The sequence below is a fragment of the Takifugu rubripes genome, chromosome 14 (genome assembly GCF_901000725.2).
Source record: "Takifugu rubripes chromosome 14, fTakRub1.2, whole genome shotgun sequence".
NCBI lineage: Eukaryota > Metazoa > Chordata > Actinopteri > Tetraodontiformes > Tetraodontidae > Takifugu > Takifugu rubripes.
The window spans coordinates 8975815-9094630 of NC_042298.1; the positions used below are offsets into that span (position 1 = coordinate 8975815).

The 118816-nt window shown below is 42.6% G+C and overlaps 10 protein-coding genes across 15 annotated transcripts; 4 read left to right on the forward strand and 6 right to left on the reverse strand.

The window, feature by feature from the left end:
* Nucleotides 1–27595: 27595 nt before the first annotated feature.
* On the forward strand, nt 27596–29703 carry nkx2.5 (NK2 homeobox 5). The gene is made up of 2 exons (XM_003970508.3): nt 27596–28109; nt 28524–29703. The coding sequence occupies exons 1-2, from the start codon at nt 27752–27754 to the stop codon at nt 29132–29134; spliced, it is 969 nt and encodes a 322-aa protein (XP_003970557.1). The 5' UTR covers nt 27596–27751; the 3' UTR covers nt 29135–29703.
* A 1158-nt stretch (nt 29704–30861) lies between these two features.
* bnip1a (BCL2 interacting protein 1a) lies at nt 30862–32875 on the reverse strand. Its single transcript, XM_003970507.3, has 6 exons — nt 32718–32875; nt 32348–32440; nt 32180–32271; nt 31973–32077; nt 31754–31872; nt 30862–31614 (listed from the first exon to the last, which is right to left on the reverse strand). Exons 1-6 carry the CDS (start codon nt 32796–32798, stop codon nt 31418–31420), a joined length of 687 nt encoding a protein of 228 aa, XP_003970556.1. The 5' UTR covers nt 32799–32875; the 3' UTR covers nt 30862–31417.
* A 148-nt stretch (nt 32876–33023) lies between these two features.
* Nucleotides 33024–34853, reverse strand: atp6v0e1 (ATPase H+ transporting V0 subunit e1). 2 transcript variants are annotated; one of them, XM_029846927.1, is made up of 4 exons: nt 34625–34853; nt 34208–34255; nt 33532–33646; nt 33024–33342 (listed from the first exon to the last, which is right to left on the reverse strand). In XM_029846927.1, exons 1-3 carry the CDS (start codon nt 34726–34728, stop codon nt 33553–33555), a joined length of 246 nt encoding a protein of 81 aa, XP_029702787.1. In that variant the 5' UTR covers nt 34729–34853; the 3' UTR covers nt 33024–33342; nt 33532–33552. The 2 variants fall into 2 exon arrangements, with proteins under 2 accessions (XP_029702787.1, XP_003970555.1); XM_003970506.3 differs by having other exon boundaries at nt 33024–33345; nt 34625–34852.
* Nucleotides 34854–35588: 735 nt separating this feature from the next.
* rpl26 (ribosomal protein L26) lies at nt 35589–38059 on the reverse strand. The gene is made up of 4 exons (XM_003970505.3): nt 37959–38059; nt 37162–37333; nt 36937–37077; nt 35589–35754 (listed from the first exon to the last, which is right to left on the reverse strand). Exons 2-4 carry the CDS (start codon nt 37327–37329, stop codon nt 35626–35628), a joined length of 438 nt encoding a protein of 145 aa, XP_003970554.1. The 5' UTR covers nt 37330–37333; nt 37959–38059; the 3' UTR covers nt 35589–35625.
* Nucleotides 38060–38834: 775 nt separating this feature from the next.
* Nucleotides 38835–72073, forward strand: ppp2r2ba (protein phosphatase 2, regulatory subunit B, beta a). 3 transcript variants are annotated; one of them, XM_029846926.1, is made up of 11 exons: nt 38837–39098; nt 55913–56230; nt 63098–63195; nt 63721–63886; nt 64483–64595; nt 66304–66481; nt 66576–66740; nt 68790–68959; nt 69489–69580; nt 69670–69793; nt 70290–72073. In XM_029846926.1, exons 2-11 carry the CDS (start codon nt 56161–56163, stop codon nt 70443–70445), a joined length of 1332 nt encoding a protein of 443 aa, XP_029702786.1. In that variant the 5' UTR covers nt 38837–39098; nt 55913–56160; the 3' UTR covers nt 70446–72073. The 3 variants fall into 3 exon arrangements, with proteins under 3 accessions (XP_003970553.1, XP_029702786.1, XP_003970552.1); XM_003970504.3 differs by lacking the exon at nt 55913–56230 and having other exon boundaries at nt 38835–39098; XM_003970503.3 differs by lacking the exon at nt 38837–39098 and having other exon boundaries at nt 55535–56230.
* Nucleotides 72074–72957: 884 nt separating this feature from the next.
* gpr151 (G protein-coupled receptor 151) lies at nt 72958–75037 on the forward strand. Its single transcript, XM_003970532.2, has one exon. It carries the CDS (start codon nt 73234–73236, stop codon nt 74551–74553), a length of 1320 nt encoding a protein of 439 aa, XP_003970581.1. The 5' UTR covers nt 72958–73233; the 3' UTR covers nt 74554–75037.
* Nucleotides 75038–77428: 2391 nt separating this feature from the next.
* Nucleotides 77429–91246, reverse strand: adam19b (ADAM metallopeptidase domain 19b). The gene is made up of 23 exons (XM_011610820.2): nt 90991–91246; nt 90540–90652; nt 90370–90440; nt 84765–84843; nt 84604–84680; nt 83415–83616; nt 83264–83329; nt 82845–82916; nt 82594–82760; nt 82331–82415; nt 82037–82176; nt 81768–81945; nt 81588–81677; nt 80903–81098; nt 80185–80293; nt 79876–80092; nt 79691–79768; nt 79372–79480; nt 79151–79280; nt 78944–79046; nt 78523–78867; nt 78302–78396; nt 77429–78206 (listed from the first exon to the last, which is right to left on the reverse strand). Exons 1-23 carry the CDS (start codon nt 91097–91099, stop codon nt 78200–78202), a joined length of 2838 nt encoding a protein of 945 aa, XP_011609122.2. The 5' UTR covers nt 91100–91246; the 3' UTR covers nt 77429–78199.
* Nucleotides 91247–92676: 1430 nt separating this feature from the next.
* thg1l (tRNA-histidine guanylyltransferase 1-like) lies at nt 92677–96942 on the reverse strand. Of its 2 annotated transcripts, none has more exons than XM_011610819.2 (7): nt 96516–96942; nt 95869–96069; nt 95599–95775; nt 95346–95515; nt 95151–95239; nt 93973–94080; nt 92677–93019 (listed from the first exon to the last, which is right to left on the reverse strand). In XM_011610819.2, coding segments are annotated over exons 1-7 (909 nt in total). In that variant the 5' UTR covers nt 96518–96942; the 3' UTR covers nt 92677–92857. The 2 variants fall into 2 exon arrangements, with proteins under 2 accessions (XP_011609121.1, XP_011609120.1); XM_011610818.2 differs by lacking the exon at nt 96516–96942 and adding an exon at nt 96313–96470.
* Nucleotides 96943–96957: 15 nt separating this feature from the next.
* Nucleotides 96958–100563, forward strand: lsm11 (LSM11, U7 small nuclear RNA associated). The gene is made up of 4 exons (XM_003970529.3): nt 96958–97463; nt 98007–98146; nt 98266–98349; nt 98984–100563. The coding sequence occupies exons 1-4, from the start codon at nt 97007–97009 to the stop codon at nt 99272–99274; spliced, it is 972 nt and encodes a 323-aa protein (XP_003970578.2). The 5' UTR covers nt 96958–97006; the 3' UTR covers nt 99275–100563.
* On the reverse strand, nt 100313–109947 carry clint1a (clathrin interactor 1a). 2 transcript variants are annotated; one of them, XM_011610817.2, is made up of 13 exons: nt 109753–109947; nt 108193–108297; nt 107778–107874; nt 107409–107517; nt 106117–106281; nt 105850–106033; nt 105649–105686; nt 105470–105588; nt 105290–105377; nt 104370–104435; nt 103655–103965; nt 102492–102696; nt 100313–102412 (listed from the first exon to the last, which is right to left on the reverse strand). In XM_011610817.2, exons 1-13 carry the CDS (start codon nt 109791–109793, stop codon nt 102078–102080), a joined length of 1863 nt encoding a protein of 620 aa, XP_011609119.2. In that variant the 5' UTR covers nt 109794–109947; the 3' UTR covers nt 100313–102077. The 2 variants fall into 2 exon arrangements, with proteins under 2 accessions (XP_011609119.2, XP_011609118.2); XM_011610816.2 differs by having other exon boundaries at nt 105470–105686; nt 109753–109946.
* Between the last annotated feature and the right edge of the window lie 8869 nt (nt 109948–118816).

The following is a 118816-nucleotide window of genomic DNA, read 5'->3' on the forward strand; positions in this document are numbered from 1 at the left end:
TGGTCAGGAAGTGGCAGGACACAGCAGGTTACTATCAGAGAGCATGGTGGCCAAATGCACTTATGGACAAAGCCTCTAGATGGCCCACTGACACTAATGGTTCTTTAATTGTGCAAATTATAGCTGTTTCCAATGCAACCATGATACAGTAAACATATATATAACACATATAATAGTATAATACTGTTGCAATGTGGGGTTGTTGTTATTTTATAGGGGAAACATGTACAGATGGCCCATTGTGTCCTACAGTCACAGCACTGTCATTATATACATTTCCCAAACTTCTTCAGGGTGGATAAATGACGAGAAGCAACGAGACTGGGAGGGTCCAGGGACCAAACCCAGACCCTGCAATAAGTGAGTGACGCCACTGCACAGGCACATCATAAATGAACACTTGGAAATGACAGCGGCTTTTCTATTGAAACAAAATCAAACTATAAAGTTATATTTAGCCCATCGATGATATAAGATCAGAGCTGAAGTCTGAGCGCTCCTTTATCTTACCATGGTTACGCAGAGACCTCTTGGGAGTATGAATGGGTCAATTTGAAGTGCTTGGAGTTGATTCTGGAGAGGTTACCCCTTGGACGTGGAAATGATTTTTGCTATAACAAACAAATCTTCAACATTCGCACAACATTCAGTTCACCCTAATGCGACAATTGCACTTCAAATGAATTAAGTATGATCTAATCTAAATTTAATATTGCATCACTAGACTTCCTGAGTTACCAAATAAACTTATTCCAGTCCCTGTGCCATGCACCAATTGGCTTTAGCTTGACAGGAACAGAAAGGAAATTGCAATGCAGCAGTATTTTCAAAGTCCACTGACTTTCCAGCGGGCTCATACAGAAGGGCGCAGCACACCGTGGCACGCGTCTGGTGACGGTCTTGGTGGCTTTCCAGTTGGACCTATACCACAAAGTAGAATCTCAAGCTCAATTCAATTCTATTAAAAGCTGCCCACGTTGTGAACACACCCTCAATTTGGTCCAATCAGTGTTCTCAAGAGGACCGCAGGCTTGTAATATAGTGTGTCACCACTGTACTGTTAGTATTGCAATCCAGTGATGGAAAGACCACTTTAAAAAAAACGAGTCATGAACAACTCCTTTGGTTTTGTTGCATGCATCCATCATTGTGTGTGTGTGTGTGTGTGTGTGTGTGTGTGTGTGTGTGTGTGTGTGTGTGTGTGTGGCCAAGCCCCACACAAAGCTTTTCATTAGAACTTTAAAATATAATATTGTACTGAAATGAAAAAAAACGTAGATAAATGTAGATAAATAATTGTGTGTATGGAAAAGACAATAAACATAGAGCATAAAAAGGTAAATAATCTTTGGAAGTGGATGCTAACGGTGCCTCATATGATGTCACTGTTATACTGTATGTTCAATTATATGCAGCTCATTTAATGTCTAATGAGCCTGACGGGAGCAAGGACCAGCTCCCGGGTCATAGTTGGCTCTATTGCAAAAAAAGATGTTTTGTGAAAAAGTACTCATCAAAGTCATTGCAGTCATTTTTTTAAAAGAAGATAAGTATGCTTGGACAGTGGTGACATTCATTTATAGTGACTGCTGTACTGTAAACCAACACAAAACAGACATGTGTTCTGAGTTGGGACCCCTGGGGCCCTGGCAAGTGAGCAACTAATGAAACCACAACAGAGAGGCCAGGCAGAGGTTTGTGTGTGTGTGTGTTTGTTTGTTTTTTTGTTTATCCTGTGCCGTGTAGACCATTGCATGAATGTCTTCTGCAACATGGGGACGTACTTTCCTCACATTTAGTACCAAAATACTATAGTATAAGGACGTGTGTGTGTTCTTGTTCACGTGTGTACCAAAATCTCCATTTAACCAATAAAGTAAGGGCATTTTTGGAAAGTGAGAGGTCCTCACAGCTTAGGACTGCTTTAGGGTCAAAACATTGTTTTAAGGGTGAGGTTAGAATTGGGTTTATTTAATTAGGATTAGGGGGTTAGTTGTGATGGTTAGGGTTGAGGTATGCTAAGGTGTTGGCTAATACATCGTGCGTGAAAGTCCTCACAAATTTAGAACTACAAGGGTGTGTGTATTTGGGTATGTGCGTGGGTGCGTGTAGGGGTGTGTGGTTGTGTGTGTGAATCCAAGAGGGGGCTTCCTTGACTGGGTGAAAAGCTCCTATAACAGCAATTAATGTTAGCAGTTAACAGACATAGTTTACTCAAAGCACATGGGTGTAAAACAGGTTCAGGCTGAGTTGTAGAAATCTGTCAGACAATAACTCTCAAGTGACCCCACACAAACTCCATTCAGAAACTCACATTGTCCCATCCTTTGACACAACGCTGCATTTCTCTCCTCACTTTAGCAAACACAATAACCTTGTTGAGTAAAGCAGCAAAATGTGAGTTTCCACCTAAACAAATTAAAAGAGACTTATTTTGTGGTGGCATGTGAACTTCAGGGGTTTAAATTGTTACTGTAGTGCAAAACCTGCACAGACAGTCAAAAGACAAAGTGCAGCTGCAATGGAGTGTGTAATTACAGTGCTTCAGAATGGAATTTGCATCATTGTGTCAATGCCAGTGGAAGATGCTTATTTGCTTTCTTGCTGACAGTTAGAGAAGATTTGCTTCACTGCTAACCAAAACTTGATGAGTCGATGTTGTTAAATCCTTTCTTTAAATGGAAAATAAAGTAAATGTATTTCATGGGTAAGTTACAATTACAACACTTTATGTTGAGAAAGCATTTTAGAGACCTTCCATGAATGGGAAAAGGTTATCTATGCAACCCAGATCTAGTACAGGTTTATTAATCTGACACAGTTTGTGTATTTGTGGTTGTGACAGTGTATTACACACATCACGCGTGTAAAATCTAAAATATTCGGCTGGATGGCCACATTCATTTGACCATATCCCGAACCAGGTTTTGGGGATGTGAAAAAATGCTTTCATTTCACAGTGGGTCAAAATGTAAATGTACTAGTAAAATGTATATTTTTCACCCATTGTGCGTAAAGCTAGAAAGAAAAATGGGTAATTTCAGAAGAATGAGTGGAGAAAATGTTCTCCCACCCATTAAAGCAAGCTTTGGTGCAATAATTCACCTGAGTCATGAAAAGAGAGGTTTTACTGGCCCAGCTCGGCAAGCCAGCTCTGGGCTCTGACTCCAACCAGTGTGAAAGTGCCACATCTTAGACCCTCACTTAACTCGCCTCAAACAATGTGCTATTATATAGTTTGCTCTGTATGGGTTATATTGCTAGAGCGTTGGCAGATTTCAAAGTGCTTCGTCTCATTATTGTCCATATAAGCCCACGGGCTTTGCCAGCACAAAGGAGGGATTGAGTGATACGGAGAAAGAGATGGCCCGTAGCTGTCCATGAGAGTCCTCACCTTGGCTGTTCTAGCCCCGATGAGGGCAGAGGTGATGTCATCATTTGCGAGAGATGGAGGGGTCGAGCCCTCTGAGAGGTGGGCACGCTGGGACAAAAGAGGGAAGCTGGGACACAAAGGCCTTATTTAATGAGAGTGAGACATGAGGCCGGAGTGGACTCTGTGGGTGGCACATAGTGTCATAACTGCCCAAAAGGATGGTGAGCAATTAATAATCGAATTCAGGCACTGGACAAAGGGCCCATTATGTGAGGTCATGTAAAATATCAGTGTTTACACTTCTGCTCGATCACACGGAGCCTCCAGCTTTTCCGAGATCCCACAATACCAAATCCAGGGATGCTATATTTATCAGAATGAGCAGGTCCAATAATTGTGCAATATAATATGACACACTTACCCCTCATTAAAGATGAAGGCTTCATTGTGGCAGCCTGACAATCATTAAAGCTTCTGGCTTGGCTTGTTTACTCTGTGGTAATTACCAGGTGATTGTGTGGCCTGTGACCCACATTCAGAGTCAGGTCAGCCAAGACATGGGGGATAATTGACAGTGTTCAGGAAAGTGCACGTAGAGAAAGAGTGTTAGAGTGGATAGTCATTTGTTCCTGCCTCATTAGACTGTGTTAGAAGACAAGCTGGCTCACAGTATTGTTGGAGAGGAACAATACCTCTTTCCGAATTAAGCCCAAAATGTGTTCTGTTGTGTGCAAATGTGTTTGCGAGCACATACGACAATCTCGTTTACCCACTGATGCACTCCTTCCATCCCTTGTCAGTCATATGGAAACTAAAAGAATCAACCGAAAGTGCACCAACGTACTCCTCCTGAAGAGTTTGGTTTGACCAAATACAACTGTTGAAGCAGTTGTGGGACAGCTCTTCAGGTCCATCTTACCTGTCTGACTGAGCACACTTCTCCTGGTAGAGACAGTAACCTAGGACTTAATCACTCACTGTCTCACTGTCTTACTATTAGGCAATGCTTTCCTAAATGTAGCAGTCCAGCATTTAAAACTTCATAAATATTTGATGGTGATGATTTTTTCAGCTTAGCCCATGTACACACAACCAGAATGAAGAAAACAAACTGTCAAAATGTGACTGATGTGCTCAGCTTTAACTTGATTTAGCAGAAATGTAACATACAGTAGGTCATTTGGGAGTTGGAGCTGTTTCTCTTCATTGAGGACATTTGAGCACTGCTCAAAAGTGTGTCTTTATTCCCCCCTCTAGTGGTGGGATGCTGCATATCAGGTAGGACATCTATCACAACAAGAGCAACACAAATACTTGTTTCTTTTTGGTATTATATAGTTTTGGTCAGTTATAGGTTAAAACTGATCAATTGTATCTCAGGTTTCCATCTTTTTAAATTAATTATAATTAATTAATTATATTAATTATAACAATAGGCTTATTAATAATATGTAGAAAGTCATCACATTTCCTCAGTGGATAAAGTCACTGCTGAAGCTGCTGTCCATCAGTTCTGCAGCCTTTCCGAAGTTTGCATACTTTCACAAGGAATTCATCTTTATCGTTCCACTAACTGTCATGTCACCAGTACAATGACCCAGTTCCACTGGCAAAACGTACCGGTACTATATTTAACAAACAATGAATATCAGCTGCCACTTCACTTTTACTCATGAGTTCACTGACACTTCTCCAAAGGGCTCATCCCCTCAAAAGCTCTTATGAAGGGGTTAAAATGTTAATTTGCCAACTCATTCATATTCATTTATAAATAAAAAATCAGCAACATGCCATGAACATCAGTTCATATTAATTAGCATTCAAATAATAATGTTACAAAAACTCTTTGTTAAATGTGCAGATCATCTGTGACTCTCAGGCAGGAACTGAACAAGAAACACAACAAACTGGCGTCCTCCATCCGCTTAAAGGTTTAAGAGCCACTGTCAGCATTGCAAACCCTCAGACTCTCCTGAGACTAACAAGTACTGCCATTTTTAACAGCATCACAGGGATCAGTATAAATTTACACAGGTGGAAGCTGATGAACAGTGACGCCGTTTTGGTAATGCAAAGAGCATGTGTTTCTATGGCAATGGCTCATCGGTCATCAACCTGGGTTTATTATGCAAAAAATTAAAATATCCAGTGTTTATTTGTGGATGAGATCCCCCTCCCCATACATCTTGGACACTGTTATGACTAAGACTTGAAGCGTAACATAACACTCATTAGAAATGTGTTATTTGACATGGCATGAATGGAGATCATTGTTTACTGGTGCCTATGTTTACACAAAACAGCCTTGACTGTTATGGCGATAATAAAGCAGCCTTACACAAGAATACCTGTCTGAGAAAAGTAAAAAAGAAGTTTTATTGTACTGTTGAGGAGTACCATGTGTATCTAGCATTTCTTTTGCTTATGTGGAAACAAATCATCAAAGAGGGAGCTATTTTGTAATAATAAAGCACATATCTTTCGAATAGTTGAGGTCAATTAGCCAGCTCATGCATTAGTGGTTGGGTCCAGATCAAACCAGCATGTCACAGATGCTTGTGAACCTCAGGACCATGAGGTTACAATTGTAGGATGTTCTGGGATATTTGTAGTTTACGATGTGTGTTCTACAATTAGGGGTAATTGATTGCTGTGTGTTGGAACATGTTGTATTTTTCCGTAAGGGCAGCAGCTCTGAGGAGGCTGGGCTGCAACAAGAGATTAAAAAAAAGAGAAAAAAAAAACCTTCCCAGGAATGCCCAGAATTCTAGTGTCTAATTATGACATCCACGATGCACATGCGCACGTGCTCACACACATTTCGTCGGGCCCTTCTACCTTCATCACGGCAGAGGAGGGACGAAAGAATGAAGCAAACTGAAAACATTTCAAGATGCTAATTTCAAATATCCAGAGCAAAGATATTAGTTCAAAACTCACAATTGTGTCACTTAGGGGTAGTAAAAGCACATTCTACAGCAGTAAAAAGTTGGCTTTGGCAAACTTGGCTTTTTCTGTGCATCGTGCACACAGTAGGGAATTTTACCATTCATCCAGTGCCATGCCTCTGGTCATTATTGCAGGTCTAGGTTGAGTAGTCACTCTCCGTTTAGCTCCATTTTTTCGATGACTGCCAATGTTAGAGTGGAATATTTGGCTGATTAGCAGCTAAATGTTCCACTATGTACACAGCTATTTGACTACGTTTGTCAGCCAGCAAGGCTGTCAGTGACTTTCTCTTACTTGCGTGCATGAACTGATAATTCTGGGTTATATTCCAACACGTGTGCGCATTCATGCAGTTGTGTGCACCGGGGATGATATGTAAATATTGAAAAGAATTGCTTTGACCAGGAAATGTTTAAAATTCTTACGCTTCTGAGGGGACAGTATTGGTCTCGTTAACTGAGTTGCTGACACGGCTCTGCGTGCAGCCTCCACATTTCATCTGCCAAAAATGTTTTGGGACACAAACTCATTGGCATGAGCTGTGGGAGGTAATAACTCAGCACTGGTGTTTCTGTTTGCTCTGTACATTTTGTTCCTTGGGTAAATCCCGCTGACTAAGTGGCATAACTTTGACAATATGTCAACTCACAGGGGGCAAAGATGAATTAACGTATTCAGCAGTTCAGAAAGCAGTCCTCTAAATTCATCTTCTTCATCAATAGTTAAACTGTAGTATGGATGAAAATATGATCCTCTATAGCAACGAAAATGCATGCTATGTATATTTCATCAGTTTTAAATTTAGTCCCAGGTTAGATTGCTGTGTGGGTCACTGTGTGGATAAAAAGGTCCTTCATTAAAGATGGCACACAGGGGTCCTTCATAAGGCCAACATTAGCACTTTATAACATCTGACATAAGCATTTGTGTGTGTGTTTACCAGTGTTAGTCACTGACACTGCATGCCACAGGGAAGTAAGAGTCTGGACTGCTGTTCACTTTCACGGCTCATCCGACTCGACAGAGCATACGCATAAAGGACAACGGACAGTCGATCAGCGCATGATTGCAGTGGATGTAGAGATTAAATGTGATTCAAAATGTCTGCAGTATTATTGTGCAACCGCCACCATGTGGTCGCATCATCTCCTCATCCACACATGTGTTCCTGCATCGATTCTGGTTTACTGAGTGGCAACGTTGATAGTAAAATAAAGAGGTTCAATAGCTGCCTTGACTGGAATTCGCTTGGTAGCTCCTTGAATTTCACAGGGATCTTTTGAGTTTGTTGTGTTTTTTTAAACCTAAAAATTGCCAAAAAGCCATTTCAGTGTACTGATTGGTCATAACCATGAACTGTCATCTCAATGTCTCTGTTGGGCATTCAGACAGTATTTCATTTAGAATATGTATTGAATGTGGCCACTAAAGCATCTAAACTCCTCCCCTGCCTGTGTGTGCTTCCTGGTCTCGCTTGTCCTCGCTGTGCCCCATTACTTTGTGTTCTTCTCTCTTTGTCTTTTGCAAGTTGATCTGCTTCATGGTTTGTCAAGGGAGCCAGGATCAACAGCGAAGGAAGCCAAGTTCCATGTTCTTCGTTTAAAAAGTAATGGTCTAGAGTTTAGAGAGTAATGTAAGTCGGAACGTTTTTGTGAGTTTTTGAGGTTCCTCCCTCAGTCTGTCTGACGGAGATATTTATATTATCCTTTTTGACCTTTTGTACAACTTTCGGAGTGTTCTTTTCTCTCATTGTCAAGTTGTTGAATCATCATTGTGAAGCTACTAGCTCCTGTGGAAAAAAACAGATTCTGCCTGTAGGAGTAGTGACATTTGGAAAATATCATGCGTTCAGGGCTAAGGGACTAGAGCCATGCTTGCACCTCTGGCAGAATGAATGCAACAATACTTTGAGTCCAATGCTAACATGCTCTCAGAATGTTATCATACAGCGCAGACTTATAAATGGATTGCAGTTTGTCACTCTAATTGGAAATTCTGAAACTAAATTTATTATTCGCTGTATGTGGAGTCTGACTAAAAGAACAACAATGTTGTTTATTGCCAGCATAGCAGCATTTTTGTAGAATTAATATCAGATAAGTTATATTTTTGGATCCATTTGACATTTTGGATCCTTAACAAAAATGTCTGGCTGTATTTTATGACATAAAACAGCTATCTCCCCTTTGCTTCATAATTCACAGCCCTATACAAGGTTCACCTCAGGAAAGCATGAGTAGAGGTCATCTACAGTATCTGAAATTTAAAAAAAAAACACAATCCAGCAAAGTGACTGTCAAAGCCAAGTCCTCGACTTTCTCTCAGGTCGTAACAGTTAGATAACCTGCCACCCGTTTTCAGGCTACAGCTGCATGTTTGTGTTTGCGTCTGTACGTGTGAACATTCCTCGCACAGCCAAGCATCAGAGCTGAGTGCGCAAACAGGGGTTGGGGTGGGGTGGGGGGTCAGAGAAGTGCTCGTGGACCAACTCGGTGAACTCTGGCAGGCCAGTTCATCGTTCATCATCAGCTTGGACTTTCAGATCACAATAGGCAGCCGTCTGTCTCATGTCGTCAACACACAGAGTGCATTTAATCCAGCTCTTAATCCCTTAAAGATCGCCAATATCCCTTAAAGCTTCACTTACAAATAGGTACAGGTCAATTTCTTATGTCAAGGCAACAACAGCTCCATGTAAATCTCATATCCATCAAGTTGCATTAAATGGGAATTTTAATAAATTTTATTCTACAGGTTGTCGAATATGCAGTGACAAGGTTGTGGGATTTTGCATCCGCATCATTTAAAATGTGAATGTGGTATAAACATATTGCAGCTCTTGTTATACAAGCTAAAACCAGCCCATGATTGAAATGTTGGTGTATCCCTCCATCAATAATATGTTGTTTGGTTACCAGTGGAAACAACATGGCAGTCTCAGTACAGTAAAAGGCAATTTAGTTTTCATGACATTACGCTGCTGGGCGCCTCTCATCCTCATGGCTGTGGATTTAAACCCCCCAATCTGATGATTACGTTGTCTTGGGCATCCCAGTGAGCAAAGTCATACCTGTGGGTTGGATGGGAGCTAGTCAACTAAAGCAGAGCATTTATGGTGTTAGAGGCAGTCCCCGCAGGGTTTGAATGTGGTCATAGTGGAGTCTGTCATGGTAGGTTTGGTGAGAGACTCGGACAGTGGCTCCGGTGTCACGGTGGTTAGAATCCTCTGTGGCTGAATTTAAACGAGGCTGCGGTATCACGATTAGAGTTAGCTAAAACATATATAATCCAGGCAGCATATATGTTGTGGGTTCCATTTATCTATTAACACCAGGCTCCCCAAGGCTTAACAAGCTGAAGCAGCTCTTTGGGCTTTTTGCTGCTTCAGTGATGTGATCTGGGAAAGACGGAGTTGGCCCGAGGAGCTAAAGATATAACATACATAGAAAGAGGAGGGAAGTATGTGGTAATTACTGCTGTCTAGAAATTTACTGGACCTGCATTCCTGCTGCTTGGTTGGTGGTTGGGGTGCACTTTGTGATGTTTATGCCTAAATACATGGATTAGGGGAAGTGGTCCATATGCTGTGTGCACATACATTCTGGGCCCAAGGCGATCTTCCATGATGCCTCTTTGCCCCATTCTTGTGTCTCTTGTTCTTCCTATCTTGTATTTTGATGGTTTATATGTCATATGCAGATTTATTTTGTCTCCATTTATTTACATTCTTTCCAAAATGCCATTTTTCACTGCATATACAAATATAAATCCCTTTTTATGTTTATGCACAGTGTGTATGTTAGATTGTGAACATTCCCTATTTAATGATGTGCAAAGCATTACGTGCATCGGCTGTCTGCAGACGGGAGGAATGCTTTTCATTAGGACAAAATTCCTGGAACATTTATGCGTTTATAGTTTCCCAAAAGAACAAATGAGAATTTGGGCGTGTTGCACTTGAAGGCAACATGCTCAAATTCTCTATCTGTTGGGCTTCCCCGTGAGTAAAGCTGCAGGTGAAGGGCGATGAAAAACCCCTGAAATTATTTTGGGGGGGTTTGTTTTGTTTGTGTAGGTGGGAGTTATTGCAAAGTTTGTATTTGGACATATTGAAACCAGCAATAAGAGATGGCTAAGCGGCTACATGTGTGTTTTTCTGGCTCTTTGGCGTTTCTGGCTCTGTATGATACAGACTATTTAACCCTGGTTACAGGAGGTAGTAGCTTCAGTGCCACTTCCTGTGGTGCTGGAGCTGAGAATGGAAGATTACAATAATCCAGTTAGATTAAGACTGTGGCACAGAATAGACACTTCCCAACTGTGACATTTAATATGATGCAAACTGGAGAATGTGGTGATGGATGAGAAGGGCTCTTGATGTTGTGCCCGACAGGTCAGCAAACAGCATGAATGCAGTGTGTTTGATGTTTGAGGCTATTCTTCCCTGAGTAGGGAGCCATCCACGATTGTGCCGGGACCCTTGAGGGAATTTGTGTTGTGATAGGAAGGGATCCGAGCCGTGCTTCAGCTCTTATTGCCCTCAGCCGCTAATGACAAACCAGCCATCTTCAGATGTGGTTTTTCCACTCACACAAGAGCAGAGTAGGTCAGACTAATACTTTATAGACCTGTAAAAACAGCACTATAAACAGAGACTTTACTGGGTAACACATGGGGGTCCTGTACTGTGAACCAATAACTCAACAAGGTATGATTTTTATGCATGCACGCATGAGTGTGCTGCCATTAAAATCAGTCATCGTGTCATCACATGTTTAACCCCCACCTGTAAAATAAGCAGCCTGATACTGAGTGGGCGACTCAGCAATCTGTAAGACCCGTGAGTAGGAGTGGTATTCAGTTGTACTTTGTTAATGCTGACATTCATTCTGGAAGCCTTTCTTTTTTAAGAGGAACAAAGAATTAACTTATTTGCTAGCTGCACGTATCACTGACACAACTTTGAAAATCATACCCAAGCAATTAAACTTTCCACGCATTCTACCCCTGAATCCCTATGTGGCTGCAAAGTGGGTTCATAGGATCTCAACTAGAGTGCTAAATCACAGAAATCCATCTGAAATCCAAATTAAAGCTCAACATGTGTTACATTTTAGGGGTAAAACACCAAGTGCTACCAAACATGAGTGGTGGTAAGAGCAGTGACTTGAAACAAGGCTTGGAGCGAGGCTGTTAACATGAGTAAATGATTAATCTGCATACTTGTATCCTGTGTCCTTTTTGCAGGAGTGTGCTCTAAGGCCACAGCTGGTACCAATTTGCATGCCCCCTCCGCATCGTAATCCAACTGCATGTGCAGGAATCTAGCCTTATCATGGCAGTAATTCACTCCTTCCTCTCATGCTGTGACTATTCTTGGCCTTTTTGTCTCTTTATTTTTAGTCACGGCTGCTTTTCTGGGTCATTTAAGTGGTCTTGATGTGGTGTGGCTGCCCATAGCCATGGGGCCTGGGTGCTAAGCTGTCATGAATCACCGGTGGTATGCACGTTTTGTTGCAATCAAAACATCTTTGACCAGAGTCCTGGTCCTCTTTAAAGCCACAGCTGTTACTACTCACCTGGATGTGGTGGAACCAAGAATGCATTGTCTGTGTTTTGTTACTTTGTTGTGGGACTGTTTACGCTGAAGTGTCCACTCACATGTAAGAGTGCGGGCATGTTTAACTCTGCCTAAGTGCATCCGATTCTAGCCTTGCGTAAAGGAGCTCTGACTATGTCGAGTCATTGGCCAACACAAATAAAAATGGATCAGATGCTCTCCGATAAATCTTCATTTGGATCTAGATTTTTTTTCAGAGACATCAAAGTGGTCACTTACTGGATCTGTGTTGTATTCCCAGGCTCCAGAAGACCCAGAGTGAGCCTTGTCCAATTACAATTGCCCCCTTAGGGCTCTTGATTTGATTATTTCTTTCACTGTACGAACTTGTCTCAGCATTTTCAGTCTCAGTTCAGGGGTGGACACAAAGCCAACATAATGCCAACTCAAGATGCACAAAATGGAGTCCATTGATCGAATAAAGTTCAGAAAGAGGACAGGCTTTGACTTTGCTCTTTCTTTGTTCTATTGCCACTTGTGCACCAAGTTGTTATAGCAACTAAACAGCCGCAGAGTTCCCCCAAGAACAGCCGTCACACAACCACACAGTATTTGTGGTTGCATTCCCACCACCAGGAGGAGCAATGGAGTGGCAATAGACAACCCAATTATGATGTTTTATCTGATGATATTAATTATGATTAAATATAGAGTATCCTTCCTTTATTTGCGCCCTCTAGTGGTGGCAGTTGCCAAACGTTGGTGTAGTCGGAACTTATCTTTGTAAACCATACCACTCGAGTTGCTGTCGCATTGCTGTCAGTCTGTTAGTGGCTATTCTTCACAATTTCCATGTTTCCAAGAGGGTGTAATTACTGGGTTTTCGAACCCTTTTCAAAACGATGATGTGGATAGTCCCTGTTGCAATATTTTAGAAGTTACCTTGACGTAGGAGTTAAAATCTTGTTTGGTCAGATGACAGAAGCAGAGACATGTGAATGTGCCCGCATGCTGTGTTTTAAAGCACAGTCCCAGTATTGCCAGGCATAACAAAAATAAATACATAAATAAATATCTGAGAATTGAATGATGCGGTTTGCAATGTCAGCAGTTTTCCATGGGTGCTGCACAGTATTTCACTTGAACCAAAGACATCCAAGCTTAACTTCAACAAATTGTATGACCACATATGTGACAGTGAGAGATTTTAAAAGAGTCACAATCAAGCAAGCAGAGGTGTAACATTTCACTTTAGGTTTCATGAGGATGCATTCAGGAAATATTAAACCTGAACAGATCTAGGAATTGGAACAAAGAACATCTCCGTGTTGCAATTCTGTTGCTCTTTATATGATGTCCTGTAGACATGATGTAAGATAGAGAACATTCTTCAGATTTGGCTCCTTTTGAGAGAAACTTTGAATTATGAAAAAAATCATGTTCTGGCCAAGAAAACAGTCAAAACCAAACATTGAAAGGTCGCATTTTTTTTAAAGAAGAAATTTTATTCTTTTTTTACTGATTCAAATAACCAAAATATAATATGATATTTAGGGAGATTTTAAAGGTGCTGGTAGGGAGATTTGGTGAACTTTGGGCCAGGTCTGGAGAGCTGTTTTCTTTTGTTTGCACATTGTGTGCTTGGCTTAGTGTGCTGTCTTGTGGTTCCAGCTTCATATAAAACGGATAAACATAAGACTGATATCGATGTCCCCATCTAACTCACATGTTTAGCTTATGTCACTTGAGAAAATGAATTTAAATTCACTCTATATTGAGGTTTGTCTTTTCAAACTGGTAATTGATTTTTTTTTTTAACGAATTACTGCTTCATTTCAACTATTAAGTTAAGAGTTATATAAATTTCTCTATGACTAGAATAGGAGAAAAACAAGAACATTATGGTTCTCAGAGCGGACCCTTAGGGCAGATAAGCTGCTAGATATTCAAGGGTTTGCGAGATGCCATTCTTATTATCAGCTAAGGATGCTTGATTGAAATATTTTTTAGACTGTAGCTTAGTTTGTAGGGGCCTGGGCTGAGAAGAAGGGGTCTCAGTTCAAGCCCCAGGTGTGGTCACACGGGACCGGGGTGCCTGTGAGCAAGGTTACGATCCCCTATATGCTCACATAGGGTCCCGTGATCAGGTGTTGACTCATACAGGGGTGTACCCTGCCTTCGCCCGTACACATTTGGGCTCTTGCACCCTCCTCCTGACCCAAACACAAGGGGAAAACAGTAGTTGAGAGGAGAGTCGGGACCCCCCCCCCCCCCCCCCATTAAAATTCGAAGGTTGAAATAGTTCCCAGATCTTTTCTGATTTGTTCAATTATGCATAACATGGAAATAAATCATTTTTTTATGTAAACAAGAAGCTCTATGTATTTTTATCAGAAAACTTGCAGTGGGGTTGGTTGCCAACACCGCAGCTCTTCCTGACCAGGTGCACATCTGAAATGGAACATTCCAAGCTGAAACATTTAATGTGGTAAAATGGTCATTTAAGGTTGCATCACTCACCAACCTTGCAAGACTAAACGTTGATAGAGGCCTGGCTAATGTGAGTGAGACTCACCAGATCACTGGTTTTGGCCTCCAAGTCCTGCAGCAATAAAAGACATTGAGATTTTTTCAAACCGAGGCAGTAAAAATCTCCAGTTTGATGTTATTTGTACATTTCTTGTGGCTGCACCATAAATATCTGGCTATTCAAAGAAAATGCAGCGTTGGTAGATATTATTTGTCAAATCCAATTTTTTCCACTGTGGAGGGTATAGCAAATGGAACATTCCATTGATGCAGGGATGACGGGCTGGACAGATCTCCCTCTGCTGGTCAGATCCCTCCAACCGTCTTCCATTAAAGCGTGCGCTCTGATGGCTGAATCAGTGTGTCTATATTGGGCAGGAACTTGAAACAGGGAGATGAAAATGCGCTCGGCGGTAGCCTCGCAAATCCCACATCAGGCCAACCATAATCACCACTTTCGTTTTTCAGCCTTGTTTATTTCAGAGGCCGGAGTTACAATTATGACCATTTGCCTTGCAATTTCAGTGTTAAAAATAATAAAACAATTTCGGCGTACCTAAAATACCTGCATTTTTTGTAATGATTCAGGCGTGCAAATTGGCATTGCAATGTTTGGACATTGTCAAGGAGCTGTGCAGAATTGCCAGGGTGCTAGAACTATGTTTATATGAATCTTTGTCTGCTTCTGGATTGCTAGCTATTTTGCAGAATGCAGCCACAATTTCTGCCTGACCTTCACAGGATAATTTTAGCCACATAGAGGTATAATGTCATGATTTACTGCAAGGATTAGCTCTTCAACAGACACAGTTTAGCTGTGGCTGCGGCTGTTGCTGCAGCAAACGTGTCCCAAAAGCCGGAGAGTAAATTCTCTTGTCACTTACCAACACACACACCCTTGCCCACATTCCTCACCACACAATTTAGCCTAATTTTCCCAATAAATCTGGACTCTGGGCTCAGCCAATGTCTGCCCTCAAGCCTGCCTCTTGCCAAAGATGTATACAATGCTCTGAAGGGAGGCTTAGTTTATACAAATACTCCCACTTGTCCTGCAGTCCAAATGCTAAAATATTAAAAACAAACTTTTTTGGCATGCTGCTCTGACTTTAAGACTTGAGTGTTTAAGTATTTTCTGACGCACTGTAATAATTTTGAGCTTCAAAATATACTTAAGCAGTGCTATCATTCACATGTTTGCTCTTAACAAATAGCACAAAGCATCCTTACTGCAAGAACCATGTAATCAGCTGCAGATGATATTTCACATTCTGAAAGCGTGGAAAGAGATTTTTTTTTTTTTTTTTTTGGGACACCAGACATGAGACGTCATTGGTAACACCTGTATTTACCCAACCAGTACATGCCAAAATGGCTACTGGGAAAAAAATCTAGGAATGTGCAGGAAGAGGGAAGAGTGTGCCAATGAAATCAGGGAAGGAGATCAGATCTCTACTGAGGTCAAAATTCCACTCCTCTGTGATATTTAAGTCATCGAAGGACAGTCACTTCAGGTCAGAAAGGATTCATTTGACACACGCTAAACCACTGCTCCAATTTTCATAGGAAAAAAAAAGAAAACCGTCATAACTACTAATAAAACTGTGTAACAAAGCTTTGCAAATCATTCATATTCCTCAAAACCATTAACTGTCCTTTGTACTTTGTTACTTTCCTTTTTTTTTTTTACAAGCCATTTTGTTTTTCCACTGCCCTCTTCACACATCTGACCATACTGTATCATTTAAGTTCCCCCCTACAGGCCTTTGTTATCACTCCAAACCCATCCTCATTTGTAAAATATTTGGTGGTAATGAGCACCACCCCGTAACTGCAAGGTGGCACCAACATGGAGGTCTGTGTTTGCCGTTTTTGATCATTTCGTTGTGGAATCTTCTTCAGTCTGTGACACATGTGCTGTTAAGATGAAAAATATTCGGCCCATAAAAGCTGTGCGACGCGCCGCACGCAACAAGAGTTGCATATAGCGTTCACAGGCTCTGTGCCGCAGGCCTGCATCCACTAATTAGACCTGTTACGGCTCAATGTGTCCTGATTGAAAGCAGGCGCTCCCAAATCCACACTGCGTCTGTTATACGGTCTTGAGACGAATTTCACCCGGAGTGATGCAGAGCGGGAAAACTGATAGGAATCTATGAATGTAATGTGCAAACTTGTTGATGGTATAAAAGGATGTTGTGGTAGGGGCTCTCGTGGGGCCCTGCAGCTCGCAACCAGCTGTCCATGTGGCGACAGCTTCAGCTTCACGCAGAAATGACTGGCATGCACACGGGAGCACAGGCCGTGGCACTGCGCCATGTCAGGCACTCCCTGTGGGGCTTCTTGCAGGAAGCAACCTGAGTTGGGCCGCGCAAGACTACTCTGTTTAAGGAAAACAATACACTTAACTTCTTTATCTTTCTATGTGTTTCTTTCGTAAATTTGTCATAACCTTGGGGGGAGTATTGGGATGGCAGGCTGCACAAAAGAGCTGTTCTAGCTTTTTCTGCATTCCTTAATCAGACTGTAAGCCCAAATATGTGTTTCTTTTTCCGTTGGCATGTACTCATTCTTCTTTTAATTGCTTCCATTAGAAATATTGCATAAGTTTGGATGCTGAAGGCCCTGCACTGGACTAGAAAGCTGTCCTTGATACACAGTATTGAAAAGGCTCCAGCACACCACAGATGGATGGATGGATGGATGGATGGATGGATGGATGGATGGATGGATGGATGGATGGATGGATGGATAGGTGGGTGGATGGATGGATGGATGGATGGATGGATGGATGGATGGATGGATGGATGGAGGGAGGGATGGAGGGATAGGTGGGTGGATGGATGGATGGGTGGATGGAGGGATGGATGGATGGGTGGATAGGTGGGTGGATGGATGGATGGATGGATGGGTGGATTGGTGGATGGATGGATGGGTGGAGGGATGGATGGATGGATGGATGGAGGGATGGATGGGTGGATGGATGGATGGATGGATGGATGGGTGGAGGGATGGATGGATGGATGGATGGGTGGGTGGATGGATGGATGGATGGAGGGATGGATGGATGGATGGCACATAAGGGCAGAAGAGTAGAGGAAAGCAGTTCTCGTGATTTTCACTCATGGTTTGCAGTTGCCCTGCAATAATATTTTAAATACACACCAAGACACAGATAAGTAGATAGACAGAATAAATGGCCTATTATTTATTTCATGTGTGGTACTTTGACTTTCCAAAGAATTTTACTGTATCCCAACCACCATGTTAATATCTGTAGCTGCGGGTTATGGATTTCTTTTTCCCCATTTGTAATTTGAAGAAAGCCGAAGACATTTGGGCCAGCAATGAAGCACATGATATATGAAGCATACATGCAGCAGATGATATCCAGGGAGAAGGAGGGAGAGCTACAGAAACCTAAAAAGTTTCAAATGTTACCAACACACAAGCTGAATAAGCATCTGTTAGCTTATTCGTGTCGCAACAACATGTGCTTGGTCGTGTTTTCTCTCTGTTATAAAATAGGCAAGGTATAGAATGGGCGTCTGTTCATATACGCTGATTCTGCATTTCTTGATTACACCCTGTTTAAAAAAAAACGAGCGGGCTTTACGTATTCAGGAAAAACATCTGGAGAGGACATTGGTTTGTCCAGTGATTTAACTTACAGAAACTCACTTTCACGAGTCGTTTCAGTGGCGTAAGCCGAAACCAGCAGTAATGATGCGTTGCAGAATGCTGACCATATGGAGGACTCCGCCTCACTAGTGTCTTTGTGAGACCTCAGATTGTCAGTGCAGAGAAAGATGCCATCTTCAAATGCCTGAAAAGTGTTGCATCGCACAACCTTTTTGCATATGGATCTGCACGACCATCACACATAGGACTTCTAAAAAGGCTCACAGGTGATGCTGTCTGTGCCGTTTGCATTTTATTTGTACTTTCCATCATCTCTTCCTCCCGGCTCCCGCGGCCTTAAAGCTGCTTCTCTTCTCTCTGTTGACAGCATTGCTTAGCTGAAAAAAAGAAGAAGCAGAATTACTGAGTAAAAGGGGAAAAAAGAGCAAATAACAGTTCTTAGAATGTTTGGATTGTGAAACCAGAACATTAGCACAAACCATAATGGCTGGCCCAGAGAGCCCATCATCTCTCCAGAACTTCACTCTTACATTCAATGATGTAACGCCAGCCATTTCATGAAGCGTTCGCTTGTTGCGCCCCTCAAAGTCTATTTATACATTTTTTCATCTACTTAAAATAAAGCAGCCTATGTTAGCCTGATGCCCTTTAAATAGTCTGTTTGTCCAAGCTGAGGGGAATTAGCATCCCACTTACTGGTGGTGGTAGCATAGCTTTAATCCTGGAACTTTGAATCATATGCTTTCATAGCCTCATCAAATGACGATGCGTGCAGTACCAGCACGCGCCACCACCTCTTTACCCCAGACTACGCTATGCCACAACTAGCAACGCTCCCTGATGCAAATGCGTTCTGCACTGATGTTTAGAAATGCTGGATTCCAGTGTTCATGAGAGCAAACAAGGGCACAGCAACACCATCCCAGAAACACTCATCTTTAACCCCGTTATCTCTGCTATAAGCTTGTGTTTCTTTCTAATATATTTAGTAATTTCTCTTTTGGGTCACTTTGGCAGCAGAGACCCTCAGGTTTGCCATATTAATGCCCTCATACACTCAGATCTGGCGTTTAACCAGAAGAATCTCTGTGTTCTTCTGTCTGGCTCTCCAGAGTCGTCATGCCATTGGGGCCATAATTGTTTGAGCTGTGGGTGTCAGAATTAGCGTAGGAGGAGATTTCCAGAGCAGTAACAGGGCGGTAAAATGAAGACTCAATATGCTTTTAACTGCTTTTCTTTTGGGGGTATTTTGGGTCGGGGCCTTTATTTTTGGAGCTTGGGTGGTTGTGTGGGTTTTGTCAAAGTGTTACAATTTCCTCCCGCAGTCCAAAAACATGCAAAATAGACTCTAAATCAGTGCTTTAGTGAATAGTGAATGTCCTGTAATGGACTGGTGACCTGTCCCGGGGGTGTTGCTGCCTCTCATCCAGTGACACCAAGAGCAGCTGTCAACACAAAATAGATGATTGGATTATGGTGCAGTGATGCCAATGTTAGTGCACCTGAATGTGACACAGTAAGGTTTGTTTTTTAAATCTTATTAGCATACATGTGATCATGAGCTGGGGTTTTATGATGTCGGCCCAAATGTTTGCCCTCTAGTGGTGCAGTCTGGTCAGCGTTGGTAGTGCACCCCCCCCCCCCCCCCCCTTGTCAGCTGAAATGCACCAGCAACAGCTGTAGGGCACAGATGAATGAAGAGATTTTAATGTTTAAGCAAAGGAATACGATACACACTGAAAAACACACTCGGGCACATCTGGACCCGGAAATTTGGAGTCTTATAAACGTCCTAAAATAACTGCAGGTAACATCTGCATCTGTTCTAATGGAAGAATTCCATAGCTTCCATAGGGAAGGACGTCAAAATGAATAAATAGCTGCACATTCTGCTCGGGGTGTGAACGTGTATCCATGAACATGTGTACATCCGCGTGTGCGCGTCAGTCACTAAGCAGATCCCTCTGGAGCCGGTGATGGTCCAGAAGTCCCACGCAGTTCCCATGCTCGCTGACACCGAGCAGCGAGTCCCACCTCTCGCTCTCTCTCTCTCTCACACACACGCACTCTTTTTCTCTCCCTCTCTCCCTCTCTCGTTCGCCCCTCACCACTCTCACCATCACCAACACTTTGTTTTCAGCTGATTATCAGCCTGTCCCCATCTTTGTGCCAATAATTACCAATTGAGGGCACCGTGATTTCATATGATTTTTGAGGTCAACAGTTTGGTCACAAGGGCTTGTCTCTTTGGTTTTTTGCGAGTGAAACTCACCTTCGCTTCCATACATTAGTCTGTGGTCAGGACGAGCCCGAGGTCTGGAGTCTCCCACCGAGGAAGACGGCACGGCACCACCCTTCACTGCACATTAAAGATGATTATTAATCCACATCCTCCGTGTCTGCACTGTTTAAGTAATTCCTGCGAAATCCTTACATCAATGTGCAGTACGTACATTGCATATGCAGCAGCTGTTCTATTTCTGGATTGCTGCCAGAACCTTTCTAGCAGGTGAGGTCTTCCAAGATTTATTTTATTTTCCACTTATAATGTTTGATACTTAGGGGCCAACCTTCCACTTCCATTCCCCAAAATTACAAATTTCTTGGTCAACAAACAAATATCAAGTGCTGGAATGAGACCGGGCGTTGGACTCTCGCCAGCCTGGTTTCCATAAAGTAGCTTCCATTAAAATGACATTCCTGAAAGGATCAGCTGTAGTGTGATTGTCCACAGTTGTCCTTCAGTTCATGTCTTAGTGCAACAATTTTGATGCTATTGACTATCAAACCTTCATTCACAGACTAATTGAATGCATCACTGAGACTACGTTAAGGTGGTTTTATAGAATCATCTCAGTGTTTGTTGCTTTATCCTGTGCCCCCCCACACCCTCATTAAGGCCAATTATACTTCCTGTTTAAATGTTGCCTTTCACACTAATACTCAACAATCTAATCAGTATTTCACCTAGTTTGTATGCTGATGACATTTATCTATATTCTACTCAAATAACTTTCATAAGTAGTTTGTACTGAAATGTCATTTTAAATGTGAAGGTAGTGTTCAACTACAGGAAGATAAAACATTTTTGGTTTTTGGATGGCTTTGAAGTTTAGGTCCTGGTCTTTACATTTATATTTATTCCTTTGAATATTGTTATTTCTAATGTCATATCAGGAAATGTAAATGTCCTACAATATCATCCCAGCCATAGAATGGCCAAGATTAGTTTTTTCTGAAATATTATATATCCAAAAATATAAATTTAAGAACAGAACAGAGTATTTTCTGGCTGTGTTCAGTTAAACTGATTTAAATGATTCCCCTCCAATAATCCACAGCCATCACTGCCCCATTTGTTCCACAGCAGCACCCATCGCTGTCCTGATGTGTCGGTGTGAAGGAGCAGCATTCATGGAATGCGAATCATGTCGTACGTGCCTCGAGGTGGCCACAGATATTAAGCACGTAGGTGTAAAGAAATGCCAGGCAGCCTCTCCATGGCTGTTTCATTCCACGTCCTGGCAGAACTCTGGCAGGGCCTGCGGCCCAGGAATGCTGTACCCATCCGTCAACGTGAAGCTACCTTCCCCAGCAGATGTCAGAGAGGATTTTTGCGACCTGGCTTTTCTGGCTGGACAGCAAGACAAAGGATGCATACAGTGTGTATAGGTGTTATTAACTGGGAGGGGTTTCAGAGTGACAGGCAGTTGAAGCCTTACTTCTTTAGAATATAATGAAATAAAACTTAAAATGGACATTAGCAGCACTGCCCAGCTTCCTCTCATATCTATTCCCATCACTCTGACTCTGCTGTAGCTCTGATATTTATAATGAATGGCGCTCTCTATGTGGAGGCTGAATGTGTGTGATGGAGCCAAGGGAGCACCACCTGAGTGATGATGCTGTCCAAGTCTCTCTCCCTCTACTCTCTATATCTCTGTTACACACACACACACACACACACACACACACACACACACACACACACACACACACACACATACACGCCTGAACTGCCTGGAACACAGGGTCTCGCTGTATCAGGCCTCTGTGGCAGGGGCAATTAGAAAGGTCCAGACGGAGGACAAGCTCTCTTCTCATACTGTCCCCATTAGAGCGGGTGAGATAGGTGGTGACGAAAGACAGGAAGAGAACAAATATAAATACACACACACTCTCACACACACACACACACACACTGAGTAACCCTGCAGTCTCTTGCAGAGGCGGCTTCAAGTCACTTCGAGCTTGGCATGCTATAATTAGCTTTTCTTTTGTTTCCTTAGCATTTTAACCTGCTCAACAGGCATCTTGCGGAGTGGCCAAGCTGTGGGTCGAGCCATCGTGCACCAAGTGTCTGCATGAGCCACATTCAAATTCTGAGAGGATTGTAATGACAATACAATTGTGGATGAATACTCTATAAGCTGATTGACCCACTGTGCAACTAGAACTGCCAAAAATGGATTACCAGTTATTGAATGAATGCATGTATCTGTACACCACCAGAGTTCTTCCAGACGACAATGCCAAGGACATAGTGGCCTCCCCAGAAAATATATCACTGTGTGTGTTAAGCACTACCTGATGCGTGTCATATTTGACCAGAGACGTGTGGAGAGACCAGTGCCACCATATGAATTATCCATCAGGCCAAACTGGTAATCAAGCTGCTCCAGCAAGCCTTATTACAACGTTGGTCATTTAACCTATTAGCAATGCTCTTACCTCATTTCTTGGTCAACTCCAATTGCATGGAAAACAGAGTAGTCAGCATGTTAAGTGGCTCTGGGATTGCTTGGCAAATTAAGGGTAATAAAGGGATGGCAGCTGATACAGCAGAAGCAGACTTGCGGCATGGTGAGCTCATGAAAACTAATATTTAAAGAGGGCACAAAGGAGAATATGGGGTTACGGTTTTGACAAACACGCTGAGCTTTTATAGCTTCTGTAATTCCTAAAATGCCAATAAAACATATTCTTAAAAAAACTACTTTAGACCAGTCAATTATACAAGTCATTTTAATATCATCAAATGATTTCATAGTTCTTTTCTCAAGACCTTGCAAAAATGTAAACTACTGTGTGATCCTGCCCTCTAGTGGTAAGTTTGAGTAACACAAACAATAAAAATTATGGGGGGGGGACTAAACAGACGTCTGTTACATATGCAATGAATGTATTATATATGGATACTAGTATGCAGTATGAATAATAGGTGTAAATACTGTATATTCAATATTCAATGTAAAACTTTGTTTTGAGTTTTCTTCATTGGTTGTTTGTATTCACGTTATGGAAAAAAACCCAAGCGAGAACTACAGACCTACATTACGTATCACCGTAAATATGTATGTAATCTGTAATTATTCACTGATTATATGTATGAAATTTTGAATGACATCAAATGATTAAAAAAGAAGTCTTTATTCTTCACACAGTAACAGCGCTCAACCTGTCCTCCAGAGTCCCTTCATCACCTCTCTGGCTACATCGCAGCAGTTCCCTCACATTGACCTCAAACATCAGCTGTAGACAAAACTAACGTGGGCGTGGAGAAGGAAGCGTCCTCTAATGTCCCTGGGGTGCTTAGACACCACCTTGAACCCAGCAGAAACGTTTGTGAAGCTTTGCCAAGCCTGTGAACATGACCAGGGAAGTGAATAAGAGAGCCGTATAGGGAAAGATTAAGGGGATGTTGCTGACTTCACCCCTGACAAGACAAATGATGCTCAGACAGATGGTACTTGACTTGGATGCTGTGTTCTTCTGAGTTTTCTGTTACAACCAAGCTAGCCCAGATCGGATGAGGCATGTCATGCAATATAAATAGTCGCCTTGTGCTGACTGTAATCAAGGGAAACACTGCTCATTTCCCCCTAAAATAAATAAATAAACAAATCGTTACACAAAATGCAGTAATACAAAAGGCCACATGGTGGGAGTGTAACTCATAACTCTGTTGGTAGATTCAGTCAGGTCTCCGTGGGAGTCTTTTTTATACACAAAAACAAACACTATTTTAAGTAGCCTCATGCTTCTGAAGAAACTGAATAATAAGAGCTGATCACAGTAGAGAGGGTGAAATATTCCCATGTGGGAATATTGAAGCAGGATGGGAGATTTGATACTGTATGTAGTGCTCTTTAGAAAAGAAGGATGGAAAAAGACAGGTGGAGCCACCAAATATGCTTTATCTAGACTTACATGATCAACAAATGGGGCAAAAAGGAATTAAAGGGGTATTTTCACCTCAAATGAAAACCAACTTTTACCAATTGGGAGAAAGGGTGGTCAGTTTGTTTGTGGTCAGTGATGATTCAGGAGTGCACATTCTCTTCAGCTTTCTTGGCTCTTTTTTTTTTCTAATTTGCTGATGGTCAACTCCTCCCCACCTCAAATCACTTGCATGTGTTTTCCAAGAATCATGCAAACAGTGAGCAACAGCAGAGAGTGATTAGTGATAAAAGTGATTAGTCCTCTTATTGTTCTCTCACTCTGCACATTGTCTGTGCAGATTGACCGTTCTTGACTTGCAAACGTGTGTGGCTCCAACTCTCAGACCCCCGAGCAGCACATCTTTGAAAAGCACGAGGTGAATGATGCTGTTTTCAGCTGAATTTGAATAATGGTTTTTGGAGCAGACATTTAGCAGACACTGCTGCCCCAACCCCCCCCCCCCCCCCCCCCCCCACACACACACACACACACTTACACACATTTGAAGTAAGTCAGAATTCACTGGGACTCTGTGTCTCCAGAAGTTCGTGTGTTTGATCTTAGAAACCTCTCCCATTCTATAATCATCATGGTGGTGACATTTTAGTGGAATACTTCAACTCTTTTAATTTTCCTTTCAAAAGCTGTAGATACTCGCTTCACCCTCAGTGACGAAGAAAATTGTTTATATTTTTAAATGCTGGATATGATGGTGCTAATTGAAGATTATCTTTTACCACTGTTATTTTAGTCATTCATTTGGCAGGTATAATACAGAAATGTGATGCTACATCTATAAAGTGCACCTCATACAGTTATCTGACACCTATATCTGCTTTCAGAGTTTGCCACAATTGTCAGAATGAGTATAAATCGAACAGACTTTACAACTGTAACTGATCTTTCATGTAATTGTTTTTAAATGTTATAATATGTACAGTTGAAATACTAGATACATGAGGTATGGGTGCAATTGGTTGGACATTATAGAATATATATAAGGTATCATACAAGTATTTAAGTGTTTTATTTATGCTGAATTATCAGTATTCTTAACCATAATTGTTGTCTTTACAGACTGTTAAATTATCTGCCTAACTGTGATTAAGGGTAGTTTATGACACGTGGGCCCTTTTCTTTCGGGTTCTCCAGAGATTTGATTCACAATAAATGACTTTCTGATGACATGTAAAGCCTGAGAGCTTCCTGTAACAGGCCAACGTGCCACGCAGGTAATGGCCATTCTTAACCGGATTGTCACGGATGAGTCTGCTGCCTCTAACTTTGCCACATAACTACTCCGTTAACGGATCTAACTCACCCGGAGGACCCCGGATGACCAACCCGTCACATACCACCAGGAACGTTTAAGTAAGAGACTTTTTTTTTTTTTTTTTTTTTTTTTTTAATTTGGGGCACACGTGCACGCGTACACGCACGGGCTCCTTAAAATACACACGCGTCCTTGCAACGGAAGTTTTTAAGCAACCTTATCAGGCGCTTTATCTGAGCTGAAGATGTGCTGCAGAAAGACAGGTCAAAGGAGCCCGCGGGGCCGCTGCGGGACGAGGGACGCATTAAGGATATGAAACACACGCCTGGGCTGTCATCTTAAATTTACAGTCAACGCCACACGATTTACTATCCAGCAGACTTTAGTATTTGCTTGGACCCTCGTGCGGACTTTGCGTTAAAATCGGGAAAATGTCACTGTCAAAGCGCGCCACTCAATCATGGATAAAACGTTTTCCCATGCCTGCGCCCACCCCCACCCCCCCTCGCTGCCGTTTACTTATTTCACTAATTATTACAGCATAGGCCGGGACAGTGTTGACTCGCTGCGTCCGAGAGACTTAACGGCCATTCATCAGCTGGCGAGGCGCACAAATAGTCTTTAAAACTATAAACACCGCTGCTGGGTCGGAGACAGGGGGACCCATTTACCCCGTGGCTGTGCTAAACGCTCAAGATAAAACAAACGATAATACTGTCTGTCTCCTGTGACCGTCTCCACACGCATTAATAGCAGGTTTAGTGCCAACCCTACAGAGGAGAAGCGCAACGGCTATGCGTCATTGCGCACAGATGTCCCGATTTAACTGCTGTCGAGCAAATTGATATATGGTGTTATTGTTAATCTGTAATTGCTCATTAATTGACAACAAATGTAGACAACATGCTATGGAGTTAGAAAGGACGTTAAAATGTTTAAAGTTTCGTGTTAAAGGTTTAAAAGCCGCATATGACGCATCTTTAACATGGCTTGCAGCGTGGGTGGGATGGTGCATTATGTGTGTGCAGGTTTGTTGGCATCTGTTATCACGTCCTGATAACGCAGACAGTGGCTCCAGAATCTCTTGGAGGCAGACAGCTCACAGTGCGTCTCCGCTGGTTTCAGGTTCCGTGTTTTGGGGCCCGACCTGTTGTCTGCTCGCCTCTGTTGATGCTTGTCTGCCTCGTTTCCCGACGGGCGACGGACGTGCCAACACCCCAAACACGAAAACCGGACCTGACGTCCCCCCCCCCCCGTCGATCACCAGAACAACGGAAACTGATGTAAACACATTTAACTTAAATATCTTAGATATGCATAAAAATGTCCTGCTTTAATTTGCGCAGAAGTCGGAAATGTCATTAATATTCCAGTATCATACGCGTAGTTTACTCAAATACAAGTTGACTCAAATTACCCGGATTCCACTCAGAACAGTTGGCAACATGTGTTGAATGCATAAACCTTTCTGTCGCAGTATATTTTTCCACCCCATTTTTTCACCCTATACAACGTTCAAAAGCAGCCAAACAACTTTAGAAATAACTTCTGGGGATCCCTGGCCAGCGTCTAAACTGTCAACACTCCAAAAAGTGTCAGGTCATCACAAAAGAGTCAAGTGTGTTTGAGCCATTTATGTTAAATTAAATAAACCCGATTACGCATCATATCAATAAAAATCGGCCACATTTGAACATCAACTTCACATTATACAGATGGACATTGGTTTATTTGGGAACCATCTCGTATAATCACTACGGAATTGCTAACTTGAAAGGACAAATATAGGGGATACCAGTATATATAATTCATTTTTCCAATTCTTTCATTATCCACGTTCAACAGATTCACGCCACAATCTGGAACTAAATTAGAAATGAATGAGCTCTGTTTCGGGGATGGTTATAGGTGTGCGCCGCGCAGTGATTGAACACACAACTTTACGTCATAAAATGGGAGTACTAATGGCTCCATACAGAGGGTCCCACTGGTTTCCCTCCTTCCCTCCTACCATGCGTCATCGGGAGGAGAGAGAGGCTAAGAAAAAAAGTGGAGACAGGGTTGACTTTCAAAATGCACCCTTCACTCAAGATCGGCCTGCTGTACCAAACTGACACTTAAATCTGGTAAATATTACCGGGAAGCAGAGGGAGTCTTCTGCTGTCATATGACAGGTTAATAGGTTACTCTGGAGCTCTTGGCAATGTTTCCTAGTCCCAGCACATCCACTCCCTTCTCTGTAAAGGATATATTAAACTTGGAGCAGAGTCATGATGTTATAGTGTCTTCTCTGGGTGTCTCTCCCCGTATGGACTGCTGCGCCGCGCCGACCTCTTCCTCCTCCTCTTCCTCCTGCATGCTGGCTCGACTGAAGCAGGAGCCTCCCCGGGACATGTCCACCACCGCAGCCTCGATGTTTGGAGAAGACCCGCAGGACACTACCAGAGGCGGCAGAGGCAATGCTCTCTGCTTCCCTGCTACCTTTTATGGGAAATCTTTCATGGAAATGGATGCAGTGAAAGGTGGGAAATCAGATGCGTTTGAAGAAAAACGGAGAAAAGGTGAGCTAAATAGAGACTTTTTAATTTTTTTACGATGTGGCCCTGTACCAATTGGGGCCTGCAGACTGTTTCATATGTGCGACACTCACTTCATATGCGCGAAACTGGTATTTGCAAAATAGGTAAACTACACACAGATGTAACACAGTTTAAAAGTTTGCCTTTTTAAGAAAGAGGTGCCTTAATTTGGAAGCAAATCTTAAAGGTCAAAATTGAGAAAAATTAAATAGCGTATTTTTTTTCTTTTTGAAATAATTCGGTCTTGTTTTAGGGGTTGTCAAAAGAAAATGAACAACCAAGCGTAGATGTAAAAGTAAAAATTTAAAAAAAAAAGTTAGAATGGTGCTGCGTATTCGGGTGAATGTGTTTTCAAAAAACGAATTTCATTGTTTGGCTTTTCTGTGGTGCCATCAGAGGACTTCAGTCTTCCCTCCGAGTCCTTGGGGGATATAAAGTCTGAAGATCCGGAGCGGCCAAAGGCCCGGCGACGCAGGAAGCCCCGGGTACTCTTCTCTCAGGCGCAGGTGTACGAGCTGGAGCGTCGCTTTAAGCAGCAACGGTACCTGTCCGCCCCGGAGAGAGACCATCTGGCCGGTGTGCTCAAACTCACTCCGACCCAGGTGAAAATCTGGTTCCAGAACAGGAGGTACAAGTGCAAACGGCAGCGGCAGGACCAGAGCCTGGAGATGGTGTCTCTGCCGCCGCCCCGGAGGGTGTCGGTGCCGGTCCTGGTGCGGGACGGGAAACCTTGTCTGGCGGCGGACACGGCCAGCTACAACCCGTCCTACAGCATGAGCCACATCAACCACTTCACTTACAACAACTACCCAGCCTTCAGCAACTACACCAGCCCCGGCTGCAACACGAACTATGCGTGTAATTATCCCGCAGCGGCCACCATCCAACCCATGCAGGGATCCCCCAACAGCGGCAATTATGTGAATTTTGGAGACCTGAATAATGTCCAGAACACATTTACCTCCACTAATGGAGTGTCCTCCTTACACGGCATTAGGACGTGGTAAAGAAAATACCAATCATCCCTGTTCAATATTTTGTTTTTTGATCGCATGGGTTGAGACTTGGAAGTTTAACTTCTTTTATATTTAATAGCTTTTGTTTTTTCCTCGCACAATCTTCGCCCAAATGATCCAAAAGAGACTTATTTAAATGTATTTTAGCGACGCACGAGAGTAAAAAATGTAAATATAGTTATTTTAAATCTCAAATAGTAGTTCCAGGGTCCTTGTTGAGGTTTTATACGGTTCGATGATCACTAAATATATTAAAAAAAAATAAAGCTAATTTACATCTAAGATTAGAGAAATTAATTATTTTTGAAGTTTAAAAAAATATATTGTTTTTTATAAATATATATGTATATACGCCAACTTAATGTGCCGATCAGCCCCAACATTTTTTCAGATTCAGATTCAGGTCCTTTATTGTCCCACACGGGGAAATTTACAGTGCAACAACAGCAGAGCACGCAGAGAAAAATAAGATAAAATCGAATGGACCCACTCTGCCAAACTAGGAAAATGTTAGAAAATTGAAGCCAATAATAGTGAGTTAAAACTACGAAAAAAATCCTGGTTGAAGGTCGAAATAAAAGACCCCGACCCGCGCAGCCTTCAAATGGTTTGTGTCAGGTTAAATTGTTCAAGTGGCTGTTAGGGAACTTCCTTCAATGTGCTTAAACAAGGTTAAAAGGTTGCTTAAAGTTTACGCTTTTTTACAGCCCGCTGTCAGCCGCACAAGCTCTGCACGCATGTTTAAAGTTGCTGCCACAGAGGTGGCCTGACCTTGACCCAGCAATGATGTGTCAGAAACTCAGCTTCTGCTCATTCAGTCTGGAAATTCAGCTTTTGTGAAGCATCCTTTACAACAGATATTTCAAATGTTGAGTAATTTAAATTAAAAGTAAGAATGGATATTTAAAGAGAAAAAAACTCAGTAAATAACAGCAGTCTAAGTTATCTAAGTTAGCTTTTTACAGTGTACAGTGCTGTGCTGAAGCTGATGCTCTGATGCAGAGGTGCTGAGACCCTTTCCTGCTTATCCAGACACAAACTTAAAAAAACACTTGATCGACACTATCGCAGCTCTAAATGCAAGAATAGTCCAATTTGCTTTACAGAGAGCTGAAGTCCTCGTCTAAGTGTGCAGTTATATGAACAGGCTCAGAACTATAGCTCCGCTCAACTGCCACCACTTTACATGAGTATGAGACGCTTAAACGTCTCTCAAGTCACTCCACACTGTACTGTGTGTTTTTCTCCATCATTTTGGTCAACACATGCTCACAAACTGAGCTAGGGTAAAGGCATTGAGTCAGTTAACGTGCCATTTATTGAAGATCGATGTTGACATTTATATAAAGTCAAAGGAGACAGCAATGCAAGGGCAATCGCTGAAAGGGTAACAAGGTCATGTGATTCCTCTGGGCACCGTCTCCTCCCAGGTGTTGAAAAGGCAAAGTCAGATAACGGCGCCACACAAACCTAAAAATATCTGCTCTCGCCCTCCACCCACATCGGGCTGGGAGAGGAAAACAGGTCGCAATAATCTGCTTTTCCGGGTCTTATCTGAAGAAAGGCAGGGATGCATGCTGCTCTATCTCTGCCAGTGTGACCAGTGGCACTGAGTTTTTTGAACTTTTCTCCATGGCGGGCAGAAGTTTACCAGCTGTGGGCTTTCTGCTCGAGTGGAGCTTTGGTTATAATGTTTAAGGCCATTTCAGTATTCTGTAATCTTAAAAAAGGTGAGATTTTAAATATAATGTAAAAGCCATCTACCTTTAAGTGCTCAAGTTTGATTAGATAGAAGGATCTCTTTCTGTTACATAGAAAATTCTGATATAATATTCCCAACATTTAAATAAATTCAAATAACTACTTTTCTACATTATTGTATAATTTGTTATTGTTTTAATTGCACGCATGCTAATAAAACATTATTAAAATGGAATTTATGAGAAGTGAATTTCATTTCTGGAAGGAATTTCTGTACTTATTGTGCACTTAGAAAAGTAATTACACAGAAAAGCACACTAGTTTATCAGAGGAATGGTTTTAAAAAAGAATGGATCTTTAAGGAGAATCAACTATTCTCATAGCAGATTTGGGGAAAAGAAATGCACAGCATTAATTGCACAAAGAGGAAATATGAGCCCTCTTCCACATAAGGGATCATCGCCGTTACGACTTTCAGAATCACAAACAGGCATTTGTCGTGCAGCGCGCGACATTTGGACTCATGCACTGATCACAAGGTGAGAGCTCCTATCATGCAGTACGGTATTTGGCCTACAAGAAGGGGAACAGTCTTTTTTTGAGGATGTATAAAACGGTGGCAAGGAAGAGGGCGAGTGCCAGGAAAATGAGCAGTTTATCAGTGAGCTCTCTCCGGTTGTACTTGGTAATGAGCTTCCTCCCCAGTTGGATGGTTCCCGTCATGGTTTTAAATTCATCGTTGGTCTCTTGGATCGTCCTCGACGAGGTAGCTTTCAACAGAATAAAGAAAAGAAAAAAGCAAACATTTGTGGACAATCTATCAATTTATCTGTGGCATATTTATTTGAAAGGAGAAACAGGAATTTTGCAACACTCTGTTTCTCAATTGGTTCTGACTTCTTCATATACCTAATGAGGTCACTGTCTCCTCACTCTGCTGAACCTGCTGCGCCATCATGCGGCTGATGCTCATGAGGTTCTCCGTAATGCCACTGGACGTCTCAGCCAAGCACTCTTTTGTCATCTTCCTGCAAAACAGAAACAGATCGTCAATAATTGCTCAGTAATCATTAGAGCTGGTCAGTTCATCTCTCTGAATGCAATCAATAGAGCATTAGCTAGCCTTACCGGTGCCTGGCAGCACCATCTGGTCCACAGAGAAGTTCCTGCTTCTCCTTGTTGTCGATGGACAGCTTGCTGGCCAGGTTGGCTTTCCTCCAAGATGTCTGGTTACTGCAAAACAGTGAAAATTTAAGAACCGCACATTTTCTTAAATAAACAACTGATCCTCTCTGCATCACTTGGGCAGTTATTCGGGAGATGACGGGACATTACCTGAGCATCTGCTTTCTGTGTCCCTCTACTTGACTGAGAATAACCTGCTTGTCTGATTCTCTGTCCTGCTCCATGGCCATCTGCTCTAAGTCCTTTAAAACACAAGAAACTTGCTGATGGACAGTTCGGCTGCTGCCTTTTCATGTCTGCAGAATTATAAGTTCTTACCTGAATTCTTGACCTGAGATTGTGGAAATTCTTTTTCACATCTGCATTTAGCTCAGTCAGCTTACTTTGAGGACCTGGGCACTCTTTGACGTCCTAGAGACACATTGAAATTCTACTTATAACAGGTTTAAGGATTTCAAGTCAAATTTGCTGGTATTGACTTCTGGATAGTGAATTTTCCCCTGTGCTTAAGAATTAAATAATAATGGCATAAAAAAAATCAGTTATTTATTTTTAAGCACCTGACAGCAGCTGCACAGTTGTAGCGCGGATGCTAAAAAGCTGCAATGCGACACTTTTATACGACAAGCTAATTGTCAAAGGTGTCGCAAAACAGCAGTAAATAGTCTTACCAATGAAATACTCGCACCTGGATGAGGGCTTTGATTTCCAAGTCATATTTGAGTATCTCTTGTTCACATATTCGTACGTGGACATCGGCGGACGCCATGTTGCCAACGCTATCAAGAACTACGGCAAGCGGGATGCCGCATCGTTCTGACCTTCGACATCCGTCAAAGCTTTTACGACCATTATAACGTACGGTAGTCATAAAACTGTAAGTAGAAAGTTAAGAGATTAATAAGTGAATCCTGTCACAAATGCATGTTTTAAGAGATGACATTTTCAATACTGCTTCACTATATTTTCAGCAAAAGAAAGAGTAGACACAAAACACTATTTGAGTATTAGTTTATTAACAGGTCACTTAACGCTCAAATTACACTGCACAGCATCCACTTTAAAAAGGCCAGGGCACTTATGGGGACAACAGCAATAAACACAATATACACAACCAAATAATAACAGTATATTTTTCATTTTAATTTAATGAAAGCACATTCAGTGAAATCTCTCAGAAGATCCTTCAGGAATTACTCTGAAAAAAGGCACCAGTGTTGATAGCCCTCAATCACACATCCATTTGTTTAAGGGTGATTTAGAAGAATGTCACGCTGATGAAGAGTGCATAATGCAGCAGGCCCACAGCTCTCCTGCTGAGAAACATAGAGAGAGCTCACGTGAATAGAATAGATGTATTTTATTGCTCCCAAAATGAGAAGTTGCAAAAGAAAGCCCAACAAGGAATAATTATATATATAGTATATAGTATAGTATATGCACAGGCCAAATGTGACAAATGTAGGGGTTGTTATAAACTCTTCGCTTAAAGCATAATTTACCTTGGAGTTCTTGAAAATAAATTAAGACCAGTGATGGTTCAGGTACCAGATAGTGTCATTGGACAAAGTAGGTCCGAGAAGTGGGTTGAGCTGGGCCAAAATTGCTATCAGCCAGCTGAAAAGATCAAAAGAACATCATTATCATCGCATTCACAATTTTTTTTTCCATTAATTCAATCAGGCAAGGCAAAGACTCAAAAAGATCCCAAACTCTGATGATAAAGATGCATTTGCACCTTTGATGCTTACAGTTATATGCTGAGAATGTTCTACAGCTTGCTATTTTCTCTATTTACCTTATCTAGCAGCAGATAGACAAAATAGAATTTTAAAAAATGAGAGCCCTCCATTTTCTTAATGCGAGGTGTCAAACAGGAGGCGCCAGGTTGGGTTTTACTTTATCTGGGACAGCCTAAATGTGGACTAGAGAGGATGAGAAACAACTGCGACAACTTCTTAATATTTCACAAACTTACAAATGCATAAAAGCATTTGTTGAAAGTAGCAAGAAATGTGGGAGTAAGCCACATGTAACTCATCTACAGTGTCTGACAAAAGGAATGCATTCGATTTCATAAGCAGGTAGAGATAGATATTCTGTTTAATGTCAGAAAAGCCTGTCCCGATGGAAATTCTAACGCTGCTGATGTTAAACACATGTCCAGGGGTTACTTACAAGAGATAACAGCAAACTGCAGTTAACACCAGCATTGTGACAATAACTCTGTAGAAATAAGAGACAAAGTGTGAAAAGAATACGCTAAACGTCATGAATAAAAACCAAATAGCAAATATATTATTATAGCAGCTTGATCCCGTGATGCAAGTGACAAATGCGCAAATAAAGGAAGTGGGGGGGGGGGGAGAGAGAGAAGATCCCCATGTTAGCTTCAACTAGCTAACCATCACTTTAACTTCGTGATTTTACCAGATAAGGTTTACATTTCTCAAACTGCTCAAGTGACACTCAGAGAAAATGCACTGGTTGATGTGGCCACTTTCAACAGTTTAAATGCGACTACCATGCCATTAAAGACGAAACTAAAATTTTAGCTTTCTGCCATTGAAGCAATGAGTTAGCTAACAAACTTACCCTCTGTTCGGTCCTTTCGGGATGAACCAGGGAACTACTCCTCCAACAATTCCCCAAAACAGAGTCATCACTGACATGGCGATTATAAACCTTAGTTCAGCCATTGTGTTCGTTTACTTTAAATCGAGGACGTTGGGGAAATAAGAACTATTGCAAGCACAAACTTGTGTTTCCTTCAACTCCCAGCGTGTCACATGACCGGTGACCAGAGGGAGGAACTACAGCGAGCCAGGACAATACAGATGTTCAGTCTTCTAAAATATGCTACTTTTATATTCTTTCTCTACATTTAACCCCAGAAGAAAATAGGCAAAAACACCTGTAGCAATGTCTTGCGACACGCTTAGTGCGGATAATTTAATTGCCGTTACTATTTCTTTTCACCCGCTTAACTGTGAAAAATGCGACACCTATCGCCCAAGTTAAAAACTACAACCTCAGCAACGGGTGGATATGACGAGTACCCTTTTGTCATTTAAATGAGCCAGATTATAGTAAAATAAAGTGATTCCTTTCATGGGAGGGGGGTGCTCAGTCTCTAAGGGACTGGGCTGACTCCCTGGGATAAAACGGTGAAGAAAAAAAGATTCCTTCCATAATTTAGCTCTGTAAAATCACATACATATAGCAACAATAATTTTTGGCATTTAAGTTCTGGTTAACCATGGTAATTTAAATTACTTCTAATTACCAGTGGAAATACAGCCAAGATGGTTTAGCTTTAACATATGTCATTAAAATCTATTTTAAAGATACCACCAGCTGAGGCCCTCATCAGAACAGGTGTGTGGTGCACAGCTCCCGTGTTACGCCTGTACTCTGATGATCCTTGTTCATACAGGCTCCCACAAATATAGAACTAAAATATAAATGCTAATTTAAATATAAATGCTAATATAAATGTTCGATTGGAGACACAAGACAAAAGCAGCACTCTAAGAGAAACGAGGCAGACAAGAAAGAGCCCATTTTTACAGTTTATTGATAGCAAAAGTTCCCGTTCACTCCTGCATCTTCTCGATGGTCTCCTCCTTGTATTTGCCCTTCTCCTTTCCATCACTGCGAGATTTGGCCTTGCGCTCCAGGATCTTCTTGCGGTCTTTGTCCAGCTTTAGCCTGGTGATCACCACCTACAAAAAAAGGTAAATGTTTCATTGACAGGGATAAAATCTCAGAGATTCTAAAGTCTGTAACATTTATAATAGTTCTCCTAATTAAAAGAAAACATATTTAACAGCCAAACTGGGCTGCCTGTAGAGCTGATCCATTCACCATTAGGTAATCAACTACACCGATACTGCACATGCTGAGATAGAAAACATGTTTTTGTAGTAATGCAGTTATGTAAATAAATTAAAATGTATAATTTAGAAAACTAATTTAATAATGTGCTCCCTACAACAGGAGCACATAACTGCTCCTAGAACACACATGCAGGCACAGATCCCAAACTGTCAGGCTGCTACCTGAGCTAATCAAGTACCAGGAATGAAGCTCACAAATGACAGCGAAGGGCAACTATCAATGAATGGTATACCAAAATGAACACCGCTCTTTAAAACACGCATCAGCTCAGAAAGGACACACGGCAGGATTCCACACGTCACACCTTTAAGGTGCACTTAGTCAACCTTCACTTAATATGCTAGGTGCAGATCATAAAACAGAACTCTAGTTACTGGCAGTTGAGGCTCCGTCCTCATGAAGATGTAGCAAAGGTAAAGTTTGGTTTTTAGTTTGCACCAGTTCTTTACATTATCCTGTAGTAACTACACAGTGTTTTATCCTGACAGCCAGTGATTATGCATATCTTAAAACACTCTACTTCCAGGAATGCAGATCTGTTTGTCACTATACTTTTTTGTACATCCCAAACCACAGACCACACATTTACATATGCTATCCAATTCCTTTGAAACAGCCCAATCTGCCCTGCACCGACTTATCACAACCAGGGATGTAATAGATGTGAAATGGTTGTGTTGGAGTGGTTGCAAAAATGAAATTACAAATGTTACAGAACCAATGTCAGCAACACAAAAAAGACACAGAACAGCTTTAAACATTTAGTCTCACAATAAACATGAGCGCCAGTTGTCACCAATCTTTCCATCATTCTACCTGACATCAAGTGGTAGTTTCTTCAGACAAACCCATTGATACATGTTATTTATGCTAAAGCAATGCAACCTTTTATGACTTGATTTAAATGTTGAATGGGACAGAGTGTTATGTCCATGTGTGTTGAATTCCATCAGGTATGCTGGAAAAGTCAATGCCAACACAGACTAAAATTTAGACATCCGTCTCACCTTGCTGGGGTGAATTCCGACATGGACTGTGGTTCCATTGGCCTTTTCTCTCTGCACACGCTCAATGTAGATGACATACTTCTTCCTGTAGACCTGCACTACTTTGCCGATCTGCTGGCCTTTGTAGTGTCCACGGACAACCTGTTGTCAACATTACAATGAAATCAAGCAAATGCATAAACACCTGTGCTATTCGGACAATTTTAACATTTTAGGCTACAGTACCTGGACTTCGTCATCTTTCCGGATGGGCATGGACCTCACATTGTATTTCTGGCGAAGTTCCTTAGACAGGGGGGAAGACATGATCTTCCTCCTGATGTGTGAGGGGGCATTGAAGTGCCTCTTGCGATTCTTGCGGCGGGAGGATGTTACAAATGGGTTCAGCTTCATGATGCTAAAAGGACAGGATAGCTTGTTAGTATGTGAAATGCATGTTGTTTAACATACTGTAGGAGAAACACCCAAACTGCAGTTCTAACACTTTGGACAACTAAAATTAACAAGTGAATGATACTCTGATCTCAAATGCATCACATGTAAACATCTCACTCCATACCAGAACATTTATATGCAAAAACAACACCGATACACGCAGTTAGGTACTAGGTCTTGGATAGCTAACCCAAGATGTTACGTCGCGTCTATGCTAACTGTGCTAAGCTAGCAAAATTACAGTTCCCACTACACAACGGACAAGCAATTACGTCTCTACGTGTAAATGAACAAAATCATGCCGAACTTGAGACAACAAATCAGGTCGACCGAGAGCCGTGTATCGACAAAAAGAAACATTTTCCTACAGCAGGTAGGCAACATGCGGATACAAATGGACTGACAGGGCGCTCTATACGGACTCGTTTTAATTATCATTCTCCCCACAACATAGGTTCAATATTAGTCGTTCTAGAACTGCTTTATTGCCTTATGTGCGTTGAAACTGTAATATGGATGAGAAAAGTATATTGTGGTGTGGATGGATAGTGATTACTGTTATAGATTTATCAGCCAGGAATTCTTACCCTGCCGTCTACTCCTCTATGGCCGGCGGAAAAGAGACTCACAAACTACTTCCGCTGGCATTAGTTCACACTCAAATCTCGCGAGAAGTCACTTGTTGGACCTGTCAGAAAGGGCACCGAGCAGAGAATAAAATACATAAAATCAATTTATGTGAAGGGGTAATGTCTCTGCGTGTAGTTACAATTTTATTAAATCATTTTGCATCACGATTAAATCTTTCTTTCATTTAAAGTCTAAATTACCCAATACCTTTAAAGGAACATTTAACATATCTATGGCATTTTGTGTCTAAAATATATTTTTTTCGTTATTCACATTTTAGTTAATCATACTAATGCAAATTATTAGTTCATGTGCCTAACTACATGGAATTTATTGCGGCGTTTTAAACACATACCTAATGCGGCCACGAGATGGAGCTAACAGCAAAACCAGTAACCTGGTAAACAGTTGGTAACAAGTTGTGTCTATTACTCGTGAAGTTTTGCCTCGATTCGCCTCTTCTTTACGTAACTCAATGTTACAGTGCACAGGTCTGCCACGCTGACATTCATAACAAAACACATACAGGAAGGGGACATTTTGTGAGAATAGTGGTCTGCATACTGCTGGCATGCGATGAGGACATTATGATCCCAGGGCACCGTGACAGTCTGCAAAGGCATGTTTACTCCACGCACCTAACAACCATGGTGGGAAGGTAGTGTGGCTTGTAGTGGCAGACAACGCATAGGATGACCTCCCCTCTCAGAGGACAGAGGCGACCCCTCGTCCTGCACTCATGCTTCGCACACGCACACACACACGCGCGCGCGAAGCAGCAACACGGAAGCTGAGGCGCCGTGCGCAGTTAGGAGTTGTTTTTCCCCCCTACTGGAGCCTGCTGTCCGGTTGCTCGCTAAAAGTGATGCTGTCATCTCCTCCTGCGCCCTGGACGTAGAGCCACTTTCCCCCTCCGCAGCCCTCCGGTTCTGCCCTGTCTGAGCAGCTGTCGCGGCGGCAGTGCGGATGTGGAGCACTCCAAGCAGCGCTCTTCACCCTCCCGCAAGCATCGGAGAAGATGAAATGTTTTTCCCGATACCTCCCGTACCTTTTCCGCCCTCCGAGTACCATCCTCTCCTCTACTTGCCACACCGAAGGTAGGGTGGGACGCCGGCGGGCAGCTGTCAAAGGCTGCGAGTTACTTTCTTTGAGCGTGTGACATGAATGTCTGGCTGGTGCTGATAATATAGTCAATTCTACTGCTGTGCAGAAGTTAAGCTCGTCCAGTCGCGGGGCTGTTGACACGCAGCCGACCCTCACAGTGCATAAAGCTATTCTGAGATCTGAACATGGGTTATTTACTGCTGGGAACTGTCTATGGATGACTGTTTGTCTGGATACTGTCCGTGTATTCAAGGCTCGTCATTTTGATTTTTCAGCTGCAAACACGCAGCCCAAGTGAATGACAACTAAGAGACAAATTAGCATGCATGCAACTCTTAACGTGCATGGCAGTAGGCCCCTCTGAGACGCCACATGAGACTTAAGATAAGATGGTGAATGTCACTCAAGCAGCAAATAGCTGTATGTTTATAATGACCCCCGAATCACTCAGTATGTTCAAATTTCCTACCTTGGGGCTTACACTGTTGAAATCATGAGTGATTTGACCCTGGTCTCAGTTGCCATAAGGATTTGATTTTACTGTCAGACAGTCTGAGTGTTTGTATAACCAGACATTTACTAGGTCATAATGTGGAGACTGAGCTTGCTGCATTATTTAGCTGTGCATGGTTGCCCTCTTTGCTGTACTGTACATGCTCTGGCCTCAGCCCCGTGGCACAGGAAGGAGCGTGATAGTCTGCAGTCAAGAGTGAAGGGGTGATCGACACGGCCTTTCAGAGCTCAGCTGACCTATATATATACACGCACACACACATGTATGTATGCAATCATAATGTGCATATACTGTACATTTCTCACTCACTCACTCACTCACTCACTCACTCACTCACTCACTCACTCACTCACTCACTCACTCTACATATATCTTAATAGCAGCCTGGCCTTTAGAACAGTGTTTCTGGACTGTTGACTGTCTACACAGATTGTGCGTGGACTGTAAGCATTCCTGCTTCCATAACGCTGGTTTGATGCTAGGATAAAAGCGGAGATGATCTGATCAGGAAAGGCCCGGCTGAAGTGCTCCGCTTCAGTAACGTGATACGTGAACCCGCATTGCTATCTGTGTGGAGAAATATGAAGCAGTTGGACACAGAAAATCAGTGAGACATGTTGAGCCGCGGATGCTGGAGGCGAACGGGCTGTGATGACACCGCAGACGACCTTGGAAGTAGGATTTGCGAAGATGAACGTGGTCATATCATCTGTAGGCTCTTCCTTGTGTTCCAGGGTTTTTTAAACGGGAAAATTAAGCATAAATCCAAACTACACCCGTGCTTGCAGTTCCTGTGTTAGATTCCAGTGGCAGTGCTGGTGGAGGAACATCCCTGTAGTCCTCAATGTTCCTCTCACGCTACCCCGACCCTGACTTCAGTATCAATCATGCCCGCTGATCAGAGTTCATGCCGGGGGAAGATGAGTGTGCAGTTACCATGCTGAGGGAAAATGCATTATATAAGCACTGAATCAGCTGCATTTGTCCGTGTGTGTGCTTTTGCATATCTGGGGCAGCATCACATCACCTGAGTCCAGTCTGTCTTTTTTATTTCCCAGTGATATATTTCCTAGATCAGTCTTTCGCCTCTGCTGTGATGGATTAAGTCTTAAAGGTTTCTGATGGGATGCACTGTAAGTGTGTGTGACTTCTGCTGTCCTGGGTCTGAGTCAGGGAAAAAGGTTTGTCCCTAACGAACACCATGTTTCATCTCACGGTGCCATCAATCATCCGAGCTGGTCCTCCCGCAGCATCCTCCACCTCATCATTCTCGCTGGAAAGTCATTATTTTCTCCAGTCTGACAGTAAAAAAAACAAGAACAGTACAGAGACAACAATTGTCTCACAATATTGACGTAAAGCTGTATACTACCTTGAAAAGTATTAGGAATTTGTCTCATTTTTGACACCACCATTCAGTAACAGTGTGTATGTCAAAGGTTATGAGTTATAAAAGTTATTTCATTTTATAATAATATGAATATCATCTGGATACCAATCATGCAGAATTTTGTTGGTTTATGGACCTTTCAGATCAACTTTTTAATACTTTAAAAAAAAAAAAAATCACCTAATAGTCAGCTAAAATATCCATTAGGATTTATAAAAAGGGGAGACCAGTGTTCCAAAGGTTTCTCCAAATAGCTGGACCTAAATTTCAGCAGTCTGCTGCGGCGCCTGACTGAAGGGGTGTTGGTAGAATACCGTTATCATAAGTCTTGCTTGGGTGTTATCATGACAGTTGCCCACTTCACAGCTCCCAACAGGCTCCTCCCACCTGTTCCGTCATTGCGTGCCGCTGAGGCCAAACACCCTAAATCACCACACACACCCTCGTGGTTCTACACGTGACGGCTCTGTTCCAGTGTGGTCCGCTCTCCGCTTCAGAGGACTGGAGTCCAGAGAGCAAAAATTGCACTTAAATGGACAGGATGAGGTCCTTGATGGATTAATAAACCCAGCGGCAACGACCTGAGGCTTTCCCCTAAAGCACCACATGTATTTAAAAGTTAGCGGCTTGCATCATCAACATTACTTTAGCATTGTTTTGCAGTTTTGTTTCTTATTTTTCATGAAAATAGTTTTGCCTGGGGTGTTGTAAGCTTAAAAGTCATGCTAAATGTCGCCAAAATTATAGACCATTAGACCAAAACAACCTTGCCTAACCTCATTTTTTATGATTAATACTATAATAAAACAGGTCTACACTGTTTTTATTTAATTTAATTTACAGCAGCAGAAAATCACCCTGTTCTGCAAACTACAAAATGTAAGTGCTGCAACAGATTTGCTCTAGAAATTTGATTCAACTAATAATTTGGCAATGGCATGATCTCAGTTTGTCACTCTCCTGAAGTACTCTAAAAAGCAAAAAACAAAAAACAAACAAACTAAATAAAAATTAATGAGCCTCCTGTCTTGTTCGTGTTTGTAGTGGAACTTTTTTACACATCACTTTCCTCACCATGTGAGGTGGTGACTCATAAACATATATGACCATCTATTAAAAATGATGGCACAGTAACATAGAACAAAAACATTTGGATAATTTTTTGGTTTTTTTATTGACCCCATCTGCCGTAGAGCGAAATCCAGATCTGCTTGGAAAAATGGTGAGCAGAGATACAAATTATCGGTGACGCTTCATAGTATTAAACATATCCTTTGAATCGGGTGGATCTGAATCTTGTGGGAACTGATATTAACGTGACGCAGAAGGGCGAAAACACCAAAACATAACAAGCTCTTTCTCACGCAGCACTAATCCGCAGTCTCAGGTAACCACAAACACGTCCTGCCACGTCTCCATAGTTGGTCTGTGCGAAAACAAGGGAAGAGCGGAGCGCGTTTGAGTATCGCTGACTCGCACTTTCACTCGGTCGGCCCAGCGGGAGTTAGCGTATCATTACTGTAAATGCTGGGACGTGAGGCGGATCCTCCCTCTTGGTTCTTCTCAGTTTCACAACCACAAGTATTTCACCTCTGGCCTGCTTGCAGATGGCAGATCTCTTGAAAACACCCTGTGTTGATATGGCATCATCTCCTCAAGTGGGAGGAGTGGAGCCAGACAAAGAGGCTCCTTATTGAGGACCGCTGGGCCTTTGCTGCAGGTCAAACACCAAAACACAGACTGCTGTTGGGTTTGATGTATATATAGAACATCAGGATGGGATTCCTTTTTTACTGCCTCCTCTCAAACCCCAGCTATGCAGTGCTTTATAGGGACCTATTCACACTGTTGTAATAAAATTCTCGGCTCATTTCAAACTGTTGAATAATATAAATATATTTGTTCACTCTTTGTTGTGTCAAAGCTTTTTATTCAGGTTGCGTGATTTTTACAGTAAAAGGTTGCTCAGATGAATCTTTGATAATGTAGGGAGGAGAACAACATAGAACAACATAGAAGGGGATACGCAGATTTAAATTTGTACAATGTAAAGAAAGAAATATTGATTTTTTTTGTAATGTCAATAAAAAATATGTATTGGCTCTGAGAGCAGATCAGAAATATTGATGAATGCAACTGTTATTATAGGTTGTATAAGTCTAAAGTTCTGTAGATTAAATGAATTCTCAGTGATTTGAACAGTAATTGTTCAAACAGTATGCTGTTTCCTGAGTATTTTACAAAAACAATGGTGTAATGCCAAATATCAAGGCTGGGGAATGATTTTTATTTTATACTGTTTTGATATCTTGAACCTCCCACCCACACATCTACTCATAATAAAGAATGCAAATTGAATTTGATTCCTGACCTTGACCTCTTTGTCACTTCTGAACAGTGTCAGAGGAACTACGGTGGCTGTTGAGGAACAAATAGCTATTTTTTTGACCCAACTGCATCCAGAAATAGCTCCTGTCTGGGTGTTTGTTGTTGTAGATATCTGCATATTCTTATACTGCATGAGTTACAAGTTTTAGCTGTTGAAGAGCAATAGTTCATATTCAAGTTTTGATGACCGATGAATAACTTCATATCTGACCTTGGGATTTTTTTTACAGTTCCTTTATGCTGCCACTAGAGAATTAATCAATGCAAGTGTAAAAGAGTAATATAAAACAAGGCCAAGAAAATAGTGTCAAATGATGATTTGACCCCATGTCAATGGCTCAAACATTGAAGAATTCAAGGACAAGATCATATTCTCTGGTCAAGATCTCTCTGGGAATCAAAATGAAGTATTTGAACATTGTTAGGAAAATTATCCATTTGAATTATGATGCATTTTAAGTTTTCAGTCCGTCTAAACAGCTCTGAGAAGTATCAAACAAGATTAAACGGGCAAATTTCAGAGCACATTATGCTTTGATTAAATTCTCTGCTCCCACAGCTTCAGAAGCATTACTGCTCCCCAGGGAAGAGAGTCATTGTCCAGGTTTTATGGAAGCCATGCCATCCTATAGGAGGCCTTCTTAATTTAATTCTCCTCGTTGGTGTCACATCCATTCTGGGACACACATTGTAATAATTACACACACGTGCACACCACCTCCACACACACCCCACCAGAATGCTACAGGAAGTCAAAGGTCAGGACTAGAAATCAGACACAGTCCCCTTTTATATGTTCTGTGCATAGTTGATATGCCCAAAAATAGCTTGCAAATGTTTGTTTCAGAGAGAAATCTGAGTCCAGCAATCGATCGGGGACAAGGCAGCAAACTGAAACAGCCGCTATAGATAGAAAGCTGCTTGTTGTGTTTTCTGTCAGTCAGCACCATGGACAGGGCGCGATGGTCACGAGGGATCGAGGGAATGACTTGACCGCGGTGTAGTGAAGGCTTATTCTGTTCTGTCTGAATGGTGTTCCACTCATGACAGATGTCGCTGGGTAAATGATGGAGACTTGTGCAATTGTGAGTTAGTGGGAAGTACGCGGAGTTCCCGTCCGGCTCTTAGCCGGTTCTTCATTTTGGACAATGCACACAATCTGGATGGATGGGTGGATGATGATGTCATACAATGAGTCATAGACCAGTAAAGCAGTTGTCTATTATATATATATACTGTATATATATATGTATGACACACTGTTTTTAAAAAAAATTTCTATGTGCACTATTTCTCCTCAGCGAGGTGGCAGGATACAAATGCTGTCTTAGCGAATAAATGGAAATTATTGAAGGACGGCGGATTACCTCATTAGTGAGGGAGTTTGTTTTAATTAAATAGTTTATTCAATTTGTCTTTGTTAGCTCAGCACAAGCAAAGCATCCTGTCATCAGCACTAAAATTATATTGACATGGTTAGCGCAGAAGCGCTCCTCTGACTTGCACACACTTCAGCGATGGTTGAATTTTGCTCCACCATCTGTGCTTTACTGGAAGCTAACCAGATTTTAAGTGTCACGAACACTGTTGCCCATCCAGCGGGATTACACAGACGTGCCGGCTGAGCAGTGGTTATCTCATTTACCTGACAAATTCAACCACAGACTCCAGAGACTCCCAGATGGGTTCTGTGACAGGCCAATAAATCTAAATGTTAAAAAAACCCCAAAACAGGTTGGGTTTACAGAGCCTGCACTTTAAAATATTGCTTAGTTCCACTTTACAGTTTAAAGCTTTACATCTCTTTGCAATCTTATCATGCCATTAGGTTTCCATTCTGCCAATCAGAGTTTAGCCCTTTAAAATGGGTTGATTTAATTTTCTTCCATCTTAGCTTTAGCTTTTTTGAGGTCACATTGATCTGTTAAATTGATGTGTGACCTAGCAACCCCAAACGAAAGCTTCTGAATGAAATGGTTTTAAGGGCCATGACCCAGCGCACCTAAACTAATCCAACCGTCTTTCCTGTGTCCTTCACTTCACCCCAAACTGGCATTGTGTCGTGTTTTTATAGACACATCAGTAAAATGGTGTCTGTTAATGAAGTAGCTCAGGAGGGAAGAAGCTTTACGTTGATTCAGAAGGATGTAGCTGCTGGAACGTTTTCCACTGCTCCCATCTGGACTGTTTAAAAGTGTTTGCTGGGGTGGTCTTGTGGTAGTGGCTGATGGATGGTGTGATGTTGTTGGGAAGAGGAATAAATGAGAGGATGAAGGTGCAAATTGAGTTGAAAAAAGGAGTTGTTTTTTTTTTAAACCGAGTGCTTGGCTGGTGCACACAGCTCTGCCTGTTTTCATATCAAACAGCCTTGTCTGGCGCTTGACCAGCCTCAAAGAGACCAGTGAACCCAGTAGCTCGCTCACTTTATTTCCCTTCTTGACGTTTTGGCTCACCATCGACTTCCTCTTCTTCATCTCCCATTCACCACTTTGTTCTGTTCTCGTACCTTCACTTTCTCTGTCTCCACCCCCTATTTGGACCCTTTTATCTCGTGTTCCGGTAGCAGGAACGGGTCTGGGTTCAATCTAAGGCCTCCAGGTTTCCATAGCAACGTTTTGTTTCCTGACGTCATTAGTATTGATGTCGTGTCGTAAGGCCGAGCTGTCCTGGCACAAGGCGTGTTTACTGTTTACCACAAACGTAGACTATTCTGTGTGTGTGTGTGTGTGCGTGCGCGTGTGTGTGACATGGTAACAATAAACGAGTCAGCAGTAGAACATTATAAAACGTGCTCAGTTTTAAGTAACATCAGAGACTGTAAGCATTTTAAATCAGATGAGACTTGCGAACAATTATCATTAACTTTTTGGTAGTTTGAAGGACAAACTAATCACTCTTTAAACATGCATATTGCAGTTAATAAATCAATGTGTGTATGTTTGTTTTTATCCTCGTCATTTCAGTCCGTTTAGCATCATCCACATCAGTTGTCTTAATGGGTTGTGTATTTTATGGTAATTTTAGATTTCATTTTCCCAGTTTTGATACACTCTAGGGTCATTTTATTGTCTGTTAAAAAATGAGATTTCATTGCTCTTTTCATTGCTCCACTCGTTCAGTGGAATCCTTGGCCCACCAATAACCAACACAACCTTTTAAACGTCAATGCCTTTTATCAGGCACTCCTCAACCATTATGTGATCAGCTCATTTTGCTTTTCTGTCCAAATGTAACAGTCCATTCAGTCTCTCCTTTTCTCATTGTAGACAGTCTATTTGTCCAGCTACATCCAATTTATTTAGCCCTACTCTCCCATTATACCTCCATTTAGCCACTCTCGACCAAGTAAAAGCACTTCATTTGTCATCTCTGTCACGCTATAACAAGCCTATTTATCATTTTAGGAATTATCCACAGAGAATTTTAGCTTTAACATCAGCTAATGTGACTGACTAGACACATCATTTCTGGCTATAATCATAGCTTTATTGTATGCATGGGATCGTTGTGAATATTGTAGAATTTGCCTTTTTGTGAAGAACCAAGTCTCACTCCCACTTCCTGTCTCCCTCTGTGCCCCTCTGACTGCTTCATTGGCTTTGAGAGGATAGATGTCACCTCAGAAAACGTCTTTTTGCTTGCTTCTGTGCGCACATTTGTGACCTCATGCATCTGCAGTGACTGCTCAGATCCCAGCTCTGCTCCCAGCAGATTTCCATCTCTCACTATATGCTGAGTGCACAGCTCACCAACAGGCCCTCAGCGGGCAGGTTGTGGCCTCGGCCTTTCCACAGTAATTAGTTCTGCTTGGAATATTTGGTCAGGGGTGGACAGAATATAGATCTCATATCGACACTGTTACATCACATGTAGGATGTGCAATTCCCACCCACAACACCACCATTTTCCTTTCAGGCCCAATTAAACTGGCTTGTAATGTTTTATGTGTGACGCAATTGCTAACCGTTGTCTTTGGGATGCATGGGCAGGATTTCCTGCATTGATGTGAAATGTGAACCAGGCCTATTACTTACATAATCGGTTTATTTTCAGGAACATTTGATTTGAGTCTGACCAAGACCAGGGATCAAATTCTGCTCATAACCACTATCTCATTTTTCCTGTCCTCACAGATTCTTATTACTTCCAAAAAAATATATTTAGCTTGTTTTGTATAGCAATAGTGTGATTTGTGTCATTAATAGTAAGTCATTATGCAGTCATGACAGGATGTAGGCAAAGAGAAAACGTGGGTATTTGAGACAGTTGTTGATTGCTTTCTTGTCTTGATTGTCAGCTGAGGGGTCCTCCTTGAGACCCGGTCCATATGTCCTCCTATTGCCTGTCAACTTTTAAACTACCGTGCATTGTCTGTGGTATGCTGCTCATATTTGACTCATAAAACTTTTTTCCCAGCTGGTTGGAGGTGTATATCCCACATACATACAATTCACCAATGAGAAGGGAAAAAAACACATTTGAAATAACACATTTTCTGTAATGTAATACATCCTTTTGCCAGGTAGTGGCGCTATAAGTTTAGGTGTTAATGCAACACTAAGGAGAGCACTCATTTGTAACTACTTTTATTTATTCCATTTATTAAATATCCATGTGTACATGGCACAAAAAATGAACAAAACATATATTATATATCTTTAACACACAGAATATACAGCTTCTTTCAGATGTGGTCTATAAGATAATATACTATTACATTACTTCTGTTTCTTTCCTATTAATATTCTACTTTAAAGAATAAAAGTGATTTTCACAACCAGACAGCATGATTAACAGACAGATGGACAGACTTCATTTGCCAGCAAGCACAATCCATCTCTCCTATGCAGAAATGGTAAATCCCTCAGGCTAGTTTGCAGCAAAATCCGTCATGCCAGATCAATATTCCCGGCAATAAAGAATAAGGCCCTGTTCAAATGAGAAACTGGCCTGTTGAGCCAATCGACACGCTTCTATGAAAACAAGTGGTGTATATTTATCATGTTATAGCCTGTCTTTAAGTGTGTGTGTGTGTGTGTGTGTGTGTGTGTGTGTGTGTGTGTGTGTGTGTGTGTGTGTGTGTGTGTGTGTGTGTGTGTGTGTCATTGATAGAATGAAATGGATGGTGGACAGCTTGCCACCCTGTGGGTACCACGACCACAGCATCTCCGCGATCCTTGCTGGCAGCTGCTCTTCCAAATGGGATTTTCTTGGAGATTACAGCCTCTAAGTGTGACATGCCTCTTGTGTTTATCTTTATTGTTGACCAAGTGTGTGTGAGGACTGTTTGTTATAAAGCCGCGTCGGCTGTGTGTGAGATAGATTAAGTGTGGTGGGGTCTTGAGCTGAGGTCCAAAGAGAACATGTTCCATTGTCACAAGGGGCTGGTTGGAACATGAGCAAACTCTCACTAGCAGGCTGTACCAAGAAATAGGGTGGGGGGGCTGTTCAGATATGGGGTCGGGCATATGTTGTGCTGCTGCTGCTTGTTTTAATATCCACATTAGCAACAACCAGACTGCTGTGGAGGATTCAGACTAACTTAACTCAGCTACGATCAGTAGCTCTTAGTTCATTAAGACCATGTGCCAACAGAAATGACCACATATGTTATTTTACGTTAAGCATCTGTATTTAAATGGGGGGTTAATGCAGTTGCCGTTGTGACACTCAATCTATCAACATGTTAATGGAAATCCCCATTCGATGAGCATTGTGCTAACTTCCTAAGCACTCCACCATAAATGTGATGGATTTGGATATTTCTTTAATCATCTCATCACATTTGCATTTCAGTTAGTGCTGGAAGCTTTGCCGACAGCCAGTAAGTTACAGTGTAGTAGTGTAGTTTCATTTTTCTGCCTTTGTGTTTGAGGACAGCCTGAAATATGTACATTTAATTCCCCCACTACTTCTGCATCAGTTGTGCCAGCCCATTAAGCCCAGAAAACCAGGTAAGATTGCATGTTTTGAATGCGTTTGAACCAATTTGATATCAAAGTTAGGGTCAGGATTGGGGTTGGTCTTTAGGGTTTTGGGTTGCAGTTCATTTGTACTGGGTGTGGGTGAGTGGAAAGGCTGCATTCCCTCCCCGAGGGGGTCCACATTCAAGGCCAGGCCTTGGCAGGCAGAAGAGGAAGAGCCGCACAGTCCTGTCGCCACATCATCGAACAGCTTTTTCAAAAAATAAAAGAAATAAATAACTTGGGTCGGGTTAACTCTGTGTTTGAACTGATTTGATATCAAAATACTGATTTGGGTGCCATCACTAATGAGTTGTGATGTAAGCAGCAGAGACAATTAGGCCAGTTTGGTGTGGTGCGACTTCCATTCACGCAAGGTGAGCACTCTAATTCGGTGTTCATGAAAGCAAGAATGTTTGCTGCCACTGAACAAATAGCTTTAAACAGATGTCCAAATCAAGATTTTCAGTGTAAATCAATTTTATTTTAATGTTCCATTCTGCAAACAAATCAAAGACACATTTGTCAGACTTTAAAGTCATTTAGAGTAAATTAGAATCAATCAATTTATACATTTATTATAAGCTTTTTGTGACATCATAATTCATAACTTACCCTTTAAGTGAGATTGGCTCAATCATGGGCTGGAAAATATTGCATGCAATAATCATAAAAAGGTAATAAAACCAGGAAGTGATGTTTATTTTTAACTTTTGCTAAATATTTACACTCTATAAATATAATATTTAATCTTCATAATATAAAGTGCAAAACAAGAAATGAATGTCTTAGTTGGTTTTGAATGCAGTCAAGGTTGTAGTCATATCCGAGGGCAGAAGCTACTGAGCCAAATGACACCACGCATTTTATGGACTACAATACCCAGCTGATGAACACTTCATGCGGTGTGATACATTTAAAAAATAAATAACTGTTGGTTTAAAAAGTGAAACTATAAAGTGGATGTTTTATTATGAAGCGGTGACCTATATTTTCAGGGTAAATCTTTAACCCATTTCTTTGCTGGAGATTCTCCTCAGTGAAGAGCCACCCGTGGTCCTGAAAGGAAGGCGCGCATGGCTCCCTGGTCTTGTATGGGCTGGTGGCTTTGTAGTCACTCACTAACCTGCTTAACCCACTTTCCACTTGCTGGTCTTTCATCTGTCCACAGAGAGGAAATTACAGGAGGATAAAGATAGCATACGTAAGCACACAGCATCCATCCAAGCTTTCCATCCAGCAACACAAATAGTTCCACACTTGCTTGCATCGCTTGTATTCTCCCTTCTTTATGCATCACAAATCATTTCACTAATGAATTCCAGAATCAGTCTGAACACGAGCTCCTCCTGTTCGGTCCATTAACCCAACTGGTAGAAAACATGTTGGGACGCGCTTGATCTGGTATTGAGATGAATATGACCAAAATTACAGCAGTTTAAGGTTTTAATTGTGCAATTATGTAGACAGCTGTTGTGCTGCATTGCATTGCCATTTCAATGGCAGTTTCCTAGCAACCAGAGAAGTGCAATGCAATGATTTTCTGTTAAGTGCAAACGTGTACCCCCCCCACCACCCTACCCCACCCCCACCCTCCAAGACACGACTGTATATTGAACAATAAAATCTGTAGCGCGTGTCTATCGTTCCATTCCTCTGTTTCCAGTTGTTGAAAGCAACAGAAACAAGTGTGTGTGTGTGTGTGTGTGTGTGTGTGTGTGTGTGTATGTGTGTGTGTGTGCGTATGTGAGTATGCAAAAATCAAAATTGTAATTGTACATTAAAGCTGATGCATTTTAATTTTGAATGCACCATTCTGTGATAATCATTGCGCACGCGCTGTTGTTTTTAAAAAAAAATAAATTATTTCATTATCTGGGGAGGGATGGAGAGGCTGGGGGAGGGGATGGAGAGCAAGAGAGAAACAGAAAATCAGGCTCCACTGCAAGTCTCAGAGCAATGCAGCATTAGTCTCATCCTGATGTAATTGGAATGACACCAAAGAGTAAAGTCGGCTGATTTAGGAACAGCCTCTAGGCTTGATTTAATGCCCTCTACCAAAACTAGACATCCATCTTTTTTATCTTTTTTTCCATGCCTTTTTCCAAGCGAAAGGATCTCCCCTGTATTCCTCCCCCACCCTCTCATGTATCCATTCACTCAGTGTATTTGTTTTTAATAGTCACTACCGTGAATTATTAACATCCAAAATGTCATCAAGTCCCAACAAATTGTGCGTTTTCTCAATACTTGGTTCTATTTACAGAACAGTTGAACACACTTTAGTCTCCCAGCGGTTACATTTTAAGACTGAATACATTTCTGTGGAGGAGAGGGCAGACCCTGCAGGTGCATCCGTGTCAGGGTGCTGCGCCCCTGCGGTTTGCTGCTGCTCAGTCCCCTGACAGATGGAGTCCTCCAACAATCCTATTACCCTCATGTGTTTAGCTGTTCTTAATACCAGGGTGTGTTGCATGGCTAGTGGAGGACAATAAATGTTTGGAGGGAAAATCTCATGCAAATCTAAAACCAGTGACACGTTCAATTAGCTCAGCCGTTAAACAGGATCTCATCTGTGTCCAGCAAAGATGAAGAGAGTTACTTTAAAAGAAAACCACTTCCAGGGGAGGTTCCAGGTTTTATAAAGTTTATTTTGACTGTTGGAGACTACAGACACAGCAAGTTAAGATGCACTCAGGGGTTGAGTTACAGCTACTAGACTGTCTAACTGCACACCTCTGTCCCTGTTTACATGCTCCAGGAGAGAATCCATTGACAGCCACATGTTTCTCGCAGTAGGAGACGTGTGTTACGGACTAAGGTGTAAATATTGAAGCGTTTCTCCATCCCCATTATGTGGGTATAAGTTTATTCAGTATACTATCACCTTGGTCTGGAATTTCTCTTTTTGCATTAATATGGTGGTGCTTTCTGTATAAATGTGTGAATTGCCTGCTTTTCAGACATTCTTTCTCATTTTAGGCATAAATAATCATTCTGTAATCTGTAATTACCCATATAATTCAAATTTATTAACATATACTTATATTACATCATATATATAACATATGCTTGAAATAATTCTAATATTGTGTGGTAATCATAATTCCTACATTTTTCATTATATTTTTTAAATCGTATATAATTTCTGGAGTTTGTTTCATTAAAACATGGCAAAAATGCACTCATCATTTGTATAAGTGTTTTATATTTGATTTTTTTTAACCTTCTAAAATTCATTTTTACACTCTATTTGGAAGCACCATTAACAACCCGGCTCTCAAATTGATTTTGCATTGACTTCTACTAAACTCATCGGATCGATTAGGAAGATGAAAAAGTCAATACTGTTCTGCATTTATACCAGACATCATGAGGCCAATATATCACCCACTGTAATCTTGAGATATGAAGAAAATATATAAGCATGCTTTAGAGCTGCCGTGTGGTCCAACATCTATCCTCAGGTCTCCATGTGTGGTACTTGGTATGCAGACATCATCTTGACTGCCTATGGCCTCCCTGGGTCAAACAATTACCACACATCAAGGAAAGCAATTGGGCGTGACTAAAATATCATCGCCGTGTGATCGTGTCCCTATGTTTGGGCTTCTACAGCCTAATTTAACCCACTTTGTCCACACGATTGAGGCGAATTGAGGACACGCTCTCCAATTCTGCCGGTCTCCCCCGAGCACTTCCTACACGCCCGACATGCAGGTGGTTGTGCTGCTGACATGCTGTCACTGGTTCGAGCAGAGCCGAGATGGGGAAGTAATGAACAAGAGAACTGAGGTAACCATGGAGAACATGTTGCTAGACAGAGAGACAAATGAGCATTGTGGTGTAGAAGCTCTTCTTCTGAAAATACTGTGAATGTGCATCAACTTGGGTTCACCTGTTAAGTCGTTTGATTGCTGCAATTTAGGAAATCGTATTAGTTTAATTTGGGGTTGATTTTCATATCAATAGGAAATGGAAATGTGGGAAATACACAGGAAATGCAGTAGTGGGGGCAGGAAATGAGAGGTTTTCATCTGCATCTCAAAATGTATAATTTCTAAATTCAAAATTGATTCATATTAGTGGTTCATTAAACTCATCCTTAATTTCCTAAATGAGTAGTTCTTTTTTTGTACTGGTCCCAGTTTTTATAAGTTTAGGTCCTAAAATGAACCATTTCTGACATGAACACGAGCCCCACTCATAAAATGATGCAGCTCATTATTATAACTTTAATGTTTTAAAATTGGGAACAATTAATCAGTCCTGCACAAAGAACAATTTGTGGTTTGTAACAGCCACTAGCATACCACAGGAGCATTTGGCATAGTTAATAAATGAACAATCTCTGCGATTCCTTCTGTTGCAACAAGTAAATATTGCGATGTTACTATTTGTGGGCTCGGTGAGAAGATTGAAGTTAATGACATCCAGAAAGTGCCAAACACATTCTACAAAACATATTTGTACTCAAATGTGGAGATGTGAGTCATCTAATCAGAAATTAGGCGATTAAAATTTGGTTGGGGGACGTACTGGAAAGTATACAAGCTTTTTATTGTCCTGTGTGCCTTCAGCAGTGACAGCATTAATATGTAAAAGGTATACAGTAATGGAGGTGGTGGATGTTATTAGTGATGCAGCACCCTCCACATATTCCTTCATTATACAGTCAAATATCTTTGTGCCTTTGCTTGTCACCCATGTCCCTCAGCTCGAGCTCCCTCTCACCACCTGACAAACCCAGACAAACCCCAACCTCTCATCCATGCTGTTTCCTTCCACTAAATCCATTGTTTTGTTTATTCCATTTCAATTCCATCAAGTCGTTGCTGCTCAGCAGTGGAAGAGGAGCGCCGCGTGTTTCCTTTTGTCCTCTAGACCCTGTTTAAATATTGATAGAGATTGGAAGCCCTGCTGACTGCTCAGTCACATCAGTGGGGGTCAACGATGGCAAAGTTTCCGTGCAGATTTCATTACGGGGGTAGAGAACTGTAAATATGAAAGCATATTTCCCAACACTCCACCAGCTTTCATTATCAATCTGCATGCCTAATAACACTGTAATGTATTCCAATGGAAATGGAGGTGGTATAAGGTGATGGGGTGTAAAATAGCATGTGTAGAAGGCCCCTTTCTTTGCTATGAGCAGCCTGCCACTCACACAGCCAGATTCCCATTAGCAGAGGAGCAGAGGATTGAATGTGCAAATGGTCCTGTGGATTAGAGCTAATGCATTTACGAGAGGGGGCTCTACACAATCTCTTTATTTGTGTGTGCATATGTGTGTGTGTGTGCAGAGGCTTTTTTGAGATGGACACCGGTCCCTCTGTGGAGTCTGAGAGATTTAAGGTAAAGTGAGTTGATAAGGGCAGGGATGTGCTGCCGGTACAAAGACTGAACCAGAGGAAGGCTTGTGCGGTTTCATTAAACTCAGGGTGGAAATGAGATCCTTTCAGGGAGAGAGGCACAGACGGCAGTCCTACTAATCTAATTAATCAGCGTCTGGGCTTTTTTCTCTTCTTCTGCATAGTAGTTTTTCAGTCAGCTCTCTCTCTCTCGCTCTTTCTGACCCTCCTTAATTTGAAGTGTCCAATGTGAACTTTGCATAGTATAAATGTAAACAAATGCACTTTATATAATGTGTCTCAAGCAGTAGGGGTAGCTACAAACGTGTTGAACCAGGCTGTTTAATATCTCTGCAGAAGTGTGTACTGTTGCTTATATATCTATATATATTAAAGTTATCCCGTTTGTTTTTTGCTGTATTTTCATAGATACGTTTGGTCTGGCAGTTGACATCTTGTAACGTAAGATTCAGGATCTAAAGGCTTAACTGACAACCTGCTAACAAGCCATAAGGCAGCTGTCGACTTTACACCTCGGCGGTGGTCACCATGCTGTGAGCGGACAGGATCCAAACTTCTCTGGTGATGGGGTTGTGTGTGAGCTGCATTAGCAGTTCGTGGCTATTTAAAGCGCCAGCAGCCTGGCAGCATGGGAGGGGCAGAGCAGCAGCAGCAGCAGCAGCAGCGATGGCTCAGTGGGTGTCTATACAGTACGTGCTGCTCTGCGCTATCCGGAGTGAGTCAGCTCCGTGGGCTGCCGGTATAACGCAGAATGAATGAGAGGGGGGGAGGGGGGGGGGGGGGTGTTAGAGAGTGAGAGAGCGTGATAGAGAAAGAGAGAGAGAGGGAAGAGAGAATAATAAAGACAGAGACAGACGAAGTGCTCCTGTGGACTTGCGAAACGATTCTGACGCGTAAATATTGGAGTGAACGCACCAAGCGTGTTGACGCATAATCCCACCCGCCCCGCTGGCACTGGGAGGGGAAATCGAGCCTGCCTGCCTGCCTGAACTCAAATCCTCCAGAAGAGATTTACCGAGTGAGCTTCTGCTGCGGGTTCATCCACCTCCAAGAAGACAACGTTTTTTTTAAATTCGTCTCATCCAAAATTACGCGAGCCCTCTTGCTCCCGTCCGAGGGTTTATACACAAGTTTCGACCAGGACCTGCTGCGTTTTTAATTTGGTTTTTAATATCCGCAGTTGAAGTTGGGGCTGTCACTGCACTGCGTTGGTTGGATGTGCCGCGAGTTGTGGACGGGATCTGCGCGTCCATCATCGTTACCGGCAGCGTAATTACCAGAGGTATTGGATCGAGAGCGCGTTGGTTACACCGGAGATTTAGAGCCATGACAGGCCCCCTGCTGGTCCCACAGCCCACCTGCTGACGGTACCGGGCATGATGGGAGCAGACTTGCCGCTTTCAGGATCCCGAACCAGCCGATTCATCAATGGAGGAGGAGAGTGACACCCGGAAAATCAACAACAGCTTCCTTCGCGACCAAAACTATGCAACCGAAGGTATTTGAACCTATGAAGGCAGAAATGAATGGAACGTGGAGGATAGAAATACGAATCATTTAAACAAGAATTACACAGATCTCTGCAGCTATATATCACAATGTGACTCCGCAAAGTTCCTAAAGATGATTTATATTATATTTAATCGAATTTAATCATGAGAAAGACGGACAATAAGTGTTACAGGCTGTTCAAGGCATTTTCTGATCGTTTGTCTTAAATATGGAGCTTAGCGTGTTGGAGACGATGCTGAGGATGATGATGAGGTGGCTTCCCGTCATACCTGCTATTTTAGGATGCTGACCAAGGAGAGTCAGGGTTTTAATCTGTATCAACTGGAAGGGCAGCCGGGGAAATAATGCCTTCTGTGCAGACAGAGTGAACATGCAACATTCCAAAAGTCATTTCAATTGTTGATGGGAAAAAAAAAATCACTCACTTCTCATCCACCCACGTTGAAGCAAGACACCGGGGAGGGCGTAATTCGAAGAGAAAGCATTTTCTTTTTCAGAAATTACAGCCTTATTTTTTTTTTAGAAATAATTTACTGTGAAGTTATGATCAATGACTAACAATATCTTTTCAGTGTAGGCTCATAGCTATAAATGCTGCTCCTCCTGCATGATTTTTTCCCTTCTCATTGCCACGCAACAGTCACTTCATTTTCAGCCCCTTAGCTGTCTGAAGCTTAATAGTTCCCTTATGTTCTACCAATCAGCTCCACCTGTCTCCCACAAGCTGCTCAAATGGTTGCTCAACATAAAACACTGATCTGCAGGTAAAGGGCCATCGTTAATCTAATTAGCACTGGGTCCCCATTTAGCAGTAATGTAGATTGGTTATGGACATTAACTGCTGTGCTGATATGACTATGATAATAAAACCATTTAGGGGACCGGGGGCGTCTCATTGCAGCAGATGGATCCGATTAAGTCCAAATAACATGCAGTGAACGTCCCCTTGAAAGTTCTCTCTAGGTTAAATGTTCTTTTCACACAAATCTGAAATTTAGTAAAATAAATGGATTTCTTATTTCTTTTGAAACCAGCTGTATTTCAGTGGTGTACTTGCTTCGCGCCATGTACTGGAAAATCACATTTCTGTTCAAAAATCAAAATGTATTGTTTCCCCTATTATTACATTACGCCAATTCTTACATAAAGGGGTGAATGGACCGGGCTGATATTGAAGGCACACATTGGTGAAGGGTATGTGTGGCTGCAGGGTGGATCAGTCACCCCTGCCTTTTTTCATTTGCCATCAGCACTGATGCAAAGAGAATCGAAGCGGAGTCTCCGTGCTTTCTTGAAACGTGGCAGCGCATCACGCTTTTCTCTGCTCTCGTGGTTTTCGATGATTTGCTGTCACCGCCGAAGCTAGTGGTTCGGGGAAAGCGGGGTGGGGGGTGGGCGTGGGTGTGATGGATATCTTTGTTTGATGTGGCCGCTGAGATGAAAAAACAGTAGGGGAGCTTCTTCATCCAGCGTCTCTCTGTGTCAAATCTGCACTTTGTTGCTTTCATTTGATCAGCAGCAAACGCATGTGAAGTTGCACGTGCATGAAATCTGTCCCTTGAAATCGTGGTCACTGGCCCATCTGCGCTTTGCAAACAAGCAGCAAGTACTTTTGTTATTTTTTTACTGCTATAATTTATGACGTGGTCGTCACACCTCATATATAATGAATGAGTGTGTCTGTGCCCATACACTCTCTTGTCTATTTTAAGTGGTGTGAAGCCCGTCTGCCATCAAAGATCAGATGGGTCGCTGTCTGCGTGTTAGTCCTCATAAATTCAGCAGAGTACACATGTGTCATCAGGACCTGGCAATTTAGCTCACACACACACACATGCAGAGGCAATCGCACCTTTAAACACGTTGTCCATGGTAGGGATTCCCCCTCAAGCCATGCTTGCTCATACCAGCAGGGCAGTTTAATGATGTCACATTTTAATGATGTCACTGCCTCTGACCTTTGGCTTGCACCAATCCCATGCCTCAGTGGGTGTGCGGGTGGTTATATCGACTGCAGCGGCGTGAATGCATGCATGGTCAGACTGGCTGTAATACTGTGTTGGTCAGCTGTGGTCATAAGTGAAATTAAAATCCTCAGGTTTACTGAGACATCACACACATTCTCAGTTGCATTAGGCCTCTTCCTGCTCTGACAATTTGCTAAAGGTGATAAAACAGATGCAACTTACTACCGGCGCGTATGTTAGTTCAGTCGGTGCACTATTCAGTTAATTTATTAATCTATACCTTGGATGTTTCTATAACAGATGGAATTGCTAAATTGCTGAACACCGCTTTGGGTGTAAAAATGTAAATAGCTTCCTAGCTGCCAGGCAGGAGCAAACCTGATGTCTGCTTTGGTATTGATTTTTGGTCCTTTACAATTTAGCCACTGGAACAATGGCCTAAAGATCTATTGGTAGGACATGTAATCCCTTCCTCCTGCACTCCCCCCTCTCATTTCCTTTCGCTCTCTCTGTTTTGCTGCTTGTACCACTGTCTGATGCAGTCGTGGGCTTGTGTGTGATGTGACCCCTCCAGCCCTGCTGAATACTGATGCAGTGTGCCATCACAGCCTTTATTACAGCGGCCGGTTGCCTCTGCCAAGGCAAACGCCCCGGGGCCACACTTTAGGACCTCGGCATAAAAAGACTTAGCCCACCATACCCCCAGGTCCCATCCATTATTCACTATGAAACACTCAAAAAAGGCAACGCTCCGCCTTGGCACAGAAAGATAGTGTCTGTGTATAGCGGGTGCTGGTGTGGGGGTGCAGCAGGCTATGAAGTTGGGGCGAGTAACACTCCTTCAGCGTCTGCTTTCATCTCCTGATTAGCTTCTTATTAAGTCTGGAGCGCCATGAAAATTTAATGAGAATTTATTAAAGATTACTTGCGGTGTTGCCTCGTTATCATGGTTATAAAAATATCCAATTTCTTAGCTGACTTCCTGGTCAGTAGCTGCTGCTGTGATAGATTTATGTTAGTGCTCGACTAGCCTGCAGGCTGAGCAGTGGTTGACCTTTCAGGACTCTGTAATGGGACACATTTGTAAGTTTTGATAGCTAATTCTTGTGTTCCATCGGAGAGGTGGTGCTAATGTTTCGGTAATAAGGTTGCCGTGGGTACAGAATTTCAGCCTGTATCGACACCGTGCCGACTTTGATTCGCACCTTCTTGAAAACAGGGAGATGAAAGAGACTGCACAGACAGACAACCAGAGAGGAGAGAGAACAGCTTTTGTTTTGGCGGAGGATTTTAATTCTATGCACCCCCACTCGCCCACCATCCCCCTCCTCCGTTTTCAGTTTCTAAGAGAATAAATAACCAGCATTTGAAATGATCCCCCTGTGCATGCAGGAAGCGCTGATTGGAGGTCTTTGCCAGATCCCTTCTTGTTCCGTCCCGTCCGGCCTTGTGTCTGTACGTAGATTTGTGCCACGCCGAAGTGTTAATGAAGTGTGAGAAGTGGTGCGGGAGTGTGTCTCGTCCATTTTGACCTCAGGGTACAGAAAAGCCAGCACGTACATTATGTGCAAAGAAAAAAAGAGTCTACACAGAATATTCACACATTCTGTATCATCCTCAAGGGGCTGATTCTGGAGAAACCAGGTTAATTAGCCTGTTCACTCCAGATCTTACAAAGAGTCATGCTCTTTGGATGAAGAGAGATGCTTTGTGCTCTGCTGCTTTGTGTGTAGCTAATAAAGCCTAATAAACCCTTAATCATATGGCTGGCAAGCAGTAGGTAGAAGGGTTTATTCAAAAAATGTGATTCATCTCCATTGTTGGTGGCGGTGAAACAAAGACATTATCAGATGCTTATTCAGCACTGCGATGATGAATTGAAAGTCAGCTGAATGAAAGTAATTAAAGGTTGATGCACATCAACTCTTATGGATGGAAAAAGAGCGGTGAGCGATTTTAGGATCAGACTTGTATTATCTTACTATAGCCTGAGCCTTTGACGCAGGCAGCTCAGGGAGCAGTAATCCTCTCCTCTCTGTATCTAACAAAGCATCTACACGAAACTGCGTTGCCAACAACCTCCAATCTACCCGGAATTACTGCACAACACTTATGCAACTGGCTTTCTCCACTGCCACCCAATTTTGCCTTGACTTACACAACCCTACCTAGCACCAGGATCTAGCTTGGATTTTTAACACTGGAAATGTTAAATCAGGAGAGCTTAGCCGGGGCGCTACTTTTTTTTGGGCCATTTCTTCTTATGAGACTCGTTGCACTCATTTTTATTGACCTACTTTTGAGAAACAAACAGCTCTTCCTTAGACTTTTCACCCCTTTTGTTTTAGCAGTTGGCGCTGTGAGGTGTGATAGATGCTACGTGTGTGAGCCTCTATAAATACATTCAATATCCCTACTCCCCCACCCCAATGCTTCTGGTTCTTCGTGCCCAGTTTTCATTCCAGAATCAATGCATATCTATGTTTCCATCCAATTGTTTTCAGTCGTGATTCTGTATTGTATGCTGAAGGGCAGTTAGATTAACAGTCACAGCTGTGCCATTCCTGTTTTATTCTGGTCATATAAAGGCACGAACTCCTGCACACACCAACCTCGCAGCAGCCGTCCAACAGGCTTGTCTTTGTTATTACCGGTGATGGATGTGCGTTATCTCGAGCATCCCTCTAAACCGCCGCGTCGCCGACCCATGTGTCGGACCTGACTGGCCACAGGATTTATGGGCTTCATCTGGTTATGGTCTGTTGATGAAGCTGCGTGTATGTCAGGGAGTGTGTGTAAGTACACATTTGATCATTTCTCCACACATTTGGGTCACACGAAGGACCTGCTGACGTTCAAATCATTAAAAATCCGTCAGAGTTTATTGTAGAGAAACCCTGCCGACCTGCTTCACTGAAAGGCTTGTTTGTTCTGGCCATTTATTAGGGAAAGACAGCACCTATGGCACATCATAAACAACATATGCTGTATATTGTTATGTTGGCTAGTCTTTGTCTCCTCTGTTTTTGGAGGAGCTTCTTGAAATTGATCTGAAAATAATGTACAGCTCCATGGCTGTGTATACATTGTCTTCTATATTTTGAATAAATTTGCATGATGGAAAGACTAATTTCTGGATGCATTCCATCATGTTCCCCATGGTTTCAGCTTCACTAGGTCTCCTCACTTCTTCATTGAGAAAGATGACTGAAGGACGTCTCTGTGTGTGAACTCGTTAGACGGCACACATCAATTACTGTTTCTCTTCACTGGCTTAATGTGCCGCTGATGAGGGAAGGCGAATGCGACTGTGGAGATGGGTGGGGTGGGGGTGGGGGGGGGGGAGGCAGAATGAAAGGAAAGCTATGAAGGACAAAAAGAGAGAAAAAGCAAAAAGCTTTGATTCAAGAAAGCTGGCTGCTAAGCCGATTCCATTCGATTCACACCAGTGGGTTCTGATGGCGGAAGGGAAAGACGGAGAGAGAGAATGAGAGAGAGAGGGAGCACCTGTGTGTGGGTGGGTGGGGATATGTGCACGTCAGTGTACATGTGTGAATTCGACTGCATGTAGGTGCCGAAAATAACTGTGCGCGGCAACAATATGGTGTGTCAGTGGGGTGCTTCCAACTTATAATTAGGTCATAGTGCGCCGTGTGTAAAACGTGATTCGTTTCCAGGTTCAGATATGAACGCAACCCCCCATAACGCTACATCCAGCCCCGTGCTCCTTCTCTCTCATACTTATTCGATTAAATGACAAAGGCGAGCACACGTACACAGTCAACACTCCGGTTCCACTATCCGCGGCAGCTTCAAGGAGAGAGAGGAGGCCGCCAGCAAAGACTCCATTGTCTGAAATTCAGAGCTGCATTTGACTGCAAATACGCCCCCAGATGCAGGTTTTCACTCTATTGCAGCAATGGCCCAGTCTGCTGAATTACAGCTAGCATCAGCAACTAAGTCTGAGAGCTATATTGGCACACGCACTACACACCACTCTGACTCCTGCTAGAGATGGAAACGGTCTCCATAGCAACATTCCCCTCTTCTGTTCAGCACTCCAGCAGAAGCAGGTCCACGGAGGGCGTGGGGGTACAAAACAACAAGCTCTTTTTCTCTCTGTCCAACATTATTGCCACTATTATGGAGGGGGGTATCCTCTGCTCTGTCGTGCAAGTGTCTGCATGAGTATTAGTACGTGTGGGTATGAGTATGGTACAGCTTTTGTAGCCTGGGGCTGTATAATAATTACAGTCACCAGTCGTGTCTCCTATATTTAGTCAGATGTATGTCTTTGAGGAGGAGAGGAAAAGCCGCCTTAAGGGTAGGTCTCTATTTTTTTTTTGCTTTTTTAGCTTTGCACATTGCAAAATTGAGTATAGAACTATAGCTGTAATATTTTCAGGCTCATTTTGACGCATTATAGATTAAGTGTGACAGGTGCTACACACATAGATGAGCACCTGCTTTCACTTAAAATGTAACAGTTCGTGACAGGGCAACAGCAGGGACAGGGAGCACCAAGGGTTCCTGCAGCCAGCAGGGGAGAGGTGAACGATAATTAGTTTTCTAAAATGCAGGAGTGTGATTAAATGACACAGACTGGCTCACTTTAATCAGAAAAATGGGCTGGTGAACTGGTTGATTTCATGCTGGGAGTCCTCTGGTGGCTTTTAACCCATATTTCACCGAACTCGTGTCTGTGGCAGAGATTCCTCCTGTGGGTTAGAAATTACATTTCCCCTCAAGTTACTCGCAGTTTTTCTGATTCTTAGAATCACACCAGAGTTCTGGGACATTTGTCTTTTTGTTAAGCGGATATCTTTAAATCTTTGTGCACATCCTTGCTGACTTTTTCTCCCCTCCCTTTGTTTCCTGTGTTGCAGCTGACATTATCTCAACGGTTGAGTTTAACTCATCAGGGGAGCTGTTGGCCACCGGGGATAAAGGAGGCCGAGTGGTTGTCTTCCAGAGGGAGCAGGAGGTAGGAAATGCCAATAATGTCACACTAAATGTGCTTCTGTTGAAGGGATCTGACCTTTTTTTGATATTTTTGTTTTATATTTTTGCTTTAGTAAGCTGGATGGAAATTAATTGACTGTGTAGCTTCAAGACACAATTATGGAAACATCAGTTTTTCAACAAAAATCCACTTGCACACTTTTCTCCCCTTTGTTGAATAATCATTCTACTTATTCTGTGTTAATCTTTGAATTCCCTTTTCAAGAATAGAATATTATCACACAATACAATATGTTGCATTTTGCATCAATAGCTATTTATACAGCTATTTATACATCCCAATCAACATATGCTAATGCTATTAGTGGAGTGTCTTCACATGCATGAGCTGAAATGTTTTATCTAATGCTGCAGCTGATTAAGTTTAAATTTAAGACTAAGAGAAGGATGTGTGCTCAAATGTTGGTCATCTCATTAAGGAATTAAGCTCTTGCAGTTAATAGAAAGCAGGTCAATCTGATGCTGGATTTGCTCTGATGCTTTTCAGAGTAAGAGCCAGCCTCAGCGTCGAGGAGAGTACAACGTTTACAGCACATTCCAGAGCCACGAACCAGAGTTTGACTACCTGAAGAGTTTGGAGATTGAGGAGAAGATCAACAAAATCAGATGGCTTCCTCAGCAGAATGCAGCCTACTTCTTGCTGTCCACCAACGGTCAGTCAGATACTCCAGGTTACCGCTGTGGTGCACACGAAGGCTGCTGTTTAATTTTCAAATGGTGTTCTTCATGCACGACTGCCATTACGGGAACACATACCCACCTATGGAAGAGCATACATACTTGTAAACAGACGCCCAAGCAGATCACAGGAGAGGCATCTTCCAGATTGCCGCCGTCACGCATGGCTGGTGCAGAATAGCAAGAGTTAGGTGGAGCAGATGGCAGAGGGTCCTACTTTTCTGACACCAATATTAACAGCAGAAGTTAAAAAAAAAGGCAAGCGTCACCTTCCTCCACTAGACCAAGAAAATGAGATTTTACTGGTGTTTGTGTAATCTAGAATTGAAAATTGCCCATATGGGTTTTTTTGGGGGGGGAGCTTATAATGTAGACAGGAAACATAGTGAACTAGTAGATTAATATCAGAATCTTCACAGAAGCCACCATTCATCATCCTCCCTGGCTCCTGCCCAGCTACGTGCCAGATTGGCTGCCCAGCCCCCACCTGTTTCATCCATGTTGTATCCAACGCGAGGCGTGATCTTACAGCATTTGTTGCGTGCCTGTTTGTGACATGTATCCACCACAGACAAGACGGTGAAGCTGTGGAAAATCAGTGAGAGGGACAAACGTCCAGAGGGCTACAACCTGAAGGACGACGATGGACGGATCAGAAGCCCATCGACCATCACTTCGCTAAGAGTAAGAGACCCCTTGGAACTGGTTGAGTCTAACCGAAGAAGGTCACAGCTGTTCAGGGCCTGCTGTGGTGTTTAGATCATGGCCTAAAGCAAAGTACATACAAAATATTTCATTTCACAGAAAAACTGTTCTGAAATCATTTAATAGGAGCCCTGTAGGAAAAGAACTGATACAAGTATGATTTGTAATGCTTAAGTGTCTTACTTAAACTCAACATGTTGGCTTGTTCTACATTTTTACATGAAAAAAAAAACATGTTCTGATTTTATTTGTATCTGGCATTTTCCTCAGTCTGCACATCGAACTCCTTGAGCTCTAGTAAGAGCTGCTCCGTTAAGCTGATTAAATCAAAATTTAGCACTCAGCAATTATGCTTTGATAACCTTAAATCCTCCCTAAAACTTCTTAGACACTCTGGCACGCTACATTTTTTTTCACTTTAATTAGCTGTAGAGACCTTGCTCTCTTTAAATGGAAGCTCAGATTCACCAGCGAATCCACATTTGTTTGAGAATTTTGAACTGAGACAGTGAGAATGAGCAAAGAATGATCAAAAGGTGTATGTGAGACCACGAAGGGATGATCCTTTCTGCTCCCCCTCCAACCCCCCATTCTTATCACACCACTACCTCTAATTTTCACACAAAGCAGCAGCCACGTCAAGTACCGTGTGTGTGTGTGTGTGTGTGTCTGCCATAGTAGATTAGTGCTGTGTTCAGCATGTCTGTCCCTCTTTGTCTGGCTGGCCGGGGGATCATAGCAACCTGGAGGACAGGCCAGGACTGTGGCAATCCTGTTAGGGGCTGTGAAATCCACAGGGCATAAAAACAGGAGGGGTAATGGGGAAGGGCTACCAGCAATCTTCCAAAATACACCAGCAAAGAAATCCAAGCCACTTCCTAATTATTTTATCATTTGAAATCAAAACATTTTTCATGATTTTTTTTAAAGCAAGCAGAACATTGTTGCCGTTTCTGTTAGAGGTGATGGGTTAATATGGTTCTTGTCTGCCTGGACGGCCAGTGAAAGACATGGAAATGAAGTGGCACCCATGGAGATACAGCAGCCTGCTGGGCTGCCTTGTCTTTCTGTCAGTGCCAACAACAGACAAGAGAAAAAGGGAAGAAGCAGTCAATTTGTTCGCCTCGCTTTCTCCCCTCCTTTCTCTCTTTGTCTGGATTTTAGCTGGCCAACGGGGGGGTGCATGCAGACTTGTACTGGGTGTCTTTGAAGTCCATAGCTCGCTGCATCAGTGCGTGTGTGTGTGTGTGTGTGTGTGTGTGGGAGGGGGGCTCATCTTAATTCTTCAGAGTTCAGTTATCATTCCTCGGCAGGGACTAGCAATGCCCTTTGGCCGTCTTTCCACATCCTTCTCTGGCCCAAACGCTTTCATAAGGACTTCCTCGCCGCTCTGCATGAGGGTGTGGCGGTGTAGCCGTGTGGCAAATAGATATTCTCAGTCTGATTGCACCGGCTCATAAAACAGCCTCAGAGCACTGCCGCAACTGACTGTTTCTTTGAGATTTGTGAGGCAAATGTCACACAAATCCCTGCAGTCATATAGAACCACACAGATGAATATCTAAGAAGGCCTTAAGGAAACACCACCCAAGTACACAGTGAATATTGAATCAGTGTTGCAAAATACATCAAAGCCTTCAGTGAAAATCTCTTTCTGTTGTTTTTTTCTCTGTAACTCAACCGATAGGTGCCAGTGCTGCAGCCTATGGACTTGATGGTTGAGGCTACAGCCAGACGTGTGTTCAGCAATGCCCACACCTACCACATCAACTCCATCTCTGTCAACTCTGACCTTCAGACGTTCATCTCCACTGACGATCTCAGGGTGAACCTGTGGAACCTGGAGATCACCGACCGCAGCTTCAGTATCCTCTCACGTTTGTTCAAGCCACGCTAGCTGGGGCGAGACTTGTCACCCATCTTGAAAATTGCCATTGTTCCTCAGCTCCTCTCTCTTAGACATTGTGGACATTAAGCCAGCCAACATGGAAGATCTGACAGAGGTGATCACGTCTGCGGAGTTTCATCCCCAGCAGTGTCACACCTTCGCCTACAGCAGCAGCAAGGGCTCGATACGGCTGTGTGACATGAGGCAGGCTGCGCTCTGTGACAAACACTGTAAATGTGAGTACAAACAGTGTCACTCGGAAATTGATGATACATATAGATTTTCCTTCATGGGATTCTTTTATCATTTGCACCATCCAGAGGCTCACCACACAGTCTGAAAGTTAAAATCCAACAAAGTGTGGAAAAATATCTACAGTATAATACCAATCGGTCATTGTTAGGGTTCTTCTGATCCTCATTCTATATTTGCATCTTCACAAAAAAAAACATACGTTCCTCAGAACACCAACATTAAACCCTCGCTAGCGAAAGCCACTCTGTAATTTGTGAATAACTATAAAAAATAAATTTGAATTTCATCCAAGGATCTAGAAGACAGGAATATGTATAGAAATACAGTAACATAAGCTTCAGTTCTACCATCGTGTGTGTGTGTGTGTGTGTGTGTGTGTGTGTGTGTGTATGGTTGTCTGCCTGTGTGTGGGTGTCTTGTGCCTCCAAATGTCAAGCTGATAACGCATCCGTATCTCTCCCAGCCTGTTTCAGACAAAGACGGTCTCCTCTAAAGCTTTATAAACACTGCGCTCAATTTGGGTGAATGAATTATGAATACACTGACATTTTCTCGTCAGAAATCAATGTCTTAAGAGCTGCCGCATTAGTCCCTCATGACCACACCTTGTTGTTCAATAACGCCATTCATTTCCTCAGACGTATTGATGTGCTCACTGGAACGTGCACCCTGTTGAATTTCCTGTGTACATTAGTTGAAGGCTTAACAAGAAACAAGAACGTGATCGAATAAATTACACAGTGTGGGACTCTGTTAGTTACTGACATCTGTGTGTGTGTGTGTGTATGTGTGTGTGTGTGTGTGTGTGTGTGTGTGTGTGTGTGTGTGTGTGTGTGTGCGTGTGTGTGTGTGTGTGTGAGCCTGCCGAAGCACACACACACAAATAGAAAGAGAGAACATGCAGGTGTTCTCATCAGCCTCAGGTGGCGTTTGGTAATCCTGACCTACTGTCTCGCTGCTTGAAAGATGCACTGCATGGCTTAGAGCGATGCATGATGCTCTTCCGCCCACACACACACAGCACCCCTTTCCCCCAACACACACACGCGCATGCAGGTACTATCACACACAGACTGTAGGAGCATACTATAGGTTTAAAAAACACGTTTTTTAAATAACCAGGCCAAACCATCATCCTACGTGTGCTACCTGAGAGATTGGATGGATGGATGGATGGATGGATGGATGGATGGATGGATGGATGGATGGATGGATGGATGGATGGATGGATGGATGGATGGATGGATGGATGGATGGATGGATGGATGGATGGATGGATGGATGGATGGATGAGATTTGACAAAGAGTCTCTGGACAGAAATTGAGGGACCAACGCCCCCAATACCAACTCCCAGGGGAACTTATTATGTGCTGGAAGCGAGGGCAGGGATGGACACACATACATATACATGCACACATTGTGCACGCCCGCTCATAGGCGAACTCATTTATCGACACGAACACAAATCCAGCAGGGCCCAAATGGGCCCAGCACTTTGACATTGATTTGTTTTTCTCAACCCCCCCCATTTTTCATCTCTCACGCCGCATCCCTCGTTAGACTCCCCGCTGGCACATCACAGAGCGATTCTCCTGCTTTCAGCTGAGGGGTGGGGGTGTGGGGGGGGGATTGTAGGGGCTTATTTGGAAAGATAGAGAGGAGCGAGGGAGGGTGGGAGTGACAGGGGAGGAGGAACAATAAGTTGACAGCAAACGATGGAATGCCTGGCTGTTATCCCCAGTGAGCTGGCCTGCACACAGATCAGCAGCTGCCAGAATCAATATGAATCATAACCAATATTTACACAGTGTGCTGACCCACCGCTGCCTCCCTAAACACGCAGACATTATACCGTGAATAGATGCAGCTGTGGCAGATTCTAGGACTCATTGTTGTCGACAGCACCCGCCAGCCTGAGCCGAATCTTCTTTGTGTCCCCGTGAACGATGGAAAAATGTGCAGGAGGGAAAATGTTACCTTCCAAGCAGAGCTCCTGTGCTACAGCTTTTTGTTCTCCCTGTCGCGGCAGACTTTGAAGAGCCCGAGGATCCGTCCACTCGCTCCTTTTTCTCCGAAATCATCTCGTCCATCTCTGACGTAAAGTTTAGCCACAACGGCCGCTACCTGATGACAAGGGACTACCTCACTGTCAAGGTGTGGGACCTCCAAATGGAGAACAAACCTTTAGAGACGTACCAGGTGAGCTTTCATTTCATGGATTTTATTCATCTGTTGAACAGTTTAAAGATTAGTTTCAGCTGATGAATTCAGTAAGTAACATTTAGGCAAAGACCAAATCAAAACTTATTGATTTCAGGCCAATCACTCAGTGTAATCCGGTTCCACCGTCACTGAGGTGATCTGTCCATGTCGTCTCCAAGGATTACCCCAAGAGATCGTATTGAACCAACTGTCAGTTTAAAGACAGATAGTGGCGGTGATAATTCAACCTGAAGGGCAAAACCTCCCACTGTGCGGCCACGGGGGTCGCGTCCACGCTGTCTGATCAGTGGAAACCATTTTAGGGCAGGTCATGACTGATAAGACCATCAGGTGGACTCAAGGGATTCTTTGTCCTATTCCACTTGTGCCTCCACCTGCTACCGAGGCTGTTGGCGTAGGTCAGCGGGTGCGGTGGGATTATTGAAAGTAGAGCAAAGGCAGCAAGGCTTAGGTTTGCACGATCATGTGATGAATGCACATGCTGATGAACCCTCTTGTCGTCCAGGTCCACGACTATTTACGGGGCAAACTTTGTTCTCTGTATGAGAATGACTGCATTTTTGACAAGTTTGAGTGTGTCTGGAACGGATCAGACAGGTGAGACTGTTTTTCTTTTGTTTAAATCTCCGTCTCTGCATCTGTTGGATCATCCCCGTGACCTTTGCCCTTTTCTGTTTTGTCATCAGTGTCATAATGACGGGCTCGTATAACAACTTCTTCCGAATGTTTGACCGGAACACTAAACGTGATGTCACGCTGGAAGCATCCAGGGAGAACAGCAAACCCAGAGCCATCTTGAAACCTCGCAAGGTACGTTCATTACACTGACGCCTAACCTTATGACATGAAGCATATCATGACCCCCAGATGGGGATGTGTGTTTTCTGGGAGGAAAGGAAATAAATAAAATAAAGATTGAAGCTGATTCAAAGACAACAGTCAGACAAATAAACACCTTTTGGAACCAATGTGTGCAAGACAACTCTGAAGTTGTTGAGCAGACCACACTGAAGTCTGCTTAACTGGAAAAATGAATCTTACACAGAAACACCAATACTGAAAAAAGGGGCAAACATTGTCTGGTCTAAGTACTAACTTATATTATGACACTCAAGTGCTATCAGGGCTCTTACTAAACCAGAAAAATCCTAAAATATCAGTACTTTTCTGGTGGAGTTCAAGCCAGTGGCAGATAAAACTGTGTAATAACAGTACTGACGAAGTAATTAACATGAACATGATTTAATTCATGAGGAACTAGAGCAAGAATGTGCCACATCTCGATGTCTGCTTCTTGCATCGTCAGGTGTGTGTAGGCGGGAAACGTCGTAAGGATGAGATCAGCGTCGACAGCCTGGACTTCAGCAAGAAGATCCTTCACACTGCTTGGCACCCCCATGAGAACATTATTGCTGTCGCAGCCACAAACAACCTGTACATCTTCCAAGACAAGGTCAACTAACCACTGACCCTCCGCATTAAAGGGTTGGTTTGGAGGAAATAGAAGGATGGACAATGTATTTACATCCTCTCCCCAAATCTGCCTGTGTCCTGTTGCTGCCACTGGTGAATTTGGATGCTCTGACAAAATGCAGAGATGAGCGTCCCAGGATATGAATTTTTGATACAACCATTGAAAAGTGTTTCCTAAAAAGAAAAATGACAAAAAAAAAAACAGGAAGAATGGACTTTGATTCTGGAAGATGACTTCAGACTTAATTATTTAGCCATGTGGACACCTGGAAATTCCAGCAAACATATGCAACAAAGAGACTTCTACACCAGTAGCAAAGCAGCCCTCTGGCCCTGGACAAAGGGTCTGGATGTGAGGACATAAACTAGAGGACACGTACACTTACTAAGCGTACATGATTGTTGCTCATAGCCATGCAGCAACAGCGCCCCCTCGTTTTCAGGTCGTTCTTTTGTGCATGTGATTAACTCTGCAGAAGAGGAAGAGACCGTTGTCCTCTGGTCCCAGAAACCGGTGTTTCCTCTGCCTCTGACACGTCGTGGACAGTCTTTCTCGTACCAGTTTTGCGTCTCCATGGTGAGAGCGCCGTAGTCTGTAATGTGAATGAAGCCCCTTTCAGGCTGTGTCACTGGTTTAATTTATTGCTGTGTGTTTTACTGAGGAGTCCTTGTCTCGGTCAGTGAGTCTTAAGAAGCTGTGGTGCCTTCTTTTGGTATGTGGGGGTTTGATGTATTGAGGGTGGGGGAGGGAGGGGACTGCATACAAGGCAGGAGCGTGAATGTTTCATATGAACTGTCAACTTTTTTTTTTCTTTTCTGCTTTAAAAAAACAACAACCAACTTTAATGAGGATTCAAGTGGAAAAAAATGCTTGGAGCGTTGTAGTCGAAAGGACATTAAAGCACTGGCTACAGGCTTGTGAGTTCAGGGAAAGAGATAATGTACAACATGACCCCCCTAATATCACATTGCACATCTGATGTCATCGCCGTTTTCAAGAGATGCAATGGCAAGTCAAATTTTTACCATTTTTCAAATTGAAGTTTTGAAAATAAATAAATAAATAAAATGTTTGTTTTTATTTGCATTGTTCTGAAATGATCTGTAGATGACAAAAAGCAGAAACTTTTCATGAATTTAAACTTTGTTTATCGACATAATGTAATGCTAGCCTAGCTCTCTTTTTTTCATGTAATAGATTGTTACTCGGATAAAGCAGACATGTTGAAAACAGTTTGGATTTCTGCAGATCTTGGAAGTTACTTTGTGGGAAATCCCTTTTGGTTTTCTGCTAAAATACCCAGTGTTTCTTTTTGAGTGTCAAGGTAAATTAGCACACTTACTTCCTGGCTCGAGTCATTGTTTGTCACTTGTCTCAGCTTTGTTTTGAGAGCCAGTTCCCCTCAAAGAAAGCAGTCAAATGTCTACAGATCAGGGAATTATTAAGTCTGATTCCTTTGGACAGCAACTGTCTTCTCAAGAACCTCCTTTGTGACATCAATTAAAACCAACAAAGTTTTATAGTGCGGAATGTACTGAAATGCAATGAATTGCAATGCAGTCTTTATGCTTACTGGACTTTCTTTGAATAAAAAAATAAAGTTTGTTCAACTCCAAAGCCTGGAACCTCATCTGTTTGACTGACTATATGGAATATCTTTCATATGGATATTAATTACTTACGTGACCGCTTTTGTTGCAAGAGCGCCCTCCGGTGGATAAAGAGGAACTCTGCGCTGGATTATTCTTTCATTATATGTGTTGCACTTTCTTTGCACAAATCTGTGGGTTTGACTGAGGTCCATCCAGTGGTGAGTGTGTTATTACAGCAGGAGAAGAAACTTTAATACCATAATTCTGAGCAGTCACACCAGCCTTTGAACCCACAGGTCAGATCAAATCTTCATTGGTTTGTTGATAAAGGGAAGCATGTTCTTCCTGTCTCCGGTGTGTTTTTAGGCCTATAGTAAAGAAGAGCAACACACAACTGAAAACATAGTTAAGGAATATGGTGTTCATTACAAATCCTCATTTAGTTTAACTTGCTTAAACTGAATAGGCAACTTGTAAAGGTTTAGAATTTAACCCACCTTTGACAAGATAAATTGTCTAGTTATGTCTCCATGACTAGTGATGTTCATTAGGTATAGTTGCTTTTTATGTATAGATAATTGTCAATATATATATTTTTCCTCTATTTTTATCATCCTGTTCACAAGGAAACTGATAACAACATAACACCAGAGGAGTCAAATGCAAAACTGAAGACGGGTCAATGGCTGCAGAACTTACCAGAAAGTTTAGATCCATCTAAACTGTGAGCGTTTTTATGTTTTGTAAACATAAATTCAGAATTAGCTTCTCTACGGTAACAGTGAGATTACACCTTTCCTCAGTCATGACCATTAAAGCAAACACATTTGCAGAAATTAGAAATCCAATGCATTCATCTGTCGCACTGTGCACACGATGCAGCTATGTTCTAATTGGCCCGCCGAGACTGTGGACTGCGCACATTTTACCAGCTGGGAACAGCAACTGTCAATCAAAAAGCATCTTCATAACCAGCTGCAGAAGCTGAATCATTGCATCTCAGGATAAACCCGAGGACAGACAGGAGCTCCACTGCCACCGTCGGTCCATCTTCTTCTGTGACGCAAATCTGCCAGAAGGTTTAGATGCAGAGCAACATTTTGTGAGACTAGATGATTTTTCTTGAACTGGTTTATTTAAAATCTTTTTTCATCTCTTAACGTTTGGCCCTTTTTTAAGGAAAGATGGAGAAATGGAATGGAAACAACGTGACATCGGTAAATGACTCCATAAACAAGTGGTCCTTCAGTAACAGTTCATACCAACATCTGGACCCCGGGGAGCTACGGGTTCTTATGCCGGCTATTCTGGGAGTCATCGGCGTCCTGGGTGTGGCTTGTAATCTCACTGCGATGGTCATCTTGTTCTCCAATGCCCACAGGGGCAAACTGTCTCTCATCAACTCCCTCGTCTTTAACCTGATGTTTGCTGACGGCTTGGTGTTGGCGTTTTCGGTGCCTTTCAGGGCGGCCTCCTACTCCAAGGCCAGCTGGAATCTCGGCTGGGTCGTCTGCAAGACGGCCGACTGGTTCCTCCACTCCTGCATGGTGGCTAAGAGCTTCACCATTGCAGTCATGGCCAAAGCGTGCTACCGTTACGTGGCCAACCCAACCAAGCAGGTGAGCATCCACCTGGGTTCCATCCTGGTGGTGTTCTTCTTCATCTGGCTGTCCGCCTGCTCCGTCACCATCCCTCTCTGGTTGTTTGCCAGGCTGCAGAGGGAGATCCACAGGTTTGTGTGTGCGCTGGTCGTTCCTCCTGAAGCCAGAGATTTCATGTTTGTATATGTCAAGGTGTACCCACTGGGGGTGTACTGTGCACCCCTGAGCTTCTCCCTGATGTATTTCTGGAAGGCTTATGGCCAGTGCCAACGTCGCTCCAGCAAGACACAGAACCTACGCACTCAGATCCGATCCAGGAAGCTCACTCTGATGCTCTTTAGCCTGACTGTAGCCATGGTTATTCTCTGGCTTCCACAATGGGTGGTGTGGGTTTGGGAACGCCACATAGCAGAGAAGGGAACTGAAGGGGCTCAGCCCCTGGTAACCTCCCTTCCTCTTCTTTTAAGCCTCTCTGCTCAGCTGCTCACCTTTTCTCTGTCCCTGGTGAACCCCATAATCGTTTTGTCCCTCTCTGAGGAGTTCAGGGAGGGTTACAGGGGGTTATGGAGGCGCCTCACCCTGCGCAAACAACCTCCCTCCAAGCCAAAAGCCGGACCTCACCAACCCACAGGCCTCCGCTCGCCTTGTCCCAGACGGGATCCTTTCAGCCAGCTGCAGGGGGAGAGGAGGCTTCGATCAAACTCCAGACAGGGTCCCAGCGGAGAGGTGCAGCCTCAGCCAGAGCAACAGGGAGGAGGGAGAGAGGCGGACACAGCGAGCCTCAAAGATGGAATTGCCTTGCCTGACGTTGAGCAGTTCTGGCAGGAGAGGGAAACCGGATCGCACAAGGAGGAAAACGATCCCGTGCCGTGGGAGCACCAGAGCACAGCGGGAGAAATATAACTGTCCACACGTGTATGATGAGTTCAGAAGGACCGGCAGACAGGAGCAGCTCTACAGAACTCGCTTCAACGGGCAGCTGAGTCCTATAGTGTTCTGTCAACATTGTAATATTCAACGGTGAGCCGTGCAGTGTGGAATACAGGCATTAATAATCTGTGGAATGCTGTGTTCTCATGGTAACTATTGCATGTTGTGTTTTTGATATTGAACATAAGATGACTTTTGATGGTGGTGAATTTCAACTTCTTGTACATTCATTAGTGATACTTTCCTACACATTACTGTTGTTTTTGACTTGACTGTGTGTGATATTTGAAATACTGTGAGAATTGTCAGCACTGTAACAGCATAACAGCACCTCCATTCAAAGAATTGTATACCTTTACCTATACCTGTGGCTGTTCTGTGATGGTGACGTATGATATCTCTAGTTTTAAATGATAGATATGCGGTACTCTTTCTGTGAGACATTAAAACTGTTGTAACTGTGCATCAGGTTGTTCACAATAAAAGTTTGAGAATTTACCCCGAAGGTGACAAAGCCTCTTTTTTTCTATTGAACTGGGCAACTGGAAGTTAATGATAGAATCAAATCTGCTTTCAAATTACAAAAGAAACTCTATTTGTGTTAAACTCATTGGTTTCTCTTAATCATCTACACACACGCACACGCACACACACACACACGCACACACACACACACGCACACACACACACACACACACACACACACACACACACACACACACACACACACACACACACACACACACACACACACACACACACACACACACACAATACAATTATGTTCCTAACCCTAACCCTGACCAAAACCTACAGTAATTCTAACCTCAACCTTAACATGTCTTAACCCTCAAACAGACCTTTGATGTTGTGAGGACCATCCAAAATGTCCTCACTTCCCAAGAAGGTCCTTACTAAGCTAGTGAAATGAGTAGTTAAGTAGGAAACATATACAAAACACACACGCAGTCTTAATAAGGTGAACTGGGCATGGGTGGATGATCTCCTGCTGACCGTCATTAAATATTTTTTATAAGGTCATCTTCCAGAATTGCCAAGGGTTCTCATTAAAGGCAAACAGCACTGGTCAGAGTTCAGGTGGGGGTCATTTCATTGCCTCACCTCTGTTAGAGTTTATCAAGGAATTCTTGTTTCTTTGGCCTGGATGCACATTTTGGGGCAGAACCTCACCGTTAGAATCTCCAACCACATCAAGACGTTTGAGTGATTTGGTCAGTGTGATGTAACTGTACGGCTGGACGTGTGACGACAACCTTCAAGGAGTTATTTCAACATCATTATAACAAGGTCAGAAGATAAAAGGCAGAGAATGAGAAGAGAATGTTACATTTTAAGTGCAGGTCTTTTCTTACTTTACACCTTTGCCTACCCCACCCCACCATGGCCTTTTCATCTCATTCATCATTCATGCTGACCTTTCACTGCCAGAAGCATATTCCAATCATACATAACACACCCTCGGGCCTCGGGTTACTGACCTGGCCCAAGAACGCTGCTGTGACCTGGCCAAAACTGCAAACTTTCTGATTGTTGCAGGAAAACAAAAGCCTTTTCAGAGATTGACAACTATTGATCCCAAATCTTTGACTCAATTTCCATGTCAATTAAACCATTTTTGTAATATTATAGAACAAGTCAGCACAACCAGCCTGTGGTATTTCAGTCACCATAATCATGAAACAAAATCAGTGGGGAAAGAACAAAAGTGATCAGCATAATTGTGTGGAAAAGTAGCTCTGGCATAATTGGGTCATTATAGCAGGCAGGGGAGCTTTCAGCAGGTGAGATCCTCTTTGCTGCCCCTGGCTGTGAGGAGAGGCGGGGGTGTCACCCCCTCGTTTTATCCCTCGGCCAATCATCATCTCTAATAGATGAGACTCCACAGGAAGTGACATGTTAACTAACACTAATTATGCTCTCTAGGAGAAATTGCAATTAGGCCACATGTTTAAACCTTTTGCGGCTGCCACGTCTCCCCCTGTGTCACAGCCACCGTTGGTCCTGTGGAAGATCACCACCAGTACGTGTCCACCAGTCTGTGTGTATGTGGGTGCCTGCACCTTTGACTTGGAGGAGAGCTGGTTCAGGGGGTCTGGCCTCGGTATTTAGCAGCCTTTTGATTAGAATAAATGAGGGCGCTTTCATCTCAGTGAAGGATGTCATGAGCTAAAGGGCAGATACCTTTCGGTGTATCCAGCAGTGCCAATGACAGGTGCTGTCATTTAAACCTGGTCATCCGCAAAAAATGTGTTTTATTATGGGCCTGCACTGTTACAGTAACTGAAAAAGAATGTGGACCTGGACATTTTAATTGTGCTCATCCGTGATGTTAAATATTTCATGAAGTAATTATTCATTCATTTATTGCCATCCATATAATGCAGGATCGCAGGACACCGGAAGCTATGCTGGCATTAGCTTGGCATAACTTGTTGCCAATCGCCCATGTACCAACCATGGTGACCTTTTTCTTAGCCAGGCAGTGCATTTACTAGTCTGTATGAACTGTTTAGTCCATTAGCTTTATGTCTTAATGGGCATATAGAAACAAATAAACCATTTACACTCATATTCATACCTAAGGTCAGTTCAGGGTCACTATTTGGCCTCTTCCCCCGATGGATGTCTTTGGACTGTGGGAGAAAGCTGTTAAACCCCTGCAGATCCAGGGAGAACATGCAAACTCCCCAGAGAAAAGTCCCTGGCCCTGCGTGGCATTTGAACCCAGGAACTTCTTCTTTAAGTTATGATGGAACTAAGCATGTTGCACTATGTTGATCAGCTACAGGAATGTTTACATGCAGCAATAAATCAAAGCAGACACCCATTTAAGTTGTTTTCCGTTACATTTTTATTTGACATTTGTTGGAATTTCAGTTAGGGACAGAGCTGCACGGTGAGATTGCATAGGTGTGATATGAAGAGGCAACACAGCAGAGGTTTTCGTGTAAAACCAGGTGATTGGTGAGCACAGAATGGTACCTGTGTTTCAGTGGTCTTTGGATAAAATTAGTGGTCTTTTATAAATTGGAGGAAAAAAATCCCTAGCAAATCCTGCTACAGAGCCACAACATGCATGGATGGATCTCACTGGTCCCCAATAGTCCAGTTAAACCCCTGTCTTAATCACACATTATGAAAGTAAACACTTCAATATAGGCATATTTTCTTAATATAAGATATCCCTTTACAGCCGATGCTCTTCACAAGACAACAGGTTTAGTGCAGCGGCAACATTGTAAACATCTGTTTTTCTTTCTGTGAATAAATACTCTTGCACCAGCATCTCACCACTGCTGCACATGTTGAACAATTTCACATTTCCATTGACGTTTTGGGACAATAATAATACTTCCTAAATTCACAGCTTTGACTTTTGTTCAGCCGACGCAGAAGGCTAATTAACAAATGAGACTAAGCCTGAAAAATTAAGACATAAATTATACTTTTTTGATATGTACTGTGGTGGCAGCTGTATCTCAGTACACATCAATGTGAATATAACATCCATAATATTCTTTTTTTTTTAATCAGCTGCTAAAATCTAAAAAGACAGCTGAATATATTCAGTGGTGTTCCTCAGCATCTCCCTGAGCTCTTACACCCTAAAACAAGTGAAGGAAATAATGAGTTAAGCATGGACCTAAATATTATAATAATAATAATAATAATAATTCACTTTTTAAACAACACGAATTACCTGTTTGGCTTCTGACCAGCAGATGGGGCCAAAGCAACTCTTCCTCTCTGCAGAGCACTAGCAGGAACCTGCGGGCCTTTTGTTTGCTGCTTTTCCTCCATTTGAAAAATATCAAAGGATAGACAAAAGTGATATTTTGCAAAATTCACTGAAATAATTTTTTTCAAAAGCAAATGGGAAAAACAAAAAAATGAAGATATGAAGAGCTAAAAATGCATTACCAGTAATGGCTTGTTGACAGGACAAGGTGGCGGAGGTCTGTTCGGGGGGTCTGGCCGGGGTTTGGGTACTGTAGAAGGCTGAGAGTTGTTTTTAGGGCTCCGAGAAGCTAAAAGTCCCGACGGTGGTGGAGGAGCCTGCTTTTGCGCTTGCTCAGATTTCATGGAAGGTAGAGCTTTAACCTGAGGAGGGGTTTGTCTCTGAGGTGTAGTTCTAGGTTGCGTCAGAGGCTGAACGAGTTCATCTTTCTTCCCCGGAGGGACGGGAGGAGGTTTCACCCCAGGGCGTGTGGGAGCGTTTCTGGACTGAGTTGAGCAAGACGGACTGGGATGTGGAGAGGGTTTACTCTGGAAGAATCGTGGGAAATATTTTAAGTCACAATTAAGAGGAAAACAGAATATTGTCTAGGACATAATTGCCTACCACACGGTCCAATTCCTGCTTTTTCAACAAGAATGCTGGGTTGGCGTGACCGCTCACTTGACTGTCAGCACATAAAGGCTTCCCCTCCACTGGGATGGAACAGCTGAGAATTTAAAAAGCACCAATCCATCTTTCAATCACTCAAACAACTTACAGAGTGACATACAAGAACAGCCTTAAATTATTGTTCCCCTATGAATTAAATACTTTGGCACTGGCGGTGGAGCAGAGGATTTCAGTGGGCTGAGTTTGTGCCCGTAGCACCTCCACAGTCCCACAACAGCCAGAGCCACAAAGATGACCAGGGGGAGACCCAGCAGCATGGGTAGGAGGTTGCCTGGGAGGAACAATAGAAGAAGATTGGAGTGAGAAATCCTCATCATTATCAGTATATATATTATAATCAACACAAAACAGAGCTGTCTCACTGTGGTTGATGACAGGACCACTGTCCAGACTGCCCCCGAAACCCTTCTTTTCACATAGAGGAGGAGCCCAGCCAGCATCACAATGACAGTTATGGTTGTTGTTGCACAGCTTGTGAAAGAACATTAAAAAAAAAAAAAAAAAAAACTGTATTAATCAACCCACCCAGGCCCAAGCCACTACGATTACGGTAGTACCCCCTGGGTAAATGCAAAAGACAACACTGGCACTATACTGTATTGGTAAATTGAATAAGGAAATATCTGCATCTTAGACTATTTTTCGTGCTTTCCCACCCTCGTATGGCTTTGCTGTTCTCACCCCGTGTCCATTGCACTTGTTATTGCACTCATCAGCTCTGAGGAAAGATGCATTGCGACATTCCCCATTAAAACAAATCTGTTGGAAGGAGAGGAAGTATTAAAGATGACTGACTCCCATAAAAAAGGGGGGTGGGTACACACAATCTAAAAAAATTAATGCAAAATTACACGTTTGTGTCTCACCGAATCGACTCCACACTTGGTGCCCGTCATGACCAAGCCTGGGTCCAGAGTGTCACTCTGAGTGTCTTCGTCCACCTGTCCAGCCTTATAAACGTGTGTTCCCATACACCGGATCTTCTCGTTGCCCACACTGACGGTGGTTTCAATGCGAACAGCATTGTTTTCAATGGGCTTGGAAACAGATGTTAAACACTGAATTTTCCCACATTTAGCATTCCTGGAAGATATAATGAAAGACGAGGGTCAAACCTTGGTTGAGAGGGGTTAATCCCATGAAATAAGATGATTTTGAGGTTTTTGTATCTTTACCTGTCCTTACAGGTCTTGTACCTCCCCAGCAGATCTTTTCCACAGTTTCCAAACATGTCCCCAGCTTCGTTAACCTTCTTAAAACACAGCTCAGGGGCTGGACGTCCATCTTTGGTCAGAAGACAGAAAATATAGAGAAACACTCATTTTTACAGCACGCAAAAACACACACCAAACATCACAGGAGTGTAAATGTGGCTGACTGATGGAGACCAGATGGTAGCCTTTAATGTGTCTATGTGACTCCCGTGGAACTACAAAGGCTCTCCAGGGTAGGGGCTGTCACAGTATGTACATGGAAACCATCCAATAACAATCCCTAATCCTGTAACCCGCTGACATATTATCACTCCACTATGATATACACCGGATGCTAAACTACTATAAATGCTAATGTAAGACATTCATTCAATTGGGACTCCCTGAAAATGAAATAACATCATTGGAAGAATAAAAAACTGTGCTGAAAACAACTGTAAATTGAGTATTATAGCGACCAAAGTAAAATATTCTGTACTAACGTGTCTTCCAACTGTGTCATTTATATATTCTGCCCTCTAGTGGAAGAACTGCTAAATTACAGATACACGACTGGTCTCAGTATTACACACAAATTTTTCACTGCAAGCAGTGAGCAGATAAAACCGAAAGGACATGGGTATTGGTGCAATATTAAAAGTTTGAAAATAACAGATCACAGGCCACCGGTCTCACCCACCTTGTCCCCAGAGAGACTGACACTGCTGCTCCAGGGTCAGACACATGCCGGTGTAGCAGTAGGCTTGCTCGCTTGCACAGGTCGTACCATCTACCAGGTAGAAATTAGCTGGACAAGATTCTGTTCTGCCATCACAGTATTCTGGAAGGTCACATGATCCAGAAGGGGCTCGACACAGAACACCAGGGCTCTTCAACTGCACAGAGAGAGATAATAAACTGAAAATTCTGTCACAAACAGCAGAAAGATATGACACCGAAGTAGATAATATATAAATACTGCAAAATGAAAGCAGTTCTGTTATATTTTAAATACACTCTGGTGCTATACAAAATGGGAGTCATATACGGTATATATAGATATATATATATATATATCTATATATATAGTCAGTGTCCAAATAATTATGGCTCTGACAGTCTGAGCAGTAAAGTCTGCCTTCCCAATTTAATCTGTCGTGCCACAGGTCGCTATGCATCAACACAACTACAAAGCTAATTGCAGAGTACCCTGGAGAAAATCATTTGGTTATGTAAATACTATAAGTGATTTTTTTTTTTAGTAATATACGTCTGAGCCACTGATCATTTTCAGGGGTCTAGGTAATTGAGTACCTGGGCTTTATTTAATAACAGTAATCAAAGCGACTAATTCATGGTAATTCCTCTCCCCAGTTGATCTGTACCTTGCACTTGTGGCAGCAGACGCCATGAGCACACTCAGCTCCAGCTCTCAGAGTGCAGTTGTTGGCGTTGCAGCAGAGACTGGTACATTCCTGCAACAAAGGTTTGAGTCAGTTGAGGACACATGCGTCCAAGCAGGAAAGTATGCAGGGAAAAACCCATGAGAGAGACACGACAAAGACCTCTTCTTCACCGCAGTCGCATTCCTCGCCTTCCTCCAGGTAACCATTGCCGCAGCGCTGGCCTCCGTACATCACTCTAGTGTTTGGCAAGTTGAAGAGACACTTCCCGCCTCCAGAGGTCAGGTAGCTCCTCAGCTCTTTCAGGTTGCAGTCGTTAAATACGCGTGGAAAAGGGTGACTGGAGCACGGTGGGAAAGAAGTGTAAAAACCATGTAAATGACACCACCTTAGATGCTTTTCATTTAGTCTGGACTACTGGTAAGCTTTACCCTGTAGCAGCCGCCATGATGCAGCCTCCGTCTTCGGCCCTCGCCTGGCAACAGCCTGTGCTGTCGTGGGTCATCCCGAAGTTGTGGCCCATTTCGTGCGCCATGGTTGCGGCTACGCCCACAGCTGACTCTGAGTGGTCCTGTTGAACATGAGGGTTAAAGAGGACCCAGAAATCAGTGTGAAACTTTTTTTGTGGCCCATATTGAAATTCAAGACCCTTGAAATATACTTTAAATAAAAAGTATTTTCTGCGCACTGCAGTGCTTCTGACTGTTGCATTTAATGTACTTTACCGTATTTACTCCACCAGACTGGTAGTCAGAGCACATGGCTTTAAGCGGAGCCAGGCCAATGGTTGTACCCTGAAATGCCCTCCCCCTGGAGACACAAAAGGCCACTGTAGATTAGTTCCATCTGGACAATGGCCACTGGGATACAAATGGTGCTGGTTACTGTCTCACACACTAGAGATAAAACTAAGCGAGGGATCTGCTTGGCAGAAGAGGAAACTGACAAATCATTAATAAAAAAGCGGGTAAAGGAAAGGGCCGCTCACGTGATGAGCTGGGCATTGTCGTTAGGCAAAGTGCGGAGCTGTTTGCTTCTCCATGACAGGAACGCTGCCAAAGTGCTGTGAGGGTTGTCTGAGACACTGATCATGTCCACGTTGGTCCACACCTCCAGACCGATTAATGCAACGCGGATGTTTAGGACCTTATAGTACTGTGGAAGAGCACAGGAACAGTTTCACCCATTTTGACTTGTCGTTGCTAAACATAGAGGTGACACATTGACATCAGGCTTTACCTTATCGACCAAGTTGGCGGCTTCTAGTAACTTCAATTTAGTCTTCTCGAAATTGCTCCCGTGTTTGTCAAACTATAAATTACACAGGCCGTTTATGAAACAGAAACAGAAACGCCCACATACACCCACGTTTCTTCAAAACAACGACAGGATGTGCGTTTGAGATGTGCATTTACTATATTTATGTGTGATGTCAAATTATGCTATTTACAAAGCCAGTATCATAAATGGAATTTATGACATCCTCCTGCAGTCCCTATATGGACATCCTTGTCTGGATTGAGAAGAAAACGCTAATCTTTATGTTTTATATCACACAAACTTGCTCATGTCACAGAGAAGATCCATCTCACAACTAATGTTGTTAGTCTCAAACTCCCCCCCCATTGCTGCTTGACTGTTGTTTATCTGGTCCTCACCTCGGCCTTGTCAGCCACTAACAGCAGTTCTACATATTTCATATTCTGGCTCAGGTCCCTTTTGTTCTGAAAATGGAAAACAGTTGAAATGAATCATGTGGTGTCACTTGTGGAAACGCCGTTTAAGGCAGGCAATCGTTTCTGAACTCACTCTGCTCAACTGCGGTGACATCATCCCATGGATGAAGTCATCAAGCTCCTCCTTGTGCCCCGTGTTGCCAGGGTGATGCAGGCAGCTACCTCTGGGTAGCTGGAGACTCTCCGCTCTAAAAACAGCGTGCTGCTCTTCGCCCCCGGCAGCAGACAGAGGCTCTATCAGGTAGCTGACGCTTGTGTTCAGGGAAATCAGTCCCCTGAGAAAACAAGACACCGCTGATGGTTCCATCAGGAAATGAGGGGGTGAATGTTGCTGTCTGGCTGGATGATGTGTTACCCAAAGGAAACTGCTATTTAGATCTCAAACCTACTTTGTTTAAATAATTTTTTGTATGTGTGGATAAAACCAGATGGCTGCAGATCAGACTTATTTTGTTTGTCCACGGCGGTTTTATGGAGCAGAAAAATGTGTCCCAGCTGATTTACTGCTGTTTGTCAGGGAAGATCAGCTGGAACTGACCGAGCATTGCACGCTCTCCCTGCCTTTCCCCAGAACTGCTCACGGATGCATACGTCCACACTCAAACGCAGACACGCAGCGGCGATTCAAGCAGCTGCAGAAAACATCTGCAGAGTTCAGACGCCCACATGTCATCAGCCCTCTGTGTTTGCATTTCTCTGGAGAATCTACATCTGCAGGAAGACATCTAATATCCATGCTCCCAGTCTCCAGATGTGCTACACACAGAAAAAAAAAACTGGTGTGCGGTCCAGCCACGACTGCCGGTGCTTTGCCAGCTCCTCCCGGGGTGCCGGTCCCTCCTCTTTACAGCAGGAAGGAGCAGCTGCCCTGGATCCACACCAGGAGAAAACACAGGATCTCCACACTGAACCGTACTCAGTGAACCAACTTCTGGAGCCAATGACCTACTAACCTGCACACTCCGTGTGACTGTTTCCTGTCACATTATCTGTTTGGCCACTGTGAGATCACAAAACGAGCAGCGGGGCAACAACCCACATCTGCATGTATCTGTCCAGCCATTTTCTTCAGCAGTTTCTAGACTCCAAATATGATGCTTTAACTGGTTTCACATGCATCAGCCCAGTGGGGCATGAGCCATTTGATTTGTCATGAACTGATTGATGCATAAATGTTACTTTTGTCGCTCCTTTTTGCAGAAAACCTGTCAAGTTTTTATTTTTGGGATCAACTTTGAGTGTCCAAAAATGCTTTTCTCTACCTGAGTCCTGAGCACGTGCTCACAGCGACACTTGAACCATCCACGCCCCGAACCTCCCCATGGTAGAAACAGTGTCGCTGAAAGACAAAAACAGGCAGCTGTGTATGGATGCAGGTGGTGCGGGATCATCCCAAAGTGTGAGAACATTTTCATAATCTTACATTATTGGCAGGAGAGGATGACTTCCGTTCTCCATCCGCCGTGTACCATATTTCCTGATATCCAGGGACCAGCAGCTGCCTGGTGAAAGATTTAGAGAAAATAAATATTCGCCTGCAATTGCAACAATATGCTGGTCTAAGGGAACGATGGGATTCTGGAGCAAAGAGAGGAGAAAACAGAAAAACTCACGCAGCTCACAGCCCATAAAATATGGACCCCGGTGGAGACGCCACTTAAAACCAGACTGCTTTAGAGATTCAGAAGAAGATCTCAGAGAAGAGAGGAAATACAAAGAATGTTGTGGCTGTAATGCGATCCACATGCACCTTTGCCAAATAACTCCTGCAAATTTCATTTGTTTTTTTTTAGGTTAACCAAAGAAGCATCAAGAGAAACTAATTTTATGGTGTTTGAATGTTTAGCTGTGTGTATATTTAGACCCATTTCTGTCATCATAGTAGCCCAGTGTTTGCAACGTGGCTTATTTATCTGCCTTTCTTCCCTTTGAGCGTCTCAATCCATTCTTCCTGTTTTCATTCATAAACTGCAGCTGCTTTCATTTTGCTCTGCCCCTCCGATCTTTAACCACAGTCGGACTCGCACTCTTTGAACTAAAGAGAATTCATTGTATTAGCCAACATGTGAGATACTATTCATGATGTAATCACTAAACTTTGCCTGGTCATAGGGTTCTTTTCTAAGGAGAATTCTTTTTAAAACAAATATACAGCACTGGACTGAAGATGAATAAATCATTGTACCTCCTGCAAAATATGCACATTTGATCCCAAGATAGATTTCTGAAATCATTAAAATCATCCAAACTTAGCTTAGCATTATGGCCCCCAGTTAACAGTATGCCTAGAGAATCCTACAATAAGTGAATAAATCTGTCAACTCATTTCAAGCTATTACCTCCACAAAGGATTTTATGTCTCTGTCTGTGTTTGATTGTTGAAAAACTTGTGTTTAGGAAATATTGGTAATGGGCCAAGGAACCAATGATTCTGGTGGGACATTTGGTCTTCCAAAGATCAGAGGCCAAACAACTACAACGTTATGTAGTGTAAGCCTCTATTACTACTGCCTGTACATATACTATACTACGGGTGTAAATCACAATATGTGGGGAAACTAGCTGCTTGGTGGAGCTCTGTGCTCCCCCTCCCCCCACACTAATTAAATTAATATGATCTTTAATCTAATTCAAATGCTAAATTTGTCTGCATGGTTAAAAAAAACAACTCTTGTGACTGTATGGTACTGGCGATTTGAATTATTATTGGTTAGCTTCTGCATCTTGTTTTCGGACATCACAGGAACTAAAACAAGATAACCTTCTGACCATAGCCCCATATTTAAGACACAAGCACGAGAATAGTATCAAGCTTCTCATCTGCCTCCAGGCAAAGGAAGTGAATAAGTGCATTCAATGAAATGTCAAAGTGCTCCTTGAAGGGATGAAGTGGATGATTGAATGGAAGATGGGGATTTTTCTTTTCTTCACTCAAATGCCCTAAAGGATCAAGAAAACAATAAGGGCCTGTTTACAATGGCCACAGAGCAAGTCAAGAGACAGAAAATATCTGAAGTTTTCTAATTGCAGGGTATCAGTCTGCAGTTCAGGGGTTAAGAGGGAGTGTACAGTCACACACACACACGCACACACATACACACAATTTAAAATGACTGCTGTATCCGGTCGATGTCACCTTGCATGGAGTACAAGAGATGAACTTTTCACCTCAATTATGTTCTGTCTAATTTAAGCTTCCCTGAGATTCCCATCATGCTCTTATCTGCTTAATCCTCCCTGTCACTCCAACAGGCCCCTTTAAAAGTTGCAGACGACTGACTCAGCTGTACAGCTGCTGTCTGCACGTTGGAGACTCATTTTTAATGATGAGACACGTAATGTTTACCAATGTCTGTTTTGGCTTAAAACACATTCAAATAATTCCTCAATTGTTGTAGCAGAACTAAGCGGCGGTTGATTCAAATCACAAGACCGTCTGTCATCCTGTTAGAAAACCACAGGCACCACCCAAAAATATCTTCTAAGTTGTGGTTAAACCGTTCAGTTTGCATTTTAAAAGTCTCTCTAAAACATTCTTCCACCCAATGAATCATAACTTGTGCGCCACAAAACGAAGATGGGTGAGAAGAACACGTGTGTGTGGCATTCCGAGGGGCTTTGGGCATCCATCTTCCCCCACTTCTCCCTAAGCCGGATGGCTTTGACCAGTCGAAATTAAAATCAATTAAATTTGACTTACCTAAGTATTTTACATAACATCACTGCAGTGTCCAGTTGTCCACACCAGCATAAACACTTCACTCGAATCCATCAATGTAAAATAAAGTGGTAACCACCACAGAGTGAATGGAACTCTTTGGGCTGAGATTTTGGGAGCTCTCAGGTCGTCTGTTATAAGACTAACAATGGCAACACCAACCAGAACGTATTTATCACTCCCCCCTTGATGCTCCTTATTGACGTAATATATTTTCTATGTTTGGTCTTTGCACAAGAATACCAGAACACAAAGAAAACTTGGTGGTCTGTCGGGCATTTTGTGGCAGACCGCTTCTCTGTAAGGTTGCCAGACAGCCACTAAAGCAGATGTGCCCATTATTCAGCAAATTTTGCATCCACAATTAGCCTTCATGCACAAGTTAAACACAGTAAAGCACATTCTCTCCGCACCCACAGTATCCGGACCAGCATCGACATGGGAAAATCTAGAGCGTTTAGACAAAACCACTATCTCTTAAATGCTGACACGGATCACATATCAAGACCATAAAATCCTCTCTTTGATGGCGTTTTGGAGGACGTCCAGGTTCTGGACAGATGTGGGGATTGAGGAGCGTGATGCTGCGGCCTGAATTAAGACTGGCTGAGACAAAGGATTGGTTCAGCCTCATGAAGGGAGCGAAGGGGGGCTAATGCTAATGTACACTTGGAAATGGAAGGGAGGAGAAGGGGATGTTGGGTAATGCATTTTAGGGTCAGTGGGTCACATTCTCTCTGAGTATCAGATGACATCACTACGCAGCAGTGGAGGGAGGGAGAGGGAGAAGGCTGATGTAGAGTTTAAGTACACCTCAGCCACAAATGATGAAGAGACTTTTACCAGTGTTGTGTTACGTGAGGCCTGGCGAGGGTTTCCACAACACACAGGCACAGATGAATACATCCACGGAGACAGCGCTGTGAGACTAAACAGGGAAGAAAGGGCGAGTGGATGCATCCCTGCCCTCTGCCACTAGATCTGCCATCCGTCAGCGCTTTGCTCTTTGTCTTGTCCGTGTTCTTCGGGATTGCTGTGTCTGTGTGTCGCCTGTCTGCGTGTGGCCGCGGCCTCTGAAAGCATGTGGGAGGCGTGTATTTGTACTGGAGCCCTGGGGAATGTCAGATCAGTGGAAGGAGGTGAAGGGAGAACGAGCTGCTGGTTTTTAGAGCGGACGGTGGCTGACGCATGAGGTGAGAACAGGGACAGTCGTAACTATGATATGTACGCTTCCCCGAGTTTTGGTTCAGGTCTGCGGCCAGACGGCCTTAGCGAGGACATTAATCACCAGAACAAAGTCACGGAGCGGATGAAACATTAATATCCTCAGCGTTCACGTCTGAAGCAGACATACTTCATAACCCGCCTGTCTCTACACTCTTCTTTCCATGGCTCCCCCCCTCCCCCCCATCATCATTCAGTTCCTACTCCATTTCCTCCCATCTCATGCTGCATTTACATCCCTTTTTCTGCGCTCTGAGTCAGCAGCACCAGCCTCTGACAGGCTCTTAACCAAATCAAAGCCTGACTGGGTGCAGCACTGCCCATTCATTAAGATAAAAGCTCAGGCTGCAGACCGCACACTCAAACAAAGAGACGCACCCATGCACGTTCTCAAGGGTATTTGACACGCAGGAGTGCGGGAGGACGTAAATTAATGGATTCTGTGCTGGGAGTCGTGTCCAGCGCCTTTTTTTCTGGGGTTTGTTGAAAGGATGGCGAAAGCAAAAGGTGGACAAATGTGAAATGAAATGAGAGCGGTGTGTGAAGATGAGAGGTGAGAGGGGAAAAAGAACAGTTCGTAGAGTCGCCGATGGCTCCTTTAGCTGCAGGCTGTCGGGGAAACTGTTGCAATCGGGAGTGGTCAGGACAGAGAAGAGGACACTGGCTTCATTTTCTCTGGCTCGTCTCCAGGTCAGACACTGATCTTCACACATACTCCCGTGTTCTTCATTATCCCCCTGCCCGTACTCTCACATGGCCCTGAACTCTCCACATTAGGCCAACAGAGGAAGCAGCCATGGAAATGAAAACACAGTAATCCAGGAAAAGACGAGGTGGTAGGAAAAAAAACACTGAATAAACTACTGAATAAACCTGTGGGAGCTCCTTTAGTTTGGTATTTATGTGTGTTAACACTTCATGTGTGTATTTTCTTTTCATTTGCTGTTGCTTTCAGCATATTGTGTGGTTGCATGGGTGACATCATAATGCCTTTGCAGCTATTTAACAGGAAGCCAAAATGTAATCGTACGTGCCCCTGCAGCTATCTCAAGAAGCTATCTCTTTTAGCTAACCTCTGCAATGCTTATTAAATACATAATAAAAAAATAATGAAGAAAAAATTGTTATGCTGCAACTTGCGTGTCTGTTTTTTAAGATGGGACTTACAAAAGTGTTTACGCCAATGCCGCTCTATATCTTATAAATATCTGCCAAATTTCACTTCAGCTTTTTGACGAAACCATAGAGAAGTGCATGCTATCGTTCAACCCGCTGTACATTTTTTTGTTGGAGGTTAGAGGAAACCATCGAAGGGTTGCACAAAAATGGTTTCCAAACATTTGAGGGAGTTTTGTCAGACTATTTGTGAAACCGCGTGTCCCCGTTTTTAGGCTTTAAGGAGGTCACAAATGTAGTCAGCCTTCTGTCCTTGCCAACCTCGACCCCTCTCCGGAGCACGCAGACAAAAACAAACATTGTGTGATTGATTAAAATTCCTTATGCCCATGAGGAGATCTGACTGTGTGACCACCTGCTAAGGAGTGAGAGCGGGGGTGGGGGGGCGATCCCTGAGGGGACGCTCTGTGAGACGGAGCGGAGACGTTGTCTGGTAATGCATGTGTGAGCGACGGGGGGAGTGATGGAACCTGCATCTGGTGATGGAACCAACTCCACTCCAGCTGTAGACTAGACAAATCTAAACGAGAGCACGCGCAGCACTGCGGGTGACACCCTTCACATCCCCGCACATCTGTGCAATCACACTATGCCATCACCTGCTGCCTTTTCCTGTTACTAACCTTCTGGTTCCGGACCAGCAGATTACAGGATGGTATAGGTGCAAGCGCAATCTCACTTCCTGTTTGCCCAAAGCACGCAGCTCGGGTGTCATCCTTCCTCGCCTCACCCAACCCCCTTTGCACCCGAGGGGTTATAAACCTAAATCTTGCTGAATTGTGAAGACATCTGCATGTACTCATGTATAATCTGTTTGTGCATAATTAGATTGGAGTCATTTAATAGTGAAAATTGAACATTTCGGGACATCATGTGTGGAAAAACTGCAGCGTGGAGCCGTCTCACTTACTCATTTTTCTCCAGTTCTAGTTTGAGCTCCTGGCCCTCAGCTGTAATCACAACCAGCACTTTGGAGGGATGCTAAAAACACAGAACACGTGTTATTTATGAGGTGTTGTGTTAATATGTAATGTTTAATTCATTTTTTAGCAGAGGAGTCAGAGGAACAGACTGACTCACCTCCTGGTTGGCAGACCTTCTGTGTCTGTGGGGCTGCAGCCATCGAGGATAGGTAATCTCATAACTATGGACGTGCTCAAGGACGCTCCTCACAGAACCCTGGGTAGGTTCTCCTGAAGAACAGCCCAAAAAGTGAGATGAAGGTGGTGCAAATACATTTTTGGGACTCTGTGTTTGAATTCTGGCGCACAATCACGCGTGTGAGCGCATTCTGGTGCACTTCACATCATGATCAAGGGAATAGTGAAAGGGAACAAACGTACACCCAATAAAAGGTGCTCACAGATATTTGAACTTGTAATTCTGTCTCACTTAAAATATTTTTGAAACAACCTACATGCGGTGGCGTTTGTAAGTAATTTAGAATGTTAAGAGATAGGCTACTCTACACTGCAACAGGAGATTGACAGTATTGCTTTTAGTCGTGGCTGTGAGAAACAATCGGACTCACCGTGGTAAACGGCTCCGGCAGCCGGAGCGCAGAGGAGGACGATGAGAGCCAGACACACGGAGGAGCGCACAGCGCCGACAGGAGGACGCCGCCGCCCTCCCGGACGCATTTTAACAGCGAGCGGCCCCGGAGACGTCTTCTAACCTGAGACATAAATGTGCGCTCGGCGATCTGCGTGCGTCTATTCAGGTGGAGACAGCGGCGCGACGAGCCGCCACCGCCGTGGCGATGCTTGCAGGACGCGCGTCTCTCAGCCCCTCCCCTTCACACACGCACGAATGCGCGCGCACACACACGCGCGAGAATTTATTTTATTTTTTTAAATGAGAGCCTTAAAAGATTGAGCCTTTATTTTCCACCGACAGAGACATTTTTCATGAAAATAAAGGTTTTTCATAGTTTCCCATTTGAAATTTAAATTAAAAGATAGTTTTCAGGTGCGTTTTAACGTCCAGAATTTGACTCATTTGCGTTAAAAGTAGAACTTTGACACCCCCCACACTCCATTTTAAATGGGAATAAGAGTAAACGTGAAAATCAAAAAAAGATGAAACATGTGAACTAAGCGGCAGCGCGTTTCTCCACGGTTGTAATTTATGTGTAAATATGCAAATATATAAACAACCAGACTTTGGTTCCTTAAGGAATTTAAGGATTTTATAACTAAAAACAGCAAATATTTTAATTTATCAAGAACTACCATACAAAATATACTGATGTTAGTTGTGTAAATTTTGCAATCTGTTTAGGGCAAGTAATATATAAACAGATGTTTCATTTCTTTCAGGCCTACATGTAAACATGCCATCTTTAAATAACTCCATTTGCCTGGACATGATCTTTGCCCAGACTGCATGTTGAGGCGGGCGCAGTATGTGCTGACCTAAAATCGCCAAAAGCCAATTTCATCTCCAGGAAACGGCAGTTGTCTTCTGTCTCATTTGTCTTGTCCAATTTTAGCACATTATTGAAAGACTTTACTCTTAAATGTTAACATCTGAGTCTAACACCGGTTACATAAAGTACAGTGCAGGAGCCGCGGCGCTGTGGAGATCAGGGAACCAAAAATACATGTGCGCCAACACTAGACACCGACCCAGACTGCTACAGTAACAAGGCTACAGTTGGCTTCTCCCACCTTCAGCTCCAGCAGCCATTCATACTGAGCCGCTCATGTCGGAGTGATATGATAGAAATGCAGCAGAGCACATGTCAGGAGGATAGAGTGTACGCGGGGTGTGTGAGGGTATTCTTAGCACCGATGACAGCGCATGGCTTTGAATCCATTCACATCTTGAAATGGAATCCTGGCTGCAGAACAAGGCCGCTGGTAGCTGCCAAGGTATTGGCTTCTGCTTCCCTCCGCTTACTCCTCCGATACTCTCGCTTGTTCTGCAAACTGTTACTGAAATAGCTAAATTGATCTCCCTGAGGTTCTGAGACACTCGCCTGGAAAGAGGAACGTAAAAATACACCGACGAATGCGGCTCCGTGGAACTCGCTGAAACCTAAAGTGATGGTAAATGCCATTGATGATATCAAATGAGGATCTATTTGCAGAGAGCAAAAGAGAAACAGACTCAAGGTGAACATTTAAACTGTCACTGTGTGTCCTCTGTGGAATCACCTGCTTCCCTGGAAGCAGCAGGTGATTCATCTTTACGCTTTTGAAACATTCAAGAAATAAAAAAACCCCAGATGTTTAATGTGTGAAACTAGCAACATGTATAGCTCGTGTATAACACCGTCATTCCTCTTGGGCAACATGTTTGCAAAACCTGGCTGTTTTATCATCTGTCCGCAGCTGGTGCTGGTCCACTTAAATGGTCCTCAGTTCCTTTTATGTTTAACCTCTCTTCCTCTTGTTCTAGGGGTTGTCGTGCTCCAGGATGTCAGCGTGTTCCTGCCAGAACTGCTCCCCTATAATGTCGCAGTGGTGCTCTCGCACCCTCCGCCTGTTGCGGGTCACAGTCACATCCGTCTCCTCCTGACAGGGAAGCTTCGTCCGTTTGGTGACAGTTTCCTCCTGCTGCAGGTCAAGAAGAGAGGGCATGATTAGGGTAGGATGACTGAAGGAAGATGCTGTTTAAAGAAATAAGCAGTAAAAAATGTCAAGAAACAGGTTAGCTTGATCAATCCATACACTTATTGCACTTGTGTGTAGCATCATGGCATTTTATTATTTTAATTATTTGACATTACTTTGTTGAAACTTGTTATAAAATTGAAATTAGAGGGAGTAACCTTCATAACAAGCATGCTTGCATTGTGTTTTTTGGAGTGATTAGCATACTAATTGCACAAGTATATACATACTGTATATACATTGAGCCCCCCCCCCCCCCACATAGCTGAACAGACCAACAAATGTGAAAACACACTTCAGTTTTTCTTACTCTACAGCTATAATCAGTCACTTGTGCAGAATAACATCTACATTTTTTTTTTAATTCACGTGCTTCACAAAGTTATGTCCAACTACAAATATTTAGACTGGAAATACTTGTAAATGCATTTTTTTTACCCCAGATTTTTTTCTTTTGGGGACTGGACATAAAGGGCACAACGGTTAGGCATTAATATGCACTGTTACATACATAATTTTTGCCAAGCCACTTATTCCTTTTGTCTTATTCATCAATAACACATTTTATTTGTTAATTCATCCTACTGTCGACAATACAGGTGGCAAGAAAAGATTCCTGATCATCAAAAACAACATTGCAATAATTATTTTCCTTCATTTCTCATGGGTGCCTAGATATAAATACAGCTATGCATTCTTCCATAGTGATCATTTTGTCACCTTCATCTCTTGTCAAGTTATAATCAGCATTTGGTAAGATAATACGAGCGGGACACTGCTGAAAGCTCTACCTGCTACTACACAACACTTTTAAGCTCTGCATAACATTTATTTTGTTTTACTGAGTGTTACTTGGAGCTTAGCTTATTCAGCAGCCAAATATTTCTGCAGCTCACCATTTCCCAGATGAGAATGGTTCCTTTCCTGTGGATGGCAGATTCATTGTTGTAGTTGATGTTAAACTCAGAGAAGAGGATCTCATTTTTATCTGCAGCTAAAGTGCCCTGGAAGGAGAAGGAACACATCTATTATCATGCAGATAATAAATAATAGAATTCATTAGCCACAAGAATTAGGTTTACAGAATGTAACTTGCTGGAAATAAACTAAGTGTCAAAAATAAAATAAAATTGCAGAAGATCAGGAGACCCACTACTGTTTTCTGGCAGTTTGAAAAGAAAACAGTGTGATAAATGATCTGGAAAGCACAAAGGTTGAATGGGAAGGGGGTGACTCATGATATCCAAACATGAAGCCAGAATGTAAATTTCCACAATTCATCAGCTGTCATCACCTCACAGGAGTTTCCCTCAGCGCCAACTGAAGAATAAAGTGACTTCTAAAGAGAACAGCTGTGGCAGCTGCCACAGCGGCAGACCTACAGGGAGATGGTGGCTATACTGTTTATTCATTTCCTTGTGTCTGCCACTTCTTTTAGGAAACCATAAGTGGAATGTAAATGCAATCATATTGAAAGGTTGAAATAAATAGCTGATGAGCAAACACCAGACCGTGATGACCCCTTGATGATTAAAAATGTAAGTAAAGTCGGTTGTTGACAGGACATAAAATTTCAAATAAACAAAATTTTGTATATTTCATAAATCACAACATATTAAATGAAATACTAGAAAAAGAACACAGGATATTAACGAAAAAAGGCAGTCCTATAGTTACGGATTAGTTTTACAATACTGCCACCTAGCGGTTGATATACAGATCTACACTAACCAAAAAACAGAATTTTCAAATCCGACTCAGCATCACTTCTGGGATATCCAATTATCCATTTGGAAAGAACTAATGACTGTGAATCCATGTTCCCTGCTGTTGTGTAAATAAAACAGTTATCCACTAGTTAACAGTCTTCAGCCAGTTAATAATTTGGGCTTCCACTGGTCGTTTTTACATTATTTTGTTCTCAACAAATCAGGATATGTAATTAATTTCCAACTTGAATATCTGTCTGGTCTTTATCTATTGTTGATGTTTTGTAATTAAAATAAAGTTTAACTTTGTCACAGCCTATTAATAGTATAATAAAAAGAAAAATTGCAAATATGTTGCCCTTTACCTTTAAGCGATCCTCTGCCTCGGTTGTAGTGAGTCCACCTTTTTGCACTAATGTCCAAAACACTGTGTTATATAAATTATTAATGTGACCTAAAACATAAACAGAGTAATTTTTAATTGACCTTTGATATTGACAAATTGAAGTAAATCTAAAAAAGATATACTGTATATTTTAGAGAAGATAGCATCTACTTACAATCAGCTTGCCTCCAGCTGAGATAGTCTCTAAGGTTGTGGTTGGTAGGATACAGGACAACACGGCCATCAAAACCTGGAGGATACAGCAGTGGCTGGTCCCCAAAAAATTCTTTCCAGTAAAACACATATGACGAAGAGAACTGGGACACCACGTGGGTCATGAGTTTACTGTTGAAAGAAAATGGGAAGAAATTGAAAGTCCAAAATGTGGAAAAAAAAGGGTGAAAAAGGGTAGTTCATAACAGCAGTACCTTGCTCTTCTCTTAAACAATGTAGATGTCTTTTTAAAAATGAAGCTGAACTCATCACTTTGACCATAAGCAATCACAATGTCCTCCAGTCCAGCCATGACAGAGCGTGCACTATGGGTCATCAGGCCTAAAGCTCTGTTATCATTGGGCTTTGTAAACTTATGCTGGTCTGCAAACCTGAAACAAAACATACCAAGAAGAGTGTCTTACTTTACAATATTGTCATTATCATTTATTTTCAGCATTATTTAAATTTAAAGGGAAACTCACTTGTGGAAGTTGCGCCCATCAAGTCTCACAACAATATAGCAGTTTCGTAGACAGCTGTCGTCTGTCTCAAAGTTTCGGACATATTCAAACTTGCTTTTTGCCATTGAAGAACTTGTAAAAAGACAGGCAGATGACTGGACAAAACAAGACTTGAGAAGTCTATCAAATAGGGAGCGCTTCTGAATCACCATATGGATCCTCCTAAAAACAAACAAACAAAACAAAAACCTGTGTACTCACATTATATAATTACAACAGAGTGGCATTTTTCCCAGTCTAATTTCAAAAGGTATAACCTATAAGTGTTCATCGCTATGTATACTGTTAAGAATCATACTTCTCTGAAAAAGGAACGTATTTCTTTACGTCAGTTAACAACGAATTTAGGATTTAAAAAATGGGGGATATTGAATATTTCGTGAAATAAGGTAAAATTCATGGCACCTTGTCATAACAGCGGCTGTTAAACTTGAATTTCATGTGTCCTGATTGCAAAGAAAATAACCTCCAATACATTAGTGTCCAATCAGTATGATATTGTCTAGTAAATCTATTGCTGATTGCACAAACATAGGTTGTATAATAGGGCTATTTAGGCAGTAAATGCATTAAAAATATCTACAATTCCACGAAAATTAACAACTCACATGCGAAGGATTGTGTACAGTCCGTCAAAAAATGTCTGTCGTGTGGTGACAGAGGCCACAGCAACGCTGGTTCCGGACCAAAACACGCACCCTAAACTTATTTTTTATGTGATTATAGCAAGTATTGTTCCTATATATATACTATAACTTGTCACCTAAGCTTCCGAAAAGTCTCCTGTGAACTAATGTCATCTGATAAAAATGAACGTCAAACCAGCGAAAGAACGAACTTTCAAAGATCGTGTATTTTAAAAAGATTTTGCATATACTAGTCACAAAAAAAGGTTGCACATAATACACGACGGAGCGAAGACAGAAAAAAATTTCAGGTAGAAATTAAGGTGTTTTGAGGACTGAACGAGATAAATTGGCAAGCGCAGAGGAGTTCTCCTCTCGAATAAGAGGCAGAGTGAAACCTCTCCCCAGCGGAGCGCATTAGAGAGGCGCAACGTTCCCACAATGCCTCGCTTCTTCGTGTTCTTGTTTCAAACATGGAGGAGAGCGAAAGGAAATCTGTGACAGCAAAGAGTGAAGGCACGCCGGCACCAACCTCGACTGCGCGGTCAGTACCCGAGCAAGAACCGGAGGAGGAGAGCAAAGCGGCACATGATGAGGCCGATCAAATTGACGTCTGCTCTGATAAGTTCGACCCTCTCATGGCCCTGTATTCCCCGACTGTTTCGATCCCTTTCCCGAAGATAAAATGTTTTAACAACGTGTCCGAGTATGAGAGTTTTCTGAAGGGTGGCAGGGGCCGGGCCAAGCCGGAGAATGTGGAGAAGAAGCGGTTAAAGGCTATGAAAGGAGTGGCCGACCCGGAGCGAATAGAAAGACTGAAGAGACTGATGGTGAACAACCCGGTGGCAGAATCGGAGGGTGGCGAGAGCAGCTCTGCACCGCAGAGGAGGAGACAGAAGGTTCAGAAAAACGTCCTGACAAGGATGCCACGTATGTTCCGCCACAACCACAGTTATTACCGTACATTAATGTCACAAGAGTGACAGCATGGAGTCGTTACAGATGTTAGGGGGGTTGGTCAATAGGGGGCGCTGGAGCACTACTTTCACACAAACCTGATGGTTTCGTAAGCAGCGCTTTACAATCTAATGATATAAAACCCTAAATTATAATATAGTATAGTATAATTTCTCAAGTTAGACGACTAAAAGATATACATTGACTATTGGAACCTTCGTATTCCGTCAATGTGTTAGATGCAACATGTTTAATATAATAATGTGATTTTAATCATCGCTTAATATTTTCTGTAACAAGCTCACGTTGCCAAATTAGGAAATTGCAAAATGATTATTGATTATTTTTAAGGATGTTCCAACAGTTTTTGTGGGGTTGTGCATCTTGTGCTGAAGCCTGTCATATCTCTGCACATCCTGCGTTTAATCTCAGCTCGAGCCTTTGCTTGCATTTGTGCAGAAGTCTCTGCGTGTGTTTCAGCTGAACGCCTCCTGTGATGTGTGTTTTGTGTTTCAGTATGTGAAGGCAGTCCTTTGGGGGAGCTGTACCGATGTGTTCAGGAGAGGATCAGGGTTAAAGTTCACATCAGGACCTTTAAAGGACTGAGGGGCGTATGCTCAGGCTTCGTCGTGGCCTTCGACAAGTTCTGGAACATGGTGGGTGAGCTCTTTGGGGTTTTTGAATCTGCTTCCACGTGCTGCATTTGCAATGTTTTTGATTAACTTATAGCCTTTTAGAAACTTCACACTGATTTCTGCGTTTGTTATGTTGCCAGGCAATGGTGGATGTTGATGAGACGTACAGGGAACCTTTGTTGGGAGAAGCGTTCTACCACGAGAAAGCCCTCACCATTTCACGGGTATACAGTCATTAATGAGGCAAACATTAACAGAACCTAATTAAATACATTTATTCAAGTTCTCAAATATTGGATTTTCTTTCCACATTAACTTTTAAAGATAAATCCCAACTCAAGTTTCCTTTTAAATAAGATTAAAATAATAACACTAACCCTTCTTCATTGAAAATATAAAATGTATAATAGTATACAATATGCTGCATACGTATAAAATCATATTTAAATGTACTTGTTTATTTTTTTGTTTATTTTCTATTCACATGTATTTATTGCCTGAAAATGACTTTAATAAGGTGCCTGATTAATCCCTGATATTTCTGCTTAAGTGATAGTCACCTTGGTATTTTTTTAAATATTTAATTTACCAAGTTTTATACTTAAATGACATACTGTTTGTAAATTTGAATTTTCCTGTGAAGGATTCACATTAAAGCACAATAAAGCTAAAATATACAAAATGATTAATAATGCAGGAACAAAACTCATTTTCTGCTAGTGTAAAAATGGAGCAAAACCAAAAGTATTTATCATTTTTTTTTTAAATCCAGTGGTGATTATTGGTTAAAAAAAAAATCCAATCATAGATGCTGTAACAAACAAATTTGACTTGACAGTAAGTTTTCACGTGTTTCAGCTCTTTGAAAAGTTAAAGCTCCAGGAGAGCCCGGCGGGCAGCCAGCCGACACCAAAGCCTGACGAAGGAGAAACGGTCCGTTCACATCTGCCTGTCCAGGATCCTGGTCGGAGAGAGCAGAGCTCGACCGGGGCCGGGCTGTCACACGGACTTGGAACTAAATACAAAGACTCACCGAAGGCCCGTGAGGAGAACAATGCCACGAAACCTGGAAAATGTCACACACGTCACATCAACCAGCTTTTCATCCGGGGTGAGAATGTCATCCTGGTTAATCCACAACGGCTCTGATATTTGTTGGATTCTTCTGTTTTTTTTTTAAAGAAACACATTGTTCAACCCCAGCCAATAAAAGTCAGCTGTTCTTTATTCATACACCTGTAATAACGGTGAAATCAGATTGTTATATCATATTGATATGGAGGTTTTTCCTCTACTCCAGACATTCCGGCACTGTAGAATAAACACTCTTCAGCTATTTTAATGTTTTCTTTCCTCTCTGCATTGAGCAGTTGTGCTTGCCCAGTAGGGGGCGGTCTCAACCATCTGTGGCACCAGCTATTTGTCCCTTCGTGTAGCTTCTCCCCGGCGTTTGAGCGGGACTGACAGCACAGTCTCACCGGACTTCATAAATGCGTTATGAATAATTGAGTCGCTGAAGCTGGAGATTGCAGATGGCACTCAAAAGCTGTCATTTGTCTTGATGTCTCGGATTGCTTTTACTCTTTAATGGGGACATTACCCATAAAAGCACAATTTACCACGAATCATGAAGTTGTAAAGATTTTTTTTCCCCCCCCAGAAGCAGAGGTTACTTTTTGATTTTGTGTGACACCAAATAATTATACGTTGCAGGCTTCATTTTACATTTAATTTGGCCGCATAATTCACCCTATTTATATTATAAATAGGACAGAAAGTTAAACGGTGTAATTTTCATATATCAGAACATTAGTTTAGCCCATTTTGCAGTCTGCCTCTAGAGAGTCAGAATGGGGTCAACTGTTTAATGCACAGTGAGCTTAAGTACTGTCAAATGTGTGTTCTCTTGGTTCCATCATAATCATCCATCAACAAATGATTTAATAAGTAAATTGGGACTAAAAGATCAGTTAACATCTGCACATTCATGTTCAAATTTTACAAGCAACTATGAGTTGAAGGTCACAACACTTACACCACTTGTTCTGCACATTAAACGCATGTTGGCAAACTGAAATTAAACTCCAACTCGCTGCAATTTCAGGGCCTGTTTTGCTGCTTGAAGCTCTTTTGAATGAATGAAGCTAATGACACAGCACACAGCGAATAACACACGCCATTAACAAATTGCAATCAACTGTTTAATGTCGGAGCTAAAGAATCTGGTTGTGGAAATCAAAACAAAAAGAATGATCCAAAATGTTTTCCTGTCTCAAATTATTTTACATTTGCATATGATAGTGTCTCAGTAACAACCCCAACTCAAGTTGATCATGATTTGAAGAAAGGAATGAGGGAAGAGAAAGCAGATTTTGGTCATTTTAACTCTTTAAACTGAAGCAAAGTTAGAGTGTGACCAGCCTCTGAGCCCTGTGGAGTAAAAATACAGAACTTTAAATCCTCTTGAGGCAGCAGAACCTACTGCCTTAGCAATGGTGAATTATTAATCTCATGGTTGACAGATGGAAAAAAAAATGTCAGGTAGCCAACATTTATATATCAATTGCTACAAGGGTCACGGCCACATGCTCGTCATCCAAAACGTTATGCTGGCCGGTTTATAGAGGAACTGGATTGTTCATTAAGTACTATCCAAACATCAAACTGGTGCATACAAAGTTCCAACAGGCAAAAGGGCTTCCACTCACAAATCCAGATAAGCCAGCCAACATGAAGTCTTGGTTCAATCAAGATTTTGAGATGGCAGTTTCAAACAGTCAACATCTGATGGGGTGGAATGTGAGAGAATGGCGCTATACAATTGACAGACGACTGCAATTTCATAAAAAGTCTGCATGGACACAGGTGAATTCTGTGGAACTGGATGTATTTATAGATCAGGGGATTCAGAAGTCAACAGCCTGACAGAAAGGAAACCTGTATGAGACAAACAGTTGCATTGATGTGTACAGACGGTAATCTTGGCTTGAGGCACAGGTACAAACGTATATCTGTAAGCTCCATTATGGTAGCTACTCCCAACACTGCACAGTCACATAGTCTCCTTCCAGAGGTTAGCTGAAGATTAAAGACAACGTCTTTCAGGCACTCAGATTTATATTAAAGACCCCCAACACATACACATGCACGCACGCACACACACACAGTCCAGCATGAGACTCATAGCTACCACTGATTATCTCATTTGAATGCACACCGATTATCATCTCATAATTAAAATATATAGATATGTCATCAAAGGCCACAAATTAAGGAAAAAAAAATCTATAAATCATCACTACCGACAGGCACCATGTGGAGTGTGCAGACACGTATACAAAGGCACAGTGTCAGTGTGCTTTGTTAAGGTCTTAACTGAGATCATTTGGTCTTCATACCTTCATCGTGTCACCTCTCATTTAGGAACTTCATAAGTTATCAGTAAGGGCTCTGGATGTCTATTTACAGAGGAAGAACAAGGACAAAAAGAGGTAACTCAATATTCTTAAATGTACATAAAGTTAAAATGGCTGATGATGTTACTCAAACTCTTCACTCAGTAGAACTACTGATAGCACATCTCAAAAACAATTATACAGCTCATAATATAAATTTTTGTTTTTGCTATTCTGGCGATTTCATTTGATTGAGGTTATAAAGCAAATCCCACTGGCGTTCTCTTAGAGGCCCACTCGTCTAACTGATGCCAACACGCTTCAGTGTGTGTCTGGCCATCCTGACAGATCAAAGAGATTACTGGTTCATGAATGTTTTCGCTTTTACATCCATGAACACACAGTCTTTGATTTTTAATTAAAGAGCGCATGAGTGGGGTATTTAGACATTTTTCAAGTCATCTTTGTTTGCAGCTCATCATAATCCTTCAGCAATGGACGGGGAGAGAGAGAGAACCTCTACCACTCTGCCAGGTTATCTGTGCTCTCCAGCTCCATCATTTCCCAAAATTAGCAAAGTCAGCAAAGGCATCCTGTTTGGACTGTTGGACCATCCCAGAGTTCATCACTCCTACCCCCATTGCAGTGGGCATTTGCATGTTCATGCCCATCCCCATCATGCTCTGGTTGGGCACCATCCCCATCATGCTCTGGTTGGGCACCATCCCCATCATGCCCTGGTTGGGCACCATCCCCATCATGCCCTGGTTGGGCACCATCCCCATTCCAGCTCCAGGGTGCATCATGGGATTTCCAGGTGGTCTGACTGTAGTGGTTCCAAGGCTCATCATAGAAAATCCCGGTGACAGCATGTTGGCAGGTGTTGGGTTACCTAAAAGGAAAAGCTCAGTCAATACAGGTGCCAAATGGTAAATGACTGTAATTGGCTAGATGCTTTGAACTGTTCTCACCATGCTGGAGGGCATTAAGGCTGGGCTGGTTAGGCTTGGGTTGCTGCATTCCTGGACTCAGGAAGTCCAGGCTGATGTCAACTGAGTGATCTGACCAGGTAGAAGGGAGCGAGGGTTTAGATGTGACATTCTGAGATGGCATTCCCTGCTGCAAAGGTTGCTGGGGTATGATGGGCTGGAGAGGACCCCCCATGCTCTGAAGGGGCTGTAAAAAACAGCCAAGACACAATGTCAGACAAAGCACATCCAATTTTAAAATACCTTGCTTAACAGCAACATTGAGCTGAATAAAAAGATATATGACATCTTAATATTTAAATTGATGGCAGGAATGTTTAACCTAAAACTTGAACTCAATAGTACTGATGGAATCTGCTACAATGTCCTTCTGAACTCAGGGGAAAAACACTGGTTTTGAAAAGTAGGTCAATAATATTTTAACATGAAAATGGAGTTGACATCCACAAGTGTTTGTTGGGTTTTTAATGTGTCTGTTCCTCAAACTGATCCTTCTCATTCTGCATGTCAGTAACAGAAGGCGTGGGTGGTTAGTAGGTGGTCTCTAGGGGAGATGAGCATCTGGCGAGGCTGCACGTTAACCCTCTGCCATCGTGCTCATCCTCCATCTTCCAGTCATGTGTGGTATGACTATCACAGCAGAATTTGTTGTGGAATGCTGTCAACGAACAGCGTTGTCGAACAGTTCATTGGTTTTCTCCAGTCTTTTCTTTTTTTACTGTAATTGAAACTTTTTCCAACTAAAATCATTGCTTTAATAACCAAGGGCAAGATTCAAATTCCAAAAAAAGGAAAATAATGCAGCTTTGTGTGCATACATATTCTGTTTTAAAAGTTTTGTTATATGAATTCATTTGTTTATTCTATGTATCTATGTGCCGTTACTGCTAACTTTCAAAATGATTCTTTGAGATTACCATTTTCATTCTTAGTCATTTTATTTTCATGCTAAAAGGGGCTTCAATTAACACCTTTAATATATATTGTAGACTGAAAATCATAAAGTGTCCTGTTTTCTTGTCAGCATCTATGGCCTTTGGAATTATTAAGGCTACAGTGATTTCCCTTCAGACAGAAACTACAGGATTGTCTTGCAGTGATATGTATATCTTTAAATGATTTAAGACGGATGCAGTCATGCATACCTGTGATCTAGACTGAGGCAGGACTGTGCTGCTCATGCTCTGTGTACTGCTCATGCTAAAGTTAAGGCTCTGGGAGGACGTGAGAGACTGGGTTGGTGCCATCAAATTAAACAGGTCTGCTGAGGCAGGGCCAGATCCTGGAGCTGAGCCTGGGGTGAGGCTGGGGCCAGGGGCAGCGGCGGTGGCAGGACCTCCTGTCACGGCTCCAAAAAGATCATTTCCACTATTGTCAACAGTCTGAGCAGATGCTGGCATCCGACCTCCAGGAAAGGCATTCCACTCTCCAAAGTCTCCATTAGAGGCTGGTGCCACTAAAACATAAATACAGAATCGGTTATCAATGTGAGCTGCAAACAACAGATGCAAATCTGACCCATGTCAAAAGTTTTTCAGTTTACTTTTACTGTCTACTCTCAGTGACCATTGCTTTGGTTTTAAATTTTCATTGAACTAGTCCCGTTTGTTGCCATCATCCCTCCTCTCAATCTTTCTCAGCCATCTCCTCCCCCACTAACTTCTTCCTATGTCCCTGTCTCCTTGTCATCCATAACAGGAGTTGATGTGTGTCTGTTCTTGTTATGCAGAGCAGGTAGCAGGCTCCATATGGTCAGGGCTTCTCCCCAGCTTTCCTCTGAATATTCTAGCAGGATAGCAAGAGCACGAGCTTGCACACGCTTAAAACAAAACAAAGGAAATAAGAGAGATATCCACAAACCAGTTCCCGAGGAGAGGCCGAAAGACGCAGCAGGTGAGGAGAAGTCAGCAAATCCACCCATCAGGTCTGCATTAAGAAAGCCACAAAACATCAATTTTAAACAAACGAGCTCCGGTTGTCATTCTACAATAGTTAGCATTCCTTCAGTGTCAGTAGTTGAGGAAGGTGGGGAAGGGAGAGGAGGTAGATCAGTGGAGAACACCAAACATCTGTTCAATGTTTCCACCTTCTTCATTCACAAGGGACTGCTCCAAAAACATCTGGTGCACTTAGTTCCTATACATCAACTCTCTTCCCCCTGCTGTCCCTGAAACCATCGGCTAGTATCAGCAGCTGGTCACTGTCACTGTAGTCTAGACTTGCAGTTTCTTAAAGTAGCCAATATTCTATCACTGACACGTTATTCCTGTGTTTATAGATATGCAATTTGTCCAGACAAATGACACTTCAATAAAACATATTTCATCCTGGAAGGTTAATTACAGCAGTTCAGAAATCTGAAACCTTGCAATTCCAACAATTCCGGTGAATTACACCATCTCAGGATGTGCACACAAACTTTAATCAGCACAAATCACGGATGAAGACTGTGATGTTCAGTATTAAAGTCCTCAAATAATGGTTTGTACACTTACAGTATTTTATCCCATGAGGAACTGGAAGCTTTCCCCATTTTATTTGCCATATATTATAAAAGTAGTATTTTTATTTGTTTGTTTTTTTTAAATTTAATTGAAAGATGCATTTTGGCCGTGACAATTACCGGTAGTTTCCTTTGGCAGACTATTTTCTACTGTAGGTGCAAAGGTTAGCTGCATACCTCTGATCAGTTATGACGAAACCATGGTAATGATGTAAATAAAGTATTTTCTGGAATGGCAAGAATAAAGCACGTTTCCTGAAGTGTCTGTGTGACGTACCAGAGGCAGGACGTTGGCTGGGTGTCACATCCACTGTTAGAAGGTCAGCAAGGCCAGCGCTAGATGGCTGAGGGGCTGCTGGATGGGACTGAAATTGGAGGGATTCTGATCAAATCACTGGCTACAAGCATGCATCTATCAGAAGGCTTTATTCTGCATATCCACGCTGGTCTTTTCTACCTGTTTGGTGGTGCTGGTGTCAGGGCTCTTGTCTCCTGTGTAGTTGGCTGCAGCTCCCAAGTCCACCTTCTTGGATGGGACACCCCTTTTCCGTGTGGCTGTGGTCTCTGTTGCTTGAACTATGTGCACACTCTTGGTAGTAACAGTCTCTTCATCCTTAAATTCTTTAACTGACTGACCATTGTGTGACGAACGGCGCCGATCCTCTTCGTTATCACTATGAAGACAATGATTAACTATTAAATCCATCCCAGAACAGAAAGCATGGAAACGTGATCTCCTGGTACATCACATTTCCATGTCTATCGGAGCAGATGAAAACCTAAAGACCTTGTAGACTAACAAGATTTTCATTCACAAAGTGTTCATTAATTTCCAACCTAAAGCGATCTGGCGAGTCATCTCTATCCTTCTTTCTAAATCTGCTGATGGTATCATCGATGGTGCTGCCAATTTTGTCGCTGATCTCCCCCAGCTTGTCACTGAAAGGGAATGGACCTTTATTCTTCTCCCAGTCATCGTCCCACCTTCCCCGGGTGTCGCTGGAATCGTACCGGTCCCCCGCTGGGAAGAAGAGAACAGTCAGCAAAGCCCCAACATTGTTGTTAAATGACTCCATCCATATTATTCACTCCGCTAAGACTTACAGTAACTGCGGTATCCCATGCTGTCGGAGGAAACTCCAATGTACTTGTCTTTGTTCTTTTTGGCCTTTTTCCGTTCCTCCCTGAGCCTCTCGTCGTTCTGGATAAAGTCCACTAACTCCTTCACCCTCTGACGCACGTTCACACCCTGATCCTTCCCATTCTCATCTACAGAAAGTCAGTCCAGACATAACTGGTAAATATGAGACTACACTGAGCAATAAATGTAGCCAATCCAATTCTAAAACTGCAAGAAAATAAAATGAATAAATGTGAATGTGGAAATATGAGAAATCCTTAAATAAAACTGAGTGGACCAGAGTGACATTTCTAGACCGGGTTTATAAACTACACTGTGATGGTAGAGATCGTGTCGGCGCCCATGGGATGGCTAACGTGCACAGCTGTGACGGCACCATTAACGCTGAAAGCTACATACGGTCTTTTAGAGCAACACTTGCTGACAAATACCACAAGAGATTCCAGACTGTTGAGCAAGTCGTACATCAAACCATAGAGGGAAAGAACTCTATTCAAAAAACTTCAGTGATTACTGATGGATGTTAAAAGGCAATGAGGTGTCAGCACGGTAACCAGGCCTCTGTTTCCAAGCATTAGGGGGGGATGCAAATCAAGAGGAAGTGTTTTTTCATTTCTGATTATAATGAAATATATATTATAGACTGCTTTATTTACATTTTACATAACTCCTGGACAAAATGTGAATACAAATAAAACGTGAAACCTGTTTGTGCAAACAACAAAGCACCATATAGAATCTGAAATGCTTCAAAGCATTTCCTGACTTACACACCACTCTTTAGCATTTGGGGATGTAATAAAAACAAGTGATTTTTCCTTCTCATTCTTAGTTGCTTTAGAATCTGTGTAGCTTGATGTTCAGCCCTTGAGGCATCCTTTCACTGCTTTTTGTTCTTTATGCACCAAACCTTTTGAATGCCTGACAGGTCAGGGCTGCAGGCAACTTTATCAGCCAAACTTCTTTTCTACATAGCACTGCTGTTTTAATGCACACATTAAGGAGTTTGCTGATATAAGCATGGCCTTTCTTGAGAAAAGATGCTGACTTGATGGCAGCACATGCGTCTTCAAAACCTTTGTGTGTCATTCAGTGTTGATGTTTTTACAAATGTGCAAATGATCCATGCGTCCATCCTCATCGGTGTACCCTCACACTAGAGTGCCCTTTTTACTAGAGAGCTTTACAAACCGGATCTCCAAATCCAAGTTGAATGTGAAAAAGGACAGGAGCACCATCACAAAGGACAACTTACCGACACAATGGTAGCTTTCCAAAGACCTGAGGTCATAAAGATGCTCTCTGGCACTGGTAACCACCCTCTCTGAGCCGTTCTTGATCAGATGTGCCAGCAATAGCAGGGACTGACATCACAACAAAAGGTCACATTAGGTTCAGCTCTTTATAAACTATTATTATTACTACTGATGTAAGTTCTTTATATCATATAAAGGTAAATGTGTTTAATGGAGGGTCATTTAAACATGGTACTGGCTCAGATTAAATAGCAGTTCTGATTTCTCCCAGGAGCATATATAAATCACACCAATGTAAAGACTGTTCAGCTGTTAGGCCATATAGCAAATGTGTGTCTAAGGGACATTGGAGAAGTATGAAAGCAGACCTTGTAAACTCTCCTCCAGTTTTTCTTGTTGTCCCTCAGCATGCGATTCCACAGCATGTTCATCACCTCTGGGAACTGCTCATACATGAAGGTGGCTCTGATTAGCAGAACAATGCCACAGGAAGAGACAAGAAGGACAAAAGTCACGGGTTTACAACCAGTAACTGGACAGGTTACTCCATGGACACACGGGCATCAACACCCAAAGACATTTGGCCGTGCACTTAATTCAGTCAACTTTCAGGAATAACTGGTTTCTTTGGTACATGTGTTTGTTTTCCCATTGGATTTGAAGAACAGTGAAGTAAACAAGTAAAACAAGTTAAAAAAAAACAAAAAAACAAGTTCCTGCAGGGTTCCTGAAAATGTTTTAGGTTTGTAGCTCAGTTTAAGTGGTATATAAAGTTGGTTTTACTTTGAGATTTCACTCATCAGCTGTCCTGACGGTCCCCACGGCTCATCGTTGGTGGCTTCTCGCACTTTAGACTCCACCTCTGAATAGTTCATCACCACGTTGGTTCTACATCAGAACAAAAACATCAAACATCAATATCACGGTGTTATGTTCGGTAAAATTGCACAAACTCCTTCAGCTACAACATGTCGATTACAGAGTGAGATAAAAATGACTCTTGTTACAGACACACCCAGGCTTTTGTGTCCGTAGCATCAAACAGCACCGGGTCGCAGAACAATAGTGAGTGTGCGCACACTTTAAAAAACAGGACTTAAAATGCAGAAGCATTAGTTTGTATCACATAAAAAGGCTAAAATAAATGCTGGAGAGGTGTCAACTATGATCTCTGTTTCGCTTCTGTCCATCAGCCTGATCAACAAATGTTTCATAGATTTAGTCACAGTAACCAAACAGCCATGCAGTTGAGATGAGGAAATCCTGCCACAACATGACCTAAAAAATAGTGTGAAAATATTTGGGCTGTGCAACTTAGGAACAACTGCCACATCAGCAAAAAGCTGCACTGATTTCACACTCGCTGGGCTGGAACTGTGTTACTTTTGCAAGCTTTTGGGTAAAGTTCTGACCCTGACGGCACACACACATTCACACACAAGTCCATGCCAGCAAAATGACATAAAGATGATTGTGCCAAGGTGGGCTCCATTTACAGGAATGTTAAGGTTTTCAAAGAAAAGCGTTGTGATGCAACGTCTTATCTTATTTAGATAACCAGATAAAATGGAAGTTGCACTGTTTTCTCATAGTGCCGCATGATCATGCCAATTCCTGTTTGAAATGAAATTAAGTACCAGACTTATGTTAGTTTTCCTCACTTTCTGCACTTAACTTTTAACATCTCATGCTGACACTGTCAGTTTACTGATGTATCCATTTTAGCTCATTATCTTCAAAAACTTTAGTCTATCTGACTGATATTTAACTACCGGAGCAGTTACGGTAGTGTTAGCTACAGCAAGATTTCATGTGAATCCACGACAACTGTCGTTATTACGAGAAGGGAGTCAATAACATTCGCCTCGCAATAAAGTTCGAAAAAGATTATCATACATTGGCAGCGGGTCAGCTATCCGATTATATGAGAATTAGCCAGTATCCATATAAATTCTCTGCCAATTATTCAGTCGAGGAGCTGTCAAACTAGCTTAGCTGGCCAACCTGGTCCGTTAGCCACCTAGCCCAGGCGGCTCGATAATTAGCTAGCTAAGTGAACTAGCTTGGACCGGAGAACTTTAAACCAACATCTCCCATATTGTACAGCAGAGATACGCATTAATCAAACTACGGTAAAGAAAAGTAAGTGACACAAAATATTGCTTAGAACAATACATGTATATATACTTTCATACGAGCTAACAAACTGGTTGGTAGCATAGAGGCAAGCTAACTTCTACGAGCGTCGTGACGTAAAAGTTTTGGGTACGTGTCTCTTTCAAACAGGTAAACTACGGGCATAAATGACACATAGAAGACACGACAGAGTAAGGAGATACTTACGCCTTGTCAACCAACTCCTTGACCTTCCACATGTTCAGCATCTTGGCTCCGTGAAAATGTTTTTTCTGCCACGGCAAAGCCCCAGAAGAACGCCGAAACCAAACCTTGAACTCTGGAAAGTAAACTCTTTCACTCTTCCTCACCTCAATCCAACGTAGAAGGCCGTGCGCACGAGCAGACAGACGGGACTGGTTACTGCAGGAAATTCTGAACTACGTCACTGCCGTAAAGCACCATGGGAGTTGTGGTTTGACTTGGACGTCTGATTCAACCGTTTCAAATGCCATCGAATCTGTCAAGAGGCCTTTTTTTGTACTCTCAGTTAAACAAAGTTTATATTATTATTAATTATTATTATTATTATTATTATTATTATTAGTAGTAGTAGTAGTAGTAGTAGTACACAAATCTTGTATATCTTAATTACTTTTATGTCTAAACTGAGGGCTTTGTACTTCACTGGCTTAATTTTTCTTCTCTTTAGTTCATTCTGCCTCGGTTGTAAAAAAAAATGTTACACTTCCTGGCTCATGTCTTGTGATATGACTTCAAGGTTCCTCCAACGCCTTCCTTCCATGATGCCATCTATTTGTGAAAGCCACAACATGAGAAATTAAATATCTTTTAAAAAAAATCTTTGCAAACATGTACAATTGCTTACTTTTGGCTTCCCCCTTCTTTTGTTAAGCTACTTTTCATCTTCAGTTAGAAACATTTCAGGTTTTGATGATTAAGGCCTTGTTTCACTGCAGATACTCCTGTACCCGCTTCTTCCAGCATCTCTACGAGGTCCTTTGTTGTTATTCTGGGACTAGTTTGTGCTTTTCTTACCAAAGCACATTCATATACAGGAGACAGAACAAACATCGTTCTGAGTGACTTGGAGATAACAGTCCACTGGTATATTTGTGTGTTTAAATTCGATACATTCAGGTAACTGGAAACTGAATCATAAAGTAGACATATTAGCAAAACCATACAATTTATTTACATGAAATCCATAGTTGTTAAAAAAAATGTAAATTATTTCCTGCAGCTTTCAATAAATGTCTAATCTAAGCAGGACTTGCCACTGGGTGAATAAAAACATCTCATGTATTGAATGAAATGATATTTTAGTTAAGTTGCCAAGGGTAGCGGGTCAACACCCTTGTGCGATCTCCATCCCTCCTCATCTGGCATTCAGGCGTGCTGTGGTGACCCAGTGATGCTGTGTGACAGGCCAGGCAGGGCCCTGGCTGTTTGTGTCAATCCAGATCAATCACCCCCTCTTCTGGACGGACAACGTCATCAACACAAGGAAAAGGTCACGGGGTGTACTCAAGCCAGGCCTGATGAGGTGAGCACGGAGGTCAGCACAGAGCACTGAGCATCCTTCACTGACTGCGAGGCAGCAGAAGAGTTTTTACAGAGGAAAAACCAAATGACAACGGTTTTGAACTACTTTTGTTCAAATTCTCCTGTGACAAGATGTGTGTCAAAAGTATTAAGATGCTTTATCGCATTGATTGATATTCCACTGGGCCGTACAAACCTCCAGATGTCCAGCATGTGACATTCTCTCGATTCTCTAATGATACGTGTAAATACGGCCAACAGCTTACGCTTCTATAGGAGAGCGGGAAGAAACAACACAATAGCCAAAATACAACCCATTTGAGGAAAAAAACAACAAGAAACAGCACTTAACGGCCCAGAATGCACTGCACCCAGGGGAACTACCTCAATTACTGTTACACGTCCGAGGAGGAGAACTCTGGAAGAAGTGATTGCCAAGATGGAAATCGCTGCATATGTGTGTGTGTGTGTGTGTGTGTGTGTGTGTGTCTGTAAGAGAGAGAGAGAAAGAGAGAGAGAGAGAGAGAGAGGGAGAGTGTGCGCCTGTTCGTGGATGTGTGAGTGTGTTTTATGTGCCAGTGTAGTAGGTTGGAGGGGGATGGAGAGAAAGGCACTCAGTAAAAAGATCTTTCAGAAACACTTTGCCTCAGTGACGTTGACGCGAGCTGTTGATTGACATGCACTTCTGGACAGAAACCAGAGCTATCAACCTATATCTCCCTCGCATTAAGAATGGTGCAGTCCTCGGGGAGGGGCCTAAGTGGTAAATGATGTAGCTGGAGACACTCTCTGTCAACAACCTGCGTGTATTTGGTCGAATGTGAGTGCTGAGGATGGCAAAGTATTCAATCAAAGCTTTGATTGAAAAACCCCATGTGTCCTCAAAGATCAGGCATCTGTACATCCATGTCAGTTGCACGGGCGTGTGCGAAGAGGCGTCTCTTCATGGAGATGGTCTCTGCACTTATGTTGAGGTGGCAGAATGTAGAAATACAATCCCCAAACACATTTATATAATTAAATTGTGCCTGTTTTTGATTTTGACGAAATAAAGAAAATCATTCTTTTGAAAGTGTAGTGGAGATTTATTTCCCCTTCAGAAGAAATGTTTGTGCTTCTTTGATGCTCATATTTTATGATCAGTTTCCCTTCATGGGCTTGCTGTCTGGTTGATCATCAATTATCAAAACTTTTGTCATGCCAGATGTAATGTAATTGTAACCCAAGCAGCACTAGGGGGCACTCTGACTGTACTGGAACCGGTAGCTGCTATGGTATGGCACAGGCAGGGGCGAACAGGGCGATCTGTGCATGTGTGTGTCCATCAGTCACTTGAGCTACTGGGGGTCCAGTCTGTATATTTATACAGTTGAATTTCCCATGACAACTGTGGTCAGAACATTATCTCAGTTCGGGGAATGTGCACTAAAAGCGGCTTCTACTCTTCTAGCATGTGCTTGCAATCTCTGTAAACGCCGTGTGAGTTTTTCTTTGCACTTTTACAGAGTCATTAGGAAACAATGTTCTTTGTTTTCTATATTAGCTAAGAACTAACTCTCTTTGTGCCTGCAGAGGTTGCCCTGATCTGCAGAGTCACTCACTGGGGCCCAGTTTTCCTCTTGTCAAAGCAAGAGTTCTTTGGCTGCTGTTATATTTCAGGCTGTTATTGTTGGCCCCCACACAGCCTCAGTAAGATCTTTAGTCCTTTTTCCCAAGCGATATAACCCCCGCACAAAGCACACAGTATCTGACCCCTGTCTCCCAGACACATGACAGGTCCACTGCGGTGAGGGCCTGTGAACATTCAGGGCAGGACTATTGTGCTTGTGCGCACATTTATTTGTGTATGTACACTTTTAAGTAAATCTGTAAGTAAATGTGTGTTTTTGCGATATATCTGCATCTGGTTCAGTATGCCAGTGCTGAATACATGAAACAATAAGAGCACTTGTCACATGTTCAAAGTTGCACTGACAACCTGCTGTGATCTCAAACCACACACAGATGTTCTTAATGGGACCAAAGTAGCATTCACATTCTTGTGGATATCACATTCTTCTCTCTCAACGGGAGGCGATTGTCGCCATGGTGAGAAAAAGTAGTCCTTTTTTTTGACTTTTTAAATATGGGAACTCTTACGCCAACTTTAAGCCCTGCAAACACCAGTGAGGTTTTAACAGTGGTTGCTCATAATGGCTGATTCCAATGAGCAATTGAAATATCTCTTTCTTGGTGAGGAAATGAACTTAGCATAATTGTCAAGGCTTCTGTTTATGAGGCAAGATGCTCCAACAAAACTCTGTCTTGTGAATGGCTGACACACAAAGGAACCCATACAGGTAAGCAGAGTCCTCGGAGCATCTGCTCCTTTACAACGATATTGAATTAGCAATTAAAGAGAGTAAAAAAGAGGAGAAAAAACATCTGGAGCCGTAAGCTGCAGAGGATATAAATCTGGGGGGGGGGGGGGTATATATGAAAATGAGCCAAAGTGAGACTCTCAAGGACGCTGTCTGTGATTGGCCCATTATGTGCCAGTGGTGTCAAACATACCTGGGGCAATGGGAGAAATGGGACAGAGCAGAGGGCATTGGAGGGCAAATGGAACAACAGTGAATGAAGAGGTAGAGTGTACACATAAGAAGCATTGTGAGATAATGGAGGGGAGAGAAATGCAGTATTAGCAAAGATAAATTGACTGTAGGGATACTCATTCGTTTGTATCTCAAGAGTCCACACAGGAAATCACCCTGATACGCAGCGAGACTGTGGAAAAGTGAGCATGTGTGTGTCTGTGTGTGTGAGTGTGAGTGTTTGTGAAACTAGCAGGGTTGGAAAAAGACCAGGAGCTGCGTGGGTGCATGAATTAAACAGAGGTTTGAAGACCAACACATTGCCAAACTGTTATTTTGCATGTACTGACAGAACAATGCTTGAAGTCAACGCGATCTGAGGAGTATTTTAGCAATTATGTCCAGTTTTGTTTTAGAAAAATGTGAAGTTGGATGGTTCCATCGCCACATCTGTTTTTGCTGTTACTGGCTCAATAAATTTTGCTGGCAATTTATTTACATTTTTGTTAGAGTAATACAATCAAATCATTCTGTGTTAAGGAAATGATTATCTACAAAGAGGAACACATCGAAATTCACGGGGCAATCAGTGAAGTAAGACAGACCTGAGATAGTGCGACTCTGCACACCAACTCATTCCGGTCCTGCCACATCATTTGAAAGAACTTTCAAACCCAGATGTTCTAACTGACCACTGGAGTGTCTAGTAATGCTAACAGTGCTAGGCTAAGGTAGCACTGCAGTGTCTGTTGAATGAAACCATCTCTCCAGTGGATCTGTGGAGCACAGATATAAATGAAAGGGTGAAACGAGATTACAGTGAAGGACAATATCAAACAAGTCTTAACAATTAAAAGTCAGAGAACTGTGTTAACATTCCCAATACAAGGCCAGACACTGGGCGCATGTTTCAAATGGGTCAAGGTTGAAGTGAAAACAAAAGTTAGACGATTAACAGTCCGGGTGCAAACAATCCTACTTTGTATGCTAATTTGGAACGATCATCATATCGCGTAGGCACTTGCCTGCGATTGTACATTTGCACGCAAACATTTAATTATCCAAACATAATTCACAAAAGTCACTGGAAACAAACCAAACCAAAATAAAATAATTTGCATATATTTAAAAGAGAAGATAAAGTCCCTCAGGGTTGGTTAATATTTCAGAGGCATAATAATAATATGGTAAATCATTCATATTTTATCCAGTACCAAAACAAAGTGGCTTTGTCGCTGTAATTAGGGTGTTTTAGAGTTGAATCACCCTGGCAAATGACCACGATTTTTTTTCTCATCTAGGTGTGAATACAAACCTCTCTCTCTCTTTCTCTCTCTCCTTCTTTCTCCCCCAGCCCATGTTCTGTGTGTCTGTTTGTGTGTTTTGTGGTGTATTGTCACCATTTCTGCATGTGCGCGCAGTCTTAGAAAAGGATTGATTAAAGAGAGAGTGTCTGTCTCAGAGCAGTTAATGAGGTTTACTCCCATGAGTGTGTGTGTGCGTGTGCACGCGTGTGTGTGTGTGTAGCCCTAGTGAAAGACGTTGTTAATTGGCTAAGACTTACTTTCAGCAGGGGGATAGTCAAGGGCACAGTGCCTCTACATTTGTAGAGAGCCATTTCCTGAACACGGAACATTCAGTTTCTACATTAAATATTATTTGAGGCAGTGATGAGTCAGGAGAAAGCTCGACAGAAAGAAATATGATCGTGATTATGGTTGAAATCTAACTCTCTGCATCAAATATCTGAATACTTCCTTGAAAAGCATAACGAAATTACCAAAACATATGCCTATCCCTGAATGGAAAAGATGTTATTTTGATGTCTGTGCGTGTGTGTGTGTTTCCTTATAACATGAATGAAACTCATTCAGTTTTTAACTCTTGGGACAAGCATGCAAATAATAGAGGAAAATGAAATTAAATATAACGTTACAGAAATAGACAGATGCAGGTATTAAGGCAGAGAGCGAAAGCAAGGTGAATAATGAAAAAAAGATATAATCCACCAAGGCCAGGGTGCTGATGAGGGATATGATCTCACCTGCTCCACACAGAACTGTCCCTCTGCAGACCCCAATGTTCCGTTGCAGAGCGACACCCAGCACGTCTCAAACAGCAGGAAGCATAAAATGCTTTCATGTGGAGCACAGCCCAAAGTAGAGCAAGATCACAATATGTGAGTGTATGTGTGCTGTAAGTGCGTGCGTGTCTGCACGTGTGTGCGTGTGTATGTGTGTGTGCGAAACCCAGGCTTTTCCCCCCATGGGACCTGCACAAACACGCTTCCCATCTTTCCTTTGAGTTTCACATTCAAAGGTTCCACTCGTTCAGCTGTCAGTCATTCTCTCAGCCAATCAAGGGCCTTCGTTCTCAGTCTGTTTATAGATCAAGGGTGGTTTAAGCGTATGTATGTGATGTGACTGGAATTTTTACCATGACTAATACTAATACTGTAAATATTCATATTTTCTCCCCACACAAAAGCAGCAGTGTCAATCAAACTCAACAATTATAATCACACTGTGAGGGAAGACTATCATGGTGTTTACAACTGCAGGTCCTGGAAACCCATTGTTGGTACTAGAAGGATGCCAGAAATGCAAGGAAAAAATGATCTGGACCCCCCAACAGGCCTGAAATGTGGCTGAATGAAATGAAACCAGTTCACAGATGTACTGTATTCATGGAAAAAGGAAACTTTAAAAGTAGACACAGATGGAGACTCGAAAGAACAAACCTGTGTGTGGTTGGTGGCTGGCAAGTGTGCTTATCAGAAGAGACTTAGCACTGTGCAGGCATTATTATGTTATAGGGGCTGTTGCAACCCAGATATGTCATGCCTAATTTAGTGGCTAAGACTACAAGAAAAAAAGAAAAGTGTGTGGGGGGGGGGGGGAGTCTACAAATTACTGTGAAATATATATCTAGAAGTATGAGCACATCACACAGAAAGATCACTTTACTTTATGAAAACTGTGATAGGGAAAAAGCATGAAGCAGATGGAGCATCAGGTACCGGCAGCCGTTATGAGAGCTCACCTCTGATTGCCATCTATTATGATTGAACAATACTTTGTATGTGGGCCGTGCTAACGACCTGTTGTCAGCAACAGGGGAAATTAACCCAAACCTCACTTTGTCTGTTTTAATGCTCGGAGGGAAAAGTGACAAAGGGAATGGAGCGGAGTGGGAGAAGGAGGAATCACTCACACACCTGTTAACGTGGTGATCGACAGCTGCCATATGGCTGTACCTGCGCCGCTTGCGCGATGGCAGAGGCCCATTGACCAACAGAGGGCAGCAGAGGGCTTCAAAGCCGACGCGACCAGTCAGAGGTGAAAAACAAGACCCCCAGACTCACAACATTCAACAATCCACGCTGTCTACATGTCACCTCACAAATATTGACTCCACACTCATGCTATATCTGAGCTTTAATTATTAACCCACAATATGTCGGAAGCTCTTAGATACTTTTTTTTTTTTTGTCAACCTGTTCTATTTTTTTTGTATGTTTTTTTTCATGCTGAAACAAGGCAAGAGCGGGGTTTGAACTGCAGGGCACTGGTAATGGCAGAGTGTGTGTTCAACAGCACGTCTTGGTGAAAAACGAACTCGATCTATTCACACTACATGCAGAGCCGTGGCCTCCAGGCTTCAGCGTCTTCTCCTGTAATGACTGTGTTCCCTTGTGGAATGTAGAACATTTTCTTTCCTCAGATGAGGGAAAGCGCACAATCAAACACACATTCACCTCAAATATGCACAAAATTGTAAAGGTTGTATAGATACATGAATTAAGAGGCACATTTGCACTCACATATGGCCAAATGGACACCATCTCACAAGTCTCCAGGTCATCGATTGGGCCTCGCTTTCGGGTTTGCTTGCCTGTACCATGATCAATCATTGAGTTTATAGACCACATTGTGTGGCAGGTTGTATTGCTCTTTCTCCCGCTCTCTTACTGATCAGAGAAAATCCCACTTTAAGCAAGCGCAATGCACATTCATACAATTTTAATGACTCTTAAATTAACCATCTTTTTTTTTGCTCCACACCACTTCACTGCCTAAATCACTTAATATGCATCAACACTGGCCTCACTCGTGGGCTCACTGTGACATTTTTGTAATTCCTCTGCATGGGCATTGTGTTTATTTATGAATGTATAGGCCTTTTTGGCTGATAAATGGCACAATTAAACAGTGCTCAGACTCTTGAGCAGCCGTTTGAGGCTGCTGACAGATTTTTAGTGTCCTCTCCTTTGGCTAATGATGAAAGTAAATAATGTCTTAACGAGGTTGCCGGAGCAGTTGTTTGAGGATTCATTTTACATTTGCTTTGAGCAGCGCTGGTTGAACAACAACCAAAGTGCGGTTCACAGCCTGAATTTTTAAGGCTTTGAACATAATTTAACAGCTTGTTAACAAATTCCTTTGCAATTATTACCACAGTTACCAGTGAAAATCAAAAATCTTTTATTTCGGATGTGTGTCAGTATACGAAACAATGAATTACAATGTCTTCTTCACTCTGATTATGCCTCTCTTTTGCCGCTTACACTGCTTTTTATTTGCAGGGTCAAATAAAACACCCATGTTGAGCAGCAATTTGCAGAGCGGTACGGAACTGGAAATCTTGCATCTTCCTGTATGCATTATTGAAAGGCCCCAGTTGGCTGCTGTGTATTTAGTGATGAAAGCGGCCTGATGCAATACTCAGCAAGGGTGTTTTACCGTATTGTTTTACAAACTATTGTAAAGCACGGTTAGAACAAGGGAGATTATTAGCCAGTCCCTGACTTTATTAGCCCTCTGAGGCTGCCTGGGCACTGCCTGGGCTTCTGTGCTGTTACACGCTGGGCATCGGTGCTACAAGCTGCCCCCGCATTTACGGAATGCCCTTGGACGGAGAATATGTGTGAGAGAAAAAGTGTGGGGCATGCATGCTCATGGGCTAATGAGTGCATGTGTTAATGCCTGTGTGTGTTTGCGCGCACATGTGAGTGTGCATGAACGAGATGCTGTTGGGTTGAGTCAGTCTCCAGAGGAAAGGAGAAGGACAAATGCTCCTTAAAAATAGCCCCTGGGCAGCTGGTGTACACAGTCTATCAGCAGTCTGTCCCTGGGGCCAAGGAAGGAGTGAGA

Excerpts from the sequence above, each read along its gene's own strand:
- nkx2.5 (XM_003970508.3), top strand. The coding sequence starts at position 27,752 with ATGTTTCCTAGTCCCAGCACATCCACTCCCTTCTCTGTAAAGGATATA. Across the intron at positions 28,110-28,523 it reads TGAAGAAAAACGGAGAAAAG|AGGACTTCAGTCTTCCCTCC; the intron begins GTGAGCTAAATA and ends TGGTGCCATCAG.
- gpr151 (XM_003970532.2), top strand. The coding sequence starts at position 73,234 with ATGGAGAAATGGAATGGAAACAACGTGACATCGGTAAATGACTCCATA.
- rpl26 (XM_003970505.3), bottom strand. The coding sequence starts at position 37,329 with ATGAAGCTGAACCCATTTGTAACATCCTCCCGCCGCAAGAATCGCAAG. Across the intron at positions 37,078-37,161 it reads GGAAAGATGACGAAGTCCAG|GTTGTCCGTGGACACTACAA; the intron begins GTACTGTAGCCT and ends TGTTGACAACAG. Across the intron at positions 35,755-36,936 it reads TCGGAATTCACCCCAGCAAG|GTGGTGATCACCAGGCTAAA; the intron begins GTGAGACGGATG and ends CTTTTTTTGTAG.
- bnip1a (XM_003970507.3), bottom strand. The coding sequence starts at position 32,798 with ATGGCGTCCGCCGATGTCCACGTACGAATATGTGAACAAGAGATACTC. Across the intron at positions 32,272-32,347 it reads ATCTCAGGTCAAGAATTCAG|GACTTAGAGCAGATGGCCAT; the intron begins GTAAGAACTTAT and ends TGTGTTTTAAAG. Across the intron at positions 32,078-32,179 it reads CACAGAAAGCAGATGCTCAG|TAACCAGACATCTTGGAGGA; the intron begins GTAATGTCCCGT and ends ACTGTTTTGCAG.
- adam19b (XM_011610820.2), bottom strand. The coding sequence starts at position 91,099 with ATGCGTCCGGGAGGGCGGCGGCGTCCTCCTGTCGGCGCTGTGCGCTCC. Across the intron at positions 90,653-90,990 it reads TGCCGGAGCCGTTTACCACG|GAGAACCTACCCAGGGTTCT; the intron begins GTGAGTCCGATT and ends GCTGTTCTTCAG. Across the intron at positions 84,681-84,764 it reads CATCCTCTCCTGCCAATAAT|CGACACTGTTTCTACCATGG; the intron begins GTAAGATTATGA and ends TTTGTCTTTCAG.
- ppp2r2ba (XM_003970504.3), top strand. The coding sequence starts at position 39,020 with ATGAAATGTTTTTCCCGATACCTCCCGTACCTTTTCCGCCCTCCGAGT. Across the intron at positions 68,960-69,488 it reads AACCTTTAGAGACGTACCAG|GTCCACGACTATTTACGGGG; the intron begins GTGAGCTTTCAT and ends CTTGTCGTCCAG. Across the intron at positions 69,581-69,669 it reads GTCTGGAACGGATCAGACAG|TGTCATAATGACGGGCTCGT; the intron begins GTGAGACTGTTT and ends TTTTGTCATCAG.
- clint1a (XM_011610816.2), bottom strand. The coding sequence starts at position 109,793 with ATGCTGAACATGTGGAAGGTCAAGGAGTTGGTTGACAAGGC. Across the intron at positions 107,875-108,192 it reads CTGATGAGTGAAATCTCAAA|AGCCACCTTCATGTATGAGC; the intron begins GTAAAACCAACT and ends TCTGCTAATCAG. Across the intron at positions 106,034-106,116 it reads CATGGGATACCGCAGTTACT|CGGGGGACCGGTACGATTCC; the intron begins GTAAGTCTTAGC and ends TCTTCTTCCCAG.
- thg1l (XM_011610818.2), bottom strand. Across the intron at positions 95,516-95,598 it reads TTGTTTAAGAGAAGAGCAAG|TAAACTCATGACCCACGTGG; the intron begins GTACTGCTGTTA and ends TTCTTTCAACAG. Across the intron at positions 93,020-93,972 it reads CCATTCTCATCTGGGAAATG|CAGGAGGAAACTGTCACCAA; the intron begins GTGAGCTGCAGA and ends CTTGACCTGCAG.
- lsm11 (XM_003970529.3), top strand. The coding sequence starts at position 97,007 with ATGGAGGAGAGCGAAAGGAAATCTGTGACAGCAAAGAGTGAAGGCACG. Across the intron at positions 98,147-98,265 it reads TCGACAAGTTCTGGAACATG|GCAATGGTGGATGTTGATGA; the intron begins GTGGGTGAGCTC and ends TTATGTTGCCAG. Across the intron at positions 98,350-98,983 it reads AAGCCCTCACCATTTCACGG|CTCTTTGAAAAGTTAAAGCT; the intron begins GTATACAGTCAT and ends CACGTGTTTCAG.
- atp6v0e1 (XM_029846927.1), bottom strand. The coding sequence starts at position 34,728 with ATGGCTGAACTAAGGTTTATAATCGCCATGTCAGTGATGACTCTGTTT. Across the intron at positions 34,256-34,624 it reads CCGAAAGGACCGAACAGAGG|AGTTATTGTCACAATGCTGG; the intron begins GTAAGTTTGTTA and ends TTATTTCTACAG. Across the intron at positions 33,647-34,207 it reads GCAGTTTGCTGTTATCTCTT|CTGGCTGATAGCAATTTTGG; the intron begins GTAAGTAACCCC and ends TGATCTTTTCAG.